Genomic DNA, 122942 nt, shown 5'->3' on the forward strand with positions numbered 1-122942 from the left:
GGTTCTGGCTTAGGATCTGTCATTTGTAGTCAAGATAGTAACTGGGGCTGTAGTCATCTGAAGGCTTAATTGGGGCTGGAGGATTGGCTGCAAGATGGCTGGATTGGCTGGGCATGGTGGCGCATCCCTGTAATCCCAGCAATTTGGGACACTGAAGTGGGAGGATCACTTGAGCCCAGGAGTTTGAGACCAGCCTGGACATCATAGGGAGACTCTGTCTCTACAAAAAACACAAAAATCAGCTGGGTGTGGCGGCACATCCTGTAGTCCCAGCTACTCAGGACGCTGAGGTGGGAGGATCACTTGAGCGAGATTGTGACATAAGATTGCCATGATAACATGGAGCAGATCTGGACCCGAGCCTAATAAAGGTGGCATAGATAAAGGTGTCATAAAGACAGGGCGGGGCGCATGTTTATAAGGGGCATGAGCATCTCAGGGCTGCCAGAAGGACTCCCGCTCAGTGCACGGCACTAGCGTGTGTCATGTCCTGGCTGCCTTTCTGGGGCCCATGGCCCCTCCTTACGTGGCAGCTATTGTGTCTACTAGTCAAGAAGGCTCAGCCTCTGGTGTGGGTCAAGGACCCGCTCCAGCTGACCTCTAACCCCCTGGGGCCGCCTGAGCCCTGGTCTTCCTGCTCCTCCCATCTCCCATGGGAATCTCCCCATGCGCCTACTCCCCCGACAGCCCCAGGGGACTTTGATTACCTGGAGCCCTCTGCTTCCTCACAGGTGTCAGCCCTGCCCCAAGAATAGACTGAAAATTTGGTTCCATTCCTGGACACGGATTCAGCTGGAGAGCTGCCCCTGGGGCCAGAGCAGTTCTTGGCCACACATCAGGATTTAAATGACAAGCTGACTCGGCAAGAAAGGCTCCCAGAGGTGGTTCCACTGCTAGACGGGGATCAGAATCAGACCCTAGTTCAGCTTCCTTGCCTCAAAAGTAAGGTTCAAACTGCAGATCTAGATCGGGCTGCAGGTCATCAGGCAGGTGAAATACTTGTTCTGCTAGACTGTAATGTTTCAAAACCAACCATATTTGTTGTTTCGCCCAAGAACCTGAAGAAAGATCTAGCTGAGCGTTGGAGCCTTACTGAGACTGTTGGGATTCCACACCAATTATCCAAACCTCAGCATCAGAAAGAGACTTTGGAGGAGGAATATTCGAGTATGGACACATTGTATCCCAGCAGCCTGCCTCCAGAACTCCGGGTGAACACAGATGAGCCTCCAGGGCCTCCTGAGCAAGTTGGACTTTCTCAATTCCATCTAGAGCCCAAAATCAAAATCCAGAGACCCTTGAAGACATCCAGTCCTCTTCACTCCAGGAAGAAGCCCCAGCGCAGCTTCTACAGCTCCCTCAGGAGGTAGAAACTTCAACCCAGCAGGAGGCCCCAGCTCTGCCTCCAGAGTCCTCTATGGAGAGTCTAGCTCAAACTCCACTGAATCATGAGGTGACAGTTCAACCTCCAGGTGAGGATCAAGCTCATTATGACTTGCCCAACATTACAGTCAGACCTGCAGATGTGGAGGTTACCATGACTTCAGAGCCCAAAAGTGAGACAGAATCTTCCTAAGCCCAGCAGGAGGCCCCAATTCAGCCTCCAGAGGAAGTGGAACCTTCTGCAACCCAACAGGAGGCCCCAACTGAGCCTCCAGGTCCTCCTATGGAGCCTGAACTTTCCCCCAGTGAACAGGAGCAGCCAGCTCAGCCTTCTGAGTCTTCTGGGGAGGTTGAATCTTCTCCAGCCCAGCAGGAGACCCCAGCTCAGCCTCCAGAAGAGATGGAACCATCTTCAATCCAAGAGGAGGCCCCAAATGGGCCTCCAGGTCCTCCTATAGAGCCTGAACTTTCCCCCAGTGAGCAGGAGCAGCGAGCTCAGCCTTCTGAGTCTTCTGGGGAGGTTGAAGGTTGAATCTTCTCCAACCCAGCAGGAGACCCCAGCTTAGCCCCCAGAACATCATGAAGTCCCAGTTTCACCTCCAGGTCACCATCAAACTCAGCATTCAGATTTTCCCAATGTCTCTGTTAAACCTCCAGACGTGCAGCTCACCATAGCAACAGAGCCTAGTGCAGAGGTGGAAACTTCTCCAGTCCACCAGGAGGCTACAGCTCAGCTCTCAGGGCCAGGTAATGTAGAACCTCCCACCATCCAGCACGGGGGCCCACCTCTGCCTCCAGTGTCATCAGAAGAGGCTGGACATTTAGCAATTCAACAGGAGACTTCAGTTCAATCTCCGGAATCTATTAATAACGAGAACCCTTCTCCAACCCAGCAGGAGGCTGCAGCTGAGCATCCACAGACTGCTGAGGAGGGTGAGTCTTCTCTAACCCAGCAGGAGACCCCAGCTCAGACTCCAGAGCTCCCTAAGGAAGTTGTAGCTCAACCTCCAGAGCATCATGAGGTAACAGTTTCCCCTCTAAGTCATGTTCAAGTCCAGCCTCCAACACTGCACAATGTCACTATTAAATCTGTGGATTACGTGGTTACCATGACTCCAGATTTCACTAATCAGGTTGAAATGTTAACCCAACAAGGGGCCCCAGGTCAGCCCTTAGTGTCCCCTGAGCAGTTTCAACATTTGAAAGACCAGCAAGACATTATAATTCAGCAGCTAAATAGACCTGAAAATTATGAACTTCCTCCAGTCCATAAAGAGCCCACAACTCAGCCTCCAACTCAGCTCTCCTCAGACTTTGAAAGTTCACTGAATGATGAAGCAATAGGTTCACCTCCACATGTGCTATATCTAGATCTAGATAGGGAGCTTACCAAACCTACAGCAGTCACTATGGGGGTAGAACCTTCTCCAGTCTAGCAGGACAACCCTCCTATTCCCACTGAGCACGATGACTTTTCTCTAGCCCAGCCTGATCTCCCTTCCCCACCTCTGCATTCTCCTGAAAAGATTGAATCTCCAGTCCACCAAGAGGCCACAGCTCAGACTCCAGATCCCCCTAAGGAGGCAGAACCTTCTCCAGTCCAGCAAGAGTTCCCAGCTGAGCCACCAGAGCCCCCTAAGGAGGTTGAACCATCTGCAACCCAGCAGGAAGCCTCAGGTCATCCTCGGAAGTCCACTGAAGAGGTCAGTCCTCCACCACAGTGGGAGATACCAGCTCAGCTATCAGAGCCACCTGAGAAGGTCGAACCATCTCCAGTCCTACAGCAGCCCCCAACTCGGCTTTTAGAGCAACCTAAAGAGGTAGAATCCTCTCCAGTCCAGCAGGCAGTCCCTGCTCAGTCTTCAGACCCTGCTATGGTGATAGAACCCTCTCTGACCCAGCAGATGGCCCCATCTTTGCCTCCAGAGTTCCCTCAGGAGGTAGAACCATCTGTAACTCAGCAGGAGGTTCCAGCTCAGATTCCAGAGCCCCCTGTGGAGGCAGAACCTTCTGTGACCCAGCAGGAGGCCACAGTTCAGGCTCCAGAGCCCCCTAAGGAGGTAGAACCTTCAAGGTTCTGCTTTGAAGGCAAATGGTCCCAGTTCAGCTTCCAGAGCCACCTAAGGAAGTTACAGCTTAACCTCCAGCTCATTATGAGGTGACAGTCCCAACACCAGGCCAGGATCCAGCTCAGCATTCAACATTGCCCAGTGTCACCGTTCAACCTTTGGGCCTGGGACTTACCATCATTCCAGAATCCACAACAGAGGTTGAACTTTCTCCAACCATGCAGGAGACCCCAACTCAGCCTCCTAAGAAAGTTGTACCCCAACTTGTAGTATATCAAGAGGTAACAATTCCAACACCAGGTCAGGATCAAACTCAGCATCCAATGTCACCCAGCATTACAGTTCAACCTTTGGACCTGGGACTTACCATCACTCCAGGACCCACTATGGAGGTTGAATATTCTACACCCCTGAAGAGGACTATAGTTCTTCCAAAGCACCTTAAGGTGACACTTCCACATCCAGACCAGGTTCAGACTCAGCATTCACACCTGACTGAAGCCACAGTTCAACCTTTGGATCTGGGGCTTACCATCACTCCAGAATCCACAACAGAGGTTGAATCTTCTACAGCCCTGACAACTACAGCTCCTCCTCCAGAACACCCTGAGGTGACACTTCCACCTTCAGACAAGGATCAGGCTCAGCATTCACACCTGATTGAAGCCACAGTTCAACCTCTGGACCTGGAGCTTAGCATAACTACAGAGCCTACTACAGAGGTTAAACTGTCTCCAACCACGGAGGAAACCTCAGCTCAGCCTCCAGACCCGGGGCTTGCCATAACTCCAGAACCCACTACAGAGATTGGACATTCCACAACCCTGGAGAAGACTACAGCTCCTCATCCAGACCAGGTTCAGACTCTGCATCGAAGCCTGACTGAAGTCACGGGTCGACCTACAAAGTTAGAATCTTCGCAGGATTCACTGGTGCAGTCTGAAACTGCACCAGAGGAACAGATGGCCTCCACAAGCACCAGCATATGTGAGCTCTGTACCTGCAGAGATGAGACTCTGTCACGTGTTGATCTCAGCCCAAAGCAGAGGCTCCACCAAGTGCCTGTCCCAGAGCCCAGCACCTACAATGGGATCTTCACCATCTTGTAAGAATCACCTTTCCTCAATCATTCTCTGTGTGTTGCCTGACATGGCAGCCTTTTCCTGGAGGCCCTCCTGAGCCTTCTTTATCTCCCCAAGCCATACTGACAACTGACTTTCTGCTTTCACCTTTGCTTGTCAACTCTCCCTTCTCCTCATTCTCCTTTAATGTTAGACCCATTCTCCAGTCTTTTACTTTTACTCCAGTCTTTTACTCTTACTCATTTTCTTATCCATTTTTATTTAGCCCCATCACATCATTGCTTAACCACTGCTCTGCTCCTATTTTTGCTTCACCCTCTTTACAGCAGCCTGTCACTCTCCCGTTCTCAGTGATGATGCTCTAAGTAGTTAAGAGTTGATTCTGGAGCCAGGCTGCCTGGGTTTCAACCCAGGTCTGTTTATTAGCTTGGTGATCCAGAGCAAGTTATTCTGCTCTGTGACTCAATTTCCTCACCTTTAAACTGGGGATTATGCTAACTACCATTTCATAGGATTGCTGTGAAATTTAGGTGAGTGAATACATGAAACACTTCATCACTGCCTAGCATATGTAGGAATGTCAGCTGTTAACATGATTACTCCATCGTTTAGTTATGTCCAGAACTCATCTTTGTCCCTGGCTTTTTATATGTAGCACTCATTTTGTGCCAAACTCAGGACCAAGTATGCTACTGTCTCCAGAACATGAAAATGATAGGAGGGAAGAAAGAGAATAGGCATAAAAAGGGAGGTGTATATAATTAATTACTAAAAGATAATGCCTACCATCAGTGCTAGAATTTACCAGAATCTGTGATCCTTGAGGTGTGGAGATCAGGGAAAGCTACATGGATAAGCTAAAACTTTACTTGGGTCTTAAATGAGGTATGGGAAGCCATTGAAATTTTCCAAGCAAGAGAGATTAAATGATTAAAACAGGAAGATTATTTTATTTTGTTTTTTGCTTTATGTTCAAGTGTAGACATGCAAAGGATTATTTTAGAATCCACATGTAGAGTGCCCAAAAGGAAAAGCTTATTTCAGGGAGACAAAATAGAAAGGTCTAGCAAAATGTAGGAGTAAAGTGTGAAGGGGCTAAATCAGATCAGTTGTAATAAGAGTGGAAAGAAAAAGCCTAGGATGTTTCAACAGAGGGCAAAGCTTTGGTGTTACCTGGCATAGGGTTTCTTTCTACTTATTTATCGATAAAGATAAGCTTATGCCCATTTTTCTGTTGAATTATTGACCATTTTTGTGTTGATTTGTAGGAATTTGTTTAGACACATAAGTGCTTTTGGATAAAATACTTACATTCAAAGTAATTAACTGGCATCGTCTGTCCAAGAGATGGGATGGATAGGAAGTTAAGCTTCCGGGAGATGCCTCATCATTTGTGCCAGTGGCCCCGCTTTATTTCTTGATGAATTGTGCAAACTGGGAAGCTGATAGCTCTGGAAATGAGAAAGCAGGTGTTATTTTCTGTTTCTGAATATCCCCGACAAGGTTGCCATGATTCTTTTATTTATCCTGTTCATTCTTTTCCTGCCTATTCAAGGATATAAACTGCCTTTCTTCACAGAAATTTCAAAGGAAACTATATTTCATATATTGATGGAAATGTATGGAAAGCATACAGTTGGACCGAGAAACTGTGGGTATATTCTCTCCAAATATGATAAAAAACTAACTGCATTGTAAGATCCTTCTTGGTCCAGAATTTTGAGGTCCGTACTTCTGAGAAAAGATATTTCCCCTCCATACCACAAATCAACCTCTGTGGATTGCAATCCTATGGTTATTTTAAAATTAAATTTGGTAGGCTCTCTCTAAAATAAGAGGCAATTTAAATTTATTTTTTATCATACAAATAATACATGGTTATATTCTTTTTTTTTCCCTTTTTTTTTCAGAGACAGGGTCTTACTTTGTCCCCTGGGCTGGAGTGCAGTGGCACAATCACATCTCACTGCAGCCTTCACCTCCCAGGCAAAAGAGATCCTTCCACCTCAGCCTACCAAGTAGTTGGGACCACTGGTGCATGCCACCACGCCCACCTAATTTTGTATTTTTTGTAGAGACAGGGTCTTCCTATGCCGCTTAGGCTGGTCTTGAGCTCCTGGGCCCAAGTGATCCTCCCACCTTGGCCTCCTAAAGTGCTCATAGTATAGGCATGAGCCACCACCCCCAGCCCATGATTCTATTTTTAATGTATAAAAAGGTAATAACAGGTATAACAAAAACCCTCCTTGTGCCCTACTCCCTCATCCCTGAGGTAATGCTACTCTGTGTTTAGTATACATGCTTCCAGACTTTTCCCCATTTACCTACATACATATTTACATAAAGCAAAATAGATTTGTTGTGTGGTTTTTAAAATCTTTTTTCTTTCCATAAAGGGTAACATCTTGCAACTTGATTCTTTCACTTCATGGTATCACTTATATCACATGATATTCTTTCACTTCATAATTTCTTTCCTTCCTAGGACTTAGAGGGTCACCCCATTCATTTAAAGTCCTGCATAATCCATAGTATGGATGCATCATAGTTTATTTAATAATTTCCCCATTGATGAATGTTTAGATTATGCTTAATGGGCAAGTATTCCTGTAGCATAGATATCTAGAAATGGAAGAGTTGGGGTGAAGACTATGTAGATATAAAATTTTAATTGTCCTCAAAAATGTTGTGCCAACTGACTCTATTGTCGGCAGAATGTGGCAGCATTCATTTCCCCACACCTTTTCACTGCTGGGTATTTGCCAAATTTTGTTGAAGTTATGGATGAGTAAAAGGGATTCCATCCAAATTTGAATTTTTCTGATCACTCATGAATTTAATTAAATATCTTTATATGTTTATTGAACATTTGTTTTTCTTCTCTGAGTTTTCTGTCCTTTGTTCATTTTCCTGTTGAATTGTTTTATCGTTTTCTTCCTGATTTATAGAAGGAATTAGTTTAGACACATAAATGATTTTGGAAAAAATGCTTAAATTCAAAGTAACATTTTTCACAACAGTTTGTGTCACATCATTAGTTTGACTTATATAGACAAGACATACATGAGTTCTAAATTAAAAATAAAACACATGCTAGGTGCAGTGGCTCACACCTGTAACCCCAGCACCTCGGGTGGTTGAGGCAGGTGGGTCACCTGAGGTCACGAGTTTGAGACCAGCCTGGCCAATATGGCGGAACCCCATCTCTACTGAAAATATAAAAATTAGCCAGGCATGGTGGTGGGTGCCTATAATCCCATCTACTTGGGAAGCTGAGGCAGGATAATTGATTTATTTATTTTTTGAGATGGAATTTTGTTCTTGTTGCCCAGGCTGGAGTTCAATGGTGCCATCTTGGCTCACTGCAAGTTCCACCTCCTGGGTTCAAGGGATTCTCCTGCCTCAGCCTCTTGGGTAGCTGGAATTACAGGTGCCCACCACCATGCCCAGCTAATTTTTCTATTTTTAGTAGAGACAGAGTTTCGCCATGTTGGACAGGCTGGTCTCGAACTCATGACCTCAGGTGATTCATGTGCCTTGGCTTTCCAGAATGCTGGGATTACAGGCATGAGCCACACGCCAGGCCAGGACTACATTTTAAAAGCAAGCAAATCGTTACAAAAGTCAGGGTAGTGGTTACCTGTTAGGGTTAGAGAGAGGAATATGATTGGAAAGGGGCACACTGGGGCTCCTGGGATGCTAGCAATAATCTTTTGTAACAATGTTTACATGGGTATCTGCTTTATAATTATTAAACTGAATATTTGGCCCGGTGAGGTGGCTCATGTCTGCAATCCCAACACTTTGGGAGGCAGAGACAGGAGGATCACTTGAGCCAGGAGTCCGAGACCAGTGTGGGTAACAGAATAAGACCCTGTCTCAGAAATTAAATTAAATTAAATATAAACAACATTTATGTTATGTGCCCTTTATGCACATTGTAGTTCTCAAATTTTTTTGATGGGGGAAAAGAGTTGAATGGCGTCACTTGCAGCCCTGACATGGTCCCATGTGGAGCTTTCATAATAAGGTTTGGGAAAAGAGAGGAGGAAATGGAGGTTCTGCTGATCTTGGTGCCACCCAGAGTTGGATTCTGAAAGGTATATTATGATCTAGAGAGGAATCATTAAAGATACAATTTGGTGGGAAGAGTGGAGTGGTGTGCTTGTGTGCGCGTGCTTGCTTGTGTGTGTGTGTGCTTGTGTGTGTGTGTGTGCTTGCATGTGTGTGTGTGTGCTTGCATGTGTGTGTGTGTGCTTGCATGTGTGTGTGTGCTTGCATGTGTGTGTGCTTGTGTGTGTGTGTGCTTGCATGTGTGTGTGTGCTTGCATATGTGTGTGTGTGCTTGCATGTGTGTGTGTGCTTGCATATGTGTGTGTGTGCTTGCCTGTGTGTGTGGTGGTGTTGGTGGAGAGAGATAGACACTAAAAGGAAAATGTAGGAAAAGATTTGAATGAAAGCAGAGCAGATCCCACCATCTTGAAATGACCATGACCCAGCTTTCCTCCACATGCAGGAGATAGTCCCTGTGTAGCAAATAGTTGTGGTTTGCATTTTAATCTAGAAATAACTTTTTCATTTTCCAGAATTCTCAGTGAAAATTATTTGACTGAATTACATAAGGATTCATTTGAAGGCCTGCTATCCCTCCAGTATTTGTAAGTTAGTTAATCATATTTTTGCGTTTTTAGTCATATTATCTTTAAAATGAATAAGGGGTTCATATGAGATAATCTCTAAGATTTCTTCCAGCAATAAAATTCTGCAATTCTGTAAGTTTGTATAGGGTCTCAGCGCATCTCTAGCATTAGCTACGTCCTATGCATTTTCAGTTTTTAAGTTGTATAGACAAAATACAGACAGAAAAATAGTTCACATGGTAAGAAGATCTGAGCAGTGACCGACACCCATATGAACCTTGTTTTATAAGGGTTTACATACCATCTTCTTCTATTCAGTCTACAGCCAATAGATCAAAGCTAACCTAAGGTCTGTATTTTAATAGCCTATTAAGTTAAGAATGGTTGTTGCATGTTTAAAGGACTGTGAAAGAAAAAAGAAAGAGAAATATGTGAGAGAGATCACATGTGGCCCACAAAGCCTTAAAATATTTACCGTCTGACCTTCACAAAAAAAGATTTGAAAAAGTTGGTTTACTAGGATGAAAGGAATTAAAGTTAACTTCAGATTGTTGCCTAAAGGAGAAGAAAATATAGACCACCTACATTCATTTGAACATCATTAATCCAGAGTTTTTTGGTAACTTAATCAGAATTAAATTAACATTTAAATATTTGAAATAAGCTGAATTATAGGAATAATATTATCTAGAATATTAAGCTACCAAGAGAATAGACTAGTATTAAGGATTTCATTTTGGGAATTGTTATATTAAAACAGATGTTTAAAATGATGGTTAAGTGGTAGAGCTAGAAATGTTTACACTAACAAGCATATCAGAAATGCCCCTAACTCTTCACTAATTCCACAGTAACTATCTCCCCAGCCCTGTTACCAGGAAAGGGATACCTGCATAGTATTTCTGTCTGTTTAGAGACAAGAAGATACTATGTTCAATTGCTATGAAAGCTTGATTCTTATCCTCTGTCCATAGAGGTGTGTATGTCATTAATCCTTATTAGTGATGCTCTTTTGCAAACAGATTCTTTCAAATGTGAAAGGCTTAAGGAAAGTGGGTGTAAAGACCCTCAAGTGGATGCCAAAGTGCTACAGAGGCCATGAAGTAATAAAACTACATTTGCTTTAAAATAATCATTTTCCTTCTACTCACTCCCCCAGCTATTCGTTTATTTATTTATTTATTTTATTTTATTTTATTTATTTATTTTTTTTGAGACAGAGTCTCGCTCTGTCACCAGGCTGGAGTGCTGTGGCACGATCTCGGCTCACCCCAAGCTTTGCCTCCTGGGTTCACTCCATTCTCCTGCCTCAGCCTCCCAAGTAGCTGGGACTATAGGCACACGCCGCCACGCCCAGCTCATTTATTGTATTTTTAGTAGAGACGGGGTTTCACCTTATTAGCCAGGATGGTCTCGATATCCTGACCTTGTAATACACCCATCTCAGCCTCCCAAAGTGCTGGGGTTACAGGCATGAGCCACCGCGCCCAGCCAGCTATTCATTTGTTTTACAAATATTTGAATTTACTTTATTTCCATGTGTCAGTTTTAAACATGGTGGGCAATGCAGATGAGCAAGACCTAGTCCATGCTTTCAAGGAGTTTATGCTCAGAAAAAATGGGATGAAAAATAACTCCATTAAGAAGAAGAAATGGATGTGGGCCCTAGGAGGGATAAATTGTTTCTGAAGCACAGAAGAGGGGGAAATGACTTCAGTTTGGACCCAGGAAGATGTTACTAGAACAATCCCATTTGAACAGGACTTTGAAGGGCCATTGTGTAGCATTGGACAGACATCTTGGGGACAATATTCTAAACTTGCAAAAGGGAAATGGGAGAAAGGCAAAACACAGGAAAGTATTCGAGGAATGCCATGAGTACCTGTAGATTACAAGGAGGGAGAGTAGGAAATTGGAGCCAGATCTTCTAGGGCTTTGAATGCCAAGCTGAGGAGCCATCATGGGGAACCGTGTTATCACAGCAGTGCTGTAAGATGGATCTGCATCACAATCATTGAGAGGACACGTTAGAACTCAGTTCTGGACTCCACCCTCATAGTTATTGATTCAGTTGGTCTAGAGTGGGACCAAGAATTTGCATCCTCAATAATTTCCCAGGAGGTGCTGGTCTTTGCAAGCCACTTCTGGAGAGTTTATATGATGACTGTGTGCAGGATAGTTTAGGAAGGGAGAGACTAGAGATGGAGACATCAGCCAGACAACGTTACACCATCCAGGTAAAAGGGGAGGGAAAAGCCCCATCACTGTATAACTGAAGAAATTGCTTTCATGAAATATTAAAGCAATATAAAACCAAAAATGAATTTCTATTAATATGACAGAAATTAATTGTATTAATATGATTTGAATATTAGTTCAACGTTATGTATTAAGTAAAGGGGTAACTTCCTTTCAAATGCTGTTGAAAGGATGTCTTTTATTTCTTCTGATACTGAACTGGCTTAGGAAAACAAACCTAAACTAGGAAGGTGTATAAATGTGAGGCTATTGGTTTTAATATTAGAAACTATATACAGAGATAAACGCTTTGAGCTCATAATCTAGGATTTGATGAAACTACAAAAGGGCATCTAATCAAGTCTACTGCTCTCAGGAAAAATTAATTCCAAAGTCTATTAAGTTGTATATTTTATTTACTAAAAGTATGAAGGTGAGACTCTAGGAGAGGTACGGGCAGGGTTAGGGGCTCTGGAAAGTTCAAATACAGGTCCAAACGTTTAGAGTCGAGATGAAAAATGTGTATTCAATATTATTCTAAACTCTTGCTATTATTCTTACTAGTCAACACTGATAACTTATCAAGGCAATATTTTCCTTTTATTTTTCCTAGAGATTTATCCTGCAATAAAATACGGTATATTGAAAGACATACATTTGAATCACTACCATTTTTGCAGTATATGTAAGTTACAAATATAACTTTATTACATTTGGAATTTTTATAAAACTTAATTATAACCTCTTTGCTATTCATTTTGAAATATGATTAAAATTTGACCAGTAGAAAGGTACTAAAATTATATAGCAAGTCCTTTTTGTCTCTAGCAAAGATTAGTGTGAGAATTATTACACAGATCATAGTGAATCATCAGAGAGCAGTGGTTCTCAACTGGTGTGATTTTGTACTCAGGTGACATTTGGTAATGTCCAGAGACAGTTTTGCTTGACAAAACTGTGGTTGTGCTCCTGGCATCTGGTGGGCAGAGGCCAGAGATGCTGCTAAACATCCTGCAAAGTATAAGACAAACCCCCATGGCAAAGAGTTATATAGTCCAAAATGTCGATGGTACTGAAGTTGTGAAATCCTGTTCTAGAGAAATAAAGATCACTTAACACAGGTATTTACTGAGCGTTCACTGTTTTGTAGCTAATGCACCACATGTGCAATGTTAAAGTATAAATCATAAGCCAGTATCTTCCACAGTGAGATTTCCTTAGTGCACAGAGAAAGGATTGAGGTTATGTTCCATCCTATATAATTTAGACTCACAGCAAATGATAAATGTTCTGAAATAATTTTTTTTCCTTTGGCTTATGTCTTTTCTTGTAGAAATCTGGGCTGCAATTTAATTACAGAACTGAGCCTTGGAACATTTCAGGCCTGGCACGGAATGCAGTTTTTACACAACTTGTAAGTGAAATAGAAGATGAATACGTGTAAACAACTATTTTGTATAAAAACTCATACAATTATTGGTTAGCCGGGTATAAGCCCATTATGAACTCTGAAAAGTGTGTCTTAAGATCCATTTGTTTTTCTCAAATGGGGAAACTAAGGTACAAAGAGGCCAAGAGACTTACGCAGCTTATATATGACCTGCTCTGCTTGTCCTAGTTCTGACCTATGGCATGGGCAAGAAAATGCATCAAAAAAGTGACCCTCAAACTAGCCTTGTTGCTGGGCGGGGTGGCTCAGGCCTGTAATCCCAGAACTTTAGGAGCTGAGGGGGGCGGATCACCTGAGGTCAGGAGTTCAGCACCAGCTTGGCCAACATAGTGAATCTCCATCCCTACTAAAAATACAAAAAAAATTAGCTGGGCGTAGTGGTGCAGTTTTTTGCTCCTTGGAGGACTTTGTGTTAAGCTTTCTTCCTTGCAGGTAAATGTTGCAGACATTTAAGCAGTTTGAAACTCTGCATGTGAGCAGGAATCAAAGTTAAATCCAAAGTGTAGGGCTGGGCGTAGTGGCTCATGCCTATAATCCCAGCACCTTGGGAGGCCGGGGTGGGAGGATCACTTGAGGTCAGGAGTTTGAGACCAGCCTGGCCAACATGGCAAAACCTCATCTCTACTAAAGATACAAAAATTAGCAGGTCGTAGTGGCAGGTGCCTGTGATCCCAGCTATCAGGAGGCTGAGGGTCGAGAATGGCTTGAACTCGGGAGGTGGAATTTGCAGTGAGCCGAGATTGTGCCACTGCACTCCAACCTCCCCTCAAGGCTGGTCTCAAACTCCTGTGACCTCAGGTGATCTGCCCACCTTAGCCTCCCAAAGTGCTGGGGTTACAGGGGTGAGCCACCATGCCTGGCCAAAATGGTGTTTATGTTAAGCTATTGTGCAAAAAAAAATTTTGTAAAGAAAATACGTCGCTCTATTTTAATTCCATATACTTCCCTGACTACTCTTCTACCATAAGTGCAAAAATTCTATGATTTCTCTGTATAACATACCCAGCAAATCAGAGTGGGTATATTCAATGGGCTGAAGGGGACTTTAGACACAAGGTGAAGATTCTCCTCTACATCTGACTTTAGAAAATACTTTCCACCTTTCTTGTGGTTGAGAAATCTAGTTTCACACAGTTCATTTTGAGGTAGAGGGAGGTGTTCAGGATGTGTCTGGATTAGAGCAGCAGTTTCTGCAGATGCTCCTCTCTGTCTTCATTAATTTGCTGATGCTTAACTGAGGGAAGAGACACTGAGGGTCTGTTTTTCTTTTGCCCTCACACCAGAGAACAGGCTCATTAGGTCCCTCCACCAAGAGGTTTGGGTAGCACCAATACAGATGTCTTAAACTCACCACCTTTACTAAGCACTTTATAACAGTAGGAGTCCCACATAAGAATCTGGTGGCTGGGAGCAGTGGCTCATGCCTGTAATTCCAGCACTTCTGAAGGCTGAGGTGGGTGGATCACCTGAAGTCAGGAGTTCGAGACCAGCCTGACCAACATGGTGAAACCCCGTCTCTACTAAAAATACAAAACTCAGCTGGGTGTGGTGGCGGGCACATGTAATCCTAGCTAATCAGGAGGCTGAGGCAGGAGAATCACTTGAACCCAGGAGGCGGAGGTTGCAGTGAGCCAAGGTCATGCCATTGCACTCAAGCCTGGGCGACAGAGCAAGGCTCTGACAGAGATGGGGTTTTACCACTTTGGTCAGGCTGGTCTGGAACTCCTGACCTCAGATGATCCACCCGTCTGGCTTCCCAAAGTGCTGGGATTATAGGCCTAAGCCACCAGGCCCAGCCAATAAATGGCAACTTTAACTCAAAAGAAGGAAGGAAGGAAGGGAGGAAGGGAGGGAGGGGAGGGAGGGGAGGGAGGGAAGGGAGGGAAGGGAGGGAAGGGAGGGAGGGAGGGAAATGAAGAAAGAAAGAGAAAGAAAGAAAAGAAAAAATTGTAAAACCATAAGGTTAAAGTAAACCTTTTTTCTTCATACAGATTAAGCACATGAGTTCAGATTACAGCTTTGCTTCTTCATAGCTTGGTGACCTAGGAGAAGTTATGTAACCTCTCTGTGCCTCAGTTTCCTCATTTATAAAATAGGGCAATAATAATATCTACCACATAAGGTAATTGTGAGGATGAAATGTGAAATGCTGATCACAAATACGTAGCAGCCTAATAGATACTCATTGTAATAATTATTATTTTTATAATTTCTGCAAAAGTACAGTGATGATTCTTGGGTTAACCTAAAGGGTGATTTTCTTTTATTTCTTCCTGTTTCTTTTCTTTTTCTTGTTCACTTTAAAGAATTAAAAAGAAAACAGATTCCAGCATTTTGGAATAAAAATTCACATCAAAATGAATTTATTCATTTTATTGACATATAAACAAAATGTCATTTGTTTATTCAATAAACATTTATTAAATCCCTACTTAATTTCAGACATCATGCCAGGCACAGGGATGACAATGACAATAAGATGTGGTCTCTGCCCTCAAGGAGCTGATAGTCCAGGAGACTGACAAGTAGACAGGTGGTTACATGCAGTGTAACGAAGGCTGTGATGTCATACAAGAAGACAAGTGGGAGTATGTGATGGGAGTATGGTTTTGACCAGTTCCTCCTCTTAGATTTATCCCTTTTTCTTTGGGTATAAAGCAGGAGAATTGGTCCTATTTCTTTTCCTTAACTGTGCAAATTAAACCATAAATTTAAAAAACTTTATAAAGATAAAAGGCAAGCAGTCAGGCACAGTGTCTCATGCCTGTAATCCTAACACTTTGGTAGGCTGAGGGGGGTGGATCACCTGAGGTTAGGAGTTGGAGACCAGCCTGTCCAACATGATGAAACCCCGTCTCTACTGAAAATACAAAAATTAGCTGGGTGTGGTGGCGGGCACCTGTAATCCCAGCTACTCAGGAGGCTGAGGCAGGAGAATTGCTTGAACCCAGGAGGTGGAGGTTGCAGTGAGCCAAGATGGAGCCACTGCTGTCCAGCCTGGGTGACAGAGCAAGACTCCATCTCCAAAAAAAAAAAAAAAGGAACTTGAATTATGGATGAACAACTTGAATTATGGAGGACACTAGAAATAGTGTTTCCTACAGAGTCAGGGCTTCCTACCAACATCGTCATTTCTAGGGTTTTTGACCTGAAAACTTCTGTGGCATATTTTTTCTTTGCTATCCACTTCTTGTTTTTTTTTTCTATTTTTCCCTGCTTTCTCTCCACTACTTTATCTTCTAGAGACCTAGGTATTTCCCAAAGGAATAGTGCTTTATGGAGTCTAATGGTGATTTATTATGTAAAAGAAGAAAAATTTTTTTTTTACCTAAAAGTTCCATACCAAAAAATGAATATAGACTTTTTATGCAGTTTCACACATTGAAAATGCAGGTAATTTTAATTTCATTGCCTTTTTCAGAATTCTCAATCGCAATCCTCTGACTGCTGTCGAAGATCCATATCTCTTTGAACTGCCGGCATTAAAATATCTGTAAGTACTATAGTACTCTCATGAGTCATGAGATGATTTATGCTTTTTAAATTTGTTATCAAAGATAAAGTATTTTGCATTTAGGCTAAAAAGTCATAATTTAAATTTTAACTGAGTTATTGAAAAAAGTTATTGGCAAAGAAAAGGATTAAGAAAAGATGTATAACGGGGAAGAGAACAGTGTTGAAGAACCCGTATAGATTTGGAACATGTAGACACATGGAGGAATATTACTTAACCAAGGAAGCAAAGAGGAATAGGTGTTCATTATTCTAAAAAGGAAGAAAAGAGTAAATCAAGATGGGTGAATGCAATATGAAATGAGAAGTAAGATAATGGTAAAAAAAAAAAAGTGTAAATTCTCTTAAATATCATTAGTTTGATGATGTAGATCAACTTAAATTTCTTTAATAAGATCTCTCTGGAATTTTACAGCAAATAACCTGTTGAAGTGGCTTGTTTTATAGAGAAGCCAAAATAGAAGTAATCACATGTCCTTGAATTATCTTTTGAAGTACAGAATTTTGTAATGGGTTCATATCATGAATGTTTCGGCTTTCTTCTTCAGAGACATGGGAACAACGCACATCACATTTACAATACTTAACATTCTCATGATGACTGTTGAACTGGAAAAACTGTAAGTTATTTTTTTCTTAGATTTATTTTTACTTAGTTGGTTTTTTAGGTTTGTTTTACTATTTTCTTAAGTCAGGTTTATTGAGATATAATTTTCATATAACATTCACCCTTTGTAAGTGTATAGTTTGATGAGTTTTGACAAATGTATAGTTACATAACCACCACCACATTCCCAATATAAAGCATTCCTGTCACCTCAGAAAGGCCCCTCGTTTCCCTTTGTAGGCAATCCCTTCCTCCCACCATCATCCCCTGTTAGCTACTAATCTGATTTCTGTTCCTATAGTTTTGTCTTTTTCAGAATGTCTTTTAAATGAAATCATGTAGCATGTAGCCTCTTGTGTTTGACTTCTTTCACTTAGTATTGTTTTTTATTTTTTTTGAGACAGAGTCTCACTGTCGCTCAGGCTGCAATGCAGAGGCATGACCTCAGCTCACTACAACCTCTGCCTCCCAGGTTCAAGCGATTCTCCTGCCTCAGCCTCCCAAGTAGCTGGGATTACAGGCGTGTGCCATCATGCCCAGCAAATTTTTGTATTTTTAGTAGAGATGAAGTTTCACCATGCTGGCCAGGCTGGTTTTGAACTCCTGACCTCAAGTGATCTGCCTGCTTCAGCCTCCCAAAGTGCTAGGTGTGGGCCACCTTGCCCGGTCTCAATCAGCATAATTTTTTTGAGATTATGCTACCATCCATGTTGTTGCACCTATCAGTACAGCTGGCCCTCCATATCTACAGGTTCCTCATCCATGGATTCAACTAATCATGGATGGAGAATATATGGAAAAAATAAAAAATATAAAATAATACAACAATAAAAACAGTAGAAAATTTAAAACACGGTATAATTATTTACATACCATTTACACTGTATTAGGTACTTAAAGTATACCCGAGGCTTATGTCATTTATTACGTCAAGTATTATGTCATTCCATATAAAATACTTCAGCATCTGTGGACTTTGGTATCTGTAGGGGGTCCTGGAGCCAATCCCCTGCAGACACCGAGGGACAACTCTTCACTCCTTTTTATTGCTCAGTAGTATTCCAGTTGTGTGGATGTATCAATTTGTTTATCCATTCATCAATGTATGGACATTTGGGTAGCTTCCAATTTTTTGCAATTATGAATAAGACTCATAAAAACACTCATATACAGGTCTTTGTGTGAACCTATGTTTTCATTTCTTTGGGTAAATACCTAGGAGTTGGATTGTTCACATGCTTAGTGTATATTTAACTTTTTAAGAAACTGCTAAACTGTTTCCTAAAGTGGGTGTGCCATTTTACATTTCCACCAGCATTGTATGAGAGTCACAGTTGTTCCACATCTTCAGCATTTTTTTTTTTTTTTTCTGCAACACAGTCTTGCTCTATCCCCAGGCGACAGTGCAGTGGTGCCATCTCGGCTCACTGCAACCTCTACCTCCTGAGTTCAAACAGTTCTCCTGCCTCAGCCTCCCAAGTAGTTGTAGTCAACTGCCATCACACTCAGCTAATTTTTATATTTTTAGTAGAGACAGGGTTTCACCATGTTGGCCAGGCTTGTCTTGAACTCCTGACCTCAATTGATCCACACCCCCTGGCCTCCCAAAGTGCTGTGGTTACAGGCGTGAGCCACCATGTCCAGCCCAGCAGATGTTTTTTTGAGACAGAGTCGTTGCTGGAGTGCAGCAGCAAGATCTCAGCTCACTGCAACCTCGGCCTCCCAGGTTCAAGCGATTCTCCTCCCGCAGCCTCCTGAGTAACTGGGATTATAGCCGCACACCACCATGCCCAGCTAATTTTTATATTTTTAGTAGAGATGAGGTTTCATCTTGTCAGCCAGGCTGGTCTCAAACTCCTGGCCTCACTTGATCCACCTGCCTTGGCCTCCCAAAGTGCTGGGATTACAGGCGTGAGCCGCCATGCATGGCCCAGCCCAGCAGATTCTTATATTTGAGTTTTTAAAGAAATGTTCACCTTTCTACTGCTAGATGTATAGAGGAATCTCATTGTGGTTTTAATTTGCATTTCTTTAATAGCTAGTGATGTTGAATGTTCATGTGCAAATATCTTCTTTACTATACTGTTCAAATCTATTCCCATATTTTAATTGGATATTAATATTTTTATTGAGGTTTTTTTTCCTTGTAATTCCATTGGAGATTCGTTATTATTGAGTTTTAAGAGTGCTTTAGGCCAGGAGCGGTGGCTCATGCCTGTAATCTGAGCACTTTGGGAGGCCAAGGCGGGTTGATCACGAGGTCAGGAGATCGAGACCATCCTGGCTAACACGGTGAAACCCAGTCTCTACTAAATACACACACACACACACACACACACACACACACACACACACAATTAGCCGGGTGTAGTGGTGGGCACCTTTAGTCCCAGCTACTCGGGAGGCTGAGGCAGGAGAATGGCGTTAACCCAGGGGGTGGAGCTTGCAGTGAGCAGAGATCACGCCACTGCACTCCAGCCTGGGCAACACAGTGAGACTCCGTCTCAAACAAATAAACAAAAAGAGTGCTTTATAGATTCTAGATACAAGTCTTTTCAGGGACCAGGTACAGTGGCTCATGCCTATAATCCCAGCACATTGGGAGGCTGAGGCAGGAGGATTGCTTGAGGCCAGGAGTTTTAGACCACCTGGGCAATATGGTGAAACCTTGTCTCTACCAAAAACATAAAAATTAGGCAGGTGTGGTGGTGCTCACCTGTGGTCCCAGCTACTCGGGAAGCTGAGGTGGGAGGATTGCTTGAGCCTGGGAGGTCGAGGCTGCAGTAAGCTGTGATCGCCACTGTACTCCAGCCTGGGTCACAGAGTGAGATACTATCTCAAAAATTAAATAAGTAAATAAATAAAAACAAAAAACAAGGTCTTATAGATATGTATTTGGCAAATATCTTCTCACAGTTTGTGGTTTGTCTTTTCATTCTGTTAAAAGTGTTTTCTGGCTGGGCATAGTGACTCACACCTGTAATCACAGCACTTTGGGAGGCCGAGGCAGGTGGATCACTTGAAGTCAGGAGTTCGAGACCATCCTGGCCAACGTGGCAAAACCCCAATCCCTACTAAAAATACACAAATTAGCCAGGTGTGGTGGCCCATGCCTGTAATCCCAGCTCCTCAGGAGGCTGAGGCACAAGAAGTGCTTGAACCTGGGAGGTGGAGGTTGCAATGAGCCAAGATTGCAGCACTGCACTCCAGCCTGGGCAACAGAGTGAGACTCTGTCTCAAAAAAAAAAATAAATAAATAAATAAATAAAGCTTTCTGAAGAGCAGAAGTTTTTAATTTTGATCAGCTTTAAGTTAGCAATTTTTTCTTATGTGGCTTGTGCTTTTTTGTTTCTTACCTAAGAAATCTTTAAGAACCTGTTGCTTAATCCAAAGTGGAAAAGATTTACTCTGTATGTCTTCTCACAGAAATTGTATAGTTACATTTAGATCTATGATCCATTTTGAGTTAATTTGCATATATGGTGTGAGGTTTATTTTTTTGTTTTTTTGCAATTTTATTTTTATTTTTTGGAGAAATGAGGTCTCACTGTGTTGCCCAGGCTGGTTTCGAACTCCTGGCCTCAAGTGATCCTCTTGCCTCATTCTCTGAGAGTGCTGGGATTATAGGCATGAGGCACCATGCCTGGCCTTCTTTGTAGATATAGGTATAGATATCTATATCTATCTATCTATCTATCTATATATATATCTACCTATCTATCTATCTCTCTATATATATCTATATATATATATATCTTCACCAGGTGTGATGGCACATGCCTGTAGTCTCTGCTACTAGGGAGGCTGAGGCAGGGGGATCGCTGGAACCCAGGAGGTAGAGGTTGCAGTGAGCCAAGATGATGCCACTGCACTCCAGCCTGGGTGACAGAGCAAGACCCTGCCTAAAAAATATACATATATATATTTTTTATATATATATAATATACATATATATTTTATATATATAATATACATATAGATTTTATTTATATAATATACATATATATTTTATATATATAATATACATATATATTTTATATATAATATATAATATATGTTATATATTTTTTATATATATATATATAATTTCTGCAGGGCCCTATGTGAGTTTGTTACACAACTTACTGCAACTTATATTGTGCCACCAGCACCCCCCACAATATGGCAAGCTAAATAGAAACTCAGTTATGCTAAGGCTGGTTGAGGGCATTATGCAAGATTGCATGGAAGGGGCCCTTCATTTAGCACTCTGCTCCGTTCATTTTTGTCAGGTCACTTTCTTATTTTCATCAGGTTGTCAGATCTGTTTTACTGCTCTAGCATCACTTTCCTCAGCCTCCTGCAGCATCTTCCCTGTGAGCTAGATCCCTTCCTCTCTGGATGAAGTCCTCTTCATCGACCAACTTTCTCACTTAGTTCTCTAAGATAGTGAGGGTCTGTCTGCTTTTTTCTTGACCATTAGTGGATAGGAAAAATGCTCTGATTGTCTGTAACCATTTGTCACCAAGGACATAAAGACACTGAACTAATTTCCTTATTGGAGTTCATTATTGGAACTCTTGAGGAGTTTACACATTTGTATACAAAGTAAGTAGGCCAGCTCATTTGTCTTGGCTCATGTGTAATGATCTTTAATGTGTATTGAAAAGTTACTATTCTCAAGTAAGGATAATGTATATCTCAGGTCATTTACAGTCTCAAAGTTTTGTCAGTATACTTTAAAACAATCCTGGGAACAGATCTATATTGAAGGAGACTAAAGATTCATAAACTCGAGGCGGTGCCGGGGCAAGTGCAGAGCTGGCAAGCACATGGTGGGGCCTCTGAGGCGCGCAGAGGGTCGCAGCACCTGGGAGCCTGTCGCTGGTGGAGTCCGGGCGGGAGGTTCGGCGGTGGGAGGCAGCATGTTGGTTGCAGGGCTGAAGAAGCAGTTCTACAAGGCGAGCCAGCTGGTCAGTGAGAAGGTCGGAGGGGCTGACGGGACCAAGTTGGACGATAACTTCAAAGAGATGGAGATGTCATCAGCAAGGCGGTGATGGAAATGCTGGCAAGGACCATCAAGTACCTGCAGCCCAACCCAGCCTCGCAGGCTAAGCTGACCATGCTCAACACGGTGTGCAAGATCCGGGGCCAGGTGAAGAACCCCGGCTACCCGCATTCGGAGGGGCTCCTGAGTGAGTGCCTGATCTGCCACCAGGAGGAGCTGGGCAACGAGTCCAACTTCAGTGATGCACTGCTCGATGCCGGTGAGTCCATGAAGCACCTGGCAGAGATGAAGGACTCCCTGGACATAGAGGTCAAGCAGAACTTCATTGACCTCCTCCAGAACCTGTGTGAGAAAGACCTGAAGGGGATCCCGCACCACCTGCAGAAGCTGGACGGCCGCCGCCTGGACTTAGAATAAAAGAAGTGGCAGGGCAAGATCCCTGATGAGGAGCTGTGCCAGGCACTGGAGAAGTTTGAGGACTCTAAGGAGGTAGAATAAACTAGCATGCACAACCTCCTGGACACCAACATTGAGCAGGTGAGTTAACTCCCAGCCCTGGTAGAGGTGCAGCTGGACTACCACTGGCAGGCTTTGCAGATCCTGGACGAGCTGGCAGAGAAGCTCAAGCACAGGATGTGGAAATCTTCCTCACATCAAATATTTGAAAAGAAACTAGACACTGTCCAGCTGCATTTCTACTTCACCCGCCCGCAGATGTAGTTTTCTCTGCACATGCGTGCCTTCCCTCCTCCCTGCCCTCAGGGTCCATGGCCACCATGGCCTATTAAGGGCAGCAGTGCCTGTGGCAGCATTGGCCTTTGCAGCGGTGGAAGCAGCACCAGGCTCTGCAGTGGCACCCCCCAGCGGCTTAAGCCATGGCGCTTCTCATGGCATTCAGCAGCAGCGAAACCTCGTCTCCACCAAAAATACACAAACCAGTCAGGCATGGCGGCGTGTGCCTGCAATCCCAGGCACTCGGCAGGCTGAGGCAGGAGAATCATGGGAGCCCAAGGCAGGGGGGTTGCAGCGAGCTGAGATCACTGCAGTCCAGTCCAGGCTCAGCAACAGAGGGAGACCACCGAAAGAAAGAAAGAAAGAAAGGAAGAAAGGAAGGAAAGAAAGATGGAGCAGCCTTCATGTTTTTATCTCTAGCCATTGCAATTTCTAAAATTGGTGTAGGCTAAGTCTTTCAGTCTCTGACCTGAGGTAGGGCTTTTGCCGGCTAGAGGCAGAAGGCACGCCCATGGAGAAGGGTTTCAGCACAGAGGAGACTGCTGCCTTATGCTCTCGGTTGAACGAAAGCTTGGTGTAGACGGTGTTTCCTGCTACCTTCTCAGGCCCCTGCACTATGTGAGGCTGTTCCAGCTCCCTTGGGGCTGGACCCTCAAGGCTTTTTTCTTTGGCAGCATTGTCCACAAATGCCTGGGCATCCTGTTCTTTCCTAGTGCTGTGCTTTCCCACCTCTTTGAAGTGCCTTTTCTGGATGCTCCTTGGGCCCGTGAGGACTCTGTTTACTCTCTGAAGGTTTTTGCCTAACTTTGAATCTGCCAGCTGTTTTCTTGTGGTTGGACAGTTTTGGTTTTTTTTTCCCTACAAAATAATTTATTGGAACACACAGCTACAGCAATGTACAAGCACATTGATGCTCCTGACTACCCTCAACTAGGGGACCCTTTTCTTCCCCCTTGCCTTGCGGACCTCTTCTATCAAATCTTTCAGGCACTGGATCTCCTTGGCCAGGGAATCCGCCCTCTCTTTTAGAGCCTCATTCTTCTTTTCCAGCTCTTTGCACTCGCCAGTGAGAGCCTCCTGCTCCACCCTCTTCTTCTGGTGGTTCCTAGTGGCTGCTGTCTTGTTTTGCTCCATTTTTTTCAGCTTCTTCTCCAGTTTCTCACCCTTTACTTTTGCTGCTACCATCTTCACCATCTTCTCTCCAGGAGGATCATAAGGTTTGGGGCAGGCAGACCCTCAGAGAACACCTGGAGATGGGAGGCTCCTATTTGGAGAGCCCCTGGTAGAGGGGCTATGCTGAGGAGACCCTAGATAGGACTCTTGGCTCATACAGATGCCACTATCATTATTTGAATGGGTGTCTTCCTCCTTTATGCACTGAGGGATCATGGCAACGTAAGCAGTGGAGTCTGGCTTCCTATCTCCTTCAGTGATATCCACTTCACTGCCCAGCTCTAAACTAAAGGAATGATCTGGAGTGGAGGACAGGACCCCTGGGGAAAGTGGAAGAGGTTGCAAGAAGGTGAAGGGGCAACCTGGTCAGGTTTTGTTAAACTTTCTGGGAGATGGTCAATTGGGTTCACTGTCTGGGGGTGCTACTTATTAGTCTCCTGGACTACGGGGGCAAAGAGATCACAAGTGTCATCCAACATGGTCAAAAGGTCATCTGGCATGGTTTCCAGGTCATCTATACCCAACACTTTGTGTGGGAGTCAAAGTCTCTTTGTCGGTCACTCAGGACTTGCTTTATGAATCTGGGTACTCCTATATTGGGTGCATATATATTTAGGATAGTTAGCTCTTCTTGTTGAATTGATCCCTTTAAGATTATGTAATGGCCTTCTTTGTCTCTTTTGATCTTTGTTGGTTTAAAGTCTGTTTTATCAGAGACTAGGATTGCAACCCCTGCCTTTTTTTGTTTTCCATTTGCTTAGTAGATCTTCCTCCATCCTTTTATTTTGAGCCTATATATGTGTCTGCACGTGAGATGGGTTTCCTGAATACAGCACACTGATGGGTCTTGACTCTTTATCCAATTTGCCAGTCTGTGTCTTTTAATTGGAGCATTTAGTCCATTTACATTTAAAGTTAATATTGTTCTGTGTGAATTTGATCCTGTCATTATGATGTTAGCTGGTTATTTTGCTCGTTAGTTGATGCAGTTTCTTCCTAGTCTCGATGGTCTTTACATTTTGGCATGATTTTGTAGTGCCTGGTACCAGTTGTTCCTTTCCATGTTTAGTCCTTCCTTCAGGACCTCTGTTAGGGCAGGCCTGGTGGTGACAAAATCTCTCAGCATTTGCTTGTCTGTAAAGTATTTTATTTCTCCTTCACTTCTGAAGCTTAGTTTGGCCAGATATGAAACTCTGGGTTGAAAATTCTTTTCTTTAAGAATGTTGAATATTGGCCCCCACTCTCTTCTGGCTTGTAGAGTTTCTGCCGAGAGATCCACTGTTAGTCTGATGGGCTTCCGTTTGTGGGTAACCTGACCTTTCTCTCTGGCTGCCCTTAACATTTTTTCCTTCATTTCAACTTTGGTGAATCTGACAATTATGTGTCTTGGAGTTGCTCTTCTTGAGGAGTATCTTTGTGGCGTTCTCTGTATTTCCTGAATCTGAACGTTGGCCTGCCTTGCTAGATTGGGGAAGTTCTCCTGGATAATATCCTGCAGAGTGTTTTCCAACTTCGTTCCATTCTCCCCATCACTTTCAGGTACACCAATCAGACGTAGATTTGGTCTTTTCACATAGTTGCATATTTCTTGGAGGCTTTGTTCATTTCTTTTTATTCTTTTTTCTCTAAACTTCAAGCACTTCTTTGTATTGGTTATTCTAGTTATACATTCGTCTAAATTTTTTTCAAAGTTTTCAACTTCTTTGCCTTCGGTTTGAATTTCCTTCTGTAGCTCAGGGTAGTTTGATCGTCTGAAGCCTTCTTCTCTCAACTCGTCAAAGTCATTCTCCATTCAGCTTTGTTCCATTGCTTGTGAAGAGCTGCGTTCCTTTGGAGGAGGAGAGGCGCTCTGCTTTTTAGAGTTTCCAGTTTTTCTGCTCTGTTTTTTCCCCATCTTTGTGGTTTTATCTACTTTTGGTCTTTGATGATGGTGATGTACAGATGGGTTTCTGGTGTGGATGTCCTTTCTGTTTGCTAGCTTTCCTTCTAACAGACAGGACCCTCAGCTGCAGCTCTGCTGGAGTTTGCTAGAGGTCCACTCTAGACCCTGTTTGCCTGGGTATCAGCAGCGGTGTCTGCAGAACAGCGGATGTTCGTGAACCGCGAATGCTGCTGTCTGATCATTCCTCTGGAAGTTTTGTCTCAGAGGAGTACCTGGCCATGTGAGGTGTCTGTCTGCCCCTACTGGGGGGTGCCTCCCCGTTAGGCTGCTCAGGGGTCAGGGGTCAGGGACCCACTTGAGGACGCAGTCTGCCCATTCTCCGATCTCCAGCTGTGTGCTGGGAGAACCACTGCTCTCTTCAAAGCTGTCAGGCAGGGACATTTAAGTCTGCAGAGGTTACTGCTGTCTTTTTCTTTGTCTGTGCCCTGCCCCCAGAGGTGGAGGCTACAGAGGCAGGCAGGCCTCCTTGAGCTGTGGTGGGCTCCACCCAGTTCGAGCTTCCTGGCTGCTTTGTTTACCTAAGCAAGCCTGGGCAATGGCGGGTGCCCCTCCCCCAGCCTCGCTGCCACCTTGCAGTTTCATCTCAGACTGCTGTGCTAGCAATCAGCAAGACTCCGTGGGTGAAGGATCCTCCAAGCCAGGTGTGGGATATAATCTCCTGGTGCACCATTTTTTAAGCCCGTCGGAAAAGTGCAGTATTTGGGTGGGAGTGACCCGATTTTCCAGGTGCCATCTGTCACCCCTTTCTTTGACTAGGAAAGGGAACTCCCTGACCCCTTGTGCTTCCCCAGTGAGGCAATGCCTTGCCCTGCTTTGGCTCACTCATGGTGCACTGCACCCACTGTCCTGCACCCACTGTCTGGCACCCCCTAGTGAGATGAACCCGGTACCTCAGATGGAAATGCAGAAATCACCCGTCTTCTGTGTCGCTTACGCTGGGAGCTGTAGGACAGAGCTCTTCCTATTCGGCCATCTTGGCTCCTCCCTATTCCAGGATTTTTAAAGGATCCTGGCTTCCAGGAGATCTCTGTGAAATGAAACCAAGTTACTCCCACTAGACTATTTTAAGAAGTTAATTGATATAATAGCAAAATTTCTCCCACCCAAAACTATTGTCAACAATTGGATGTACTCACCAAGTCACCCCTTACTCTGCCACTAATTTATTTCCTTGTTGCTTAAATGATGAGAGACGTATAATCTCCACCCTCATGGAGTTGTCATCACCCTGGAGAGGAAGAAGACAGCCAAAAACGAGAAGTATTGTCTTGTGGACTTATTAGATTCACATAGTATCATCCTTCTCCAGTGTGTAAAGCATTGTCTAAATACGTCCAGTTAAAGCACTACAGAGTAGCCATTTAAAAAAAATTTTTTTTGGCCATGTTTTTAAATTCACAGGGGAGGGGGAATGTCTCATACTCCAGCTCTCCTGAGCCTAGGCCCTCTGTGAGATGTGTCACCATTTCTTGGACACCATATGAGACATTCCCCCTCGGATTAGAGATGCTCAACCTGCATCAACATATCTAAAGCCTGCATCTGGCTACTCTGGGGATAGTCCTGTTTACAGTGCCCATTCCTGGAGCTTGCCTCTTTTTGCATTTTGTTTGATTATGTGATGTATTACTTTTCCCAACAGGCCAGTGCTAGCATATTGGAAGAGTGATTTAATAAGGTGGCAACCTTGATGCTATTCCCCTAATCCAACCTTATTTGCCTCATTTACCATTTCCATTATTGTGGTAGCCCTCCATTCCATCCAGAGCAGTCTCTCACCATACCCTAGTCACACCATCCCCATTTCTGCTCTTGTCTGTGTCTTTGTCCATCTAAAATTCCCTTATTTCCCTCTGCCTGTGGGAGTCCTGTGAATCTCTCCAAAGTCAACTCAGTTCATCTTTCTGCTTGAAACCTTCCCTGAATAGGCCAGGTGTGGTGGCTCACGCCTGTAATCCCAGCACTTTGGGAGGCCAAGGCGGGCAGATCACGAGGTCAGGAGATCGAGACCATCCTGGCTAACACAGTGAAACCCCGTCTCTCTAAAAATACAAAAAATTAGCTGGGTGTGGTGGCAGGCGTGTGTAGTCCCAGCTACTTGTGAGGCTGAGGCAGGAGAATGGCGTGAACCTGGGAGGTGGAGCATGCAGTGAGCCAAGATCGGGCCGCTGCACTCCAGCCTGGGTGACACAGTGAGACTCCGCCTCAAAAAAAGAAACATTCCCTGAATATTCCAGCCCTCCTGAGCCTAGTCCCTTTGTGAAATTTGTCCCCATTTCTTGGACACCATATGAGAGACTTCAGAGGCTGAAGTGGGAGGATTGCTTGAGCCTGGGAGGTCGAGGATGCAGTGAGCTGTGGTGATACCACTGCACTCTAGCCTGGGCAACAGAGCAAGACCCTGTCTCAAAAACAGCCACCACCAAAAACTATCTTGGGATTTGGATAGGATTACCTTAAATTTGTAGATTAATTTGAGAATTGACATCTGTACGACATTCTAGAACATGGTATTTCATGTCATGTATTCATTTCTTGTTAATGTCTTTCAGAAGAGTTTTAGGGTTTCCATCATATAGATCTTACACGTCTTTTGTTAGATAACAGATCTTTGTATTTTTGTTCCTAAATATTTCAGACATTTGTATTACCATTGTAAATGGGATCTTTCTTCCATTTTCTAATTAGTTATTGGTGGTACATCTGAAAAGTATTTGAGGTTTGTGTGCTGCTCTCTTGATTTTGTTTCTAGCCACCGTACTGAATTTTCATATTACTTCCAGTAAAATCTTAGTTGATTGTCTTAGGCTTCTTTGGCTAACATTTATTATTTTATATGCAAATAATGACAGTTTTGTCTCTTCCTTTTCAATGCTTACACTCTTTCCTTCCTTTCCTTTCTTTTTTTTTCTTTCTCAGGGCCTCATTGTCACCCAGACTGGAGAGCAATGGTGTGATCTAGTTCACTGTAACCTCAAACTCCTGGGCTTAAGGGATCCTCCTGCCTCAGCTTCCAGAGTGGCTGGGACTACAGGCAGGCAGCGAATTTTAAAACTTTTGTTGTAGAGACAAGCTCTCGCTATGTTGCCCAGGCTGGTTTTCCTGCCACTTTAGAGCAGGTTTCCTTTTTTTCATACTTTTAAGAGTTTTTTATTAGGAATTGTCCATTGAATGTTAGCTAAAACAGTCAATAAAATGCATTAAATGCCAGCTGCATGCAAGACCCTAAATTAGATACAGTCAGCCCTCTTCATCAGCAGGTCCACATCTTCAGATTCAACTAGATGAGGCTGAATATTTGAAGAAAGAAACAATAAAAATACAAATAGAAAGTACAGTATAACAACTGTTGCCATTATACAATATCTACACATTTTATTAGTGATGACTTAAAGTACATGGGACCAGGCACGGTGACTCACACTTGTAATCCCAACACTTTGGTAGGCCAACCTGGGCAGCATAGTGAGACCTTGTCTTTAATAAAAATAAAAATATTAGCCAGGTGTGGTGGTATGCACCTGTAGTCCCAGCTACTCAAGAAGCTGGGGTGGGCAGATCACTGGAGCCCAGGAAGTTGAGGCTGCAGTGAGCTGTGATTGTGACACTGCACTCCAGCCTGAGTGACAGAGGGTGATCCTGTCTCTAAGTAAATAAATAAAGTATATGGGGTGGGGCGTGTGTTGGTTATATGCAAACACTGCACCATTATATGTAAGGGATGGAGCATCCACAGATTCTGGTATGGTGTGACGGCGATATCCTGGAACCAGTCCCCCGCAAGGTAGCAAGGATGACTGAACTGTGGAAGAATCAAAGCACTGTTAAACAGCATACAATTCCCGTCTTCAAAAAAGTTATCTCATCAGGTAGATGAGACTTAAAATGAATAAAAGGAATGAATACAGATTTGGAGATAGTGGTCGTTGTGATAGATAATCTTAATTGTGTTTTCTTCCAAAACAGATTCATTCGCACAAAAGGGCATCAGAGGAAGATAAAGAAGACTCATCAGTGTCAGGCCCCTGAGCCCAAGTTAAGGCATCTGGATGGCCTGAAGCCATGTTTTTAAAATTTTATTATTAAGTTTTTTTTTTTTTTTACTGGTTAAATCAATGAAAACATTCTTTACTTTGTGTTTGTGTTCCTCAAAATGAGGATTTTTAACAATAATAAAAATAAACCTTGTTAGATCATTTTTAATGGTAATAAATTGGTTCCTGAAGATTTGACTAAAGAGAAAACTTGGCCAATCTAAGCAGAGTCCAGATGAAGTAGAAAGTCCACAGAGAACGGGCAAAAAGGACGTTGTGGAACCACAGACACAGTAAAAGGAAAAAACTGGCCGGGCACAATGGCTCACACCTATAATCCCAGCACTTTGGGAGGCTGAGGTGGGTGGATCGCTTGAGCCCAGGAGTTCAGGCAACATGACAAAACCCCCATTTCTACAAAAAAAAAAAATGGGCTACATGACAAAACCCCCAATCTCTACAAAAAATACACAAAAAACATGAGCCAGGCATGGTGGTGTGCACTTGTAGTCCTAGCTACTTGGTAGGCTGAGGTGGGAGTATCGCTTGAATCTGGGAGGTGGAGGTTGCAGTGAGCTGAGGTTGAGCCATTATACCCCAACCTGGGTGACAGGATGAGAGTGAGACCCTGTCTTAAAAAAAAAAAAGGAAGAAAGCAAAGAAAAAAATTTATTTTTGTGACAAGGTCTCTTTCTGTCTCCCAAGCTGGAGTGCAATGGCATCATCATAGCCCACTGCAGCCTCAAACTCCCAGGCTCAAGGCATCCTCCTGCCATAATGGCCTCCCAAAGTGTTGAGATTACAGGCATAAGCCACTGTGAGGCTAGATTTTTTTCTTTTTTTGAAGCAAGGTTTGGCTCTGTCACCCAGGCTGGAGTGCAGTGGTGCAATCTCGGCTCACTGCAACCTCTGCCTCCCAGGCTCAAGCGATCCTCCTGCCTCAGCTTCTCAAGTAGGTGGAACTACAGGCACGTGCCACCAAGCCTGGCTACTTTTTGTATTTTTTGTAAAGAAGGGGTCTTGATACGTTGCCCAGGCTAGTCTTGAATTCCTGGGTTACAGTGATTCACCCACTTCGGCCTCCCAAAGTGCTGGGATTACAGGTGTGAGTCACCACGACTGGCGAAAAAATGTTAAGTGTTAAAATCAAAAAGAAAATTCACCAAGCCATTTTGCATATTTTTCTGGAAAGATACAGATATATATATACACATATACATATATATATATAGAGAGAGAGAGAGAGAGAGATACAGATAGATCTGGACTGGACACCTTATAGTATCAGTTGGGTATAACTTTGTTGCAGAAAGGACAAAGGGAAATGATTAGAGTTAAGGCACATATATGTGTATATATATGTGTGTGTGTGTTTAGGTGTATGTTTTCCCAATTCCTCATACCACTCCTTTTTATTAATTTTTATTGAGATATAATTTATACACCATAAATTCACCCTTTTAAATAAGTGCAGAATTTAGTGGGTTTTAGTATAGTATTTACAAGGCTGTACAGCCATCACCACTATTTAATTCCAGAACATTTTCATCACCCCAGAAAGAAGCCCCAGAATCACTGGCCCTACTCCCCATTTCCTCTCCTATTTCCTGGCAAGTATTTACTTACTTCCTCTGAATTTGCCCATTTCGGACATTTCATATAAATGAAATCATACAATACATGATTTCACTAAATAAGACTTTTGTGTGTGGCTTCAAACAATTTTTAAAAATTGAGGTAAAGTAGGCATAACACAACATTTACACTCTAACCACTGCCCCCTCTCCCCACCTATTTTTTGAGACAGGGTCTCACTCTGTCTTCCCAGCTGGAGTGCAGGGGTGTGATCATGACTCACTGCAACCTCAACCTCCCCGGGGCTCAGGTGATCCTCCCACCTCAGTCTCACAAGTAACTGGCACCACAGGCACACACCACCAAACCTGGCTAATTTTTGCATTGTTTGTAGAGACAGGATTTCGCTATGTTGCCCAGGCTGGTCTTGAACTCCTGGACTCAAGTGATCCTCCCACCTCGGCCTCCCAAAGTGCTGGTATTACTAGCATAAGCTACCACATCTGATTGTCTCTTAACCACTTTTAAGTGTACACAATTCAGTAGTGTTGAGTATATTCACACTGTTGTACAACAAATCTCCAGAACTTTTTCATCTTCCCAAATTGAAACTCTGTACCTATTAAACACTAACTCCCCATTCTCTCCTTCTCCCAGACCACAGTAACCACCCTTCTTACTTTCTGTCTATGAATCTGACCACTCTAAGTACCTCATATGAGAGGAATCACACAGTATTTGTCCTTTGGTGACTGGCTTCTTTCAATTAGCATAATGCCCTCAAGGGTTCTCCATGTTGTAACATGCGTCAGAATTTCCTGCCTTTCAAAGCTGAATAATATATCTGTTACATAGATCAATCACATTTGCGTTATCCATTCATCAGTTAATGCACATGTAGGTTGTTTCCACCTTATGGTCATTGAGAATACTGCTGCTGTATACATATGTATATACATTTCTGCATGACAATTTGTTTACAATTTTTTTGACTATATATGTATGAATAGAATTACTGGGTCATATAGTAGCTCTAAGTTTAACTTTTTGAGTAACTGCCAAAGTATTTTCCACAGGGTTATAGTTTTACTTTCTCACTAGCAATACATATGGTTCCAATTTCACCAAATCCTCCCCAACATTTTTTATTTTTATTTTTTTTAAACAATTACAGCCATGCTAGTGAATGTAAAGTGGCATCTCATTGTGGTTTGGGTTTTAATTTTATTTCAATTTTTAAAATCAAAAGAATATACTTGGTCTGAGGTGGTGGCTCACGCCTGTGATCCCAGCATTTTGGGGGGCCAAGGTGGGTGGATCACCTGAGTTTAGGAGTTCAAGTCCAGCCTGGCCAACATGGTGAAACCCCCTCTCTACTAAAAATACAAAAATTAGATGGGTGTGGTGGCAGGTGCCTGTAATGCCAGCTACTCGGGAGGCTGAAGCAAGAGAATCACTTGACCCAGGAGGTGGAGGTTGCCATGAGTTGGAATCGTGCCACTGCACTCCCGCCTGAGAGGAGACGCTGTCCAAAAAATATATATACACATATATATATATAATATAATATACACACACACACACTATATATATGTATATATATATACACACTTTTCTAGTATTAATAAAATTATTTTTTAAAAGAAGTCCATTACTAACACACACTTGCCTGCAAAGCACAAGACACATCTAAGGGCCAGGCGTAGTGGCTCATGCCTGTAATCCCAGCACTTTGGGAGGCAGAGGTGGGCAGATCACTTGAGGTCAGGAGTTTGAGACCAGACTGGCCAACACAGTGAAACCCCATCTCTACTAAAAATACAAAAATTAGCCAGGCGTACTGGTGGGCACCTGTAATCCCAGTTGCTCAGGAGGCTGAGGCAGGAGAATCGCTTGAGCCCGGGAGGTAGAGGTTGCAGTGAGCCAAGATCCTGCCATTGCACGCCAACCTAGGCGACAGCAAGGCTCCGTCTCAAAAAAAAAAAGTACTAAAATTAAGTTGCCAAGAATTTACATGTAGTCCTTTCTACATATAAGACATAAATACCTGACACTTCATTCATTCCCTTCATTCTCCAGCCTCTCCCGGACAAGTCTGGCAACGATTCTGACCATCGGGCACAAGAAATTACCTCTTTTCAGCTTACGTTAGGACAACCTACATGGGTTTACATTTGGCTTAATATAATACTACCCTACTTCTCCAATAAGTATTGAAGCATTTATTTAAAAAACGGAAACTTCTCAATTTAACCACTTCTACTATCCTAGTCTCTCTGAGAAAGACATGACATGACTAACCTCAAGGAAGAAAGGGTCCTTTTTCCTCACAAATATTTCCTTATAAACTTTGTTTTTTTAAATGCTCTTAAAACCAGATTCTAATTTAATTAATATAGATTTGCAAAATTATAAAGAAAAAGTCTTGCCGGTTGTTGCTTCAGTTAATTTCACAATTTAGGAGACTGCAACTACTTATTTAATACAAAGCAGCCTTGGGGAGCGGGGGATGGGGGGTCGGGGGAGCCCGCAGCGTTTAACAAAATGCATCTCAGCACCAGCCTAGAGAAACTTCTCTGTGAAAACAGAAGAGGAGTTACTATGGAGAAATTCATTACGGATTTCGGGAGGGCTTTTTCCTCAGAAATAGAGTGAAAAGTAAAAATCATTCTGTAAGAACTCTGATACTGACGCTGTGTGACTCAGAAGCTGTCCAAAAGTTCATCTTCGGCAATTATGTCTAGATGATCAACTACACATCTTCTGCAACAGGTGACATGAAACTGCATTTCCCAAGCAAGGCAAAGCGATCAAATGAGTTAAGATGCACGTTCCTGCCATCGTTGTTTTGATTTAACTAAAACAATTTTGAATCGGATGAATTACCAAATTTGCTTGGGTCTTGTTTGGCTTTCTGCTTTGCTTTTTAATCAGCCATTTACCAGCAACTGTTGCACAGGCCCGTTAGCACTCGAAGAATAAAAACAAACACACAGGACCAGGTAAGGTTCTCCTGCTAACCCAAATGATCTGTTTCCTTAACACAATTTAAAAACCACAGCCAGGGGTGTGAAAACAGACATGTTTTCCTGTGTGTCTGTGTGCCACAATCCATCCAAATCCTTAATTCCCTTTTAAGGAACAGATACACAGTAAAAATCCGAAAGAAACCTCATTAGAAATGCAAAGAGGTTTGCAAAACGAGAGACTTCTTTCATTCCAGAAAACCACATCAAAACAAGGGGAGAAAAATGAATGCAATGGATATGTGTTTGCCAAAGTTTCAATCCTGCCCAGTGGAGACACTGCACTGGCAGAAATTTTTTGAAGAAGAAAAAGAAGGGGTTGGTTGGTGGGGGAGAGACAGTGAGCGAGTGTGGCCTGCAAACTGCAACAATGCAATCTCCATTTTGAACAATGCACCTCTTTCCTCTTGTAAATCTAGTATTTTTGCCACTTGATGTGTCCTCGCATTTCCCATTTCAGGGGTCGGCGGGGTTGGGGGGAGATCGGAGCAGGATGCACAGCACAGGATTGAGCAAGGCGGGGGGACAGAGGAGGTAGGGAAGGAATCTGCATCATCTGGGCTGGGTGGGTAATTGGAGTGCTCCTGTAGGCAGATCCCCCGAGGTCAGGAGTTCGAGACCAGCCTGGCTAACATGGTGAAACCCAGTCTCTACTAAAAATACAAAAATTAGCTGGGCGTGGTAGCACGTGCCTGTAATCCCAGCTACTCTGGAGGCTGAGGCTGGAGAATCGCTTAAACCAGGGAGACGGAGGTTGCAGTGAGCCAAGATCACGCCACTGCGCTGCAGCCTGGGCGACAAGAGTGAAACTCCATCTAAAAACAAACAAAAAATCAAGATGGCTACTTTTTTATTTATTTATTTATTTTTGAGACAGAGTCTCGCTCTTTCGCCAGGCTGGAGTGCAGTGGCACCATCTCGGCTCACTGCAACCTTTGCCTCCCAGGTTCAAGTGATTCTCCTGCCTCAGCCTCCCGAGTAGCTGGGACTACAGGCGCATGCCACCACACCCGGCTAATTTTTGTATTTTAAGTAGAGACTGGGTTTCACCATGTTGGCCAGGATGGTCTTGATCTCTTGACCTCGTGATCCTCCTGCCTCAGCCTCCCAAAGTGCTGGGATTACAGGCGTGAGCCACCACGCCTGGCCAAGGCCACTACTTTCTATTCAACTCTTTATCATAATTCATTTAATGCAAAAGAGGCAAATGACTATAGAAATGTAATAATGTTTATATATATATATATATTTTTTTTTTTTTTTTTTTTGAGACGGAGTCTCACTGTCTCCCAGGCTGGAGTGCAGTGGTGCGATCCTGGCTCACTGCAAGCTCCACCTCCCAGGTTCACGCCATTCTCCTGCCTCAGCCTCCCGAGTAGCTGGGACTACAGGCGCCCACCACCACGCCCGGCGAATTTTTTGTATTTTTAGTAGAGACGTGGTTTCACTATGTTAGCCAGGATAATGTTAAAATTTTTACAAAGATATTGGCAGAGGTTGAAGGGCTCTAAGAAAAACGGAAAATAAAGAGATGCTAGGGTTTTTTCCGCGTGATTACAATTACAGTACAGTAATGTATGGCAAGTTTAGAACAATAAGTCTTACTACTGCTGGTATTCTCTCAATATTGATTAGCTATTTTATCCTAAATTTCCCTTTTTTTTTTTTTTTTTTCTTGAGACAGAGTCTCGCTCTGTCGCCCAGGCTGGAGTGCAGTGGCGCAATCTCGGCTCACTGCAACCTCTGCCTGCCGGTTTCAAACACTGCTCCCGCCTCAGCCTCCCAAGTAGCTGGGACTACAGGCATGCGCCACGATGCCCGGCTAATTTTTTGTATTTTTTTTAAGCAGAGACGGGGTTTCACCATGCAGGCTGTTCTCAAACTCCTGACGTCGTGATCCGCCCACCTTGGGCTCCCAAAGCGCTGGGATTACAGGCGTAAGCCACTGCGCCCTGCCCTAAATTTCCTTTTCAAAAATACCATAATCTATCTCACATCTATAAAAGAGCTAACAGACATATCTGGAAGCTAAAGTAATCTGAAAACAATTATAGTGATTTTTAACAGTTTAAACAAAATGAGTAAATACCATAATAACCTGGGTATAAAATTTTGTATAAAAAATAATTGGAATTAAAATTTAACCATTTATACACTTAAATGAATGCAACTTACTACATGTAAGTTACATCTCACTGATATTAATTAAAAATACTTTGAATGTTAAAAATAAAATCAGATAAGAGTCAGAACTAGTATCAAAGAGACCAATGATAAAAATCATGACTTTAGAATCAAGACAGGTTTGTGTGTTTTGGCTCTGCCACTTACTATGTGGCCTTAGGCAAATTACTTAACTTCTGTAACTCTTAGTTTTTGAGGGTAACAATAGTAGTAGCAATAGAAATAATAGTAGCTAATTATTTATGAAGCACTTATTTTATGAAAGACACTGTGCTAAAGTGCTTTACCTGAATTATTTCATTTAATCCTCTCAACAGTTTATGGAGTACGTACTATTATCACTCATACTGTTTTGTAAATAAATATAAACCAAAGCCCATGGAAGTTAAATAAAGGTCATAAAGCCAGTACAGAGAAGAGTAAGGATTAGAATTCAGGTGGGCTGATTTCAGTAGCATGGCTATATACTGACTTCCAATATGCTATAAGAATTAAATGATATGTACATAAAGTGTTTATAACATTATCTGACATATACATGCTCAATTAAATGTTACTACTATGTTATTTTAATTACTATTACACAAATTATCCATCCCATCCCTCTTAAATACAGCAATGTTTCTAATTTAGCACTTGCATGGCCTGTTTTGAGTAATCCAGCAACTTTTTTTTACTAGATAATATTTACAAGAGAGTTATATTTGTCAAGAAATTTCATTTGTCTCCTAGTCAAAACTCTTAATAACCAAATTTAACACATCTAATTTATGGCTTATTTTATAAATTTGTTGTGACAAGATCCTCCATTAATTTTACCATTAGAAGGAAAATCTACGTTCAATATACAATAAACATCATTTAATATACAATAAACACCAACTTATTTCTAGTCTTTTAAGGATATTGTCTATATATTTCTCTAAAGATTTCAGTGATGTTACCTTACTTGTCTGGTAAATCATTATCAACTAAACGACTGCAGTCCACAACTTGTCCTCCTGTGCCAATTTGGTCTCTGGACTGAAGACTTACTATTAAATGATAGAAATATTACTAAGATTCATACAACTAGAAAGAATTATTATAATCAAAAATTTCTATCTTTAGAAGACATCTGGCTTAGCTTATTTTAATACCTTAGAATGACCTCTTTGGTTTCTACTAAAATTTATAATTTCTTTTCCCATAGATTTTTCCCTTTAGGAGTAATATTAGAATTCTAAAGTTTTCTACACTTTATCATGTTCATGGAAGAAGCCTAATTCCTTCTTTACCATAGTAATGGGGCATAGCAGAGTCACTACTGTACTTAAGAAGAGGCATAACATATTAAGAGTATATTCATGTACAAAGGAGTTTGAAAAGTCCACATTAAGTTTAATACTTGATAATCTCACCATCTAAAAAATACACTGGGCCGGGCGTGGTGGCTCACGCCTGTAATCCCAGCACTTTGGGAGGCCGAGGCGGGTGGATAACAAGGTCAGGAGATCGAGACCATCCTGGCCAACATGGTGAAACCCCATCTCTACTAAAATACAAAACGTAGCCAGGCATGGTGGCCTGTGCCTGTAGTCCCAGCTATTGGGGAGGCTGAGGCAGGGGAATCACCTGAACCTGGGAGGCAGAGGTTGCAGTGAACTGCAATTGCACCACTGCACTCCAGCCTGGTGAAAGAGCGAGACTCCGTCTCAAAAAAAGAAAATAAAAATACACTGTATTCTAGCAAGAGGGCCATCCTGGTATTCCAGCAAGAGAGAAATCCTTGGATTCCATGAGTTTTAACAGGACACCATTATCCAGTGTACTATAAAACCACCACAAAAAATGAAGAAGCAAGAGATGTGAATTCTAGAGCAAGCTCTAGTAACCAGTTTAGCACTGTAAACTTGAACAAAACACTTAATAAACAAGGTTTAGATAATCCCTATCTGAATAATGAGAAAGGTAGCTTAATTGACATCACTGAAGTCCTTCTTTGCTGCTCCAGTATTGTTTAATTCTAATTCTAGTAACTCTCCCAAAAGACAGAAAGAGGTACAGTCAAACTTGACTATAATCCAACTTCTTAAATAATAGGTTAGCACAAAAGGTATTATTACATCTAATGACCCTTCATTCAAAGAAGGGTCTCAAAATTCTGAAATCTTCCAGTTCTGTGAACATTTTGAAAGATCAGTTCAACATAGAGCTCCTTTACATTAAGTCCCATTTAGAGGACAGAACACTACAAACACCTACTCAGCAAATGTAAACAAAACATTATTATGAAAACTGTGCTAGACAACTATACCAATCAGTTTTTAAATAGATAAAATAAGTGAAATGCTTACCAAAATACAATCACAGTAGAAACAATGTATTTTCTCATTAGCTTTGTTTAGAATAATAGTAAGATTCAAAGCTAAAGAATTTCATGGGCTTCAATTTACATTTCCAGAATGCTGTCTTAATAGCATAGCTATTAACTGGTTAAATGAATTACATACCCACTATGGACTATCAAACAACATTAAAAATGCTATGGATTTTGCAAGCCTTAATGCAAAGTAGGAAAAAAAAAAGTAACAATGCTATAGAAATGTATTTATGCGCCAAAAAAAGATGTTTGTGATAAATTTAAACTAGTTTTTAAAAATTCAGTATAATCTCATTTTATAAAAAAATACATAGAAAAGGTATACATTCAAGTGATAACAATGACAATACAGTAGATTTCCCATGCTCAAATGATCCTCCCACCTCAGCCTCCCAATGTAGCCGGGACATAACAGTTTTAAACAAGGAAAAAATTTGTACTCCTTGAATCAATTATCTCAACTCGGGAGATTTTTTTTTTCTTTTTTCTTTCTTTTTTTTTTTTTAACTGGTGGTGGTGTCACATTCTGTTTTATTTGACTCCACTAACATTAAACCACCAGCTAGCCCTGATATTAAAAATAGCCCACATTTATCTTTCAGGTTGTCACTTAACTTGGACATCTCTACCTTGATTTCACAGAAAGAGCTGCACATACAGAAGACAGAGGCAAGGCTGGGGCAAGAATCTTCTTACTTTCTGGTTATTTCCTTGCGTAGGTAAAGTCCAGGGATTTAATGCAGATAATCTCTTCCATCCTCCTTTAGCCTAACTTAATCCTCATCTAAAAAAGTCCAGTGAGGTGGGTTTGCAAGAAAAAACTCTTTCTGTTCATTCTTCTTCAGGGCCCCTACTCGTGCTGTAATGTTGTATGGCTGAGACTTCCCTTCCTTGCCCAGCTGTTGTTTCCTTGCTTTCAGCAGAGCCATTGAAACATTTGCAAAATAGCAGAGGGTTCCAGATGGGAGGAGCCATTGTTCAAAGTCCAGACCACCCAGCGGGCATGTCACGTAATGGGCTTCACATCTGACCCCTCCCAGACAGGGCGGCCGGGCAGAGGCGCTCCTCACTTCCCAGACGGGGCGGCTGGGCAGAGGTGCTCCTCACCTCCCAGACGGGGCGGCCGGGCAGAGGCGCTCCTCACTTCCTCCCAGACGGGGTGGCAGCCAGGCAGAGGTGCTCCTCACCTCCCAGACGGGGCGGCCGGGCAGAGGCGCTCCTCACTTCCCAGACGGGGCGGCCGGGCAGAGGCGCTCCTCACTTCCCAGACGGGGCGGCCGGGCAAAGGCGCTCCTCACTTCCTCCCAGACGGGGCGGCCGGGCAGAGGCGCTCCTCACCTCCCAGACGGGGCGGCCGGGCAGAGGCGCTCCTCACTTCCCAGATGGGGCTGCCGGGCAGAGGCGCTCCTCACTTCCTCCCAGACGGGGTGGTGGCCAGTCAGAGGTGCTCCTCACCTCCCAGACGGGGCGGCCGGGCAGAGGCGCTCCTCACCTCCCACACGGGGCGGCAGGGCAGAGGCGCTCCTCACTTCCTCCCAGATGGGGTGGTGGCCGGGCAGAGGCACTCCTCACCTCCCAGACGGGGCAGCCGGGCAGAGGGGCTCCTCACATCTCAGACGATGGGCGGTCAGGCAGAGGTGCTCCTCACTTCCTAGACGGGGTGGCGGCGGGGCAGAGGCTGTAATCTTAGCACTTTAGGAGGCCAAGGCAGGCGGCTGGGAGGTGGAGGTTGTAGAGAGCCGAGATCACGCCACTGCACTCCAGCCTGAGCAACATTGAGCATTGAGTGAGTGGGACTCCATCTGCAATCCCAGCACCTCGGGAGGCCGAGGCGGGCAGATCACTCCAGCCCAGGAGCTGGAGACCAGCCTGGTCAACACGGCGAAACCCCGTCTCCACCAAAAATACAAAAACCAGTCAGGCGTGGCGGCCCGCGCCTGCAATCCCAGGCACTCTGCAGGCCGAGGCAGGAGAATCACAGGAGCCCGAGGCAGGGAGGTTGCAGCGAGCCGAGATCACGGCAGTACATTCCAGCTTTGGCAACAGAGGGAGACCGAAAAAAGAAGGAGAGGGAGACCCAAGACGGGAGAGGGAGAGGGAGACCCAAGAGAGAGAGGGAGAGGGAGAGGGAGAGGGAGAGGGGGAGAGGGAAAGGGAGACCCAAGAGGGAGAGGGAGAGGGAGAGGGGATTTTTTTTTTTCATACCAGCAATGATTCTAAAAAGAATAAAGAAAAGTGTACAAAAATGTTTGCAAGTTTCAATGTTATAATAGCAAAAAAAAAAAATTAATTATTAAGTTGTGATATATCTATGTACTTCATCTTTTAAAAGTAATTAATAACGGCTGGACATGGTGGCTTACTCCTGTAATCCCAGCACTTTGGGAGGCTGAGGCGGGCAGATCACCTGAGGTCGGGAGTTGGAGACCAGCCTGACCAACATGGAGAAACCTTGTCTCTACTAAAAATACAAAAAAAATTAGCCAGGCGTGGTGGCGCATGCCTCTAATCCCAGCTACTTGAGAGGCTGAGGCAGGAGAATCTCTTGAACCTGGGAGGTGGAGGTTGCAGTGAGCCAAGATCGCGCCATTGTACTTCAGCCTAGGCAACAAGAGCGAAACTCCGTCTCAAAAAAAAAAAAAAAATATATATATATATATATATAATTACAAAGATTATAAATACTAAAAATGATTATGGTAAGTGAAAGAAAGCAAAGTAGACATTTAATCTTCACTGGAATTAAAGACATGAATATATACATTTTATATACATATTTATGTATATAAAAATGTTAGAGGGGAATACAGTTTTTAAAGTTAGTCCTCTAGTGTTCTTTTCTCCATTTTCCAAAAAGTATATATACCTACTTACAATTATTTGTTAGAGGGCTAATTCTGAAAGAACTGGAACTCATTCTGTTTTTGAATGACAGAACTAAAGAATCATAATGTTTGAGTCAAGCCTCCCTCTCTCTTATTAATGGTCCTATTATGAACAGCAGATTCACACAAGAGCTTTAAATAAATACATATATATACACATATACACATATTTAAAACATTTGTTTTCTATGTAGTATACTCCAGTAGGTATATTTCTTTTTTTTTCTTTTTTTTTTTGAGACGGAGTTTCACTCTTGTTGCCCAGGCTGGAGTGCAATGGCGTGATCTCGGCTCACTGCAACCTCCGCCTCCCAGGTTCAAGTGATTCTTCTGCCTCAGCATCCTGAGTAGCTGGGATTACAGGCATGTGCCACCGTGCCAGCTAATTTTGTATTTTCGGTAGAGATGGGGTTTCTCCATGTTGGTCAAGCTGGTCTTGAACTCCCGACCTCAGGTGATCTACCCACCTTGGCCTCCCAAAGTGCTGGGATTACAGGTGTCAGCCACCGTACCTGACCTCCAGTACATATATTTCTAATGTCTAACAAAGTCTGCTATTTATATAAATGCAAATTCACGTCTAGTAAAACTATTTTGTTACTACTAGACAGTAGTTGGCAAGCATTATGTAACATAATAAATCAAATACAGAAGGAACACTTATATGTGAAAGTACTGTTATGACTGAATGTATTTTTGAGATTTTTTGTTTTGTTTTTGCTTCCTTCTCAATCTAAGGATGACAGGAATTATCAGTAATGCTGCAGTGTAGATCAGGGATCCCAAACTCCCAGGCCATGGATGGGTGGGGTATTGGTCCAGGGTCTGTTAGGAACCAGGCCACACAGCAGGAGTGAGTAGCGGGTGAGTAAGCATTACCACCTGAGCTCCGCCTCCTGTCAGATCAGTGGCGACATTAGATTCTCATAGGAGCACAAACCCTACTGTGAGCCACACAAACAAGGGATCTAGGTTGCCTGCTCCTTATAAGAATCTAATGCCTGATGATCTGTCACTGTCTCTTGTCACCCACAGATGGGACCATGTAGTTGCAAGAAAACAAGCTCAGGGCTCCCACTGATTCTGCATTATGGTGAGTTGTATAATTAGTTCATTATATATTACAATGTAATAATAATAAAGTGCACAATAAATGTAATGCATTTGAATCATCCTGAAACCACCCCCACTGCAGCCTGGTCTATGGAAAAACTGTCTTCCATGAAACCGGTGCCTGGTGCCAAAAAGGTCGGGGAGTGCTGGTGTAGACACTTCCCTAAGATAACCAGAGTAGAGCTTTGCTATGTGGCTACCCTGGTAGTTCTCCATGAACCCAATTCACTGCCTTGTGAAATGAAGTCCTTCAAGTACCTTCGGTAATTAAAACCTCTATGATGGGTTCATAACAAAATAATCTTATTCTAAGTTCTGCTTTATCATGAAGTGTGACAGTCCTATTGGATTTTTCTTTTTCCTTTTCTTCTTTTTGAGACAGGGGCTTGCTCTTGTCAACCCAGCTGGAGTGCAATGGTGTGATCTCGGCTCACTGCAACCTCCGCCTCCCAGGTTCAAGTGATTCTCCTGCCTCAGCCTCCAGAGTAGCTGGGATTATAGGTACTCATCACTATGCCCGGCAAATTTTTTGTATTTTTAGTAGAGATGGGGTTTCACCATGCTTGCCAGGCTGGTCTCGAACTCCTGACCTCAGGTGATCCACCTGCCTCAGCCTCCCAAAGTGCTGGGATTACAGGCATGAGCCACTGTGCCCGGCCACATTTTTCTTCTTTAATTTAAGAAGCCTCCAAGATGAACAGTGTCCTTCCATACTATGCATCTTGATCAAATCTCTATCAATTCTTAAGAAAGGTCTCAGCAAATTTTATATGAAGTCTTTCCTTCCAGGTCAATTCAAGACACCTAAATACCACATAAGGCTACTAAGTGCCTCATGAGTAACGTAACAATTTCTCCCTTTTTCCACTGTTACACTACCATTGCTCATTCTGTTTTTTTCAATTAGCATAGATTTTAAAGCTGTAAAGCATTAAATATTAAAACAAGTTCAATAGAATGTTGTCTTCTTACTAAAAAAACTAGTTTAAGAATTATTTTCAGTAAACTTTAATAACATCTATAAAGTCTGAACTCAGTGCTCTACTATGTTAGGATACTTTGAAAGAATTATATCCTAAAGGATCAACAGTTCTTCACGACACTTTTTTTTTACATTAAAGTTTTTAAAATTAAGTTAACCTGGATCCTGGATTCACTGTAACATTTTACCTGATTCATTTAATTCAGGCCAACACTATGAAGCTACCGTTAACATACTTTGATTTAAAAGGTATTTAGACTTTAGGTCAGTTTGAATGAAACCAAAATTCATGTAACTTTAAATTCACACTTACTTACTGTCTTCTAACTGTCCTTTGGCCCAAGTTTGCATAAATCCAACCTCTGATCTATTTGAAATCAACAAAGAAAGAAATGAAAACATTAGCTGGTATCAGAGATTCTCACATCTATAGAGTGACAATAAATTTCCACAATCCATTAGAAATCAAACCTATCATTTAAAGAATTCAGATTTCAAAAACCATGAAACACTGGTGTACTACGTTGCCAACATGCAGTCACTTTCTCTCCAAAACCTTTAGACCACTTTAGTCTGTCTTAATAGTTGTTGGTCTTAAGGAATTTATCCATGAGCATTGGTTTTCTTATATATGGCAATATGTGAATCCTCATTTTTTTAAGGATTAAATCAGATAATTATGCAAAACTCACAGCATAGTGCCTGGCACATAAATGGTCAACAAATGTTAGTTGTCATTATTATTTTTTAACTAACCATTTCAAATGACATGCACACAAAAAAGTATTAATAAGAAGCCAAGAATAAACTGTAGAATCTTGGTTTGCATTAGTTCTGCCATTAATTCATTCAGGAGCAACTCATTTATTCTCTCAGATGCCTCATCTGTAAAAGAGATATAACACTGGCCTGACCCTGAAAGTTACAGTAAGGAACAATGTCACCCAAAGTATGCTGGTTTTACTTTGATTACAGTACTTATAGCTGAATACTTTTACAACTGTATGCCATCTGTCTACTTACTTGTGAATTGATAAAAGGAGAAGACCATATCGTAGTCTTTGTATTTTCCACTCCAACCTGGTAGAACATTGCATCAGGTAGGTGCTCAATAAATATTTGATAAATTCAATATTACTGCACATCAAAAAAGTCAAATAAATTAATACAATGAAACAGTCACAAGAAACACAAAGAAAAATCCATGCCCCTAAACTACAGTCCCTGGTTATCTAACCAAAAATACAGACACTTTTCTCTCTGCAAAATAAATGGGTGCTACTAAGTTGGCTATACAGTGGACTCTGCAGAGCAACTCCTCCTCTCCTATTCAGTCTTTCCAATGCGGCATGCTCCCTTTGCCAGCAGGCCTTTGCCCTTCCTTCTCAGAGGGCAGGGTTCATGCTTTTTTCTCCTTTATACAGCCAGGGTTTAGAACAGTAGCACATTAAGTCTTCAATAAACGTTGGCTAAATTGAACTAGGGATAATGTCAGACATTTGGCCTATAATTTTTCAGTTTGCTGAGTAAGAAAACAGTTCATTTTTATGTGCAACTTGTTTTTTCCAATCCCACTGTCCTTTCTCTCCTGTTGGTTACCCTGTCAGCCCAGAAATACAAGAACTTCTCAGATGCCTTTAAATACCTTGGATTAAGAACTTCTAGCTCAGTTTTCTGCCTTTTTCTTTTTTACAAGGTCAGTATATACCTATGCTGTGGTATCATACTACATTAAAAGAGACAATCTCTTAATATATTTAACATTCAATGCTAAATTTACTCTTTTTTTTTGTTTATTAATTTCTTTAGCTCTTATGTGAGTTTGTTTAGCATATGCATCTGGGCTAAAATCCCATTACAAAGACTAACAGTATTTTTTACATTATATAAAAAAGAATTCTATAGAAACACACACCAAAAAAACCGTTGAAAAAGGAATTCCCATTTATGTTCCAATGGAAAGACCCACCCAAAAGACCGTCACCTTGTTATGCTAAGTCACCTTATAAATCCATTATGAAAACCACTTCTAATGTCTTGATCTTGGTCTAATCTTCTAAACACCCAGGTTGGTGATAAACTGAGCTACAGTTAAGTAGTTCACAGAGCCGTCGTACACTCAAAATAATGTTTAATCTTTCTTTAACTTTTAATTTTGTCACAGCAGTTTTATATATTATACCATTCTTATCCCTTCATAATTGCCCTTTAACTGCCACCTTAAAGACTCCAATCACCTAAATAAAAACATTTTGTCCACAAATCCATCAAAACCAGAAAAGGGTACTAAGAAATTTTAAAAGGCATATACATCCTGACACCTTTTTTTTTTTTTTGCCATTCCAGATATCAATCATTTCTTAATACTTTTAAATTAACTGGAAATGAAATATCAGCTCTCATTTAGCTGTAAGTTTCACATATTTAAAACGTTTCATTTTTTTTTTAAGTCTACAAAATAAATTTAGACCAGGAATTTTTACTAATGTTTCAGACATACACAAGAAGTTATGTTTGAACCCCTACCAACATACTCAAATGTATATATTATTTATATATATTTGAGAATACATATATAGTACATGTATATATGTATATGCACACATACATATACACATACACACACACACACACATATATATATATATAATTTGAAAAGCACTAATATCTACTCACAACCAGTGTCTTTGAGGTGGTTGATGGCACTAGAAAGAAGACGAACACAACGGAGAAATCCAGCGCCTTGTTTCTTATGGATCTTCTTGTGATTCTATACACTGATTGTAACTGAATCAAACTTTTCAATGTACCTAAAAATGAAAACGGCTGCATGAGTATGTTGGCAGTTATAAGGCAGTGGGCGTAAAATTTTTCTTTTGTTCTTTTTATACCCTAAAGTTACAAATATGCTTCAGAGCCTGGCTAGATTATGCAAAATACATGAGTTAATCCACAGGATTGAATATAAGGTTTTTAAAAATCTTGAAAGTAAAATTTTTAAAAACAATTTTAGTATATTTTTATCACATCTGCCACTCTCAAGCTGGGCTATAATTCTAGTTATTAAAAAGGCTATTTTAGCAGCTAGTGTCTAATAACACTAAGGGAGTTTATTAAATAACTTCTTTCCAAGAAAAAGAATCCTAAAAACTTTTATCACGGCCGGGCACAATGGCTCACGCCTGTAATCCCAGCACTTTGGGAGGCCGAGGCAGGCGGATCATGAGGTCAGGAGATTGAGACCATCCTGGCGAACACGGTGAAATCCCGTCTCTACTAAAAATAAAAAAAAAAAAATTAGCCGGGCATGGTGGCGGGCACCTGTAGTCCCAGCTACTCGGGAGGCTGAGGCAGGAGAATGGCGTGAATCCGAGAGGCGGAGCTTGTAGTGAGCTGAGATCACGCCACTGTACTCCAGCCTGGGAGACAGAGCGAGACTCCGTCTCAAAAAAAAAAAAAAAAAAAAAAAAAAAAAAAATTTATCACAGTCACATTTTAAATACATTTCGATGACATGACCTACTTTTCAAGGGATAGTGTCAAGGCTAACAGACCAAAAATCTGACCTACCTGTTATATTTTAAAATGCTGTAGAACAAAAGCTGTAACGCTTTCCCCCTGCTTCTTTCCTGTATGCAGGCCTTGAGCAAGCAGGACTCTTGCAGATTTCAATTCACCTCCTGCAGACAAGCAGTGCAGGGAAAAGCATTACTGTACTTATCTTTGGATATACCTGCAAGTACGTAAAGGTTCTACCACAGCCATTTGTTAACATGGCATCAACCCATGCAAAAAGATAATATAATAACATAATTATGTCAGTAGAATCCTAGCTCTATTTCAATGACATTAAGAGGTCAAAGTTTTAGTCTAAAGTATTGCTAATTCAATAAATTAGCAATATCAGAAAAATTCACCTAGTATAGAGAAAAGCCTAAACCACTTAAGTAAGGACTAAAGCTTTCAAATAAGGAACATGGAAGGTACACTTGAGCCCCGGGATCTAGCTGTGCCTAAAATATGCCCACCCCTGGGCTTTTCATTATGCAAATCAGTACATTCCCTTTTTAAAAATTAAGCTGATTTGAACTTGGTCTCTGTTGCTTGCAAATGAAAAGATATGAACTAAAATCTTGTTCAGTATGCATGTACCAATTTTCAAATACACCTACCCGATCTATCTTGGTATATATCTACTGGCATGTAATTCCAGAGCCAGAATCCAGTATTAAGTAGCTGAATTACCCAAACCAAACATTTTTTTAAAAGTCACATTAAACCAGTTGTCCAACTAGTAAGCCTGGTTTACAGGTATGCTGAGATACATATATTGATTACCTCAGTCCTCAGTGCAATGCACCACTGGCTTAAGCAACTTCACCTGTTTAGTTCAGTGTGTCATAATATTTTTTATGTGTACCATGATATGAAAAGGTTGGGAAGCTCTACATTAAGCCATAATAAGAAATTGCTAATTATGGACCTTCTGGAAGACAGCCTAACTCTGAATTACTCAAAATTATGAAATATATTGTATTACTTAAGTGTACATGTCAAAACATTCTGTCCAAATATTCCTGGGCCAGAAATTAATCAGAAATATTACCTTTTCTTATACACAGAGAAGTACATGCTCTCACTTTAATGAAACCTCATGTAATATAACATACATGGCCACATAAAAGAAAAAGTAAAGGCTTTTATAATTGAAAGTTAAATAGAGGGCTCTATTAGCTTCTATTAAAACTTTGACTTCACTAAACAAATACATGATTTATAAACAAGTTTCAGCATGTTTTCTTCAGAGGGGTAGATGGCAACCTCTATAGGTGAATATAATGTTACCATACAGACAAAAGTATGATATATATACTCAGGATTTTGGGCTAAAATTTAATTATTAGACTTTTGTTTGCACACTTAGCCAATTAAAGGCAAGGATTTTGCAAAATGACCTCAGACACAAGCAAGAGAGAAGCTTCTGGTAGCCAATTAATATTAACCATAAGATAAAACATAATAAGCACATGCAAAGATGTTCAACATCATTAGTCATGAGGGAAATGCACTTCCAAACCATGACGAGGTACAACTTCATACCCACTAGGGGGGCTACAATTTTTTTAAAGGAAAATAACAAGTGACAGAGGAATAAAGAAACTTCCAGTGGAAAACAACAGTCATGACAGATCAAAATCAGGATGCCATCAGCAATACTCTGAACCTACACTGTCCAAAATGGTATCCACCAACCACATGGGACCTTTGAGTACTTCAAATGTGGCTAGTCCACATTGAGGGAAGCTGCAAAAGAAGCCACTGATTTTTTCTTAACATAAAATGAGAAAACCACTGATTTTTGCTTAATTTTAAGCATAATAAATTATGCTTATTATGCATAATATAACTATATTATATTATGGGTCTCACTATGTTGCCCAGTGTGGTCACAAACTCCTGGCCTCAAGTTATCCTCCCATCTCATCCTCCCGAGTAGCTGGATTACAGGTGCAAGCCACCATGCCCAGTTTCTTATGCTTAATGTCATCTGTTTCTTTTTACTTATCTTAATGTGGATACTAGGAAATTTAAAATTACAGATGAGCTCCCATTTGTGGCTTACATTATATTTCTACTCAACAGTACGGATCTAAATCTAGAAGATAATGGAGCAATGTATTCAACATTTGGAGATAAAGTGCTATTTCATCTAGAAGCCTGTACTCAAACCATACCAACAGATAAGAAACCAAAATATATTTTCTGATAAGATCTCAACTTTCTTCCCATCTTTGTATTATTTCTCAAAATGACAACATAAGATAGAGTTCACCAAATCAAGAGAGTAAACAAAAAATAGGAAGTCACTAAACCTAGAAGAGACAAAGGAAATTGCCAACATAACAATAAAGGCAAGTCCCAGGACAACTGCACAGCAGGTCTTAGAGAACCATCACACCAGACTGAAGAAAGAGAACACAGACCCCCAGGAGGAGTATCTCCAAGAAGAAACAAAGCCAATGGAATACTGACAGAACTGAATATACGGAGAAAAGATCTTTAGTTCTGTAGGAGAGTTTGAGGATTATGACATGTAATTTCTCATTTCTAGCTAGGAGAGAAATAGAAAACTAAACAAAAGGGAAAAGTAGCTACTAACTTCAGAAAAAACAAAAGCTGTCAAGAAAGAAAATATAATTCTTGTACCTATGTGACCCAACTATGGATATTTACATAATCATAATAATGTAAACATGGAACAATGGTTTAACCAAAAAGGTTCCTATAATTATATTGGAAGATTAAAGAAAGGAAGGGGCTTGTGAGTGTCATGGGAATGGGGATGATAAATACCAATTTTAAAAGCTGAACCACTGGGCTGGGCATCGTACCCCATGCCTGTAATCCAAACACTTTGGGAGGCAAAGGAGGGAGAATCACTTGAGCCCAGGAATTCAAGACCAGACTGGGCAACACAGCAAGACCCCATCTCTACAGAAAATTACCAAAAAAAAAAAAAAAATTAGTTCAGCATGGTGGCATGCACCTGTAGTTACAGCTACTCAGGAGGGTGAGGTGGGAGGATCAGTTGAGTCCAGGAGTTTGAGGCTGCAGAGAGCTATGATTATGCCACTGCACTCCAGCCTGAGCAACAGAGTGAGACTGTCTCTAATTTTAAAAGAATTTTTAATAAAAAATAAAGCTGAATTATCTTCCATGTAGGAAATTCGAAAATATCTAAAACTAGGCTGGGCGCAGTGGCTCACATCTGTAATCCTAGCACTTTCGGAGGCCGAGGCAGGCAGATCACTTGAGGTCAGGGGTTCGAGATGAGCCTAGCCAACATGGTGAAATTCTGTCTCTACTAAAAATACAAAAATTAGCTGGGCATGGTGGTGGGCACCTGTATTCCCAGCTACTCGGGAGGCTGAGGCAGGAGAATTGCTTGAACCCAAGAGGCAGAGATTGCAGTGAGCCAAGATGATGCCACTACACTCCAGCCTGGGTGACAGTGCAAGACTCTGTCTCAAAAAAAAAAAAAAAAAAAAAATTACATAAAACTAAAAAAAGAAAACTGTGATGGTATAAAATAAGGAACATATCTAGAAACAGATGAAAATACCAGAATAAACAGCCAAAGTTATTAAAGCAGTTTCCTTGAGGATGGGAATCAGGAATGAGAAAGGAGTAGGGACCTTGCTGTTTTCCATAAAACCTTTATAGTATCATTTGCCTTTTTAAAAAGGTGCATATACTCCTATGATTAAAATAAAATTTAAAAGAAAGAAACCGTCTACATAAAGGCAAAAAGAATGCCTTTTCAGTGCAACCCAAATTCTGATTTCTGGTTTTATAATTGGTCTAAAGTGGTGAATTAATACCTTTATTTAATTGAAAAAAGTTGGGGGGACTGCTCTACTGTGAGCCAGTTTCATTTTTTTCTTCATAGAATTTTAGGGATACCTCATCTTTCAAAACCTGTCTATAAACCAAAGCACATTACCACTGGGCTTTTCTTTACCCCTTTTGTGAAGGCCAAATTATAGCATAGTTGAAACTCAGATCATTTCCCATGATTCTTTTCAAAGACTATATCAAGTAATATTAATTATATGTTTCATTTCAAACTAATCGTTTAAACCTGCAGGTCATAATGCTGATTCCACTTTGGATCGAGCATATTCTTCACAGTATCTATAGAATGGCATTGCCCAGATCCATCAACCACCACCTTAGCAAATGGATCAGGAAGTCCTATGAAAAAAGATTTTTTAAAATTAATAATTTGACATGTGAGATAGAAGATTATACAAACATTCCATTTGCTACAAAAGATTATTCCATTATTTTAAAAAAAGTTTAACAGCTATAAATGAATAGTCCATTTTTTAAAAAAAGACTAAAAGTTACTTCTATATAAAACACCAAAACTTTATTTTTTCTCATTTCTGTCTCAAAATATTCCCAGTTTAAACTACCAAAATCTAGAGATTACTTCATAATGTGGAAGGTTTTGTAAGTTGTTACCAGCTCTCTGACCCCAGGAAGGTGAATTCTTATAACCATTCATGGCTTTTTCTTTCCAAATGTCTCCCTCAGTAGCTCATTTAAAGGAAAGCTTATTAAAGGTTTTTATAGAGGAACACAGGCTACAGAGAAATCAAATTAGCAAATGGGTTTTGCTGAATAACTGCCAGGAAAAATAAGACCGAAACAAAAGATGTAACACTCTGCCTTAAAAGAGCTTACTGTCTAAGTGGAAAGATAAAAAATACTATACACAGAAAAAAAAAAAAAAACAGAAAAAAAAATCTGAGAATAAACAAGTGCTTAGTGATACCGATTATAATGCAAACACATATCACTATGTTAGGTACTATTCTAAATACTTTACATTCATCCTTAATCCTTACAATAACCCTCTAAGGTAGATATTATTATTTTCCCTATTTTACTGATGAGGAAACTAAGGCACAAAGGGGTCAATAAAGTAGTCCAAGGTCACACAGTAGTAAGTGGCAGAGCCAGGGTCTAAAGTATAGATGCTAAACCCGTCTGGCTCTCGACTTCATGATCTTAACCACTATGCTGTATTTTACCTCTCATTTACTACATGGTTCAACAGTGAGTACAAGTAAGAGCTCAGAAAATCAGGAGAACAACGTGAATCTGAACAGTAAAGAAAGGGCTTTAGGGGAGAGGGGAACTCATCTGGGCTTTAAAGCAGGGGTCTCCAACCCCTGGACCATGGGCCGGTACAGGTTTGTGGCCTGTTACAACCGGGCCACACAGCAGGAGGTGAGCAGCAGGAGAGCAAGCATTACGGCCTGAGCTCCACCTTCTGTCAGATCAGCGGCAGCATTAGATGCTCACAGGAGTTGGAACCCTATAGTAAACTGCGCATGCAAGGGATCTAGGTTGTGCGCTCCCTACAAGAATCTAATGCCTGATGATCTGAGATGGAACAGTTTCATCCCAACACATCCCCTGCTCCCCACATCCTTGGAAAATCTGTCTTGCACAAAACTGGTCCCTGTGCCAAAAAGGTTGGGGACTGCTGCTTTAAAGAACATACAGGAGAAGGAGGACTTTCCTAGCAACAGGAAGAGCGCCAAGGAGGGTATGACAATACAGTATTTAAAAGACTTTGAAGAGTCTAACCAAAGAGCTTGTGCTAAGGTGTAAAAGTAAATACTGTTGGAAATATGAATGATCCATTAAGAGGAGCTTAGAAGTCAGACAATAGGGCTTGGACTGATTGAGGTAGATAACAGGGAGCCATTTAAGGTTCTTGAGCATGGCTGTAATTACAGTCATATTTTCCTATCAGTGGTATTCAGGGCCCACTAGGAGAAAGAAAGATTAGAGGCAACCATATATGAAGCTGTTGTAATCATCCAACAGTAGGACAAAAAGAACCTGAACGAGGAAAGTCATATGGAAAGGGAAAGGAAATGAAAATTAAGAGAGCTATTCTGAAAGATCTAATACAAATCAATAAGCAACTTGTATCAAAGATGACAATACAGTTTTCGGCCCAAAGCCATAATGAAAATGATTTTTTTGACAAAAATTTAAAAGGTGGAACTAAAAATGTTAGACAAAAATGACACTTCACATGTTAGACATATTGGGATAGAGTAGATTTCCTGTGGACAGCTGAAAATACTAGAACAAAACAGCGTTAAGTGTTGGTGACTGGAGAAATTTTGCATGTTGGTATCAATGCTAATTTTCTTAAGATACTAATTTGCCAAGTTTCAAGGACAGATAAATCACCTATCAGTTCCCCAATTCTATGATTCTGTGATCTATCAACTTCAAATAATAAAGGAAGACCAAAACTTAAGGGTTATGTTTCAAAGAAACTTGGTAAGTTAGGGTACTAAATATATTTGACTATATTGTTCTTGAAGCTGAGTGTTATGCATAGTACTTCAATAACACCTAACCATTTATAAATGTGTTCAATGGATGAATGTTTTTACCTCCACCCTCAATTCATGAAGTATTTCCTCCTGGGAAGGATTTACTCTATTTTGTTATTTCCACTCTACTACTTAAACATATAAATTTATGTTTGTAAGCAAAAACAAAAAATCACATTTCTATACTTTCCCTTTGGGTGTTATTAAACTAGTTGAAGAATTAAGTCTCTCTGCTGGTTTCTTGCTTTTTTAAAAAATTAAAATAAAAAGAATTAAAAATTAGTCAGGCACAGTGGCTCATGCCTGTAATCCCAGCACTTTGGGAGGCTGAGGCGAAAGGATCACTTGAGCCCAGGAGTTTGAGACCAGCCTGGGCAACATAGTAAGACCCCAGCTCCACAAAAAAATTTATAAGTTAGCCAAGGGTGGTGGCATATGTCTGTAGTCTCAGCTACTCAGGAGGCTGAGGTGGGAAAATCACTTGAGCCTGGGAGGCTGAGGCTGCAGTGAGCCCTGATCATGCCACTGCACTCCACCCTGGATGACAAAGCAAGACCGTATCTCAGGGGGGCAAAAAAATTAAGGATTAAGAAAAACATCTGACAAAGGACTAATATCCAGAATCTACAAAGTATGCAAACAAATCAGCAAGAAAGAAAAACAAACAATTCCATCAAAAAGTGGGTTAAGGACATGAATAGACAATTCTCAAAAGAAGATATACCAACCAAGATAGGCCAACAAGCTTATGGAAAAATGCTCAGCATCACTAAGTGTCAGGGAAATGCAAATCAGAACTACAATGCGATGCCACCTCACTCCTGCAAGAATGGCCATAATCAAAAAAATAAAAAAAAACAGATGTTGGCATGGATGCAGTGAAAAGGGAACACTTTTACACTGCTGGTAGTAATGTAAACTAGTACAACCACTACGGAAAACAGTGTGGAGATTCCTTAAAAAACTAAAAGTAGATCTACAATTTGATCCAGCAATCCCACTACTGGGTACCTACCCAGAGGAAAAGAAGTCATTATACAAAAAAGATACTTGCACACGCATGTTTATAGCAGCACAATTTGCAATTGCAAAAATATGGAACCAGCCCAAATACCTATCAGTCAATGAGTGGATAAAGAAAATGTGGTATGTATACACACACACACACACACACACACACACATATATATATACATATACATATATATACCATGGAATACTATTCAGCCATAAAAAGAAATAATGGCACTCACAGCAACCTGGATAAAATCGGAGACTATTTTTCTAAGTGAAGTAACTCAAGAATGAAAAACCTAACATCGTATTTTCTCAGTCACATGTGGGAGCTAGGCTATGAGGATGCAAAGGCATAAGAATGATACGCTGGACTACAGGGACGGGGGAAAGGGTGGGGGTAGTGAGGGATAAAAGACTACACACTGGGTACTGTGTACACCGCTTGGGTGATGGGTCCACCAAAATCTCAGAAATCACCTCTAAAGTGCTTATTCATGTAATCAAACACCATCTGTTCCCTCAAAACCTACTGAAATTAAAAAAAAAAACTTTTTCCATACAAAATGTGGCTTCCAGATCCTTAATTAAGTAGTAAAGTCACAGCCTTTTATGTTTCCTTTCTGTTAAATAACACAATAAACAAAAATACAAGTTCAATATCTTAATTTTAAAAACAGGTTTCAACTTAACCTGATTATATTATCCTACAAAAATTTAATTGAGAGCCAAGTTACTCCAATGTGGTCAAAAGCTATCAGGTTTCCTGAAGTTAGTGAGACATCTAGTGGTAAATACAAAGTGGCTAGAGAACTTTGCATTTAAAAAAATTTCTTGGCTGGGCATGGTGGCTCATGCCTGTAATCCCAGCATTTTGGGAGGCCGAGGCTGGCGGATCATGAGGTCAGGCGATAGAGACCATCCTGGCTAACACGGTGAAACCCATCTCTACTAAAAATACAAAAAATTAGCCAGGCATGGTGCCATGCACCTGTAGTCCCAGCAACTCAGGAGGCTGAGGCAGGAGAATTGCTTGAACCCGGGAGGCACAGGTTGCAGTGAGCTGAGATCACACCATTGCACTCCAGCCAAGAGCGAAATTCCATCTCAAATAAATAAATAAATAAATAAATTAATTAATTAATTAATTAAATAACGTCATTATGGTGTATAGGCATACTTAAAAACCTGTGTAATAGAATAAAGCTATAATTTTTAAGGCCTTGAATCAATAAAATATGTAGTGAAACAAGATTAAGATGCTAGCATATCTAAAGGGAAATTTTTAAAGTTAAATTTCCTTACATTATAGACAAGGTTAACCTCCTTATTGCCAAGGGCTTTGAAATTAATAATATGAGAAGCAGCATACAAAAACATTAAATTTCTAAAAAGGTCTGAAATAAATGTTCTGAAGGAGTAATCTTATTCTACTTCTCCATACCTAAGAATTTAAAATATTAAAAATTACACTAAACTGCTTTTTGCAGCCTTTGGTTTTCAAAAACAATAATGGTCTAAAAATTACCCTAGAGTTTTTACTGTAAAGAATATTTTTCTATCCAAATATTGTAAGAAAAGCCTGTATCTGACAGTCATATAGGAATAATGATATAGAAATTATATATTTTATAATCAATTTGTTCTAGAAATATTAGTTGAAGTTGATAGTGTTACCATACAGCCCATTTTAATGATCATATGTTAATGTGTCACAAAGAACAGAAGTAGCTTGATGGATGAAATTGGGTTCTAACCTCCAATTGCCTGAGGAATCTAAAATTTGGGATCAAATCATTAAATTAGTCCCACCTTCTTAGCATTGACAAATACCAAACAATTCACTGATTGTGGTTTTAAGAATAATATGTGGAAAGGTCTAATATCAATTTTGGGCAGAGATCTCACGGTTCAAATATTTCCTCTTCTTCAGAAAGACAGTGTATGAGTGTGTGTGTGTGTGTGTGTGTGTGTGTGTGTGTGTGTGTGTGTGTCACCATGCAGGAAATGTGTATACCTTTCAGTAAAAGGGCAATTCCACAATAAGGTTATTACCAAGTAACTAAAGTTTATACAGCATATTGAAATCAAAGCTACTCTATAAACTTAAAATACTAATATGGTATTAAAGCAAAGAACAATAATTTTAAAACATCTTATAGCCCAAGTGTATTGCAAACCAAATATAAATTCACTGTGGGATCTGTCTTTTTTTAAGTGATTTTTTTTCCTCTATTAGGGAACCCAGATCTAAACGAACTGTTAAACACTTAGTCTAAAGGTATGCCAAACATTTCTTAAGGTCTTTACAAATAATCAACTTTTTTTTTTTTAAACAAAATGAGGCCTAGGTTAAATATTTTATTTGGCTTCTCATGATGGACTGAGAAGTTGGGCACCAGCTCCAGACCAATTCCTGGACACACATCAAACACAGCCCTGTTTATCCAGTCAGTCAAAACAATCTTTTCCATCTAACCCTTTAATGTTTATGTCCTAAAAGCTGCTAATTAAATCCAGCTCTTGAGATCTATTTGCTAAATAGATACCATCTAATTTGTAAATGATGAACAAAAATGAAAAAAAAAAAAAAGTTCACTTTCCTGGAAAAACAGAAGACTCCACTGTAACCAAAGGAGGAAGGACAATGTTTTTAACATTTGTTAAATTTTAAGAGAAAACTATTCAGAGACAAATAGTTGTAAGAAACTCAGAGTACCTCAAACTGTTTTTCCTATTAAGTGGACACAGGGTATTTAAAAAATCCTCAGAAAAACCTGAAACAAAATCACTCTATAAATGTAGTTCAATATTCCCTCTTCCCCTAAAATATAAGCATAATCTTTCCTCTTAACAAACTTCACTTATAAATTTTTATAATGTATCATAGGCAGTACGGAAATCACAGATAAACACTTTAAGATCTACTGAGTCATACTAAAAACCTCAACTCATTTTATCTGCAGAAAATCAAAATCCCTATTTTCTTCCCTCATTTTCTCTACATAGCCTAGAGGGAAGTAAATGGAAACAGCTTATTTCTGATGCTTTCTGTACACCTGGGATCGCATGTTCTTTCGACGATCACTGATTCCAGATAGCAACAGATAAACTCTAAAGCAACAAAGATCCCCTAAAAAGGTTTCCATTGACTTCTCCCAATATAAGGACATTGAATAGGGGGGAGTGGGGGGAAATACAAGTATCCTCCAATCCAGGTTTTCCATTAAGAACCACTCCGTTAATGATTCCCTGCATTTTTCCTTAGGGAAAGCAAAACTGTCATGAAGGTCATATATTATTTAAATTGCAGCCAACATACATTCAAGCTAAATTCTCAAATACCAAATTCACTGCAAGTTTTCATCTAGCTGTACTGGGATGTGACACACAGGCATTCAACTACAAAATTAGCCCAAATAAATCTCAAAGTCTAGTGTGGGCAAACATAATTGCAGTTTATTCGTACACGTGCATGCACACACAAATCCTCTACGGAAAATTATCTTTCTCACCACTCATCCTAATATAAACGTGGACAATTTATCAGGGGTAAATGGTGAAGGTAGGATAACGTCGTGATTTCAATTCCTTTTCAAACCAAATACAAGTTTTCCTAAAATTGGGGTGACATGTCCATGTAAGAATACCAAAAATGGCACTGTAAGCAAAAATGTACCTGTAATGTTAAAGATTTCATGCACCTGGAATCATAAACACTTTGTAAGTGTAGTCTTCTACCTAGCAACCCCTCCGGACATTATTTTCCATTTAGAAAAAGGAAGGGGGAGGGTGGGGAGAGTAAGAGAAAGTTTGCTCTAAAGTTTGTATGAGCACATAGTTAGAAAAGTACCCCCTACCCGCCTCCTAAAGTGTGTTTTTAAAGCAGGTCTGGAGTTAGAAGTGACACAAATTCTGCGGCCTACAAGGCACAACCCTAAACATGCCACCCTACAATCAGACACTTCCAAAACACAGTGCACAATGAGCCCGAGCCGTCGGATGAGACAGGCACACGGGAAAAGTCAACCTCAGTCTCCTCTCCTCAGAGACGTGAGTTTAAGGTGTGCGGCCCCGGCAGCGGTGGCCGGAGGCGGGGAGTAAAGGTTTCGCAAGCGGGCATAAGTGGGTGTGCAAGGTAACAACCCGGGAACACACACGCACACCCTCCCGTTAAGCGCTCCATCTTTAAGGAGTTTACTGCACGCAGTCAGCAACCGGATTCAATAATCCTCGCCACGGGAGCTCTTCATCCCCTTCAGGAGCCCACCTGGTTGGTAGCCCAGGGGCTGCTCCCCGAGCCCTGGGAGGCAGCGTCGGGTTCTTTGACCAAGACTTTCCGGCCTGAAATCCGCCTGCGAAGCGAACTGGTGTATCCTCCCCTCCACAAAAGACCACCCCCCCCCCCTCAAGTCATCCTCGGCCTTTTAAAGAATGTCCGAACCGGAGCGAGTGGTTTTCCAATTACTCTCCCTGAACTAGGCTTTCCTACTCCTCCGACCGCCAACTCACCATTGATCGCTATCCTGGCCCTTCCCAAGTCAACAGGTACCCCGCGCCAGCTACCCCACCCGGCTGCTGCTGCCCAGCCCGGCCCGGCGCTCCCCGTCACTTGTCAGGCGCAGTTTGACTGGCCCGTTCCTCCGGCTTCTGGGGTTGGACATGTCCCCGGCGGACAGGGGCGATGGCGGGGCGCGGCAGAGTCACCACAGCTGCAGGGGCTGAGGCCCGAGCTGCCGGCGCTGCGACCGCCAGGGTCTGAGGGTCCCAGATGTGGCGAGCGTCGTCGCCCTGAGTCGCGGAGGACGCGGGTCGCCGAGCTCCCCGTTCCTCCCACTTCTCCTTCCTTGGTCCGGGCAGCACAACTAGACGGCAGCCGGCCGCCAGCGCCCCCGCCGCCTCCTCCTGGCCTCCGCGGCCTTTCCCTCCTCTCGTCTCGGCTAGGCCCAGTAGCCGACCGGGCTGGTCGGCTGAGGCGGGCGGTGCTCGGCGGCGCCGGAGCAGGACTCTGGGCTCGGCTCCTCCTCCTCCACCCGCCCTTTTGTCTGAGGGACCCGGGACTTGCGGCTGCTGCCGCCACTGGTCGGCTCCGGGAGGCGGGGAGGAGACGGGAGTTGGGGCTGTTGGGGTCGTTGGGGCCAGGCGGGGCCAGCGGGCGCGCACAGGGTACCCAGGGTGCCCCGGGCGGGCACCGGCCGTCAGGGAGTGGGTGAGGTGCCGCCGAGGGTCCCACGCGGAACGCGGGGAGGGAGCGGGCAGGGAGCAAAGTGGCTGCAGGGGCGACAACGCTGGCACGTGGAGGGGCTTAGTGTCCGGTCCACTTAAGGAGAGCTTTTGTCCAAGCAGGGCCGACTGCTTTTATTAGATGCCCACTGCGTGCAGAGCGCTCCTAGAGGCTGGGACGAGGAAGGTTAGAACGGAGTCCCCTGCCCGCTGGGAATTTGGCGTCTCTGGGGCGAGGGAAGAGACAGCATTCCCACGCCAATGGTTCCGGCAAAGCCCCAGGAGTGCTCTGCTCCTGGTCTTGTAGTTGACACCTCCATCGGGGACTCACCTGGTGGAGGAGATCGGGTTACCTGCCGGCTCCCGCTCTTTTCAGGTGCAGCCAAGGATAGGGAGATGATACGTCTTAAAGGGTTAACAAGGTAAACCTTGGAGAGTAACGTATGAAGAGTTGTTCATGCACTGCTGTATTTTGTTATCTCAGGACGAGAAAGATAGAAAATTTGTTTTTAAATGTGTACCTTATCCTTTGACCTTGTAACTGTACTGCTGGGAATTTTTTTTTTTTTTTTTTTTTGACAAGGTCTCCCTCTGTCGCCCAGGCTTGTGTGCAGTAGTGCGATCACGCCTCACTGCAGCCTTAACTTCCTGGGCTCTGGTGATTCTCTCACCTGAGCTTCTGGTGTAGCTGGGACCACAGGTGTGCACCACCACGCCCCATTAATTTTTATATTTTTAGTAGAGACATGTTTAGTAGAGACATTTAGGTTTCACCACGTTGCCCAGGCTGGTCACGAACTCCTGACCTCAAGAGATCCACCCGCCTCGGCCTCCCAAAGTGCTGGGATTACAGACCTGAGCCACCGTGCCTGGCCCTATTCTTGACAAATAAATAATAGTACGGAAGATGTTCTTTGCTATATTCCATTAATAACAAAAGGAATGAGGGAACAGCAAAATGGTCCATGAACCGCATGCTTTTTTATGCAGCCATTTAACTGACAAGTTTTATGAAGATCATATAATACAGAAGAATGTATATGTAATGCAAAGTTTAAAAACAGAATAGAAGTTGTATGCATATGCATGCAAAAGTATGTAGCACAAAGTAAACTACTAAGAACAACAGTGTGGGAGATTTTTTATGTGATTCATTAGTTTTGCTTTAGGCTGTTATAACATTAATGCAATTTTAAATGTTTTGGATTAATATATTTTAATCCTTATTCCATGCCAGTCATTTCTTTTAATGCATCAGTGAAGTCACTTCTCCAGATAGTTACCTCTGAGAGCATTTCATCAGTTTGGATACAACCTTACAATTAAAGTAATCCAAAAAAGTATATGAAGTTCTAGACATCACACTAAAAATACCACAGATAGGCCGGGCAGGGTGGCTCACCCCTGTAATCGCAACACTTTGGGAGGCCAAGGCGGGCGGATCATTTGAGGTCAGGAGTTCAAGACCAGCCTGGCCAACTCGGTGAAACCCCGTCTCTGCTAAAAAAAATATATATTATATATATTAATTAGCCAGGCGTGATGGCGCATGCCTGTAGTCCCAGCTACTAGGGAGGCTGAGGCATGAGAATCGCTTGAACCTGGGAGGTGGCAGTGAGCCAAGATCATGCCACTGCACTTCAGCCTGGGCGACAGAATGAGGCTCCGTATCAAAAATAAATACATAAATAAATAAAAATAAAAATACCAGAGATAGTGCCAGCAATTCATTCAACAAATATTAAGTGGCTATTTTGTGCAAAACAATGAGCAAGGTCCTTTAGAAATGCTTCCTTGTACTACAAATATATACAAATCAATGAACAATAGCTGCTACCACAATTTAAGGGGCTGAACAGTGGCAAAAAACTTAGCAAACTGATGTACACATTCACATTTGCTTATCTTTATGGCACATTCTTTGTTCCCAGCCACCCAACTAACATAATTTGTAGCTTTATATTAGTTAATATAAGTTAGGATTTCAGAAGGTGATGGGAGACCTGGGGGAGACTGCTTGTTTTTAAGTTTAAAGCAGTACATTCAAAAATGTAAGTGACAGCATAGAAAAATGTGTATAGGGTTAACATGCAGAGGTTTGTATTTAGGCTTTCCTGTAAGTTTAAATACTATTGTTTAAAACAAATATTCAGATAAGAATAACACTTTAAAACCATTCAAGGACTGGGCATGGTGACTCATGCCTGTAATCCTAGCACTTTGGGAGGCTGAAGCAGAGGAATCAGTTGAGCTCAGGAGTTTGAAACCAACCTGGGCAACATGGCGAAACCCCATATCTATAAAAAATTAGCCGAGAGTGGTGGCATGCACCTATAGGCCCAGCTACTCAGAAGGCTGAGATAGGAGGATCACCTGAGCCCACGGAGTTCAAGGTTGCAGTGAGCCATGATCATGCCACTGCATTCTGTGGGGGAAAGAAATAGAGATCAGACTGTTACTGTGTCTATGTAGAAAGAGGAAGACATAAGAAACTCCATTTTGATCTGTACTAAGAAAAATTCTGCTGCCTTATGTTGTGGGAAGTCAGGGACCCCAAATGGAGGGACCGGCTGAAGCCATGACAGAAGAACGTGGATTCTGAAGATTTTATGGACATTTATTAGTTCCCCAAATTAATACTTTTGTAATTTCTTATGCTTGTCTTTACTGCAATCTCTAAACATAAATTGTAAAGATTTCATGGACACTTATCACTTCCCCAGTCAATACCCTGGTGATTTCCTATGCCTGTCTTTATTTTTTTATTTTTATTTATTTATTTTTTTTTGAGAGGGAGTCTCGTTCTGTCACCCAGGCTGGAGTGCAGTGGCACAATCTCGGCTCACTGCAAGCTCCGCCTCCTGGGTTCAGGCCATTCTCCTGCCTCAGCCTCCTGAATAGCTGGGACTACAGGTGCCCGCCACCACGCCCAGCTAATTTTTTGTATTTTTAGTAGAGACGGGGTTTCACCATGTTTACCAGGATGGTCTCGATCTCCTGACCTCATGATCTGCCCGCCTTGGCCTCCGAAAGTGCTGGGATTACCGGCGTGAGCCACTGCGCCTGGCCAACCTGTCTTTACTTTAATCTCTTAATCCTGTCAGTCGAGGAGGATGTATGTCGCCTCAGGACCCTGTAATAATTGCATTAACTGCACAAATTGTAGAACATGTGTGTTTAAACAATGTGAAATCTGGGCACCTTCAAAAAAGAACAAGATAACAGCAATGTTTAGGAAGCAAGAGAGATAACCTTAAATTCTGACCGCTGGTGAGCTGGGCAGAGTAGAACCATATTTCTCTTCTTTCAAAAGCAATGGGAGAAATATCACTGAATTCTTTTTCTCAGCATGGAACATCCCTGAGGAAGAGAATACGCGCCTGGAGGTATAGGCTTATAAACAGCCCCCCCAGGTGCGCCTGTCTCTTATGGTCGAAACTGCAGAGATGAAATATACTCCAATCTCCCATAGTGCTCCCAGGCTTATTAGGAAGAGGAAATTCCCACCTAATAAATTTTGGTCAGACCACTTGATCGCAAAACTGTCTCCTGATAAGATGTTATCAATGACAGTAATGCCCGAAACTTCATTAGCAATTTTAATTTTGCCTCGGTCCTGTGGTCCTGTGATCTTGCCCTGCCTCCACTTGCCTTGTGATATTCTATTACCCCGTTAAGTACTTGATGTCTGTCACCCACACCTATTCACACACTCCCTCCCCTTTTGAAAATCCCTAATAAAAACTTGCTGGTTTTTGTGGCTTGTGGGGCATCACGGATCCTACCAACTTGTGATGTCTCCCCCAGATGCCCAGCTTTAAAATTTCTCTCTTTTGTACTCTGTCCCTTTATTTCTCAAGCCAGCCGACACTTAGGAAAAATAGAAAAGAACCTACGTGATTATCAGGGCAGGTCCCCCGAAAGCCTTGAGATGCTGTTAATCTGTAACCCTAGCCTCAACCCTGTGCTCGCAGAAACATGTGCTATATTGACTCAAGGCTTAATGGATTTAGGGCTGTGCAGGATGTGCCTTGGTAAAAATGTGTTTGCAGGCAGTGTGCTTGGTAAAAGTCATCGCCATTCTCCAGTCTTGAGTACCCAGGGACACAATGCACTGCGGAAGGCCGCAGGGACCTCTGCCCAAGAAAGCCTGGGTATTGTCCAAGGTTTCCCCCCACTGAGACAGCCTGAGATATGGCCTCGTGGGAAGGGAAAGACCTGACCGTCCCCCAGCCCAACACCCGTAAAGGGTCTGTGCTGAGGAGGATTAGTGAAAAAGGAAGGCCTCTTTGCAGTTGAGATAAGAGGAAGGCATCTGTCTCCTGCTCATCCCTGGGAATGGAATGTTTTGGTATAAAACCCGATCGTACATTCTATTTACTGAGATAGGAGAAAACCGCCTTATGGCTGGAGGTGAGACGTGCTGGAGGCAATACTGCTCTTTACTGCACTGAGATGTTTGTGTGAAGTCAAACGTAAATCTGGCCTATGTGCTCATCGAGGCACAGCACCTTTCCTTAAACTTGTTTATGACACAGAGTCCTTTGCTCACATGTTTTCCTGCTGACCCTCTACCCACCATTATCCTATAGTCCTGCCACATCCCCGTCGCCGAGATGGTAGAGATAGTGATCAATAAATACTGAGGGAACTCAGAGACCAGAGCTGGTGCAGGCCCTTGCTTGCTAAGCACCGGTCCCCTGGGCCCACTTTTATTCCTCTATACTTTCTCTGTGTCTTATTTCTTTTCTCAGTCTCTCATCTCCACCTTGCGAGAAATACCCACATGTGTGGAGGGGCAGGCCCCCTTCAGCATTCCAGCGCCGCTGCATTCCATCCTGGGCAGCAGACTGAGACTCTGTCTCAAAAACAAACAAAAAAAAGACTGCCGGGTGCAGTGGCTCATGCCTGTAATCCCAGCACTTTATAATGTTAACTGTAATTTTTTGGCAGGTTTTTATTTTTAATCAAATTGAGGAAATTCTCCCCATATACCTTTCATACTTTTTTTTTTTTTTTGAGATGAAGTCTTACTCTGTCACCCAGGCTAGAGTGCAGTGGCACAATCTCAGCTCACAGCAACTTCTGCCACCCAGGTTCAAGCGATTCTCCTGCCTCAGCCTCCTGAGTAGCTGGGATTACAGGCGCCTGCCACTGCGCCTGGCTAACTTTTTTTTTTTTGAGACGGAGTCTCACTCTGTAGCCCAGGCTGGAATGCAGTGGTGCAATCTCGGCTCACTGCAAGCTCTGCCTCCCGGGTTCACACCATTCTCCTGTCTCAGCCTCCCGAGTAGCTGGGACTACAGGCACCCCCCACCAAGCCCGGCTAATTTTTTTTTTGTATTTTCAGTAGAGATAGGGTTTCACTGTGTTAGCAGGATGGTCTCGATCTCCTGACCTCATGATCTTTCCACCTCGGACTCCCAAAGTGCTGGGATTACAGGCGTGAGCCACTGCACCCAGCTGTGCCTGGCTAACTTTTTTAGTTTTAGTAGAGACGGGGTTTCACCATCTTGGCCAGGCTGGTCTTGAACTCCTGACCTCGTGATCCACCCGCCTTGGCCTCCCAAAGTGCTAGGATTACAGGTGTGAGCCACCACGCCTGGCCCCCATATACCTATTTTATCTGAATTTTATTATGAGTTGGTGTTGAATCTTGTCAAATACTTTTTTTCTGAAATTAATTGACATGATTTTTTTCTTTTAGCCTTTTATTACAGTAGACTACATTGATTAATTTTCAAATACCAAATCAGCTATTTATCCTTGGAATAAACCCCACTTCGTCATGTTGTGTAATTCTCATATGTTGATTAATTCTATTTGCTAATATTTTGTTAAGGATTTTGCATCTTTATTTATGATGGGTATTGTTTGGCAGTTTTCTCCTTTTTTGTGTGTGCTTCCTTTGGTTTTGGTGTCAGAGTAAATACTAACTTCTTAAAATGATTAAGCAATGTTCTTTTCTATTTTCTGAAAGAGTTTGGGTAGAATTGTTGTTAATTATTATTATTATTTTTTTCTTGAGATGGAGTCTTGCTGTGTCACCCCCGCTGGAGTGCAGTGGCATGATCTCGGCTCACTGCAACCTCTGCCTCTTGGGTTCAAGTGATTCTCCTGCCTCAGTCTCCCTAGTAGCTGGGATTATAGGCGCGTGCCAGCACGCCCAGCTAATTTTTGTATTTTTAGTAGAGACGGGTTTTCACCATGTTAGCCAGGATGGTCTCGATCTCTTGACCTTGTGATCCACCAGCCTTGACCTCCCAAAGTGCTGGAATCACAGGCATGAGCCACATTGCCCGGCAGTGTTAATTATTTTTTAACTGGTAGAATTCTCTAGTGACATCATTTGAGTCTGGAGACTTCTTGTGAATTTTTTTATTACAAATTTAATTTTCTTTCTTTTTTTCTTTTTTGAGACGGAGTCTCGCTCTGTCACCCAGGCTGGAGTGCAATGGCGCGATCTTGGCTCACTGCAAGCTCCACCTCCCGGGTTCAAGCGATTCTCTTGCCTCAGCCTCCAGAGTAGCTGGGACTAACAGGCGCCCGCCACCACCCCCGGCTAATTTTTTGTATTTTTAGTAGAGACGGGGTTTCACCACGTTAGCCAGGATGGTCTCGATCTTCTGACCTCGTGATCTGCCCGCCTCGGCCTCCCAAAGTGCTGGGATTACAGGCGTGAGCCACCACGCCCGGCCTACAAATTTAATTTTCTTAATAGCCATAAGGTTCTTCTTATTATCCATTTCATATTGGATGAATTGTGGTAGATTATTTTCATTTTTTTGAGGAATTGGTCCATTTCATCTAAGTTGTTGAATTTATGTAGAATTAGTTTTAGTATTTCCTTACTATCTTTTTAATGTGTATAGGATATATATCCCCCATTTCTTTCTTTCTTTTTTTTTTTGAGACAGTATCACTCTGTCGCCCAGGCTGCAGTGTAGTGGCACAATCTCGGCTCACTGCAACCTCCGCCTCCTGAGTTAAAGTGATTCTCCTGCCTCAGCTTCTCCCAAGTACCTGGGATTACAGGCACCCACCACCATGCCCAGCTAATTTTTTTATTTTTAGTAGAGATGGGGTTTCACCGTATTGGTCAGGCTGGTCTCGAACTCCTGACCTCAGGTGATCCACCTGCCTTGGCCTCCCAAAGTGCTGGGATTACAGGTGTGAGCCACCGTGCCCGGCCAATTTAAACATCTTTAAGGAAACACATTAAAATGTAACTAGAGGTTGTTTGTAGGTAATGGGACCATGAGGATTTCTATTTCTTCTTTGGCATATCTGTATTTTCCACTTTTTTTTATAATGAACATCTATTGTTAAAACAGGTAAGATATTGAGTTTTAGCAAGATAAAATATGCAAATAGAAAAGAAATAAAAGAAATATACCCAATGTCAACAGTAGTTGCCACTAGATGATGGCATCATATGAGATTTTCATTTTCAACTTTCTTTTTTTCTTTTTTCTTTTTTTTTTTGAGACAGAGTCTCATTCTGTTGCCCAGGCTTCTGGAGTGAAATGGCACAATCTCAGCTCAGGGCAACCTCCACCTCCTGGGTTCAAGCGATTCTCCTGCCTCAGCCTCCCAAGTAGCTGGGACTACAGGTGTGCACCACCACGCCAGGCTGTTTTGTATTTTTAGTAGAGACGGGGTTTTGCCATGTTGGCCAGGCTTGTCTGAAACTCCTGGTCTCAAGTGATCTGCCTGCCTTGGCCTCCCAAAGTGCTGGAATTACAGGGGTAAGCCACCTTGCCTGGCAGATTTTCATGTTTAGCTTTGATGTTTTCTGAATTTTCCACAAAAAGCATATATTAGAATTATATTGGTAATATCGCATATTATATCACCCCATATTAGATGAATGGGAAGAGGAAGATAAGTGGTTACATAGTCAGGAGAAGGTTAACTTCAATAAACTAAAACTAAAAACTTCTGCATTATCATCAACTGCTATAGTGTCTTTCTTTCAAAGATGTCTAATTGTTGGCTGGGTGCGGTGGCTCACGCCTAGAATTCCAGCAGTTTGGGAGGCTGTGGTGGGCGGATCGCTTGAGGCTGAGAGTTTGAGACCAGCCTGGCTAACAGCGAAAAACCCATCTCTACTAAAAAATACAAAAATTAGCCAGGCGTGGTGGCGCACACGTGTAGTCTCAGTTACTGGGGAGACTGAGGCATGAGAATCGCTTGAACCTGGGAGCCAAGATTGTGCCACTACACTCCAGCCTGGGTGACAGAGTGAGACCCTGTCTCAAAAGAAAAGAAAACTCAGGGGACCCTAACAGCTAGCTGCCTTAACATAGCTGATAAGCTATCAAGTTCAGATCAATTAAATTTGTTCCATGTGGTTCTACAGGAAGTAGCCAGGACCAGTGTGGTGGGGCTGCAATTGGAATTACATTGAGACAGACCTTGAGATAGGAAGGATTTTTGAGTAGTTTGAAATGGCAGAAGATACATTGGTCTTGAACCTGCTCTTCAAATTGTGGTGCAGAATTGCAGCCTGGCTTCAGAGGAAGCCTATTAGACAAGTACTGGGTCTCAGCCCGCAGCTCAGACCTACTGAATCAGTGCCTGCAGTTTAAAAAGATGCCCAGGGCCAGGCATGGTGGCTCATGCCTGTAATCCCAGCACTTTGGGAGGCTAAGGCAGGCGGATCACTTGAGGTCAGGAGTTCGAGACCAGCCTAGCTAACATGATGAAACCCTGTCTCTACTAAAAATACAAAAATTAGCCAGACATGGTGGCAGGCACCTGTAATCTCAGATACTAGGGAGGCTGAGGCAGGAGAATCGCTTGAACCTGGGAAGGCAGAGGGTGCAGTGAGCTGAGATCGTGTCATTGCACTCCAGCCTGGTTGACAAGAGCAAGACTCTGTCAAAAAATAAGTAAATAAATAAATAAAGATATTCTAGATAATTTTTTGTGCCTATTCTGCTTATGTAGATAAAAAAAAATTTGAGACATGATCTCACTGTGTCACCCAGGCTCACATACCATACTGAATTCTCATATTACTTCCAGTAAAATCTTAGTTGATTCTCTTAGGCTTCTTTGGCTGTCTAACATTTATCATTTCATATGCAAATAATGATAGTTTCATCTCTTCCTTTTCAATACTTATACTCTTTCCTTCCTTTCCTTTCCTTTTTTTTCCTTTCCTGTCTTTGTTTTTCTTTCTCAGGCCCTTGTTGTCACCCAGGCTGGAGAGCAATGGTGTGATCAAGCTCACTGTAACCTCAAACTCCTGGGCTTAAGGGATCCTCCTGCCTCAGCTTCCTGAGTGGCTGGGACTACAGGCAAGCAGGTAATTTAAAAAATTTTTTTGTAGAGATAAGGTCTTGCTATGCTTTCCAGGCTGGTTTTCATGCCACTTTAGAGGAAGGACTCAGGTTTCCTTTTTTTCCTACTTTTAAGAGATTTTTTTAATTATTAGGAATTGTCTGTTGAATGTTAGATAAAACAGTCCATAAAATGCATTCAGTGCCAGCTGCATGCAAGACCCTAAGTCAGATACAGTCAGCCCTCTTCATCAGCAGGTCCACATCTTCAGATTCAACTAGATGAGGCTGAATATTTGAAAAAAGAAACAATAAAAATACAAATAGAAAGTACAGTATAACAACTGTCACCATTGTACAATATCTATACATTTTATTAGTGACTTAAAGTACATGGGACCAGGCATGGTGGCTCACACTTGTAATCCCAACACTTTGGGAGAACAACCTGAGCAGCATAGTGAGATCCTGTCTTTACTAAAAATAAAAAAATAAAAAAAATTAGCCAGTGTGGTGGTATGCACCTGTAGTCCCAGCTACTCAAGAGGCTGAGGTGGGCAGATCACTGGAGCCCAGGAGGTTGAGGCTGCAGTGAGCTGTGACTGTGACATTGCACTCCAGCCTGAGCAACAGAGGGTGATCCTGTCTCTAAGTAAGTAAATAAAGTATATGGGGGATGTGTGTTAGTTATATGCAAATACTGCACCATTATATGTAAGGGATTGAGCATCCACAGATTCTGGTATGGTGTGGGGGCGGTATCCTGGAACCAGTCCCCCGCAAGGTAGCAAGGATGACTGAACTGTGGAAGAATCAAAGCACTGTTAAACAGCATACAATTCCTGTCTTCAAAAAAGTTATCTCATCAGGTAGATGAGACTTATAATGAATAAAATGAATGAATACAGATTTGGAGCTAATGGTTGTTGTGATGGATAATCTTAATTGCGTTTTCTTCCAAAACAGAGTCATTCTCATAGAAGGGCATCAGAGGAAGATAAAGAAGGATCTTCAATGTCAGATATCTGAGCCCAAGCTAAGCCATCATAATCCCTGTGACCTGCACATATACAGGCCCCACTCCAACTAATCAATCAACCTTGTGACATTCCTCCCCTGGACAATGAGTCTCATGATCTCCCAACCCTGCACCTTGTGACCCCTCCCCTGCCCACAAGAGATAACCACCTTTAACTGTAATTTCCCACTACCTACCCAAATCCTATAAAGCTGCCCAACCCCTATCTCCCTTTGCTGACTCTCTTTGTGGGCTCAGCCCACTTGCACCCAAGTGAAATAAACAGCCTTGTTGCTCTCACAAAGCCTGTTGGTGGACTCTCTTCACATGGACGCACATAACAGTTGGGAGTTCAAGACCAGCCTGACCAACATGGTGAAACCCTGTCTCTACTAAAAATACAAAATTAGCTGGGCGTGGTAGCGCAGGCCTGTAATCCCAGCTACTTGGGAGGCTGAGGCAGGAGAATTGCTTGAACCCAGGAGGCAGAGGTTGCAGTGAGCCAAGATCGCGCCATTGCACTCCAGCCTGGGCAACAGAGTGGGATGACCCTGCCTAAAAAACAAACAAACAAACACAAAAGCAAAACAAAAAAATGGTCAGGTGCAGTGGCACTCACATCTATAATCTCAGCAGTTTGGGAGGCCAAGGTGGGTGGACTGCTTGAGCTCAGGAGTTTGAGACCAGCCTGGGCAACATAGTTAGAACCCCATCTCTACAAAAACTAGCTGGGTGTGGTGGCACGTGCCTGTAATCCCAGCTACTTGGGGAGCTGAGGTGGGAGGATCGCTTGAGCCCAGTAGGCAGAAGTTGCTGTGAGCCGAGATCACACCACTGCATTCCAGTCTGGGCAACAGAGCAAAACCTTGTCTCAAAAAAAAAAAAAAAAGAAAGAAATTGGTAATCAAGATATCCTCCACAACCCTTAAATTATCTGGTCCTGATAATTCCATAGGTAAGTTTCACCAAACTTGCAAGGAATAAAACCTCATGTCTTGTGCAAGTTGTTCCAGAAAATAAAAATAGAAAGTTACCCAAATCATTCTGTGGAGCAGGTATAAACTTGATTCTAAAGTCACATAAAACAGGAAAAGCAAATAAAATTAGGCTCATTTTACTTATCAACAAAGATGGGAAAATTCTCAATAAAATATTAGTAAATCAAATAGAAAAGAGGACAAAAGTCAGGCCCATCAAAGTAATTTGACATTAGAAAATCAATATAAAAGCAAAACATACAGTTATCTCAGTAAATGCAGAAAAAGCATTTGGCAAAGGTAAACAGCTATTTATGGTTTAAAAAAACTATCAGAAAGTTAGGAATAGAATACCCTTAACATGACATCTACTAAAAACCTACAGAAAGACATTATGGTCAGATGAGAAGTTTCAGACTCATTTTGCTTTGAATTGGGGAAAAAAGGCAAAGATAGCCATTGTCAAAGCTACCTTTAATTGTAGTATTGGAAGTCTTTGCCATCATTATAAGGCAAGAAAAATAAATTATAGTTATAAGGATTATTAGGGAAGCAAAAAATTTATGAATCAGAAAGTTCACCAACATTGCTGTGTAAATGATCACTTAAAAAATTAATAGCCAGGCATGGTGGCTCATACCTGTAATCCCAGCACTTTGGGAGGCCAAGGCGGGCAGATCACAAGGTCAAGAGATTGAGACCATCCTGGCCGACATGGTGAAACCCCGTCTCTACTAAAAATACAAAAATTAGCTGGGCGTGGTGGCACATGCCTGTAGTCCCAGCTACTTGGGAGGCTGAGGCAGGAGAATCGCTTGAACCTGGGAGGTGGAGGTTGCAATGAGCTGAGATTGTGCCACTGCACTCCAGCCTGGGCAACAGAGCAAGACTCCATCTAAAAAAAAACAAAAAAAATTAATAGGGGTCTCCAGAGAAACAATCACTAGGGTGCATTCATTCATTCATAAGGAATAAAAAAGGATTTATTAGAAGGAATTGGCTTATGTGATTATGGAGGCTGGCAAATCCAAATCAGCCCAAGTCTGAGTTGATGTTTCAGTTTAAGTCTGAAGTCAGGAAGCTCCCACAGAACGAGGAAGAGCCAATGACTCATTTCAAAGGCCATCAGGCAGGAGAATTCTCCTACTTGGGGGATGGTCAGCCTTTCGTTCTGATCAGGCCTGCAACTTATTGGATGAGGCCCACCCACAGTATGGAGGGCAATCTGCTTGACTCAGTTTACCAATTTAAATGTTAAGCTCACCCAAAAACACCCTCACAGAAACACCCAGAATAATGTGTGGCCAAATACCTGGGCACCCCATGGCCCAGTCAAGTTGACACATAAATCTAACCAATACAGTGTTCCTCCTCACTAAGGTAAAGTATTAAAAACTATCTCCAGTGAATCATGCCTCTCCAGATCCAACCCTTTGCAATGTGCCTTTGTTCTGCTGCCCACCACCAGGCCCTCAAACATGTGAATGAAGCCATCTTGAAGCCTCTAAGACAGTCCAGTCACCCCACTGATGTCATATGGAGCACTTTCTGCAGAGAGCTGCCTGAAACTCTGACCCCCCCAGATTCATGAGTAATAACATGGTTGTGGTTTTTTTTTTTTGAGATGGAGTCTTGCCCTGTCTGTAGCCCAGGCTGGAGTGTAGTGGCATAATCTCGGCTCACTGCAACTTTCGCCTCCCAAGTTCAAGCAATTCTCCTGCCTCAGCCTCCTGAGCAGCTGGGATTACAGGCGCCCACCACCACGCCTGGCTCATTTTTTTTTGTATTTTTAGTAGAGATGGGATTTCACCATGTTGGCCAGGGTGTTCTCAAACTCCTGACCTCAGGTGATCTGCCCGCCTTGGCCTCCCAAAGTGCTGGGATTACAGGTGTGAGCCACTGTGCCTGGCCCGGTTGTGTTTATTCACTGAGTTTAGGGAGTGGTTTATTATGCAGCCATACATAAGTGATGTAATTGATGCTACTGATTCAATAAGTAATGAGAAAATATGAATTAAGATATGACACAATAGCACCAGAAATTATTGTGTATCCTGGAATTAACCTAACACAATGCACAAAATCTTTATGAGGAAAAATATAAAACTCTTTCAAAGGATGTTTTAAAAGACTCAGATAAAAGACATGCCTTTTTTTTTTTTTTTGAGACAGGGTCTCACTCCATCTCCCAAGCTGGAGTACAAGTGGCACAATCTCTGCTCACTGCAACCTCTGCCTCCCAGGCTTAAGAGATCCTCCCACCTCAGTCTCCCAAGTAGCAGGGACCACAGGTGCACACGACCACACCAGGCTAATTTTTTTGTACTTTTGGCAGTGATGCGGTTTTGCCATGTTGCCCAGGCTGGTCTTGAATCTCCTGGGCTCAAGCGATCTGCCCACCTCGGCCTTCCAAAGTGCTGGAATTACAAGTGTGAGCTACTGCACCTGGTGACATGCCGTCTTTATACAGTTTTATTGAAGTGTAACTGATCTACAGTTGACAGTACATTTTAAAGTGAACAATTTCAGTTTTGACATATGGATATACCTGTGCAATCACCACTCCTAGAACTACTGAACATATATCCATCATTCCCAAAAGTCTTCTCATGTGCTTTTTGTAACCCTTCCCTCTTACCTCTCCCTGAACCATTGTCCCTGTCCCCAAGCAGCCACTAACCTTTCTGGGTCACTATAGATTAATTTTCATTTCTAGAATTTTATACAAATAGAATGATCCAGCAATCTTTTTGTCTGGCTTCTTTAGCTCAGCACAATTACTTTGAGATTCATCCCTGGGGTTGTGTGTATCCATAATATATTCCTTTTTATTGCCGTGTAGTGTTATTCCATGGTTTGTATATACCATAATTTATTCATTCACCTATTGATGCACATTTGGGTTGTCTCCAGTTTTGAACTAATACAAAAGAAGTTGCTTTGAATATTCATAGTCAAGTCTTTATATTGAGTTACACTTTCATATCTCTTGGATAAATACTTAGGAGTGGAATGGCTGGGTCTTTCAGGAGGTGTTCCATAAGAAGGGATTGATAACACAGGAAAGGACAGCTCCATGCATGTTATTTCCCCTGAAGACCCTCCAGTGGGACAAGACGTGGAAGTGGAAGACAGTGATATTAGTGATATTGATGATCCTGAACATTTGTAGGCCCAGGCTAATGTGTGTGTTTGTGTCTTAGTCTTGGACAAAAAAGTTAAAAAGTAAAAAAAAAAAACAAAAAAACTTTTTAGTAGAAAAATGCTTATAGAATAATGATATGAAGAAAGAAAATAATTTTGTGCAGTTTCACAATGTGTGTTTTCCACTAAGCGTTATCCCAAAAAAGTCAAAAATTTAAAAATATTAAAAAGTTTATAAAGTTAAAAAGTTACAATAAGCTAAGGTTAATTTATTATTGAAGAAAGAAAAATATTTTAAAAATAGACTGGGGGCAGTGGGTGGCTCACGCCTGTAATCCCAGCGCTTTGGGAGGCTGAGGTGGGTGCATCACCTGAGGTCAGAAGTTTGAGACCAGCCTGGCCAACACGGCAAAACCCCATCTCTACTAAAAATACAAAAATTGGCCAGGTGTGGTGGCTCACGCCTGTAATCTCAGCACTTTGGGAGGCTGAGGAGGGCGGATCATGAGGTCAGGAGTTTGAGACCAGCTTGGCCAATATGGTGAAACCCCATCTCTACTAAAAATATAAAAATTAGCCCAGCATGTGCCTGTAATGGTGGCATGTGCCTGTAATCCCAGCTACTCGGGAGGCTGAGGCAGGAGAATTGCTTGAACCCGGGAGGCGGAGGTTGCAGTGAGCTGAGATTGCGCCACTGCACTCTAGTCTGGGCGACAGAGCAAGGCTTCGTCTCAAAAAGAAAACAGAAAAAAAAATTAGCTGGGTGTGATTGAGGGCACCTGTAATCCCAGCTACTCGGGAGGCTGAGACAGGAAGAACTGCTTGAACCTGGGAGGTGGAGGTTGCAGCGAGCCTAGATCATGCCATTGCACTCCAGCCTGGAGTACAATGATAGCCTGACAGAGCGAGACACCATCTCAAAATAAATAAATAAATAAATAATAAATTTAGTGTAGCCTAAGTGTACAGTGTTTATGAAGTCCGCAGTAGTTACAGTAATGTCCTAGGCCTTCGCAGTGACTCACCCTCACTCACTGATTCACTCAGAGCAACTTCCAGTCCTGCAAGCTCCATTGAAGGGTAAATGCCCTATACAGGTGTACCATTTTCTATGTTGTATACCATATTTTTACTGTACCACTTCTATGTTTAGATACACAAATACTTCCCGTTGTGTTACAATTGCCTACAGTATTCAAGACAGTAACATGCTGTACAAGTTTGTAGCCTATCCAATAGGCTATCCCATATATCCTAGGTGTGTAGTAGGTTATACCATCTAGGTTTGTATAGTACACTCTACGATGTTTGCACAGTGATAGAATCACCTAACATACATTTCTCAGAACATATCTCTGTTGCTAAGTGACAACTGTACTTATTTGCCATCTACATGTCTTCTTTGGTAAAATATCTGTTCAAATATTTTGCCCATTTAAAAGAATTGAGTTCTTACTATCGAGTGTTGAGAGTTCTGGGTATATTCTGGATCCAAGTTCTTTATTAAATATATGATTTTCAAATATTTACTGCAGTCTCTGGGCTGTCTTTTTTATTGTCTTACCAAGATCTTTCAAAGAGCAGAGATTCTTAATTTTGCTGACGTCCAGTTTATCAATTTCTTCTTTTATGGATTATGCTTTTGGTGTAGCTAAGAAATCATTGCCTGTAATCCCAGCACTTTGGGAGGCGGAGGCAGGCAGATCACGAGGTCAGGAGACCGAGACCATCCTGGCTAACACAGCGAAACGCCGTCTCTACTAAAAATACAAAAAATTAGCCGGACGTGGTGGCGGGCGACTGTAGTCCCAGGTACTCGGTAGGCTGAGGCAGGAGAATGGCGTGAACCCGGGTGGCGGAGCTTGCAGTGAGCTGAGATTGCGCCACTGCGCTCCAGACTGGGCGACAAAGTAAGACTCCGTCTCAAAAAAAAAAAAAAAGAAAAAGAAAAGAAATCATTACCTAATGCAAGGTCACAAAAATTTTCTTCTATATTTCTTGTAGAAATTTTAGTGTTTTAGATTTTACCTTTGGGTCTATGATATATTTGAGTTAATTTTCGAATATGTTGTGAGATAGGAATCAAAATCCATTTTTTTGGATGTGAACCTCCAATTATTCTTGTACCATTTATTTAAAAGACTGTCCTTTGTCCACTGAATTGTCTTTGCACTTTTATAAAAAACCAGTTGTCCATATATATGCAGGTCTATTTCAGGAATCTGTTCGAGTCCATTGATCTATTTTTCTCATGTCAGTGTTCTCAGTATCCACTTAAGATTCTTTTTTTTTTTTTCAGACGGAGTCTTGCTCTTTCGCCCTGGCTGGAGTGCAGTGGCGCGATTTCGGTTCACTGCAAGCTCCGCCTCCCGGGTTCACGCCATTCTCTCACCTCAGCCTCCTGAGTAGCTGGGACTTCAGGCGCCCGCCACCAAGCCTGGCTAATTTTGTTTTTGTATTTTTAGTAGAGACAGGGTTTCACCGTGTTGGCCAGGATGGTCTCGATATCCTGACCTCATGATCCGCCCGCCTCGGCCTCCCAAAGTGCTGGGATTACAGGCCTGAGTCACCGCGCCTGGCCCACCTTAAGATTCTTAAAAAAGAAGAGCAAATTAAATCCACAGTAATCAGAAGAAAGGAAATAGCAAAGATTAGAGTGGAAATCAACATGCTAGAAAACAGAAAAAATTCAGTGAAACAAAAAGCTCTTTCTTTGAGAAGATCAATAAGATTGAAAACCTCTGGGAGGCCGAGGTAGGAGAATGGCGTGAACCCAGGAGGCGGAGCTTGCAGTGAGCGGAGATCGCGCCACTGCACTCCAGCCTGGGCAACAGAGCGAGACTCCATCTCCGAAAAAAAAAAAAAAAAAAAGAAAACCTCTAGCCACACTGATCAGGAAAGAAAAGGAGGATACAAATTAGCGATATCAGGGATGAGACAGCCAACATCCCTACAGACTTTCAGATATTAGGGGATGATAAGGATATTCTATGAACAATTTTATGACTTTTATTTTTGAGTTAAGATCTCACTCTGTCACCCAGCTAACTGAAGTGGCATGATTATAGCTCATTGCAGCCTCAAACACCTAGATTCAAGTGATCCTCCCACCTCAGACCCCTGAATAGCTGGGACTACAGGCATGTACCATCACACTCAGCTAATTTTAAAAAATGTTTTGAAGTGGCCGGGTGCGGTGGCTCACGCCTGTAATCCCAGCATTTTGGGAGGCCGAGGTGGGCGGATCACGAGGTCAGGAGATTGAGACCATCCTGGTTAACAGTGAAACCCCATCTCTACTAAAAGTACAAAAAATTAGCCGGGCGTGGTAGTGGGCACCTGTAGTCCCAGCTACTCAGGAGGCTGAGGCAGGAGAATGGCCTGAACCCAGGAGGCGGAGCTTGCAGTGAACCGAGATTGTGCCACTGCACTCCAGCCTGGGCAACAGTGCAAGACTCCGTCTCAAAAAAAAAAAAAAATGTTTTGAAGCAACAGGGTCTTGTGATGTTGCTCAGGCTGGTCTCAAACTCCAAACCTCTGACAATCTCCCACCTTGCTGGGATTACTGGTGTGAGCCACCATGCCTAGCCGTAGGAGAATTTATATGACAACTTAGATGAAATGGACAAATTTCTTGACAGACACAAAATACCAAAACTCATTTAATAAGAAACAGATAACCTGGAGAGCCCTTATCTATTAAAGAAATATCATCTGAAGTTAAAAATCCTTCCAGAGAAAAATTCAGGCCCAGGTATCTTCTCTGGTGAATTCTATCACATTTAAGAAATAAATAATGCCAATTCTACACAAACTCTTTCAGAAAATTGAAGAGGAGTTAATACCCCCTGACTCCTTCTATGAGGCCAACATTACACTGATACTAAATCCAGAAAAAGAGTTTGCAAGGAAAAAGAAAAGAAACAATTCCAAACCAAAAAGCTACAGACCAATATCCCTCATGACAAATATCTCTCTTAAAATTTTAGCGGCTGGGCACGGTGGCTTACGCCTCTACTAAAACTACAAAAATTAGCTGGCCATGGTGGTGAGTGCTTGTAATCCCAGTTACTCGGGAGGCTGAGGCAGGAGAATTGCTTGACCCCAGGAAGCAGAAGTTGCAGTGAGCCAAGATCATGCCACTGCACTCTAGCCTGGGTGACAGAGCAAGACTCTGTCTCAAAGAAAAAAAAAATATTCATTAGTAACATGTTCATGGATAAGATGACCTTAACAATTCTAAGATGTCAATTATCTCCCAAATTCATCGATAAATTTATGCAAGTCCATTCAAAATTCCAACAGGACTTTTTCAAGTAAAATTTGAAATGAAGTGTATACATAGAGAAATCTACACCAATAATAAGTATACAGCACAATAGATTTTTGCAAAATGAATAACTCTATATAAACATGACTCAGATTAAAAAACAAAACAAACAAAAAAAAAAAAAAAAAACTAAAGTATTATCTGCACCTCAGGAACACCCCCAGCATCCCCAACCCTGGTAACTAGAGAATAGCTTTGCCTGTTTTGTACTTCATATAAATGGAGTGTAGGCTGGCTGCTGTGGCTCATGCCTGTAATCCCAACACTTTGGAAGGCCAAGGTGGAATTCCTGGGCTCAGATCGCTTGAGCCCAGGAATTCGAGGCTAGCCTGGGCAACATGGTGAAACCCCATCTCCACAAAAAATACAAAAAAATTAGCTGGGTCTGGTGGCACGCACCTGTAGTCCCAACTACTCAGGAAGCTGAGGCAGGCAGATCGATTGAGCCCGGGAGGTTGAGGCTATAATAAACTATGATTGCAGCACTGCATTCCAGCCTGGGCAGCAGAGTGAGATCTTGTCTCGAAAAAAAAAAAAAAAAGTGCAGATAGTGTAAAAAAGGAAAGTACATAATTGAATAAAACAAGAGCAGTTCCTTGGTGATGATAATGTACCATGAATTGAGAGGAATGATGAATTCAACCCTCTCCACCTGAGAGATCTCCAAAAACCCACAAAACAAACCAGCAGAAAACATAAAGCCTTCTGGTGAGCCTACCTTAGCAAGTCGAAACATGTCTGAATTCCAGTGGTAGACACAATTTAGGTTCTTCCTGCTTCCATCTCCCCACCCCCACCAGCTCCAAGTAGAATAAAGTCCCTTTTGGGACTAATAACACCCTAGACTGGGTGGGTGTTAGGCGCTCCTCGTTCTTGTAGTTGGGCTCTTCTCATCGCTCGGTTTCTTCATCTGCTAAGTGGGTTTACTTGTCCTATCTAATTCACAAGCATTTGAGGAGGAAGATCGAAATAGGGTAAGATACCTGAGAACAACTTGTTAACTGTAAAAGTAATGTTAAAATAAAAAACATTATAATTACTTATAAAGAAAAGTGGCTGGGCACAGTGGCTCACGCCTGTAATCCCAGCACTTTGGGAGGCCGAGGCAGCTGGATCGCCTGAGCTTAGGAATTCAAGGCCAGCCTGCGCAATACGATGAAACCCTATCTCTACTAAAATACAAAAAATTAGCCAGGCATGGCAGTGTGCGCCTGTAGTCCCAGCTACTGGGGAGCCGAGGCAAGAGAATTGCTTGAACCTGGGAGGTGGAGGTTACAGTGAGCAGAGATCATGCCATTGCACTCCAGCCTGGGCAATAGAGTGAGACACTGTCTCAAAAAACAAAAACAAAAACAAAAACAAAAAACAAAAAACAAAAAAACAGAAAAGTTTCAGGCCTATGTAACAGGCCTGCACATCCTGTACCCCTAAATTTAAAATAAAAGTTGAAGAAAACAAAAAAATTTTGAGCAATTCCAGCCTGGATTAAAAAAAAAAAAAAAACCCTTTATTTTATAATGTGAAATATTTTCAGACAATATAAGTATTTTGATTTGTGGGAGAAAATGAGCCCCTAAATTGAACCCTTAAGTGCTATGGTTTGTGTATATTGCTTATTTATTTATGTGTTAAACTTCAGATTACGTGTAATAAACTGTCTGTGGTTCAATGCTATTGATTTCCCTGCATTGGAAGCTGAATTAAATGTGCATTACTCTGGGGCTGGTCATCACGGAGGAAGCTTAAAAGTTTTGACTGAAAATAAGTGAAGAACATTAAGGCTTGCTAGGCCCCATCTCCCGTTGATCCCTACCACCCTAGGGAAGTTTTACTGCTATTTGGTCGTGTGGACATCCTTGTTTTAATGCTTCTTCTAATGGTATCTAATGGCTGCTTGGCTACATCACTAACTTTATAAAGACAAGGCTGCCTTCTCCAACCTTGTCTTGGGCACATTCTAGAAAACAGTGGCGCTTTTGAGTATATCCTATATCAAATTCCATGCTGAGTCTCTTTTGCTTCATGTGTTCATTTGCTCATTCATTCATTCAACTAACACTCATTGAATGTTTACATTGTTCTAGGCATTTGGCCAGTTGATCTTCATCACCAAATTTATCACCACATAGACAAATAACACTTGTCTCTGTGATCAGTACTTGGAAGTGAATTACTACTCACTTGTCCTTGGAGAATATTAGATTATTGGGAAAAGCAAAGAGGTGGAGTTCTGGATTAGGATCCCACCTCCCTTCCCACCCGGGTGGGCTGCTTTGGTCAAGTTACTTTTCAGAATTAATTCAGATCTTCCTTGTGGCCTAGTATGTAATCAGTTTCTATAAATACGTATGTTTGGAGAAAATGATATTTACTGTGTGGGGGGTACAAAGTTTGGTATGGAGACATTAAATCGATGCAGTAAATTGTTCATTAGAATTTTCCATATTCGTATAGTGTTTTTTCTTATTTTTCAAATTTAAAATGTGATCAGACTGCATTTAGACCTTGTTTACATTAATTCAGCCCAATACTCTGTGACCTTTTGAGCTTCAAAGTTTACTATATTCACCTGAATATTTTCCCCTGCTTGACTCTTTAATTGCTCCTATTTTTATTTTAATTTACTTTAATTAATTAATTTATTTATTTTAGAGAGACAGAGTTTTGCTCTGCTGCCCAGGCTGGAGTGCAGTGGCACAATCATAGCTCACTGCAGCCTCAAACTCATGGCCTGAAGGGATCCTCCTGTCTCAGCTTCCCGAGTAACTGGGACTACAGGCATGTGCTACCACACCCAGCTATTTAAAAATATTTTTTGTAGGGATAGGGTCTTGCTATGTTGCCCAGGCTGGTCTTGAACTTCTGTCCTCAAGCAATCCTCCTGCCACAGGCTATTCTATTGCTCCTATTTTATCAACTCTGTGCCTTCCTTCTGGGATTTCTATTACACATCCCTTTAGCCATAATTCCAAAATCCTAAAGTCTGAAAACCCAAAATGTTCCCATGAGTTGGCCACATTTATTTGGCAGTAAACCCTGACCAGACATGATGTGAGACTATTTGTCATCTTTATTTCCCTCTGTGTTTTCCTACAAAAGTGTTGATGGTTTCAATTACAGGGTACTGATCTAGACTCTGCAGGGAGGTGTATATAATATCAGCACATGCCCCACACCATCTTTCTAAAATCTTCCAGTGCTGAATTTTGAAACACACCTGACTCCAAGGGTTTTGCATAAAGGATTGTTGGTCTGTACGTATGTCTATAATGGATCTCCTGAATAAATCTTCCACATCATTCTTGATTTTGTACTTCTCATATTTCTTCTCTGCATTCTAGGTGAATTTCTTGTGTGTCTACACTAAATTAGTGTTTGGCATTTCTGCCTCTTTGTAGTTTCTTTCTCCATGAACATCTTTTTGGATCTAGAGTGATTCCTCCTTTGGATTTCTTGCTCTGTATTGGTCAATGGTCCCTTCAATTTGACTGGAAGAAAACACGAAGCAGAAGCTCTATTTGCCAGAACACTTCAAATGCAAGAAACAAAAACCCAGCTGGCTTTAGGAGAAAGGGAACATTACTGGGAAGATAACGGGGAAGGTGATGAAACCAGGACATCTCCAGGAACCTCAGAGATTCCAGGTGCTATTCTCTCTCCTGCTCTCTCTCTCTCTCTCTCTCTCCCTGTCTTTCTCTTTCTCTCTCTCATCTCTCCCTGGCTTCACTGGCTTCATTTCCTCCCTCTGCAGTTAGATTTTTGTCCCTTAATTAGAAACATGAACACTAGTAGCATCAAATTAATCTCCTTTGAGCTCTGGATAGTTTCTCTTTTCCAGCTTCAGGGAAACATTTCAGGAGAGGCCGATTGGCCTAGCCTCGTTGTCATTCCCAGAACTGTGTCCACTGGATGAGGCCAATTATTATTATTTTTTTTTGAGGCAGAATCTTTTTTTTTTTTTTTTTTTTTGAGACACAGTCTCACTCTGTCGTCCAGGCTGGAGTGCAGTGGTGTGATCTTGGCTCACTGCAACCTCCGCCTCCGAGGGTCAAGCGATTCTCCTGCCTCAGCCTCCCATGTAGCTGGGATTACAGGTGTGCACCACCACGCTCAGCTAATTTTTGTATTTTTAGTAGAGACGGGGTTTTACTGTGTTGGTCAGGCTGGTCTGGAACTGCTGTGATCACCTGTCTCGACTTCCCAAGGTGCTGGGATTAAAGACGTGGGCCACCCACCCTGCTGAGGCCAATTATCAAAAGAGGTGGGGGAGGGATGCTGAGCAGATTAAACAGCAACATCCACTTTACCTTTTCTGAAATGTTGATACATTCACTTCAAGTTGGGGAGTTTCTCCTGCTTCTCCTGGGTGGTGGTCTTTGATTTGCAGGGTCGTTTCTTGCGTTAGCTCACGTGGGAGGAAGCCCCGCGGCGTGGATCTGCTGCCTGGTTCAGCCAGAAGGATCTGAGGCGCAGGCCTCCTGCGTGCTGGGTCAGCCGGCCCCCGGCCCTCCAAGACAGGAGGGGAGAAGGGCTCTGTCAGGGTTCTCCCAGCACCAATTCCAGAAGCATTGGAATAGTAGCCTTTATAGTGTCTCTGTGAGGTTTCCGTTTGCTACGGTAACAGAAATAAAGAGGATTTATTGGCTCCCATTGCTTAAAAGGTCCGTCACTGGTGGGGGTGGGGGATGGGATGTGGGGCAATCAGGGCTCCCGCTCTGGTTCTTGGGACTCCCCAGGCTCATCTTTCCCCTGTGCTGGCAGCAAGGTGGCTGCCACAATTCTAGGCCTCACCTGACAACATGCCCAGGAAGACAGCCTCTTCCAGCAGCGATCTCTTCAGCACCAGGTGTAATGTCCCAGAAGCTGCCAGCGGACTTCTCCTCACATCTCAGTGATTCCAACCCCTTTGTGAACCCATCCCTGTGTCCAGGGAGATGTCATGTGCGAATCCACTCAGGCCTGGTTTCCTGAAACAATCAATGGTTGGGGATAGAAATCCGCTTAGGCCAATTGGACCAATCCCTGGTGCTGGCAGTGAGGTCACTCTTGAAGCACATGGGTTACGTGAGGGAAGGTGGGTATCTGAATGAAAGCTGGGATACTGCAGGGCAGAAGGAAATGGGTGCTGGGTAGGAAACCCCTTAACAAGCATCCTCTGCCTCCTTTCCATGTCTGAACCAAGTCCCTGCCATCCCAAACTCTGTTGGAAATTCCCCCGTGAGAATCTGGGAGGGGAGATAAACTAGATGTTCACACTCACCTTGCCATTTTATCCCCCAAACCCTTAGAGACTACCCAATTCAAACCCCTCATTTTACAGATAATGAGGCTCAGAGAGGCAAGTGACTGCCCAAGGTCACACTGTGGCTACAGTTGGCTGTAAAGGCATTCAAACCTTCCCAGTTCTTTTTCTGAGACCCGTCTGTGATGGGCAATTTTATGTGTCAACGTGGCTAGGCCACAATACCCAGATATTTGACCAAACATTATTTTAGATATTTCTGTGAAGGTATTTTTTACATGTGATTAACATTTAAATCAACAGACTTTGAGTAAAGCAGATGACCTTTGAAAATGTAGATGGGCCTCACTCAATCAGTTGAAGGCCTTAATAGGAAAATGATTACCTGCCCAGAAGAAGAGGGAATACTGTGAGTGGACTCAGCTGCACCTCTTCCGTGGGTCTCCAGCCTGCCTGTTGACCCTGCAGATTTTGGACTTTGCCAGCCTTCACAATGGCATGAGCCAATTTTTAAAATTAAATTCCTCTCCCTGTGCATATACATCCTATTGGTTCTGTTTCTCTGGAGAACTCTGACTTCCCTAAAGGCTCAACCTATTCTTTATCCTGACTTTGGACCTACACCTATGTTTTAAAAAGTAATATTCTAGGGCCGGATGGGGTGGCTCATGACTGTAATCTCAGCACTTTGGGAGGCTGAAGTGGGTGGATCATGAGGTCAGGAGATTGAGACCATCCCGGCTAACATGGTGAAACCCCGTCTCTACTAAAAATACAAAAAAAATTAGCTGGGCATGGTGGCGGACACCTGTAGTCCCAGCTACTCAGGAGGCTGAGGTAGGAGAATGGCGTGAAACCAGGAGGTGGAGCTTGCAGCGAGCCGAGATTGTGCCACTGCACTCCAGCCTGGGCAACAGCTAGATTCTATCTCAAAAAAAAAAAAAAAGTAATATTCTATAAGGGTGGCTGCTCAGCAATGGGTATAGGATTATTGAATAACTAGTTTTCAGTTAGTGATGAGCTGGAGGAGTGTATAGAGACTAATGTCAGGGTTTTCACAATGGTAGCAATAATGTAACTGCAGAAAAGAGGCTTACCCTGTTGATGTTCAACATCAGCAAAGATCCTTTTCTCCGGGCTGTAGCTCTTCCTGCTTGAGACAAAGTGTCCATGTTATCAGGATCTGCTATGGGCCATCAGGCTCCCTTTAGTTGCCCTTTGGGCCACCCACATACATTTCCCCTTCCAAAATTCCTTTTGGGGCATTACCCTTTCCCACTGTGGGTGGCTAATTGTGGGTGGTGCTCCTACTATGGATGCTTAAGGGGCCACACCTGTCTCTCTTGGTTCCAGTTCAGCCAGAGTGTGAGCACGAAGGGCAGGAAACCGGTCTCCTTGCTGTTCTTACTGCTTGGGTGACAATCCTGGGGTCATTCATAGGCCCCATCACTGTTCCTGCTTCTAAATGGAGAGTATTTTGGCAAATATTCCTTGCAGAGTCTGGGGGCTCATCCCTGTTATTTATTCTATCTTGGTAAAGCCAGGTTAAGACATCTGGGCAAGGAGATAGTAGAGTGGCCCCCAGGAAGGGTGGGTGGAGGGCGCTGGCCTTTGGGCTTGCCTGGAGCCGGGTGGGAGGGGGCAAGGTTACCAGGAAGCAGGGCTGTCAGGGCCAAAATCAGGAGGTGGTAATAATGCTGGTGCGGGGACAGGGCTGTGTGGTTGGCTTGGGGTGGGGCATGAGAGCCAAGGTTTGTCAGCATGCAGAGGGGTGGCTGACTCATAGACTAGGGGCTGCGGAACCCAGTGGTTGCCTTTAGTTCCTGGATCCTGGGAGACTTCCGGAGCCTGGGTGTGGGGCAGCCTAGGGGTGGAGGCGGTGGGAGACAGGGGTAGGGGTGGGAGAGGAGGCCTTGCATGGCAGGGTGCAGGGTAGGAAACCAGCGAGGGACCAGTTTGCATTGGCGGCTCCCATCCCCATCCCCACCCCCAAGCCCACCCCACCCCCACCCTGCTGCAGAGTCGGGCCTGGGCTGCTGTCCTCTGCTTTGGCCTCAGCAGATCACACGATGGAAGCTGGCAGCCCCGTGAGCACCACTCGAGCCAGCTGTGACCTGCAATTTCTGCTTCCTGGAGTATGGGGTGCCCACTCAGGAGAGCACGGCACACCCCACACGCCTCATTTTGAGGATGCTGGGAGGTGCGGACCAAGGTCCTGCAGCCCTGTGCTTGTGCTGTGAAAGGTAGCCTAGGAGTCCTGTGTCCGCCCATCCACATGGGGCCCCAGGAGCCTGAACAGTGGCAGGCAGATAGATGAGGAGGGAGAGAGAAGTGGGAAAGAAAGAGAGAGAAAGAGAGGTGGGGAGAAGGGAGTGAGACAGAGAGAGGAAGAGAGATAGGGAGAGAGACAGAGGAGGCTGAGAGGAAAAGGAGCGAGAAAGCTAGGGAGAGAGACACAAAAGGCAAAGAGAGAGACAGGGAGAAACAAGCATGAGTAGGAGGTCGGGTGACTCTTGATCCCAGTTCCCAGTGAAAACTGTAGGTCGCCATCACCTAACTACGCATGCAGTAGTCTTCTGCCTGCTGCTTACAGCCCGAGAACCCCTTCTCTGAGAGAATAAAATCTTTGACCGTTGCCCTTTCTCACTGGAGTTTGCTTGTGTCTTCTGATGAACTGTGATGTCTCACCTATCGCCTTCCTGGGCTCAAGAATCCAGGAAAAGCTGACGCCTCTTTTGGGGAGGCTCTGCAGTGCCTTCATCTCACTAGGCTCCCCAGGAAGCTTGCGAACTTGGCTTGAGCACTAAGCATCCGAGTATGTGCAGGGCCTCTGCTTCTCTCTTTCAGTAAGAGGGAGAACCAAGAAAGAGACTGAAGCATGGTCTGCAGAGAAGGCACTTGTGCAAACACCAGGAGAATGAGGGGCCTGAGTTGTCTTCATTTCTCCTAAAAACACGCATTCCCTCCCAGGCCACCCTAGTGAGGGCATGAAGCACAGTGAGTGTGCGTGTCTGTGTGAGTGTGTGTGTGTGTGCAGGTATATGCATGTGTATGTATGTATGTGCGTGTGTGTGTGCAGGTATGTACATGTGAATGTATTTATGTATGTGCATCTGTGTGTGCATCTGTGTGCATGTGTGTGCGTGTGTGTGTGCGTGTGTGTGTGTTGCAGGGCTTTATAGTGGACAGGATGTGGGAGGGCAACTGCAGCTCCAAGCTGCAAGTCTTTCTGATAGAATGGTTAAGATTCCCTGGACCACAAAAGAGAGTGTTTTCATTTGCACCCATTTTTATTAGCATTTAAAACCTGTATTCTTCGTAGCATGCAAAGCTTAAGTTGCTTAACCATTCTTAGAAACATTTACACCAGCGGTCCCCAAACTTTCTGGCACCAGAGACCAGTTTTCTTGAAGATAACTCTTCCACATACCCGGGAGAAGGGGAAGGAATGATGCGGAGATAATTCAAGCCCATTACATTTATTGTGTGCTTTATTTCTATTATTATTTCACTGTAATATATAATGAAATAATTACACAACTCACCATAATATAGAATCAGTGGGAGCCCTGAGCTTGTTTTCCTGTAACTACATCGTTCCATCTGGGGGTGATGGGAGACAGTCAGAGATCATCAGGCATTAGGTTCTCATAAGGAGCACGCAATCTAGATGCCCAGCATGCTTAGTTCACAGTACGGTTCATGCTCCTACGAGAATCTAAGGGCACCGCTCATCTGACAGGAGGCAGACCTCATGTGGTAATGCGAGGGATGAGAAGCGGCTGTTTCTATAGATGAAGCTTTGCTCACTGGCTGGCTGCTCACCTCCTGCTGTGCAGCCTGGTTCCTAACAGGTGGGGACCCCTGATTTACCCAGTAAGATAAACACATTTTTATGTCAATTGAAATTATTCACCCTGCACCACCCAAAATTATCTTGCATACCTACACCCACCCAAGGGTCCCATAGCTTACTTTGAGAGCTGTAGACAGTAAGCCTGGAGCTCCATGGAGCATTCCATCTCTCCACCATCTGTGGGCCAACAGGCTGTGTTAGTTTCCTAGGGCTGTTTCACAGTACCACAGACTGGGCAACTTCAACAACAGAATGTTACTATCTCACAGTACTGGAGGCCATGAGTCCAAGATCAAGGTGTCAGCAGGGTGGGTCCCTTCTGAGGCTGTGCAGGAAGGCTCTGTTCTAGGCCTGTCTCTTGGCATGTAGGTGATTTTCTTCTCCCTGTGACTCTTAGTTAAGGGTGATTCTGGCAAGGGCTCAGAAGAGGAGAGCTGGACAGAGTGTCTGTAGCATATGGAGGGGTTCGGGCATGGTGTCTCATGCCTGGAATCTTAGCACTTTGGGAGGCTGAGATGGGAGGATTGCTTGAGGATTAGAATTCAAGACCAACCTGGCCAACATAGGGAGACCCAGTCTCTTTAAAAAATAAAAATATAGAAGGGAAAAGTCATTCAGATGAAGTCTCAGATAGCAATGAAGAACATGTTATTAGAAACTGGAGGAAAGGTGACGCTTGTCATAAAGTGACAAAGAACTTGGCTGCATTGTGCTCCTAGTGTTTTCTGGAAGGCAGAACTTGTGAGTGATGAGAGGCTGCACTCTCATCACAGGCCCATGGTGCCAGGGCACTGACGGCAGTACGGTTTCCAAGGAAGGCCCTGGGGCACCCTGAGGACCTTGGGGCTTGCTGCCCAGCACTCCCTGAAGTCACTGGTCCCCAAATTCTGGTGTGGCACTCCTTGACTGCTCCAAGTGTTGCTTAATGGGCTCCGGTCCAGTGGGGACATGATGTCACCGCTCCAGAGGACACAGGCAGAAAACCCTTCGGCAGCATCCACGTGGTACTAATTTTGCAGGTGTACAGATTTGGCTTTTCCCTTACAGAAATTGTAGAGTCAATGAAGAAATTAGCAGGGATGGATGTGGAGCTGACAGCTGAAGAAAGAAACCTCCTATCTGTTACATATAAGAATGTGATTGGAGCTCCAAGAGCCACCTGGAGAATAATCAGCAGCCTTGAACAGAAAGAAGGAACAAGGGAGGAGAAGACAAGCTAAAAATGATTCGGAAATACCGGCAAATGGTGAGACTGTTGTACCACAGTCCCCTCTTATCCACAGTTTGAGTTACCAGTGGTACAGTACAATAAGATATTTTTAGAGAAAAGAGACTACGTTCATATAACTTCTATTAGAGTATGTTATAATTGTTCTGGTATTAATCTTTTTCTGCACCTAGTTTGTAAATTAAACTTTACCACGAGTATGTATGTATAGAACAAAACATAGCATATATAAGGTTTGGTATTATCCATGGTTTCAGCGTATCCACTGGGGGGTCTCAGAATGGATCCCTCTCAGATAAAAGGGAACTATCATATTTTCAAGAAAAATGATGAGTGTTTTGGGTTAAATTTGTCCCATTCTTCTTTTTATTGAAAGACTAAGGTTTTTTTTTTAATCCAATATCGTAGTTTTTAATCTCTGGGTTTTATATAACAGAAATTATCTCGGGGAAGGAAGCTCTTGTTACCTGAATATGTCCTAATTTTTGTCTTTTATTTTTATGGTTTTAGAAAATGTCCTGAAAAAGGAGGCTTGTTTCTTTTGAGTGTCTGGCTTAGTTCTCAGGCTTATGTCTGTCAGTAATTTGGCCATAGTTGTTGGCATTTGAGGTCACAGCCTAGTGCTCACATGACTGTCTATGTAGTACACATTTTATATCTTGGTAGAGTTGTATCTTTTGCTCATGTGGATTAGGCTATAGAATATTCCAGGGCAGAGGTGAATTACTTTTTCTCCTGGAAGCTGCAGTAGTGGGCAAAAAAAGTGAGACCCTGTCCCTAAAAATAAAGTTGTAAGCGGGGATTGATGTTACCATTACTATGAAATATGTTAGGTTAAAGAATTTCGATGACCAATAGACAAGTTTTGTGTCCCAGGGGAATGAGGAAGTAAGAAAGTTGAAAGTGCTGAAGAAAGAAGTCCATGAGCTACACTGTGGGACTTGGGCTAGCTAGGAAAGGGAAGCAGGAAGCAAAGAGAGCAACTGATACATTGGGAGAAGATGTGAAAAGTTCAAGTCTGGATGTCTTAGATGAGATATATGCATAAGAAAGAAAGAAAGACAAGAAAAAGAAAGAAAGAAAGAAGGGAAGGAAGGAAAAGAAAGAGAGAAAGAAAAAGAAAGAGAAGAAAGGAAAGAAAGGGAAAGAAAGAAAAAGAAAGAGGAAAGAAAGAAGGAAAGAAAGAAAGAAAGGGAGAAAGAGTGTAGATGTCTTGATGAGTCCCTAAGTAGAAACAAGAAGAGAAAAGGAACTAAAAGAGGAAGCCATGGCCAAGAGTGGAGCATTACAATGTACGACTTCTAGTATGGAGCAGCACAGTTAGGGGTATGGACAAGTGCAAGTCTTGGAGTAGAAAGCAAAGAACTCTGTTGACTGGAATGTGGCCACACCATACCTTGGTGTGATCTCAGGTATTGGATAGGTTGGCTGTAGATAGTCATTGAATGTGGGAGAACAGCCTAGAGAGCTATTGATGACAGAAACTGAGAAATAGAACGTAGAATATTGGCTTGTGAGGAGGAAGGGTTGGGAGTAACAGGAGAGCAGTCATTGAGTATGTGAGGAGCTAGGAGAACATGGAAACCTTTCGTCTCCTACAGCAGTCTCTATCTGAAAAGTCATCAGGGAGATAGTTGATTCAGAAAACACTTTTGCTTAGCTAAGATAAGGATGCAATTACGGAAGAAAGAATGAGAGAATGTTTTACAGTGGAAAGCAGGAACCAGGGCCATGAGAGGAACCTAGAAAAGGTTCAACAGTAGTGCCATGAGTTCATAGAAAATAGGAAGCAAGTGGCCAGGCACAGTGGCTCACGCCTGTAAATCCCAGCACTTTGGGAGGCTGAGGCAGGCGGATCACGGGGACAGGTGATAGTGACCATCCTGGCTAACATGGTGAAACTCTGTCTCTACGAAAAAAAAAAAAAAAAAAAAAAAAATTAGCTGGGCATGGTGGTGGTGCCTGTAGTACCAGCTACTCGGGAAGCTGAGGCAGGAGAATGGCGTGAACCCAGGAGGCGGAGGTTGCAGTGAGCTGAGAGTGCACCATTGCACTCCAGCCTGAGGGACAAAGCAAAACTCCATCTCAAAATAATAATAATAATAATAACATAAAATAGAATAAAAATAAGGCCAGCACAGTGGCTTACCCCTGTAATCCCAGCACTCTGGGAGGCCAAGGTGGGTGGATCACTTGAGGTCAGGAGTTCAAGACCAGCCTGGCCAACATTGCGAAACCTGGTCTCTACTAAAAATATAAAAAATTAGCCGGGCGTGATGGCACATGCCCATAATCCCAGCTACTCAGGAAGCTGAGGCAGAAGAATCACTTGAACCTGGGAGACAGAGGTTGCAGTGAGCTGAGATTGTGCCACTGCACTCCAGCCTGGGCGACAGAGCGAGACTGTCTCAAAAACAAAACAAAACAAAATACTATTTGAGAGAGAAGTAAGGGACAGATAGATATAACTATTTTAGAGGTTTCCTCAAGCCCAACAAGATGGTGGCTTCCTGCTTAGCAGGTGGTCTTCCAGGAACCCAAAGCCCCGGACCCAATAGTGGCTTCGACAGAACTATCCAGCAGCTGCTTCACCAGAGTGCGTGAGGTGGAAGAGAAGAGAGAAGGAGAGAAGCAGCCCACGGCACTGATGAGGACAGTCCATTCTCCTCAACCCCCAGGAAAAAAAACACTTAAGAGAGACAAGGCCTGACAGAAAACAAATATTTGAGAGCAATGTCCCCAGATAGCACAGGAAGCTGCCAAAGGAGTTCCTCGTGCTCTCCTATGAAGCAGTGTGTCTCCGCTATAGACTGAATATTTCTGTTCTCCCAAAATTCATGTACTGAAATCCTAACTCCCAATATGACAGTCCTGGGAGGTGATTGGGTCATGAAGGTAGAGCCTTCATGAATGAGATTAGTGACCTTATAAAAGGGACTGTAATCCCAGCACTTTGGGAGGCTGAGTTGGGTGGATCACCAGAGGTCAGGAGTTCAAGACCAGCGTAGCCTAGCCAACATGGTGAAACCCCGTCTGTAGTAATAAATACAAAAATTAGCTGGGTGTGGTGGCAGGCATCTATAATCCCAGCTACTCAAGAGGCTGAGGCAGGGAGAATTTCTTGAACCCGGGAGGCAGAGGTTGCAGTGAGCCCAGATCACGCCACTTCACTCCAGCCTGGGTGATAGAGCAAGACTCTGTCTCAAAAAAAAAAAAAAAAAAAAAAAAAAGGGCAGGGGAACTCCTGAGAGCTCCCTCAGTAGACACCAAATCTGCCAGCACCTTGATTTTGGACTTTGCAGCCTCCAGAACTATGAGAAATAAATTTCCTTTCTTTTCATTTTTCATTTTTTTCTTTCTTTTTTTCTTTTCTTTTCTTTTCTCTTTTCCCCCGTCTCTCTCTCTCTCTCTCTCTCTCTCTCTCTCTCTCTCTCTCTCTCTCTCTCGCTACCTCTCTCCCTCCCTCCTCTCTCTCTTTCTTTTACATGGCCTTGCTCTGTCACCCAGGCTGGGGTGCAGTGGCATGATCACAGCTCACTGCAGCCTTGACCTCCTGGGCCCATGCAGTCCTCCAGCCTTAGCCTCCAGAGAATCTGGGACTGCAGGCACATGCCATCATACTCAGCTAATATAAAATGTTTTTGTGGAGATGGGATCTCATTTAGTTGTCCAGGCTGGTCTCAAACTTCTGGGCTCAAAGCAGGTCCTCCTGCTTTGGCCTCCCAAAGTGCTGGGATTGCAGGAGTGAGTCACCATACCCAGCTGAGAAATAAATTTCTGTTTTTTGTAAAGCCACCCAGTCTATGGGAGTCTGTTATAGTAGCCTGAATGGACTAAGATAGTCCCCAAGGAAAGTCTTTCTGGCTTGGTCCATGGGCAGATGATTTCCTCGCCCCCACAGTGCAGACCCCAGTGAGAGGTCCTTCATCCACTGGCATTTCAGCTTTAGTTATTCTCCTTTGGAGATTTTGTGTTTTGTTTGAAGGAAGGACACTATGTTCTACAGTGTCCTGGAAGAGATATGCTGACACAAAGTGCAAGCCAAAAGCAAAGGAATCAAAAGTGATAGCCTTCCTTCCTTTCCTATCTTTCTGATTCTAGTGCTCTGGCTCTGGTCTGGGGACATCATGTGGCGGGCAGGTAAAACCAACACTCACAGAGGCCTCATTGCAATACATACCATCTGAGAGGACAATATTTAACCAAAGAACCTCAAGAGGCTGAAACCCTTCACTCCAAACTCTGAATCTTGGCTCAAAAGGCAAACATCAAATTAACTCTAGGTTAGAAGATAAAAGCTCCATGATGCAGAAAGTGAGGGCCCATAGCTTCTTTTTACTTATTTATTTATTTATTTATTTATTTTTGAGACAGAGTCTCGCTCTGTCACCCAGGCTGGAGTGCAGTTGCGCGATCTCGGCTCACTGCAACCTCCACCTCCTGGGTTCAAGCGATTCTCCTGCCCCAGCCCCCCAAGCAGCTGGGACTACAGGTGCCCACCACCATGCCCAGCTAATTTTTGTATTTTTAGTAGAGACAGGGTTTCACCATATTGGCCCAGCTGGTCTCAAACTCCTTACATTGTGATCCGCCCACCTCGGCCTCCCAAAGTGCCGGGATTACAGTCATGAGCCACCATGCCTAGCCTTATTTATTTATTTTTGAGACAGAGTCTTGATGTATCACCCAGGTTGGAGTACAGTGGCAGGATCATGGCTCACTGCAACCTCCGCCTCCCAGGCTCAAGTGGTTCTCCTGCCTCAGCCACCAAATAGTTGGGATTACAGGTGTGTGCTACTATGCTCAGCTAATTTTTGTATTTTTAGTAGAGACGAGGTGTCACCATGTTAACTAGGCTGATCTCAAACTCCTGACCTCAGGTGATCTGTCTACCTCAGCCTCCATTAGTGCTGAGATTACAGGTGTGAGCCACCACACCTGGCCACCCATAGCTTCTTAGTGGTCACTTGGCACAAACAAGGAAGCTCTGTCCCTGCTTAGACAACTCAAGGTCACTTAAGGACAACCACCAAAATCAAAAAGAAAGGGTACCTCATGACTTTAGGGCCAGCTGTGTCCCATCAAAGTGGAAGGCCAGGTCCTGGCCTTAGCATAGGACCTTATCGGAGAGTAACGAAGGGAGAGGTTTCAGAGTGAGAAAAACAGCCAGGCATAGGTGGCTCACACCTATAATCCCAGCACTTTGGGATGCTGAGGTGGGTGGATCACTTGAGGTCAGGAGTTCGAGACCAGCCTGGACAACATGGTGAAACCCTGTCTCTACTAAAAATACAAAAATTAGCCGAGTGTGGGGGTGCACACCTACAATCCCAGCTACTTGGGAGGCTGAGGCACAAGAATCACTTGAACTCTGGAGGCAGAAGTTGCAGTGAGCCAAGATCGCACCACTGCACTCCAGCCTGAGTGACAGAGCGAGACTCTGTCTTAAAAAAAAAAAAAAAAAAAAAAAAGTGAGAAAACTGGGCCTGGTTCCAGCTCTGCCATGACTGGCTGATCAACCCTGGACAAACCACCACACCTGTCCCGGCCTCTGCTTCCTTATGCATCAACAGGAAGGTAATAATGCCCGTCATGCAGGGCAGTGGTGAGGCTCAGAAAGCATATTAGTAGACCATGTGGAAGAATTCTGCTTACCCCTGTTTTGAAGGAGCGATTAATCATGTATAGAAATTAGGTGTGAGTCTCAGGATGTTAGAGGCCAAGGTGGGTGGTATTAAGATGTTATTCCGTCATTGCTGCTGTGATTATCATTATCCTTGTATTCTTCCGATTTCCTCACCTCCTACTTTATTTAATGGTTTCAGCAAACCTGTGAAGAAGGTAAGGAAGGGCAAATAATAATGATGTCTATTTTAGAGGGGAAAGAAAGGCAAGAAGAGTTTAAATGTACTGTCAAATGCTGCCTGGCTGGTTTGCATGACACGGCTTTCTCTTCAACCTAGCTCAGGAGCTGAACATCCCCATCTTCAGAATAGGTGCTAGTCAAGACCAGAGTCCTTCTATGGATGAACTGTAAGACAAAAAAAAAAAAAGAGAGAGAGAGAGACATGTATATTAGGAGACTAACAGACATCAAATAATGGGCATGAGGGTTCCTTCTGGGGGTGATGACAATATCCTAAAATTAGATTATGGCAATGGTTTTACAACTCTGTAAATACAGTAAAAAACATATATTTGTACACCTTAAGTGAATTTCATAGAATGTAAATTATATGTCAGTCAGGCACAGTGGCTCATGCCTGTAATCCCAGCACTTTGGGAGGCTGAGGTAGACGGACTGCCTGAGCTCAGGAGTTTAAGACCAGCCTGGGCAACATGGGGAAACCCCATCTCTACTAAAAAGGCAAAAATTAGCTGGGTGTGGTGGCTCACACCTGTAATCCCAGCTACTCAGGAGGCTGAGGATCACGTGAACCTGGGAGGCAGAGGTTGCAGTGAGCCAAGATTCATGCCACTTCACTTCAGCTTTGGTGACAATGTGAGACCCTGGCTCCAAAATAAAAAATAAAAATAAATAAATAAATAATATTCCCAACAAAGCTGTTAAAGGAAAGGACGTACCATTTTTTTTAATGGGCAAGATGAAACTACTGTGGCTATGCATGCATATTTGAGTGATAAAACTCTAAAGAAATGCAAGGAAGTGTTTAGCGCAAATGTCCAGACTCCTTTCAGGCACAGGGAGGGTTTTGCGATTAGAATGGGGCACAGGAAGGAGATTCTGGGGTGGGTAGCAGGTGCTATTTCTTGACCTGAATGATAGTTACAAGGGTATTTACCTTATAATGACTCATTAAGCGCCAGTTGTTTCATGTAGTTTTCTGTATCTGTTTTCTTATATAATAAAATGGTTGTTAAAAATAGGGGAAATCAAGTATGAAATAACACCTGTGTCAGACATACTGTAGAGTGGCCCCCATTAGCCCCACTTCCTGGCATTCATGTCCTTCTGTAATCCCCTCCCCTTGAGTGTGGGCGGTAACATGACTTGCTTCTAATCAATAGAAGGCAAAGGCAATGGGATGTATGCGATTACGTGTTTATGTGGTTATGCTATGTAAGATTTTGTGTCAGCCGGGTGCAGTGGCTCATGCCTGTAATCCCAGCACTTTGGGAGGCCAAGGCGGGAGAATCACGAAGTCAGGAGTTCGAGACCAGCTTGGCCAACATGGTGAAACTCCATCTCTACTAAAAATACAAAAAAAAAATTAGCCAGGCATAGTGGCAGACATCTGTAATCCCAGCTACTTAGGAGGCTGAGGCAGGAGAATTGCTTGAAACTGGAAGGCAGAGGTTGCAGTGAGTGAGCCCAGATCACGCCACTGCACTCCAGCCTGGGCAACAAGAGTGAAACTCCATCTCAAAAAAAACAAAAAAAAAAACAAAAAAAAACATTTTGTGTCATCTGGCTAGGAGATCCGCTCCCTTATTGGCTTTGAGGAAGCAAGTAGCTGTGTTGCAAAGGCCTGTGAGGTAAGGAACTGAGGGTGGTCTCCAGCCAACAACCAGAAAGAAACTGAGGCCCTCAGTCTGGCAAGTCAGAAGGAACTGAAGGCTGCCAACAACCATGTGAGTTTGGAGGCAGATCCTTCCCCATTCGAGCCTCTGATGACCCTGTGTCCCCAGCTGACATGTTGATTGCAGCTTGTAAAACTCTGATGTAGGAGCCTCAGCTAAGCTATGCCCTGACTCCTGACTCACAGAAACTGTGAAATAATATCTATGTGTTATTTTAAACCATTAAATTTGTGGCAATATTCTTACATAGCAATTGATAAGTAGCAAATTATGTTTAGAGATCCTCTGAGACTGCCCTCAGGTTCAGTGATTCACTAGAAAGACTCACAGAACTCAGCAAAGCTGTTGAACTCGTAGTTACAGTTTATTACAGTGAAAGGCTACAGATTAAAATCAGCAATGAAGAAAGGCACACAAGGTAAGGTCCAAGAGAACTTCCAATTATCCTCTCCTGGCAGAGTCTTCAGGATAATGCTTAATTCTCCGAGCAACGATGTGTGGCTACAATGATGTGTGCATGGAGTGTTACCAACCAGAGTAGCTCACCCATGCCTTGGTGTCCAGGGCTTTTACTAGGGATTGGTCACATTGGCATGCTTCACTGCCCACATGGCTGACTTAGTCTCCTCAGCTTGACCTTGCAAGGTCAAGCTGATACTGCATGGCCCAAGGCCCACAGGTAAACAAAAACACTCTTATCAGGCAGGATATTCTAATGGCTTAGAGGTTATCTCCCAGGAGCCAGGCAGGGGCCTGTTCTTTATTTGGAATGCCCAGGATTCAAACATCCCAAGTTCATCCTGTATCACACAAAAGGATTAACTTCAAAAGTGGTATTCTTGGCCAGGTGTGATGGCTCACACCTGTAATCCCAGCACCTTGGGAGGCTGAGGTGGGAGGACTGCTTGAGGCCAGGAATTCGACACCAGCCTGGGCAACCTAGTGAGATCCCATCTCTATCGTAATTTTTCTAAAAAGTGGTACTCTTAAGTCAAGTTACTACCCTGATTGATGGCAGGGAGAGAGACCAGGAAACCACTGTGTTGTAATCCCTGAGGAAACCTTACACCTTTACTTGCTTTATTATCAGGTAATTTCCAGGATGTAAGCCATACAGCCAGAAGGCAGGGTACAGAGGAGAGGAGGCAGAGATGGTACACTCATACAGAAGCTTCTCCTGATTGTCCACTGAATAGAAGGCAAGCTTCCCCTCCTCAAGGTTCAGCCAGATGCCCACCACCCCAGGTCTGTCTGAGCCAAGGACAGTTTCCTTGACCATGTGCCATGCAGAGAGCTGGCTAGTCCCCTTCCATTCCACACAACAAGAGTCCATGGTCCTTCCCAGGACCTGGTCGCGGCTCATCTCCCAGGAAGCCACCCCAACTGCCCAGTGGCTGCAATTCCTAGTGTCCACCTCCCAGTAATGCTTTCCAGAAGATAGGGCCTGGGAACATAAGACCTGGCTGGTAGAAAACCTCTCACAGCTCCAGCGATAGGGTTGTGGGCGGTGAGACACAGTCACTGTACGGGAATCCTTGGACACCTCCAGGCTGCAGGAAAGGCTCTTCAAGTTAAAGGTTGGATGGATGGCCCCTTTGGAAAAAAAAAAGAGCAATAAGAACATGGCCAGTCATCTTTTGATCGTCCATGCAAAGAAGTCTTCAAATAGCAAAAAGCAACTTTGTATCTTTTGGTGTGATGTTTCACTCACACTGGCATTAAAATTGGTATATCACCCAACAGGAAGAAATGATAACTGTTTCAGATGATAGATATGTTAACTACCTTGATCTGATCACTATGCGCCATATGTATTGAAACATCACTATGTATCCCATAAATATATACACTTATTATATTTATTTTTAAAATTTATTTAGAAAAGAAGCAGGATTTTGCCATGCTTCCCAGGCTGGTGTCGAACTCCTGAGCTCCAGCAATCCTGCCATCTCAGCCTTCCGAAGTGCTGCAATTACAGGCATGAGCCACTGCACCCAGACTATACAATTATTATATGTCAATTTTAAAAATCAGGCCAGCTCCTTCAGCCAGGTGCACTGGCTTACCCCTGTAATCCCAGCACTTTGGGAGGCTGAGGCAGGTGGAACACTTGAGGCCAGGAGTTCAAGACCAGCCTGGCCATCATGGCCAAATCCTGTCTCTATTAAACATACCAAAATCAGCTGGGCGTAGGCAAGGCACAGTGGCTCACGCCTGTCTTATGGTGATTTATGACCACAGCTGTTTATACCTTCCCAGTTAAACTGAAACTTCCTGATTAAGGACCATGTCTTATTCACTTTGTATATTTCCTTTGGTTTCCTACTGAGTGAATAAATTGCTAACACTTCTATAGCATGACTGCTCTAGGTGTTTTACTCATACTCACTCACTTAACCCTCACGGTAATCCCGCAAGAGAAGTACTATATTATCTCCATTTTACAGATGAGGAGACCCGGGCTCTAGGAGCTTAAGTGACTTGCTCAAGATCACACAGCTAGTTAGTGGAGCTGCTGGGAGTCAAACCCAAGCAGTCTGGCTCTGGGATCCATGTTCTTAAGGACTACCCCAGACTGAGATGGCAGAAATACCTCAGCAGGTTTAGGAAAAGGCAGTTGGCTGTAGTTGGTGGCCACAGCACAGATGCAGAAATACCTCAGCAGGTTTGGGAACAGGCAGTTGGCTGTAGTTGGTGGCCACAGCAGAGATGCTCAAAGGTTGGCTGGACTCTGAGTGCTCTTGGGTCTAGAGTTTCAACCTGCTTTGCCTTTGCAATCAGCTCCCCCCATGGAGGGACCTGGAACAAATCCATGTGTAGTAAGCCAAGGAGTGGCCCTAGCAGTAGGGAGATGGACATAGGATGTTCTCGAAGCCTGCTCTGCAGCAAGCCAAACCCATGTTTAAAGTGGACCACATACTTACACTGAGCAAACCGAGAAGCTCTCCTGAGTGCAGGGTGGCTCTGGTCAGGCAATGGGCATGAGGAGGAAGACGGGGCTTCCAGGAGTTCTCCTAAGTAACAAAAAAATTAACAGAGGAAAGTCCCATCAGAAAAAGGCAAACTGAAGGTCTCCAAACATCATGGTCAAGGCAGATGGCTTGTCTTCTTATCATCTGCACATTTTTCAGTGTCAGGACTGGATCAGGCAGAGGCAGTGCCTGCAGCCCAGGTATGTGCACCTCCATGTTCTCACTGTGGACTTTTCACTGTTTCTTCACTAAGCCCTCAGCTCCTTGCTGGCAAAGATCTTGTTCGTCTGTATGTTCTAAGCACCAAGCCCCATGCCAGTCCCACATATAGAAGGTGTTTTATGCACACTCATGAAATAAAATCAACTAATACAGTTCCAGGGGATTGCAGCACCCTAACACCTAGAATATCCGGGACCCCCAAGTCAATGCTTTAAACTGTTGTTATATAAACTGGGTAACATGAGTTGGTGTGAGACTCATCACCATTGCTGACACCTCCTAATTCCCTCTCAATGTGCTAAAGTTTAATTATTAACTTAAAGCAGTCATGTGTGCTAGAGTGCAATGACCACATCAGACAGATAAGTAAGGGAAGTCGTAGAGTGCAGACTTTGATGGCAAAATCTTGTCCTACTTATATCTTGAAGTGACAGCAGCTGAAGTGAATCTAAGACTCCACCTGAGAAGAGATGAAAGAACTTGTCTAGGGTGTGCCTGTGATAACTTAGGTCATGAGAACAAGAGAGCTGCCCATAAAGAGGCCATTCTCAAAATTTAAGTGGGAACTAAAGCAATCCATGTGTCCAGAGACAGAGAAATGGATAAAGAAATGTGATATATACCTACAACGGAATATTACTTAGCCTTAAAAAGTAACAAATACTGGCTGGGCGTGGTGGCTCACGCCTATAATCCCAGCGCTTTGGGAGGCCAAGGCAGGCAGATCACAAGGTCAGGAGTTCAAGACCAGCCTGGCCAATATGGTGAAACCCCATCTCTATTAAAAATACAAAAATTAACTGGGTGTGGTGACACGTGGCTGTAGTCCCAGCCACTTGGGAAGCTGGGTCAGGAGAATCACTTGAACCCAGGAGGTGGACTTTGTAGTGAGCCGAGATCACACCACTGACTCCAGCCTGGGCAACACAGTGAGACTCCATCTCAAAAAAAAAAAAAAAAAAGTAATGAATTCTGGCTGGGCGTGGTGGCTCACACTTGTGATCCCAACACTTTGGGAGGCTGAGGTGGGCGGATCACCTGAGGTCAGGAGTTCTAGACCTGCCTGGCCAACGTGGCGAAACCCCATCTCTACTAAACACACACACACACACACACACACACACACACACACAGTTAGTCGGGGTGGTAGCGCATGCCTGTAATCCCAGCTACCACTAGGGAGGCTGAGGCAGGAGAATCGCTTGAACCCAGGAGCCAGAGGTTGCAGTGAGCCGAGATCATGCCATTGCACTCCAGCCTGGGCAACAAGAGTGAAACTCTGTCTCAAAAAAATAAAACAAAGTTACAAAAAAGAAAATGATCTGGAGATTGGTTATATGATAATGTAAACATAATTAACAGTACTGAGCTCTGAGCTGCTACTTTTTTTGTTTGTTGTTGCCAAGGCTGGAGTGCAGTGGCCTGATTTCGGCTCACTGCAACTTCTGCTTCCCAGGCTCAAGTGATCCTCCCACCTCAGCCTCCCAAGTAGCTGGGACTGGGACTACAGGCATGTGCCATCATAGCAGGATAGTTTTTGTATTTTTGGTAGAGAAGTGGGTCTCACTATGTTACCCAGGCTGCTCTTGAACTCCTAGACTCAACTGATCCACCTACCTCAACCTCCCAAAGTGCTGGGATTACAGGCATGAGCCACTGCACCTGCCTGAGCTGCCTACTTAAAAATAGTTAAGATAGTAAATTTTATGTTGTATGTATTTTCACTACAATTTAGAAAAATACAAAATTCAGATGAATATCACTGTTCTCCTATTTAGCTGATAGGATTATTACTTATTGTTAATAGGTCTTTAAAAAATGTTTGGCTGGGCACCGTGGCTGACGCCCGTAATCCAACAACTTTGGGAGGTTGAGGCAGGAGGATCGCTTGAGCCCAAGAGTGGGAGACCAGCCTGGGCAACATGGCAAAACCTCATCTCTACAAAAAGTACAAAAAATTAGCTGAGTGTGGTGGCACATGCCTGTAGTCCCGGCTACTTGGGAGTCTTAGGAAGGAAGATCACCTGAGCCTGGGAGATCGAGGCTGCAGTGATTGTGCCACTGCACTCCAGCCTGGGCAACAGAGAACCTGTCTCAAAATAAAAAAATTAATTAATTAATTAATTCAGCAGAATGCAGATTATAAACAAAAGAAAAAGAAAGGAAAAAAAATTTTTAAAAAGCGTTTGCAAAACCTACTGAAGTTATTTACTATTTTTTTTAAATTAACACTCCCTAATACTTTTTTTAATCTCTACTGATGAGAGAAATAATCTAAACTTAACCATGGAAACTGATAATTTTTTCCAAAGAATCATGGTTTCCCAGTTAAGAGCAACATTTTAAGCAGAGCAATATCATTAAACATGAAAATGCTATGAGATATGTCTCTAAAGTGGCACTACACAAATCTTATTTAAAATTCACTAGGGGCTCGGCATGGTGGCTCATGCCTGTAATCCCAGCACTTTGGGAGCCAAAGCACAAGGATTGCTGGAAGCTAGGAGATCAACACCAGCCTGGGCAATAAAGTGAGATCTCTGTCTCTATTTAAAAAATAAATAAGGCCAGGCGCTGTGGCTCACGCCTGTAATCCCAGCACTTTGGGAGGCCAAGGCAGGCAGATCACCTGAGGTCAGGAGTTCAAGACCAGCCCGGCCAACATGGCGAAACCCCATCTCTACTAAAAATACAAAAAGTAGCCAGATGTGGTGTCGGGAGCCTATAACCCCAGCTACTCAGGAGGCTAAGGCAGGATAATTGCTTGAACCCGGGAGGCGGAGGTTGTGGTGAGCCGAGATCGCGCCACTGCACTCCAGCCTGGGCAACAGAGTGAGACTCTGTCTCAAAAATAATAATAATAATAATAATAATAATAATAATAATAAACAAATAAAACAAAATGCACTAGGATACATGCTGAGATATACTTGAAATGAGTCAAACATTTAAATGTAAAACATGAAACCAAAGATTTAAATGTAAACTGTATAAGTACAAACACACACATATACCTGAGAAAATTCCTTTCTAAACTTCAGGGGGTTGAGTTTTCTAACTAAAACTTAAAATCTACAATGCATAAAACAAAAAACGAACAAAATTTACTACATGAAAACAGAAGCAAGACCTCTTCTCCACAAAAAAAATAAACCAAAAATTAACTGAGTGTAGTAGCGCACCTTGCAGTCCCACCTACTCAAGGGGCTAAGGTGAACTAATTGCTTGAGCCCAGGAGTTCCAGGCCAGCCTGGGAAACATAGCAAAACTCTGTCTCTACCCAAAAATACAAGAATTAGCCGGGTACGGTGACACGCACCTGCAGTCCCAGCTACTCAGGAGGCTAAGGAGGGAGGATCACTTGAGCCTGGGAGGTCAAGGCTGGGGTGAGCCATGATTGCACCACTGCACTCCAGCCTGGGCAACAAAGTAAGACCTTGTCTCAAAAAAAATAAAAAAAGAAACATTTAGAGACCAGGAATTGCCACAGCACTCTAGTCAACCAGTCTAGGCAACAGAACAAGACTCTGTCTATTGTCTCTAAAAAAAAAAAAAAAAAATTGAGGCCAGGCATGGTGGTTCACACCTGTAATCCCAGCACTGTGGCAGGCAGAGACAGAAGGATTGCTTGAGCCTAAGAGTTTGAGACCAGCCTGGGCAAAACAGTGAGATTTCATCTCTATAAAAAATTATGTAAAGGCCGAGCGCGGTGGCTCATTCCTGTGTAATCCCAGCACATTGGGAGGCCAAGGCAGGTGGATCACCTGAGGTTAGGAGTTTGAGACCAGCCTGACCAACATGGGGAAACCCTGTCTCTACTAAAAATACAAAAATTAGCCAGGTGTGGGGCACAGGCCTGTAATCCCAGCTACTTGGGAGGCTGAGGCAGGAGAATCACTTGAACCCAGGAGACAGATATTACAGTGAGCCAGATCGCACCTTTGTACTCCAGCCCGGGCAACAAGAACGAAACTGCTTCTCAAAAAAAAAAAAAAAAAAAAAATTACATAAATTTAAAAATGTCTATATGGCATTATAAAACCCATAAAAGATAAATAAAAAGACAAACGACATATTAAGGAACAAAATTTGCAATTCACATAACAGACAAAAGTTTAATCTCTTTAATTTACAAAGAGCTCCTAAATGTCAATTTTTAAAAGACCAATAACACAAGATATGAAAGACAATTCACGGAGAAACACAAATTAAAAGTGTAGTATAGGCCGGGCACGGTGGCTCACCCCTGTAATCCCAGCACTTTGGGAGACCGAGGCAAGCAGATCACCTGAGGTCAGGAGTTTGAGACCAGCCTGACCAACATGGTGAAACCCCGTCTCTACTAAAAGTACAAAAATTAGTGAGGCCTGGTGGCAGGTGCCTATAATCCCAGCTACTCAGGAGGCTGAGGCAACAGAATCACTTGAACCTGGGAGACGGAGGTTGCAGTGTGCCAAGATTGGGCCACTGCACTCCAACCTGGACAACAAGCACGAGACTCAGTCTCAAAAAAAAAAAAAAAAAAAAAGAAAAAGAAAGAGAAAAAAAACGTGCAGTATACTCTCACGTCAATGTATTTTCTTGAGTCAGAGTTTCATTCTTTTTGCCCAGGCTGGAGGACAATGGCGTGGTCTTGGCTCACTACAACCTCTGCCTCCCAGGTTCAAGCAATTCACCTGCCTCAACCTCCCACGTAACTGGGATTACAGGCACCCACCACCAAGACTGGCTAATTTCACATCAACATTTTGACCCATGAGATTGGTTTAAAAAAAAAAGACAAATGTCTGACAACACACTCAGTTGGCAGGTTGGGGACACACACTTCTTCTGTGGGAGTGAAGACTGGTATAACCCAACTGAAGGGTGATTTGGCAATGTATATCAAAATGACAAATGAATTTACCCTATAACCCAGCAACCTTCACTGGCAATTTGAGCTACAATTATATATGCACCCATATGAAACAATGTACATACACAGTTATTGATTTTAGCATTATTTGTCATTGGAAACAATTGGAAACAATCATGCATTCATCTGTAGAGGATTGAGTAAATAAATGTTGGCATACCCCAGATATTGGAATACTGAGCAACTGTAAGAGAAAATGCCCTAGGTACTAACGAAAGCAAAGAAAAAAATGTCCTAACTACTGTACTGTAAAATGAAGATGTATTAAGTAAAAGACAAAAGCAAAATGCAGGACAATGTATATAATGTGCTATCTTTTGTGTATTAAAAAAAGATTGGGAGAAATAAAAATATAAATTCATATTCGCTGACATTTGCATAAATAAATTCTGGACACTCAAAAAAATGGTAATAAAAGGGGTGCACTGAGAAGAGAGAATGGGGCAATTGGCAAGGATGGAAGAGAGATTGGGCAGTACGCCCTTTTTATACGGTTTTTGTTTGTTTGTTTGTTTGTTTTGGGATGGTGTTTCGCTCATCACCCACACTGGAGTGCAGTGGCTCACTGCAACCTCTGCCTCCCGGGTTCAAGCAATTTTCCTGCCTAAGCCTCTGGAGTAGCTGGCACTACTGGAGTGTGCCACCACGCCCGGCTAATTTTTTGTATTTTTAGTAGAGACGGGGTTTCACCATGTCGGCCAGGCTGGTCTCGAACTCCTGACCTCAGGTGATCCACCCTCCTTGGCCTCACAAAGTGCTGGGATTACAGGCATGAGCCACCGCGCCCAGCCCTGTTTTGATTTTTGAATACGAAATTTTAAATTTAACCCCTCAAAATTTAAAAATTGATCTTAAATTTGTATAAATAAAATCACTAAGGAACCCGACCTAAGTTTAGAAGCACACAGAATACGAAGGTGCTTCTTTCTCAGATAATTTTTGGAACAATAAACTGCTCTCTAATTGTTTTCCTTAAGAAACTTTTTCCAAGGAATCATGCTTCTCCACTTACATAAGAAATGATTCTTTTTTTTTTGAGACAGAGTTTCACTCTTGTTGCCCTGGCTGGAGTGCAATGGTGCAACCTCTGCCTCCCAGGTTCAAGTGATTCTTATGCCTCTGCCTCCTGAGTAGCTGGGATTATAGGTACCCACCACCATGCCCAGTTAATTTTTGTGTTTTTAATAGAGACAGGGTTTCGCCAGGTTGACCAGACTGGTCTTGAACTCTTGACCTCAGGTGATCCACACGCCTCGGCCTCCCAAAGTGCTGGGATTACAGGCATAAGCCACTGCACTGGCAAGAAATGATTTTTTAAGTAGCATAAGATTGTTTAAATATGAAAATATAAAGGATATAAAAGCTATTAGAAGAGGAAAAGCTACAGAAGAGATGCCTCTAAAGCATATGAAGATAGCAGTGGCCGGAGCAGGAGGAAGCACCCTGGGAGACCAGACAGAGCTAACGTCTAATGTCTGACAGGAAGGTGTTAGTTATTTTTCAATAACTCCGGAAGAACAACAGAGAAACTACAGGATCAGGACAGAAAGGTTCTTTTCTATATGGTACTGTTTAATATTAACATTAACACACTCCCCGGAGATTATATTTTAATAGACTGTATCAAGAACTAGTTACAAAGTGGCATGCTGGTTTTATTTGTTTGTAAACAAGATCTCCCTCTGTTGCCCAGGATGGAATGCAGTGGCATGATCACACAGCCTTGAACCCGTGACTCAAGTGATCCTCCAGCCTCAGCCTACAGAGTAGCTGGGACTACAAGTGTGCACCACCACATCTGGTTACTTTTTATTTTTTGTAGAGACAGGATCTCTCTCTGTAGCCCAGGCTGGTCTTGAACTCCTGGCCTCAAAAGATCCTCTCACCTCAGCCTCTCAAAGCACTGGGATTACAGGCATGAGCCACTGCACTTGGCCTATATGCTTTGTTAAGAAAGACATTTACAGCCAGGTGCGGTGGCTCATGCCTGTAATCCCAACACTTTGGGAGGCCGAGGTGAGCCTTGCGGTCAGGAGTTTGAGACCAGTCTGTCCAACATGGTGAAACTCTGTCTCTACTTTAAAAAAAAAAGAAAAAGAAAGAAAAGAAAAAAAAACAAAAACGCAAAAATTAGCCAGGTGTGGTGGCGCACGCCTGTAATTCTGGCCAAGATCGCACCACTGCACTCCAGCCTGGGTGACGGAGTGAGACTCTGTCTCAAAATAAAACAAAAACAAAATTATTAAAAAAAAAAAAAAGAAGAAGACATTTACTAGTTAAAAATTTAAGGCCAGGCACGGTGGCTCACACCTGTAATCCCAGCACTTTGGGAGGCCAAGGCGGGCAGATCACAAGGTCAGGAGATTGAGACCATCTTCGCTAACATGGTGAAACCCCGTCTCTACCAAAAACACAAAAATTAGCCAGCATGGTGGCGGGCACCTGTAGTCCCAGCTACTGAGGAGGCTGAGGCAGGAGAATGGCGTGAACCCGGGAGGCAGAGCTTGCAGTGAGCCCAGATGGTGCCACTGCACTCCAGCCTGGGCGACAGAGCGAGACTCCATCACAAAAAAAAAAAAAAAAAAAAAAAAAATTAAAAGTGGCCTATTTCAGAATCTCTTCAGTAAGATAACACACTTGATCAGTAAGGACCTGCGTGCATGGATCTTCAAAAATGAGTTTCTATCTATTAAGGACTTGTGATACATCACACCTTCAGTCATTGCCAAAAACATATTCAGCCACAAAATCACTTCAGCCCACCCCTACCTGATTCACGACACCACAGTGGTAATATAGCTGGACTCTGGGATCCTATTCCCAGAGAACAAAGCCATGGAGCACTTTGCTACTCCCCCCAACTTCCATATTTAATCCTCCTCCAATAAATAAGATCAGCTCACCCTGCATTTGTGCTTCAGGAGCCTCTTTCCGGGTGACGTTTTCTTGTAATTTTTCCTGAATTTCTTCTAGGTCATGGAGAATATCTCTGATTTTCCCTGCAGCTGTGTCAGAAGTCACCAGTTTTGGAGAAGCCATGGACAGATCCACCCCAGAAGAAAAAGCCTATTGATGAACCATTTAAAACTGAATAAATGGAAGTCCCCTATGCAGTCTATCAACTATTATTTTCAAGTTTTTCTATTCATCTATAATTTTCTATTTAATTCCCAGCAAGTTTTTAAAAACAAAATTAGGCCCTCAAAAAATATGCCTTGAAAACAATCTGGAATAATACATAGTACAGCAAAAATATCAAAGAGTGGTTATTTCTGGGTGATGGGGTTATGGAGCATTTTAATTTGCTTTATTTAATGCTATGTGCTTTCTAATATTTTGCACAATAAACACAGATTTCTTAGGTAATACCAAAAAAGTTTAACATTTTTAGGCGCATCTTATAGCGGCTTTATAAAATAAATACTACAGATAGTTACTGAGATAAACCATGGAGGTCAGAATAACCTTTTTGGCTCGGTGTGGTGGCTCACACCTGTAATCCCAGCACTTTGGAAGGCTGAGGAGGGTAGATCACCTGAAGTCAGGAATCCGAGACCAGCCTGGCCAACATGGTGAAACCCTGTCTGTACTAAAAATACAAAAATTAGCCAGGCATGATGGCAGGTGCCTGTAATCCCAACTACATGGGAGGCTGAGGCAGGACAATCACTTGAACCCGGGAGGTAGAGGTTGTAGTGAGCTGAGAAGATCATGCCACTGCACTACAGCCTGGGCGACAGAGCGAGACTCCATTTCAAATAAAAAAAAAAGAACCTTTTCCCACCTCTATCATTATATGATGTCACTTCGCAAGAGCTCCCTCTCAAATTGCCTGCATCCAGGTCCTGCTTTCTAGGGCCTTCAACACATGCTCCCTGATTTTCTTTAGCCTCAGGTCCTGTTCTTCCCCAATACAGCCCTTTATCTGCTCACCAACTTCAACCCCTGACTTTCCTTCCCACCTTTGCATAATCCACTCCCCATTCTTTCCACCAATCAAAATATGGTAGTATTACACTTATTGAGTGTTTTCTACATGCTAGATATTGCCTTTCTCTCATTTGCATAACAATCTCACAAAGTAGGTTTAACAACCTGTAAAAAATCTCCATTTTACAAAAGAAGATGAAATTCATGAAGGTTAACTAAGTTGCCACAGTTAATTATAACATCCCACATTTTAACATTGCTCAAGCACTTTCTTATACCTCTTTTAATCCTCACAATAAACCAATGATGTGGCAGGCCCTGTATCATTATTTCTATGTTACAGATAGGAACCTGAGACGCAGATAGATGAAATGACTTGCCCAAGGTCATAATACTAGTGAGTGACAATGTCAATTCTGAAAGTCAGACTCTCAGACTTTCTATCCCAACACATCGCATCCCTAAAGATGCATTTATTCATACATTCAGTGGGTATTTGTTGAACCCCTACTATAAGTGGGTACTTGGGTACTGTGCTAGGGCCTGGGGACACAATGGTGGACAAAAGAACAAAAGCATCAGCCAGGCAAAGTGGCGCATGCCTATAATCCCAGCACTTTGGGAGGCCGAGGCAGGTGGATCACAGGTCAGGAGTTTGAGGCCAGACTGGCCAGTATGGTGAAACCCCGTCTCTACTAAAAATATAAAAATTAGCCAGGAGTGGTGGTGGACACCTGTAGTCCCAGCTACTCGGGAGGCTGAGGCAGGAGAATCACTTGAACCTAGGAGGCGGAGATTGCAATGAGCTGAGATCACGCCACTGCACTCCAGCAAGACTCTGTCTCAAAAAAAAAAAAAAAGCATCAAAAGTCCCTATCCTCATGAAGTTGAGAGTCCAGTGAAGGAAAAGGGAGGGGGGCAGACATTAATATAGAGTATGGCACAAGTCATTACAAAGGTGCAATGGAGATAACTACTACAAATGAAAGGTACATGGAGTCCTCAGAGCCTCTAATGGGGAGATTTGATTTGTTCAAGGAAATCATTGAAGGCTTCTTTCTGAAGAAATGACGTTCTAGCTAAGATCTGAAGGATGAGCAAGTATTACCTAAGTGATGGAGGGAAAGGAGAGCATTCCATGAAGGGTGCCCTGTAGTGGGAAGACGTGAGACACACTAGAGGGACTGTGCGGCCAGTGTAGCTAGAGCGCACAGAGCCAGGCAGCATGAGCAGAGATGAGATTTGAGAGGCAGACAGAGATGGGATCCTACAGGGCTTTGTTGGTCCTGTGAGGATTTGGGTCTTACTCCTGAGCAAACTGATGTAATTTGAATGTTTTAAGCACATGAGTTACATTTTCAGATTGATGTTTGTGGTAGTCACTGCAATGACCATGAGGAGGACAGACTAGAAGACGGAGAGTGGAGCATCTGGAAGACTATGACAGCAATCCAGGCATGAAATTATCAGAGACTTGGATTAGGGAAGTCTCAAAGGAGCTCAAGAATAAGTAAATAGATTTGAGAGGTAATTAGGCAGGTCTTAAAGCTACAATATGCTGCATATTAGCGTAAGGGAGAAGAAGGTAACATGATTTCCAGGTCTCTGGCTTCTGCACTTGGAAAGATAATGGGGCAAGCATTGAGACGAGAATTCCCAGAAGAGGAGCAGTTTAGGACACATTAAGTGTGATGCTTTGAGATACCCAAGAAGAAAAGATGAAAAGGAAGACATACCAGCCTAGTGCTCAGAGAAGGCTCTAGCCTGGAGCTATTATTTGTGCACAGAGGTGGTCATTAAAGCCATGGATGCAGGGAAGACTACCTGGAGGGGAAACAAAGGGACCTACAACTCAGCCTTGAGGAAGTCCAGCATTTACTTCCTAAGCAGAGGAGAGAGAGCCTGTAAACAGACTGAGAAGGATCAGCCAGAGAGAGGTGGGGGAAAGCCAAAAGATTCCTGTCCCAAAAGCTAAGAATGAAGGTGTGGTCCACTGTGTCAAAGGCTGCTGAAAGGTCAATGAAGATAGGCACCAGAACGTTTATAGGATTTACACAGAGGTCATTGGTGACCTTAGACATAGCTGGTTAGGTGGAGTGATCCTAGCCCACTTGAAGCTTCCCAACCTTACCTCAAGCATTCCAAATGTCCAATCATCCATGTCTGGTAGTAAAGAGAACAATAAGAGATTGAGACTTATTTTATCCTTCAGGTTCAAACATGTTCATGTTGTTCCAGTTGAAAGCAATCCCTAGTCCTATTCCCTTCCACATCCTTTCGTCTCCCAGTGGAGCCTACCTTGCCCAGGATGCTCAGTTCGTGGTCTGGTCCAGATTCTGATAGGGGCCTCTGATTCTGCAGGCTTCTGACAATGTCTACAAGATGTTCCACCAGCTCTGTCAGCTTCTGACCAACTTCTGTGATGCTCTTCTCTACTGCCACCTTTAAAACAGCAAAGTTCAGGTCCTGGGTTCCATAAAACTGGACCCAGGAACTACCACTGGACAGAGGGAGTGATAAATACTGTGGTAATGGCATAAAAACAGACATACAGACCGATGGAATACAACAGAGTACCCAGAAATAAACTCTCACATATATAGTTAAATGATTTTTGACAAAGGTGCCAAGACCATTCAATGGGGAAAGGACAGTTTTTTCAACAAATTGTACTGTAAAAACTGGATATCTATATGCAAAAGAATATGGTTGGACCCTTACCTAACATCATATACAAAAACTAACTCAAAATGGATCAAAGACCTAAATGTAAGACCTAAAATAATACAGCTGTTAGAAGAAAACATAGGGCAAAATTTATGACATTGGATTTGGCAATGATTTATTGTATATGTCACTAAAAGCACAGGCAACAAAAGAAAAAAGGAGACAAATTGGACTGCATGAAACGTTTAAACATTTGTGCATCAAAAGACACGAACAATAGAGTAAAAAGGCAATCCACAAAATGGAAGAAAATATTTGCAAGTCATACATCTGATAAGGCATTAATACCGAGAATATACAGAGAATTTCTAAAACTCAACAATAAACACATATCACTGCTGCTTGTTTGCTTGGTAAAACAAACAAACAAGCAAAAACCCACAAACAACTGAATTTTGAAATGGGCAAAGAACTTGAATAGACATTTCTCCAAAGAAGATATACAAATCACCAATAAGCACATGAACAGACACTCAAGATCACTAATCACCAGGGAAATGCAAATCAAAACATACAGTGAGATACCACCTCACACTCATTAGGTTGGCTACTATCAAAAAAAAAAATAACAAAATAACAAATGTTGATGGTGTGGGAAGATTGGACCCCTCTGCACTGTTGGTGGGAATGATATAGCCACTATGGAAGACAGAAGGGTGGTTGCTCAAAATATTAAAAATAGGCTGGGCGCAATAGCTCATGGCTGTATCCCAGCACTTTGGGAGGCCGAGGTGGGCGGATCACCTGAGGTCAAGAGTTCAAGATCATCCTGGCCAACCTGGTGAAACCCCATCTCTACTAAAAATACAAAAATTCACCAGGCTTGGTGGCAGGCACCTATAATCCCAGCTACTTGTGAGGCTGAAGCAAGAAAATCGCTTGAACCCGGGAGACGGAGGTTGCAGTAAGCCAAGATCATGCCACTGCATTCAAGCCTGGGCGACAGAGCCAGACTCCATCTCAAAAAATATATATATATATGTATATATATGTAATTAGAATTACCATATGATTTACCAATTCCACTTCTGGATATATAAGAATTGAAAACAGGATCTCAAAGAGATTCATAAACTCATGCCCGTAGCAGTATTATTCCCACTAGCTAAAGCATGGAAGCAACCCAAGTATCTGCAGACAAATGAATGAATAAGAAAAAGTGGCATATACATACAATAGAATACTACTCAGCCTTAAAAAGGAAGGGAACTCTGACACATGCTACAACATAAATAATGCTTGAAGACATTATGCTAAATGAAATAAGCCAGCCACAAAAAGACAGATACTGTATGATTCAACTTATATGAGGTATTTAGAGTAGTCAAAATCAGAGACAGAAATTAGAATGATGGTTGCCAGAGGCTGGGGGAAGAGGAAATGGAGAATTTTAATGTCCTCCTAGAATTCCACTTTTGCAAGTTGAAAAGTGTTATGGTACCCTGAAGAGCCAGTCATGTTAATTTAAAATTTTTTAAAGTTATGGAAATGATGGTAGTGATGGTTTCAAAACATTGTGAATGTATTTCATATCACCAAACTGTATACTTAAAAATGGTTTAGGGCCAGAGAGAAGTGGGGGAAAGCCAGAAGACTTAAGGGTGGAGAGGGCAGAGCAAGATAGCCAAATAGAAGGCTCCATTGATCATCCCTCCCACAAGAACACCAAATTTAACAACTACAAAAAAAGCACCTTCATAAGAACCAAAAATCAGGGGTACTTACAGTACCTGGTTTTAACTTTACATTACTGAAACAGGCACTGAAGAGGGTAGGAAAAACAGTCTTGAATTGCCAGTGCAACCCATATCCCATGTGTCAGGGGCCACATGCACAGAGAATCTGTGCACTCGGGAAAGGGAGAGCATGGTGATAAAGAGAATAGAGAGACTTTGCCTTGTCACTTCACAAAGCAAAACCGGGCTGAATTCAGCTGACGCCTACCCACAGAGGGAGCATTTAGATCAGTCCTAGCCAGAGAGGAATCAAATCACCCACCCCAGTTATTGGAACCTGAGTTCTGGCAAGCCTCTCCACTGTGGGCTGCAGTGCTCTAGGCCTCTAAATAAACTTGAAAGGCAGTCTAGGCTACAAGGACTGCAACTCCTAGGCAAGTCCTAGTGCTGAGATGGGTCTCTGGACCCGCCCCGAGCCTGGGTGAATGTACCACCATGAAGGGAAGGACACAAGCCTGGCTGGCTTCGCCATCTGCTGATTATAGAGCCCTAGGTCCTTGAGTGAATATAGGTGGTAGCCAGATAGTGGTTACAAAGGGGCTTGGGTAAGACGCAGTTCTGTGCTGGCTTTAGGTCTGACCCTGTGCAGTTCTAGTGGTCATGGCCACAAGGTGCTTGTGTCACCCCACCTCCAGCTCCAGGCAGCTCAGCACGCAGACAGACTGTTTTGGAGAAAGTATGAGAAGAGAACAAGAATCTCTGCCTGGTAATCCAGATAATTCTTCTGGATCTTATACAAGACCACCAAGGTGGTACCTCTAGTAGTCTGCAAGAGTCACAGCTTTACTGGGCTTGGGGTGCCCCCTAATGCAGATATGGCTTAGATCACAACACCCAAGTCCTTTCAAATACCTGGAAAGCCTTCCCAAGAAGGACAGGTACAAACAAGCCCAGACTGTGAAGACTACAATAAATAACTAACTCTTCAATGCCCAGGCACTGATAAACATCCACAAGCATCAAGACCATCCAGGAAAACATGACCCCACCAAACTAACTAAATAAGTCACCAAGAACCAATTCAGGAGAAACAGAAATATGTGACCTTTCAGACAGAGAATTCAAAATAGCTGTTTTGAGAAAACTTGGAGAAATTCAAGATAACAGAGAAGGAATTCAGACTTCTCTCAGGTAAATTTAACAAAATGATTGAAATAATTAAAAATCAAGCAGAAATTCTGGAATCGAAAAATGCAACTGACATACTGAAGAATGCATCAGAGTCTCTCAATAGCAAAATTGATCAAGTATTAGAATTAGTGAGCTTGAATTCAGCCTATTTGAAAATACACAGTAAGAAGAGACAAAAGAAAAAAGAAAAAGAGAATGAAACATGCCTACGAGATCTAGAAAACGGCCTCAAAGGGGCAAATCTAAGAATTATTGGCCTTAAGAGGAGGTAGAGAAAGAAATAGTGGTAGAAAGTTTATTCAAAGAAATAATAGCATAGAACTTCCCAAATCTAGAGAAAGACATCAATATCTACATACAAGGTTATAGAACACCAAGCAGATTTAACCCAAAGAAGACTAGGTGAAGGCATTTAATAATAAAACTCCCAAAGGTTAAGGATAAAGAAAGGATCCTAAAGCAGCAAGAGAAAAGAAATAAATAATATACAAGGGAGTTCCAATACATCTGGCAGCAGACTTTTCAGTGGAAACCTTATAGGCCAGGAGAGAGTGGCATGACATATGTAAAGTGCTGAAGGAAAAAACTTTTACCCTAGAAAACTATAATTTGTGAAAATAGCTTTGAAACATGAAGGAGAAATAAAGACTCTCCCAGACAAACAAAAGCTGAGGGATTTTATCAACACCAGACCTGTCCTACAAGAAATGCTAAAGGGAATACTTCAATCAAAAAGAAAAGAAGGCCAGGCGCAGTGGCTCATACGTAATCCCAGCACTTTGGGAGGCCACGGTGGGTGGATCACCTGAGGTGAGGAGTTCGAGACTAGCCTGGCCAACATGGTGAAACCCCGTCTCTACTAAAAATACAAAAATTAGCTGGGCGTGGTGGTGGGCGCCTGTAATACCAGCTACTCCAGAGGCTGCGGCAGGAGAATCACTTGAACCCAGGAGGTGGCCTGTAATCCCAGCACTTTGGGAAGCTGAGGTGGGCAGATCACTTGAGGTCAGGAATTCAAGACCAGCCTGGCCAACATGATGAAACCCTGTCACTACTAAAAATACAAAAATTAGCTGGGCATGGTGGCGCATGCCTGTAGTCTCAGCTACTCAGGAGGCTGAGGCAGGAGAATTTCTTGAACCCAAGAGGTGGAAGTTGCAGTGAGCCGAAATCACATCACTGCACTCCAACCTGGGCAACAGAGTAAAACTCTGTCTCAAAACAAAACAAAACAAAACAAAAACCTCACTAGTAATAGTAAGGTCACAGAAAACCAATAAAAAATAATAACTACAACAACTTTCAAATATATAGGTAGTATAAGATATACACAGAAATAACAAAAAATTAAATAGCAGGGGATGAATTTGAAGTGTAGAGTTTTTATTAGTTTTCTTTTTGCTTGTTAGGTAGTTCATGCAAGCAGTGTCAAGTTGTTATCAGCTTAAAACAATAGGTTATAAGATACTACTTGCAAGCTCATGGTAACCTCAAATCAAAAATCATATAATGAATATACACAAAAAATAAAAAGCAAGAAACTAAATCATAGCACCAGAGAAAATCATCTTCATTTAAAGGAAGACAGAAAAGAAGGAAAGAAGAGAAGACCACAAAACAAAACAACCAAAGAACAAATAACAAAATGGCAAGAATTACTTATCAATAACATTGAATGTAAATGAACAAAAATCTTCAATCAAAAGACATAGAGTGGTTGACTGGATAAAAAAACAAGACCCAACGATCTATTCCCTACAAGAAACACACTTCATCTATAGACACATATAGACTGAAAATAAAGGGATGGAAAAATATATCCCATGCCAATGGAAACCAAAAAAGAGCAGGATTAGCTATACATATATCAGACAAATAGATTTCAAAACAAAATCTATAATAAGAGACAAAGTTTATAATGATGGAGTCAATTCAGTAAGAAGATATAACAACTGTAAATATATATGCACCAACACTAAAGCACCCAGACATGTAAAGCAAGTATTATTAGAGCTAAAGAGAAGACAGACTCCAATACAATAACAGCTGGAGACTTCAACAACCCACTTTCGGCATTGAACAAATTATTCAGACAGAAAAGTAACAAGAAAATATTGGACTTAATCTGTACTATAGGTCAAATGAACCTAACAGATATTTACGGAACATTTACATCCATGCTACAGAATACACATGGATCTTTTCCTCAGCACATGATCATTCTCAAGGATAGGTCACAAAACCAAAGACCTAACATTTGTCAGGTCACAAAAACAAGTCTTAAAACATTAAAAAAAAATTGAAATAGGCTGGGTGCGGTGGCTCATGCCTGTAATCCCAGCACTTTGAGAGGCCGAGGCAGGTGGATCATGAGGTCAGGAGCTCAAGACCATCCTGGCCAACATGGTGAAACCCCGTCTCTACTAAAAATACAAAAATTAGCTGGGTGTGGTGGTGCACGCCTGTAGTCCCAGCTACTTGGGAGGCTGAGGCAGGAGAATCACTTGAATCCGGGAGGCAGAGGTTGCAGTGAGCCAAGATTGTGCCACTACACTCCAGCCTGGCAACAGAGCAAGACTCCATCTCAAAACAAAACAAAAAACAACAAAATGTGGCATATCCACCCAATGGAATATTATTCAGCCCCATAAAAGGAATAAAGTTCTGACACATGCTACAACATGAATGAACCTTGAAAACACTATGCTAAGTGAAAGAAACCAGGCACAAAGGGACAAACATTGAACGATTCCAGTTATATGAAATATCTAGAACAGGCAAACTCAGATACAGAAAGTAGCTTAGATGTGAGCAGGGGCTAGAGGGAGGAGAAATGAGAAGTTACTGCTTAATGAGTACAGAGTTTTTGTTTATGATGATGCAACAGTTTTGGAAACAGCAGTGATAGTTGCACAACAGGAAATGTAACTAATTTGTCACTGAATTGTACACTTAAAAATGGTTAAAATGAGGCAGGGCGCGGTGGCTCACACCTGTAATTCCAGCACTTTAGGAAGCCGAGGCGGGCGGATCACGAGGTCAGAAGATCGAGACCATCCTGGCTAACAACGGTGAAACCCCGTCCCTATTAAAAAAAAAAAAAAAGAAAAAAAAATACAAAAAATTAGCCAGGCGTGGTAGCGGGCGCCTGTAGTCCCAGTTACTCGGGAGGCTGAGGCAGGAGAATGGCGTGAACCCGGGAAGCGGAGCTTGCAGTGAGACCAGATGGCGCCTCTGCACTCCAGCCTGGGCCACAAAGCAAGACTCCGTCTCAAAAAAATAAAAGGTTAAAATGAGGCCAGGCGCAGTGGCTCATGCCTGTAATCCCAGCACTTTGGGAGGCCGAGGCGGATGGATCATCTGAGGTCAAGAGTTCGAGATTAGCCCGGCTAACATATCGAAACCCCGTCTCTACTAAAAATACCAAAATTAGCCGGGCGTGATGGCGCACGCCTGTAATCCCAGCTACTCTCCAGGCTGAGGCAGGAGAATCACTTGACCCTGAGGGGAGGAGGTTGCAGTGAGCGGAGATCACGCCATTGCACTCCATCCAGCCTGGGCAACAGAGAGAGACTCCGTCTCAAAGAAATAAAGAAAAAGGTTAAAATGGCCAGTTTTAATGTTATATAGATCTTACCACAATTTTACAAGTTTCAGAGAACGAGACCGAAGATCGATTGGGAAGAAGTTGAAATATGCCAAGGTGTGTAGCAGCTAAGTTGACAAGCTTTCGGAAGATGGGGAATTTGTTTTTTTCTATTTCTTCATACTTTTATGAACTTTCCAAAGTGCCTCCCAAGAGCGGGAGTCGACTTTTAGACTGAGAAAAGGAACGTAAAAGTAGAACGGCTGGGGAAAGGGGTTCGAGCCACATGGGTAAGGGGCAGGTGGCGGGCAGCCCGGGGGAGCGAGGGGAACTGCGGGCCCGGCCTCCCTACCCGCTGCAGTTCCGGGCGGCGCCGGGGCCTGGGGGCCGGGCTGGAGCGGGGACTGGAGCCCGGGCAGGTGCAGGGGGCAGGGTCGGAGCCCGCCTGTATCTCGCGTGCGGCGCGGCGGTACTTGTCGGCCAGGTCCTGCAGTAGCGTGTTCTTCCGCAGCTGCGGCTGCTGCGCGGCGCCCTGGCGGCAGGTGGGGCAGGCCCAGCGGCGGACGCCGCGCGCGCCCCACAGGCCCTCCAGGCAGTGGCGGCAGAAGCTGTGGCCGCAGGGCAGCGTGGCGGGCCAGTCCAGCAGCCCCTGGCAGATGATGCAGCCCAAGTCGTCCTCGGCCAGCCACACGGGGACGGCGGAGCCCGGGCCCAGGCCCGCCATGGCGACCAGGAGGCCGGGGCGCGGACGTCTGGGTTGAGCCGGGCCCGCCCGCGACCGAGTCTCCTCAGGCTCCTCCCTCGCCCTTCCTCTTCCCCTTGCCCTCCTCCTCTTCTCGGCCGCCTTTTCTCCTCCTTCCTTGGGGCCACCCCGTCTCCTTCCTCCCATCCTGTTGAAAACAGACTTAGAGCCTCCACTGCCCAGCTCGAAAGACAGAGCTGACCTTCAGTGGCGGCTTCTTGCCCTGGGAAACCAACATGCCACGAGCTGCTAGGAACCCGCAGATATCTCCAAGATTCCCTTTAGCTGGATGTCCCGCCATTAAGATGCAGCACCGTTGGATGTCTTCGTCCGTTGGCTTAAAAAAAAATAAACAACAAAAAGATGCAACAGCGACAGCTCTTGGGAGGAGAGGACTCCATTCAGGAGCTTATTTATGAGAATGAGCCCACGAAGTGTCATCCAGCTCCTCTAACAAGTAGCAGGGGATTAAAGATCACCGATGCACAGCCTCAGGGAGCGTCTTCAAAAATGCTGATGTTCGCCCCGCTCGCAGAAGTCTGATTTCATTGTCTTGGGTGGAGCACGGGTATTTTATAAAACCTCCCCCAGGTGATTCTGACGCGCATTCAAGGTTGAGTGAGCGACCTCTGGGCTTTTTAACTCGCAGGTATAATGCAGAGTTGCGCGCTGTGTCCTTACCGCCCTCTGCGGATGTAAGCGCGTTTCCCAACAGACACTCGGACAAAATACTAGAAAGTGTTTTCCTGAGAAGGCTCACTCACTCACTCACTTCGCATCCCAGTCCTAAGCGCATTGCAACCAGAAAATGTTAGAGCTAAAAGAGCACCACGTCCTCCCAGATGACCCAAAGAGGTTAAAAAAAAAAAAGAGAGAAAAGAAAAAAGAAAAACTTGCAAGCTCTCATGGTAACAATGAAGCGTCAGAGACTAAAACCCACAACTCCCCGATCTGTTGAAATGAACTGACAACCTCTCATGCTTTCCTTTATCCTTTCTGGCCTGGGCTCAAAGTAGGTATCAGATAATACAAGTTTGTAGGCGACCGTTGGATCACTTGAGGTCAGGAGTTCAAGACCAGCCTGGCCAACATGATGAACCCTCATCTCTACTAAAAATACAAAACAAAAAAAAAAAGCCAGGCGCCGTGGCGCATGCCTGTAATCCCAGCTACTTGGGAGGCTGAGGCAGGAGAATCGCTTGAACCCGGGAGGCGGAGGTTTCAGTGAGCCAAGACTGCGCCACTGCACTCCAGCCTGGGCGACATAGGGAGACTCCGTCTCAAAAAAAAAAAAAAAAAAAAAGAAAAAGAAAAGCGTTTGTGGTTATTTCTAATCCTGGAAGTGTCATGGAGTAGGCAGCGCTGCTTATCAACGTTTCCAGTGCTTTCCCTTTCTGGGCACATGGTAGGACTGGCACTTCCCTGACCCACTTGAAACACAGAGGTAATAATATGTTACTTCCCACCAGCTTTAAAGGCGACTGAGCCGGCCGTTGTATCCCTTTCTGCCAGCTGCCCCAATTATGGAGATGAAACCATCATCCGGTGACCTGGGTCACTGAGTGGCTAAGATGAGCAGACTCCCTGCCAACGCACCCTAGGATACGTAGTAAGAGGGAGAAGAAAACTAGAATGTATTCAGCTTACTGAGATTTAGTGGGTGTGTGCTGCTACAGCATAACCTAGCCTATCCTGACTGACATATTACCTGGATCTTGTTCCAGATAAAATCGTAGTTTCTAAGAGCCTCTCTTTTTTTCTGTAAAACGGGCATGATACTAAACACTTAAACGTGCTCAGATCTTCCAACTTAAAAAATGAAATCACCGGCGGGGCGTGGTGGCTCATGCTTGTAATCCCAGCACTTTGGGAGGCTGAGGCAGTTGGATTGCCTGAACTCAGGAGTTCGAGACCTGCCTGAGCAACATGGTGAAACCTTGTCTCTACAAAAAAAATACAAAAACTACCTAGACATGGTGGCGCAGGCCTGTGATCCCAGCTACTCAGGAGACTGAGGTGGGAGGATTGCTTGAGCCAGGGAGGTGGAGGCTGTAGTGAGCCATGAGATCTCAGGAGGTCAAGACTGTGGTTAGCTGTGATCACACCACTTCACTCCAGCCTGGGGAAGGAGCTAGACCTAGTCTCAAAAAAATTAAAAATTAAAAAATAAAATAAAATCACCTTTGACCTGAGCCTCCCTGGAACCAGCTCTCCTCTTTTCTGTTTCACAGCCAAGTTTCTGGAAAGAGTGGGTTAACCAGTAGTTTTCAAACTTTTTTTCTTGGACACGCCCTAAAAGTTTTATGCAAAACCATGCAGTGGTTATAAGAAAGGGGGAAGGGGGGGGCGGGCGCAGTGGCTCACCCCTGTAATCCCAGCACTTTGGGAGGCCGAGGCGGGCGGATCATGAGGTCAGGAGATTGAGACCATCCCGGCTAACACGGTGAAACCCCGTCTCTACTAAAAAATACAAAAAAAATTAGCCGGGCGTGATGGCGGGAGCCTGTAGTCCCAGCTACTGGGGAGGCTGAGGGAGGAGAATGGCCTGAACCCAGGAGGCGGAGCTTGCAGTGAGCTGAGTTCGCACCACTGCACTCCAGCCTGGGCGACAGAGCAAGACTCTGTCTCAAAAAAAAAAAAAAAAAAAAGAAAGAAAGAAAGAAAGGGGAAAGGGGAGAGTGGTCAGCTCTGGTAGTAAAAATATATTAGCAAATTCTTCATTTATATCAGTTTTTTTTTTTTTTTTTTTTGAGATGGAGTCTCACTTTGTTGCCCAGGCTGGAGTGGAGTGGAGTGGCGCAATCTCGTTTCACTGCAACCTCCACCTCCCGGGTTCAAACCATTCTCCTGCCTCAGCCTCCGGAGTAGCTGAGATTACAGGCGCTCGCCACCATGCCCGGCTAATTTTGTATTTTTAGTAGAGTTGGGGTTTCCCCATGTTGACAGGGTTTCTCCATGTTGGCCAGGCTTGTCTCGAACTCCTGACCTCAGGTGATCCACCCACCTCATCCTCCCAAGTGCTAGGATTACAGAGGTGAGCCACCGCGCCCAGCTTACATCAGAAATTTTGTCATTCTTGGCCGAGTGCGGTGGCTCATGCCTGTAATCCCAGGACTTTGGGAGGCCGAGGCGGGCGGATTATGAGGTCAGGAGTTCTAAAAATACAAAAAAAATTAGCTGGGCGTAGTTGCAGGCACCTGTAATCCCAGCTACTCAGGAGGCTGAGGCAGGAGAATCATTTGAACCCGGGAGGTGAAGGTTGCCATGAGCCAAGATGGCACCATTGCACTCCAGCCTCGGCAACAGGGCAAGACTCTGTCTCAAAAAAAAAAAAAAAAGAAATTTTGTCATTCTTTTATCTTTCTGAACTTGTATTTCCATTCCATATCCTCCACAGAATTACATTCCAAAGCAATATATTTCATGCATGAAAGTCTTTTATCACTTTGTAATACTTCTCCACAACAAAAGTATGAATGTGTATTAAATTTTTAATTCTTCTTAACTTCCTGTGACAAAAAGACTCTTGTTAAATTTTTTCCCCTGGATTTAATTATCAATATAATTACTATTAGCAGTCAAACAAAAGAAAAGTATGCTGCAATTTATATAAATAACTTTTAAAGAGAGTAAACATTTTATTGGAATGATAGCTATTAATAAGACAGATGGGCTCGTTTCTTTCAAAAATGCATTTATGCCCAGGCACGGTGGCTCACATCTGTAATCCCAGCACTTTGAGAGGCCAAGGTGAGTGGAACACTTGAGGTCAGGAGTTTGAAACCAGCCTGGCCAACCTGGTGAAACCCTGCCTCTACCAAAATATACAAAAATTAGCTGGGCATGGTGGCCTGAGGTCTCAGCTACTCCAGAGGCTGAGGCAGGAGAATTGCTTGAACTCAGGAGACAGAGGTTGTAGTGAGCTGAAATGCCACCATTGCACTCCAGTCTGGGTGACAGAGCAAGACTCTGTCAGAAAAAGAAGTATTTATCTGTGAATGAACATTACTTAATGATAGACAAAGTTTTGCAATAAATTCTATTTCTTTTATGTTTTTATGAGTGTGCCAAGAAATCTTGTTCACATGTATAAATAGATGACAAAATTGTCACTCATTTCGTTGAATACTTTTTGAGATATATGCAAAAAAGTCATGTAGTGATAATCTCTCAATTAACCACTTGATTTGATTTTTCTTTAATTTTTGTTGAAA

General features: G+C 43.0%; 3 protein-coding genes, 1 long non-coding RNA gene and 1 pseudogene across 10 annotated transcripts; 1 reads left to right on the forward strand and 4 right to left on the reverse strand.

Moving 5' to 3' along the window:
* Positions 1 to 476: 476 nt before the first annotated feature.
* LOC129018328 (leucine-rich repeat-containing protein 37A3-like) lies at positions 477 to 32888 on the forward strand. Its single transcript, XM_063656141.1, is given in 11 exon segments — positions 477 to 1278; positions 1281 to 1732; positions 1911 to 2405; positions 3578 to 4557; positions 6114 to 6185; positions 9121 to 9192; positions 12026 to 12097; positions 12746 to 12826; positions 16284 to 16355; positions 16924 to 16995; positions 29783 to 32888. Coding segments are annotated over 11 exon segments (3267 nt in total). The 5' UTR covers positions 477 to 485; the 3' UTR covers positions 29889 to 32888.
* On the reverse strand, positions 21593 to 24413 carry LOC129016796 (cyclic AMP-dependent transcription factor ATF-4-like; annotated as a pseudogene).
* Positions 21593 to 59571, reverse strand: LOC129018329 (uncharacterized). Of its 4 annotated transcripts, none has more exons than XM_063656140.1 (7): positions 59433 to 59571; positions 47548 to 47657; positions 46654 to 46787; positions 45001 to 45057; positions 44295 to 44344; positions 26707 to 26843; positions 21593 to 22311 (listed from the first exon to the last, which is right to left on the reverse strand). In XM_063656140.1, exons 5-7 carry the CDS (start codon positions 44326 to 44328, stop codon positions 21916 to 21918), a joined length of 567 nt encoding a protein of 188 aa, XP_063512210.1. In that variant the 5' UTR covers positions 44329 to 44344; positions 45001 to 45057; positions 46654 to 46787; positions 47548 to 47657; positions 59433 to 59571; the 3' UTR covers positions 21593 to 21915. The 4 variants fall into 4 exon arrangements, with proteins under 4 accessions (XP_063512210.1, XP_063512209.1, XP_063512207.1 ...); XM_063656139.1 differs by having other exon boundaries at positions 21593 to 22245; positions 45001 to 45114; XM_063656137.1 differs by having other exon boundaries at positions 45001 to 45114.
* A 22412-nt stretch (positions 59572 to 81983) lies between these two features.
* LOC129018332 (uncharacterized) lies at positions 81984 to 86232 on the reverse strand. 2 transcript variants are annotated; one of them, XR_010124649.1, is made up of 4 exons: positions 85476 to 86232; positions 85239 to 85291; positions 83691 to 83866; positions 81984 to 83511 (listed from the first exon to the last, which is right to left on the reverse strand). It is a non-coding gene; the product is annotated as an uncharacterized LOC129018332 (long non-coding RNA). The 2 variants fall into 2 exon arrangements; XR_008495237.2 differs by having other exon boundaries at positions 85239 to 85294; positions 85476 to 85575.
* Positions 86233 to 97108: 10876 nt separating this feature from the next.
* On the reverse strand, positions 97109 to 119425 carry RNF135 (ring finger protein 135). 3 transcript variants are annotated; one of them, XM_054459943.2, is made up of 6 exons: positions 118339 to 119390; positions 111105 to 111248; positions 107780 to 107942; positions 101986 to 102050; positions 99692 to 99781; positions 97109 to 98360 (listed from the first exon to the last, which is right to left on the reverse strand). In XM_054459943.2, exons 1-6 carry the CDS (start codon positions 118873 to 118875, stop codon positions 98334 to 98336), a joined length of 1026 nt encoding a protein of 341 aa, XP_054315918.2. In that variant the 5' UTR covers positions 118876 to 119390; the 3' UTR covers positions 97109 to 98333. The 3 variants fall into 3 exon arrangements, with proteins under 3 accessions (XP_054315918.2, XP_054315915.2, XP_054315916.2); XM_054459940.2 differs by lacking the exon at positions 101986 to 102050 and having other exon boundaries at positions 118339 to 119402; XM_054459941.2 differs by lacking the exons at positions 101986 to 102050; positions 107780 to 107942 and having other exon boundaries at positions 118339 to 119425.
* Positions 119426 to 122942: the final 3517 nt, after the last annotated feature.

The sequence above is a fragment of the Pongo pygmaeus genome, chromosome 19 (genome assembly GCF_028885625.2).
Source record: "Pongo pygmaeus isolate AG05252 chromosome 19, NHGRI_mPonPyg2-v2.0_pri, whole genome shotgun sequence".
Lineage (NCBI taxonomy): Eukaryota > Metazoa > Chordata > Mammalia > Primates > Hominidae > Pongo > Pongo pygmaeus.

Bases quoted from the DNA above. Each gene is read 5' to 3' on its own strand.
- RNF135 (XM_054459940.2), bottom strand. From the start codon at position 118,875: ATGGGAGGAAGGAGACGGGGTGGCCCCAAGGAAGGAGGAGAAAAGGCG. The intron at 107,943-111,104 runs GTAGGCTCCACT...GTTCATCAATAG, and splicing joins AACTGAGCATCCTGGGCAAG to GCTTTTTCTTCTGGGGTGGA. The intron at 98,361-99,691 runs GTAAGTATGTGG...TTTTTTCCAAAG, and splicing joins AGCTTCTCGGTTTGCTCAGT to GGGCCATCCATCCAACCTTT.
- LOC129018329 (XM_063656137.1), bottom strand. From the start codon at position 45,074: ATGCAATGTTCTACCAGGTTGGAGTGGAAAATACAAAGACTACGATAT. The intron at 26,844-44,294 runs GTAAGTAAGTGT...TTCATTTCACAG, and splicing joins CAAAGGACAGTTAGAAGACA to AGATCTCCTGGAAGCCAGGA. The intron at 22,312-26,706 runs GTACCGGGTTCA...TTTCTCACACAG, and splicing joins TTTCTGCATTTCCATCTGAG to GTTCTGGAGGAGGTCAATGA.